General features: G+C 39.1%; 2 protein-coding genes across 2 annotated transcripts in view; both read right to left on the reverse strand.

Moving 5' to 3' along the window:
* LOC148830722 (uncharacterized) overlaps positions 1 to 9,429 on the reverse strand; it is a 16,186-nt gene extending 6,757 nt beyond the window's left edge. The window contains exons 1-2 of the mRNA XM_088919964.1: positions 9,387 to 9,429; positions 9,022 to 9,160 (exon numbers count right to left, since the gene is read on the reverse strand). Coding sequence (XP_088776090.1) covers positions 9,022 to 9,160; positions 9,387 to 9,429 — 182 coding nt within the window. The remainder of the gene's footprint in view (positions 1 to 9,021; positions 9,161 to 9,386) is intronic.
* Positions 9,430 to 32,374: 22,945 nt separating this feature from the next.
* LOC148830723 (nectin-3-like protein) lies at positions 32,375 to 111,945 on the reverse strand. Its single transcript, XM_088920882.1, has 6 exons — positions 111,832 to 111,945; positions 55,358 to 55,705; positions 46,381 to 46,680; positions 42,199 to 42,316; positions 40,639 to 40,790; positions 32,375 to 33,065 (listed from the first exon to the last, which is right to left on the reverse strand). Exons 1-6 carry the CDS (start codon positions 111,923 to 111,925, stop codon positions 32,467 to 32,469), a joined length of 1,611 nt encoding a protein of 536 aa, XP_088777008.1. The 5' UTR covers positions 111,926 to 111,945; the 3' UTR covers positions 32,375 to 32,466.
* Between the last annotated feature and the right edge of the window lie 32,234 nt (positions 111,946 to 144,179).

A 144,179-nucleotide genomic window follows, 5' to 3' on the forward strand; every position in this document is an offset into this window, starting at 1 on the left:
AAGAAGAAACTGTAAGAGCACCTCCTTCAACAGCCCAAGACACCAGAACCTGTCGCAGAAATATGACACCCAAAGGCTCTAGGCTTTAAGAAAGGGATTTGTTGTCTTATATTTGTGAAAACACTGATTAAATCATTCCTAGTAATTGTGTACACTTTTACAGCCAATGAGGACTCCCCTCCACCACTACCAATGTGCAGCATCCACCTGCATGATGCGACGGCAGCCAAAGTGCACCAGTCACTCACCACACATCAGTTATCAGTGGGGAGGAGATCAGAGTAATAAAGCCAATTCATAGATGGGGATTATTAGGAGGCCATGATTGGTAAACGTCAATGGGAAATTTGGCCAGGAAGCCAGGGTTACACCCCTACTCTTTTTACTACTCGCTTTTACTTCTCATACAAAGGACGGTGCCTTTTTTACAGTATAGTGTCCCCGTCCCTATTCTGGGACATTAAGACCCACATAGACTGTGGGGTGAGTGCCCCCTGCTGGCCCCATTAACACATCTTCCAGCAGCAACCTTAGCTTTCCCAGGAGGTAGAAGTGATCAAATGCTGTCAAATTACAAGATATATATACAGTATACCATATATATTTGATTACTTTAGTAATAAGATCACTAGGTTGTCAGTTAGAATACGGGTTCACACAGTGTTTCAGTACAATATACTGCATATAGCTCTTTTCTAAACACTCCACTCAAAGCACTTTACAGGTAATGGGGACTCCCTTCCACCACCACCAATGTGCTATATCATCCTTGATGATGCGACAGCAGCCAGTATGAGCACACAGTATGCTCACCACACATCAGCCATCAGTGGGGAGGAGAACAAAGTGATGAATCCAGTTCATAGATGGTGATTATTAGGAGGCCATAATTGCTGAAGGCCAATGAGAAATTTGGCCAGGACCAGGGTAACCACAGAAAGTCAGGACCTCGGTTTCATCTGAAGGATGGCGCATTTTTACGGTATAATTTCCCCATAATTATACTGGGGCATTAGGATCCACACAGACTGCAGGGTGAGTGCCCCCTACTGGCTCCTCCAACTAACCCCTCTTCCAGCAGCAACCATATCTTCCCAGGAGGTCTCACATCCAGGTACTGACCAGGCTCATACCTGCTTAGCTTAAGTGGGTCATCAGTTGTGAGTTGCAGGGTGATATAGCTAATTTTTGTTATCCACCAGGCTACAGTAAATCTCTCATTTCATTAAAGATTATTTTTTTGAATAGGAAAATAGGTTCCCATATTTTTATTATCCATTTTAGAGCACAATTTAGTCCTGGGGTGGCAGGGTGGTGCAGTAGTTAGCATTGTTGCCCTGCAGAACTGGGGCCAGGAGTTCAGTTCCTGGGGTGCTTGCTGCATGGAGTTTGTATGTTCTCCCCATGTTCACATGAGTTTCTGCCCACAGTCCAAAGACAAACTGGTAGGTTAACTGGCTTCTAGGAAAACTGGCCGTGGCATGAATGTGTTCATTTTTGTGTTTGTGAATGCCCTGTGTTGGACAGCAATCCTGCCCAGGGTGTATCCTGCCTTGTACCCGTTGCTTGCTGGGATTGGCCCTAACCCCCCCGATCCAGTATTGGATAAAATGGTTAGACAATTGTGGATTTAGTTCTGTGTAAGGTCTTTTCTTGTACAGGACACATAATTCTTCCTTCGTTTTACATATTTCTTCTCTTTCTATGGCACTTGTGTCTCAATTCAACAGAAACAGAGTTCTGTTTTTTGTGTTTGTAGTAGATAGGATTCTAGGACTCCCAGATTTGTAAATATTAGTAAAAAATAGTAATAAACCTCATGTGTTTGTGTAGTAAATATGTTTTTATCCCTTTAAAGCTAGAATTTCTTTATTCTTGTCAGAATATAAAAAAAATCTTTATTTAGCATTTTTTCTATCTTCATGGGTAACTGCAAAATAAGAAAAATAAAACAAATAGTAAAAACATAATATTCAGATCTCCAGTATATATAATCTTTACAAGATAAATGTTAAGCTTAGTAATGAACTTTGCTTGGCAAAAACCCCCAACATTTTACAGTTCTTCTGTGTAGTTTACACATTAATTTGTTTCACCTTATACAGTAGGTAACATTTAAGGTCTCTTCTGTCTTAAAGTGTCTGGTTGATATGGGGCCAGTTGGCAGCTCTACTCAGTACAACAGAAAGAGTCTTTTTGCACCAGGAGGAGAATAACAGAAACTAGAAACAGACAGCAGCTGAATACAAATGTCTCTACCTGAATGTCAACAAATGCCACTGAATATCAGGCTTGGCTTTATACCAAGGTCAGAGGGAGTTATTTCTTTAAAAGACTGGTCTTGCTCTCTCTCCCAGGAGAGAGCTGTCCATCAGTGCTGGAAAATGTAATGGACTTCAAAGTTCTATCAAAGGTCATTTTGTTTCATGTTGACTGGTCTGGCTACAGCTTTGATGTTGCATGTATATTAACCCATCTACTGTGTATTTTTTGCTGATTGTGAGACTTTTGCTGATTGTGAGCGTTGACTGAAACCAGGTTTTTCAGTCAACGCTCAACAACATGAGCAGAGATAAATTCCCCTGAATGTCAGCAACCCCTTTAGAAGACACTGTCTCATCTGAGATTTAAACTGCAGGGAGTTGTAATTAAATTCATATTGAACAGAGAGTAGCAGAGTTAGAGACAGAATTTAATAACAAGAATGCAGAAAATAAGAAGGGGACTGTTCTGTCTTGCTCATTTGCATGATAGTTTTCCCCTCAAATTAAAAGCAATGCTTCTCTGTCTCATGCAGTACTGTATTTTTGTGTTTCCAAACTTTTCATGGAAGCATGAAAGCAAGGGGCTTTTTCCATGTTGTAACTACAATAGGACTGCTTTTCTACCAAAGGTTATATAATCAATTTGTTGCACCTGCTCACAGATATTGATTTTTACTGTTTGCGTGAGTAGACCAAGATAACTGTCTCCTTTTCTCAGCATCTTAACGCCTTCTGGAAAAAACTTGTATTCTTTTTCATAGCAGGTTCTATAGAGAAAAAAAGGCTCTGAAAAGTATTACACAGCAATAAGATAGACGGACGTTCACATTCAGACAAAACTGGAAACTGGAAATGCATTTAAAACCAAGAACATTTCTATACCCAAAGGGTTGTGGTCATATGAAGCAAGCTATCCAGCGATTTTGCTGAAGCTGATATCCTGACTTCTTACCCAACATGGCTGAATTAAATCCTTGGATACAAACAGGCTAGATAGGTAGAATTGAATGGTATTCTCTCATTTATAACTTTTCTTAGGTTCTTAAATGTTTCACCTGTTTTAAATCGTTTCTGTGGTTAGCTGCCCTATTACAAATCTCAACAATGAGGCCAAGAGACATGGAGAGTTCAGGTGAACACTGAGATAAACTGTAACAAAAGGAAGCTGACCTCCGCTTCTGTGATTTAATGCAGCTAGGAACATTGTCTATTTTAAAAGTTTTAAAAGTTATACAGTGTAATAAACACAGCAACAAATAGAAACAGATGCAACTATTCCTTAGAGACACTTCCATGCGTAGCTTTGGTGACCAAGGTCATATAGATATTTTATTCTACGTAGAATGGTGTAGGAATAACAATGGACATTTTCTTCTTAGCATGAAAAAGCATCTTAAATTAAGCAGGAGCTATCAGTGCTGAAACCACTGCAAATGAGCAATGTTTTCTTCCAGTTTCAGACAGTCAACTATCACCAGTCAGGCCCTCAATGAAAAGCACACAACAATCTGCAGAACAGCATTGGTCAATCAACAGAGAGTCTCAGCAAATAAAACTAAACATCAATGGTCTTATGTTTTCAACATGTGCAAGAGAATGAAGAGCTGCTTACATTTATTGCTAAATAATCCTTTACTGTTTAACCAAATAGTCACCTCATTCAAATCAAACCAGAAATGGCAACTAAACTTAACAGAACAGAAATATAGCTAATAAATTGGCTTTTTCTTGACACAGAGCATGAAGGTGACATGAGCATAGAGGGATTAGAACTAAGATGCCAACTTGCTGTGCTTTTACCTCCAAATCACAGGCAGCACCAAGGTTCAAACCAGCCTCCCCCAGATATATTGTTTCTTGATTCACCTAAACATTTTCACTTTTTTTTGTTGTTCAGTTATTTTTAAACATCTTTCTTTTAAATCATCTAATCACCTTTCTTTTAATTCATCTAAGATGGCAAATATGAATTCAATAAGTTCTGATGAGATACAGAAAATCAAAGAGCACTGTGTTCATAGTGACAGGACAGATGAGAAGTGTCTGGAGCCTATTCCACAGGTGAGAAAATTCTTTCCATTAAGATGGACACCTGGAACTTGCTATGAGTGCAAATTAATTTCACATTTCTCTGAGCATTGTGCATGACATTGTCCATGGACAGTTGGACAATGCAGGTTTTGAGTCCACTGGGCGTCATAACAGCTCTAAGACTGTCACAGACCCATCCAGATGCTGCTCTCTGCCCTGACTTGGTATCCATTGTATCACACCATGGACACAACCACGCACTCATCGCACATATGTTAATCCAGTTCATCTCATTACTGCCAGGTCTGCCTGAGGTCCAGTGCTCTGTCATTGAGCTTCCTTCCGCACCAGGAAAGGGCTCTTAACAAAACGAACCTGACTAGAGAAGGTGACCGTCCCAGATTCAGTACGTCTGTCTGACCAGACTGAGAACCCCACGACCAAGTGTCTTCCCACCTGTCTCCTTCACAGCTCCAGCTTTGTGCCATATCCCAGTCCTCCAGCCTTGCTTGGCTATACAGCTTCCCTGTCCTGATCTGCCCTGTTTAGCTGCATTGAGCCTTTGATCAGGCCAGCTGTATTGTGCATCCCCTGCTCGGCTATAAATATTAGTCTAACTCCTAAATAATACCAACAACAAACAGGGAAGTGCTCACCCAAAATTCTTCTTCATGTATTGGTAATGCATTATATACAACATACACAGAGAAAACATACAAAGAAAAAAAGATGGATTTGTACTACAGCAGCAAATTATCTCACGGTATTTGAACAGTAATTTAACTTGTAGGGTGTTACCTGCTATGGGTACCGTATTTAATAATGGTTTAACTACATTAGTAAATTAGAAGGTGTCAGCCTCAGTAATGTTCTTTTCAGTGTTGAGAGAATTACATAGTTTTGTTTGGAAGTGAGAACCTAACTGTGCAATTTTGTCTGTCAGCTCTGTACACAGAACACATTTCAGCATTCTGTTTTTATTTTTAATCCCCCGTTTTACTATATATTAATAAGCTAAATCTTCACCCTTCTATATTACACATTATGGTCCCAGTATTTAAAACATTTAAACAGTTAAAACTCCCCAAAAGGAAAAATATAATAGAGTTTTAATAAATGAGTATAATATCTAACACAGGATGAATTGATTTAAGGAATAAATAAGAAAGCCTTGATAAAACAATGTTCCTTACCCCCTCCCCAAATATTTACTTGACACTCAAGCATCTCAAAAGCAAAATTTGTGGGGCATGTCTGACATTGTGCCAGATGAAGCTGCCAGCCCTCTCTGTAGTGCCTTCACATTGTGACAATCCTGTCAGCAATGACCCAAGATCACACTCTCTCAATCTGTCACTCAGCTATGCCATCACTAAGCTTATAAAGCTTATGCCTGTTTGTCATTTAAGTGTGCATGTTACCTTTGCACATGGAAACACACAAGCACATCTTCCTACAGTATCATCCATATTCTTCATCATTTGATATTCTAGATGCAATGAGGAATACAAAAGGGCAACAGGAGATTTTATCTGGTAAATACAAACTTCACAGCTTTTCATAATAATACACTCAAACTAACTGGTTAGTATTACGGAATTGTCTGAATAATATATGCTGTGTTTCTACACTGTTACACAGCACACACTTTTGAAACTCTATACTCCACTTAAGCATTTACTCCATAGACAGCTTCTACAACAGAAAGTCAAAATTACTATACCTTGAAGCAGAGGAAATATATCTATAACAAATATCCACCTAATTTCTAACCACTTCTTCCTAATTCAGGGTCACAGGGGAGCCAGAAGCTATCCTAGCAACAAAAGGTCAGGCCAGGTTGGATACACCCTGGATGGGATGCCAGTCCATCGGAAGGTAGACACACAGACACAAACACACACACACTCTCATAGGAGGGCCAATTTTTGCAAAAGTCAATTAACTAATTAATTGTAGTTACCTTTGCTATTTCCCAGTTCTTGTTCCCTGTGTTAGGTTTCAAAATGTAGTGCCTTCTGTGTGGAGTTTGCATGTTTTCACTGTATCTGGAGGCTACAGTTTTCTCCCACTTTCCAAAGATGAGCTGATTAGGCAAATTGGTGTCTCTAAATTGTCCCCGTACAATATGTGCTATTGTAGATTGCTGCCTTGTCAGTGCTGACAAACGACCAATGATTCTGGTAGTCAGGATTTCCACAACCCTGACTTGGAACAGCAACTTTTGATAATGATTAGATTTGTTGTAGTAGTAATTATATTGCTTTTGATTAAATATTCTATTAGAAGCCTCAGATGTGATTCTGAGGTGAGCTTTAACAAGACATTCTTGTTTCTGATGATCTAATAGCATTTTGAGTTTCTCTCTTGATCATTACTCCTGTGTAAAACGGAAACACATTATATATGTTATTTAATAGTAAGCAGCAAAAATGGGAATGGTTTCTTTAGTACTCTAAGAAAAAAGTGGTAAAGAAAACGGAGTACAACAAGTATAATCAGTATAAAGAACTACATAAAATCTATCATGACAAGGCAGCATTACTGCAATTAAAATTTCTGCCAGTTTACAGAACTGAAAAAAGGACAACCACACAGTTCTTCAGCACAATAACAGTAATACAAATCCCTTATGAAGCAAGGCTGAGGCTGAATCCAATAAAAAGAAGTCCAAATCACATTACTGCAGAGTGACTAAACAAATCTCACCAGCAGTACTTGTTCTAGAGCTGTAAAAAAGACTAATCTTAATTTGGATTGGAACTGACATTAAAAAACACACCCAAAATAGCAATTCATTTAAGAACGGCCCAGGGATATAGAGATTCTGTTTTTTTAATTAATTCAGTTTAGCAAATATCTGATAACTTCCCCTTGTCAAAACACCTGGAAACTGAGTGTCCTTGGTAGACTTGATGGTTAACTATAACTGGAAACGAGAATCTGCATTTCATAGCATTGTGCTCTGATAGATTTCTTCTATATATACAACATTAGGTCCTTAATTGTTGTTTGAACTTTGAAATTAAAATTCTCCTCTATCCTTGTACAAAAGATGCAGAGAAATATAATAACAACAGCAGTGTGCAGAGTAGGAACGAGAGCTATTAATCAGAACTTCCTATGACACTTAGAGCAGGAGGGTTACAATTTTATATTCCTAACTAAAATAAATAACAAAAAACCTCTGGAATATTATACTATTTGGTCTAATTTGAGTGCTTTGTAAAGGCATCAAATAACATCAGAAAATATCTAGAAGTTTTTTTTTTAATTGTTACAGAAGTGAAGCACAGTGCAGTCATAACAATCTTTTTAATTAGTTGAATATTTACAGAAAATAGCTTTGCGAAATAATCATTGTGATGTACAGTATATTATATCAAACTAGAGACTAAATATTTTCAATTATTTATTCATTCATTTGTCCAAATAGGATATTAAGTGCAATTTTTCTTTTTTACATTGTAATTGACAACTATAAAGTAGTGTTTACCAGCATTGAAATAATTAGAAGCAATTCATTTTTTATTAATTAAAATAGGTGTGATGTCAGTTCTTCTCTCCCTACTACAATGTTTTGGATCCCTGAACATTTCAACAATATCTCGCAGCTGTTTCTTGGCAGTATCATTCACTGTAATTTCACTTCAGTTCTGTCATTTCAGTAAGCTGGTAGGTCACTTGATTTTCAGAGTGTCAACTCTGTCCACATGTACAGGAAGGCTGATATGAAATCTTTGAGGCACAGACATGATTCTGCTCTTCTCAGCTGAAGTGCTGTCTGGAACTCCTCAGGCACTGGCCAGGTTCCAGTTGGACTACAGGTTTTGGGAAGTGATGCAACTTTCAGTCAAGGACTAAACCTGTGACCTTGAAACAGTCTGGAGCACCTACAGACATCTCCAACTGTGCTGGATGGCTGAAATGTTTTAAAAACCTCAATAACAGGGAGCTGTCGTGTTTTATTTTTGCTGTCTCAAGGCAGGTATTCAATAGTCTATCTGAGGGTCAGTATGGAATCCCACAATACAGGAAAAAAAGCACTAGGACCCAACAATATTCATCAGATCTCCAGTACAGTTCCTGACTGATCATAGTACATTACAGAACACATTCCTACTAATAGATCTTTCTCGGCAAGCAATGAGTGCAAGGCAGGTTTCATTATAAACAGGCTGCCCAGTCCATCGGAGGGCAGACAGACAAAAACATACACTGTCACACCGGGGCCAATTTTCCCAGAAGCCAATTAAACTATCAGTATGTCTTCAGACTGTGGGAGGAAACCATGTAAACACAAGGAGAACATACAGTACAAACTCCACACTGATAGCACCCTAGTTTCAGAAGTGAAGCCAGGGCCCCAGTACTGTGAAGCAGCAATGCTAACCACGGCACCACCATGCCACCCACATTAGCACTTGTTTTTCAAAATAGAAGAAACAAAACCACTAATGTTACAAAATGTAAAACTTAAATGTCTTCTAGCAATTTAATACATTTAGTATTTGGTATCCTAAAAGGTTTGTTTCACAGCCCAACATTTTCTGTGCTGCTTTCTCATAAAGAACGATTTAGATGCTTTTAATTTAATATGAAGATAAAGGTTTCATGAACACACCCTCATTATTTTAATAGATACATTGGGATCAATAGGTATTCATTGCGCACCAGGGTTTAGCAATGTAATTCAGATTAATTTCATTAGGGTTTCATTACTCACACTTTGTCCAGATACGAAGGCTCTCTCTTCCTGGGTGTCACCAGCACAATGATGAAAACAGCAATGAGGAAGAGTGCAAGCACAGCTCCAATCACAGCACCAGCAACTGCCACAGAGGATGTCTGGTGAGAGGGCACATCTGGAAGAGACAGAGAAAGGCCTGAATTTAAAGATCAACACATTCTGTACGAGGTGACAGGGCCTCTGAGCAAAGTGCTCCCAGATGTTTATTTAGCCGCTGTTTTGCATTTACACTGGGGAAACACTTTTTCTTATCAGTGAATTGATTATGTTTTCTTTCCTTTCATTTTTCATCATATTTTTTGTGCCATGTACACCAGCAGAGGTTTTGCTGAGTCTCTCACCGTTCTTCAGAGGAAAGCTGGAGTGAGTGAGACGATGATACATCAAATGGAATGATCCCTTCTTATGTAATTTTTTTTCAAAAGTTCATCCTGTTTTTAACTATTCTGCATTGCTTTCAAGCAGGCCATGACAAACCCCACTCTTTCTCAACACGTGGTTTCAGTTCCTGTAATTTATCGCTTTGCATCATGACCACCCGCAGCTCACCATTTCCACTTTCTTCGTAGACAAATTAAATTTTATTAATTAATCGCATTTACTTTAGCTCTCTGATTTAAATGTCACCAGCTCTTCCTACCTGCGTCAGTACAGAGCAGCCTACAGCACTCTTTAGTAATTCTGTTAATCGTTAATTAGGATTTTTCCAGGGGACTTCAATTTTCCCCTCCTGTTTAAGACCAGGCCAGGAAGTCCAAAAAAGAAATGGGAACACTAAACATCTGATAAGTGTACATCAATTCAATTAATTTTGATGATTTGTCAAAATTCAGTTGTTTGTTCCCATGAATTAAGCAGACTCTTCCATCAAGCTTTTCTATTAACACCAAAAAAGAAAAAGTTAAGCAGGCACAGGCGATGAAGCCATTATGTTTAATTGATAATGCTTTACAGAGCTTCACCTCCAAGATAAGGTGTAAGCCCTTTCATAAAAGGCATTGGTTTATGTACCATGAACCCAAATCAAAATACGCTCCCAATAAAAACCTAGAGAACCATTAGCTGTTAAAGAGAGTCCATTTATTCTCATTCCACTTAGCACGGTAGGTTGATTAGGGCCTTAACTCCTGACCGGCACAGCATGAAAACAGCAGAGTCAGAGCTAATGCCCTGTAATTAGGACTTCATGCTGCTGTCCTTTAAGTTTTTTTTTTCTCCTGCTTATTAAGCTTAGCAACACTTCGGTTTCTTTTATTTCTGTTCACAGAACGCAGACGTACGTGTCTGCTCTGTTCAGCAGCGATGTAAAGGCTCCAGTCCACACAAGAGAGAGGGGGAGTGGTGTTATAGTGAGGTGCGGGGGAGTGCAGGCAGCGGCACCACACAACACAACATCAATCTTTAAAGTGCTGCCCTTGAGAAAAAACAAGGACTCTGCTTGCATGTTGCTAGTTGTTTATTACATCACTTGAAAGTTCAGAAAAGTGGCATTTACGAGCTCTTCAACTCAAATAAATCCTGTACTAAAAACTGCCCACTAAAATAATATAGTGTATATGGGCTATGAGTGTTAAATTTAATTGGAAAATCAATAAAATATAAAACAAGCTTTCAATTTGATATATTTATTTTATCGTTTTACCAGCACAGCAGAGTCCAGAGATGTCCAGAGATGGCATTTTCGAGCCCAAATGTATGAGAGATATCTTACGAACCTCTAACTAACTAAACTCTCCCAAGAAGAGTAATAAAAACCTTAAATGTCGTATTATTATTTTTTGGTGTTGTTTGCATAGCGTCAATCAAAAATAAATATTTGATATCAATATTATTTAAATTTCACGCATTGTACTCATACAGACATCAGTGTCTGGTAAAGGGAAATATTTACAGTATGAGTGGAATTCAAGAAGCAAAACGTTGGGAGGAACACCCTCTTCCTTCCCCCCAGCAAGCTCTGGGTTCTGATCCAATGGTCAAATTAATATACAGTATATACCGTATCATAGACAAGATTTCAGAGAAGGTTTGGAATACAGGGTACAAAAGAATGATATAGAAAACATTCATTCAGTTGCATACAATTCTGAAATGATTATATATTTTTTAAACACTTATGTTTTGTACAACAGAAAAAGTTTTCATTTCCACTCAATATACAATATACAGTACAGTATATTCCTTTAACACTAATTCTTGATAGGAACATTCTATAAGCACTTAGAATAACTATAAAATAGCAACATTTGAAGTACAAAAGCTTTCTATTTCAAATTTAACTCTTCAGTCCTATAACTCCTATAAACTCTAAGCCCTATATATCCCCTATAAACTCTAAAAAATACAGTAAATTTCACATGTTCAGTGTTACTGTGCTAGGTACTTGCTAATGTACAGTACACATACAGTAGACGTTCATGGGAACTTTCTCAGGTGGGTGTGAAAAATTTGTAAAATTTCACTGCAGCTGATAGTACTGTCATCTGCTTCAATCTCAGCATGTACAGCACCTGAACACATGAAGCAGGGCGTCACAAAATGTAAGAAAAACTTCTAATAGTACAGAGCTCTCAAACTCTGGACAGGGCGAGCTGGAGGACTTTCTGGCATTCCTAGCTTAATCCTACACCAACGTCTACAAATGATCATGTCCCTTTCATAAACAAACTCTAGCTATTCTAAAACAGGCAATTTGTGACGTATACATTACAAACCAATTAATACATCTAATGTAGTGAATGTAGTGCGAGGTGCTACTGCAGGCTCTTATAAATGCAGAATGCGGTCATAGACCATAGTCTTCACACTTTCCACACCAACTACTTTTAAATGAACAATAGATTAACATATGATAAACTATGCATAGTCCTGAGAGGAAAGACAAAATTACATGTGTGCATCTCAAAGAAGGTAGTTTTTAATCACACCAATGCTGCTCAAAATGCTGCTTTTTAAAAAACAACTCCTCTATAATATTTCATTCTGAAGTGCACAAACCCTACCAATCAAAGTACTAAAATCAGCTTTTTGATATTTGGGAGGTAGCAGTGTTAAGGCTGTCTTGCAGGAAGTGAGAATATTAATTTTACCACTTAATTAGCAGGATAATATATTTTGCAGTTTTAAAACCATGTCCTATCTCTGAGTGACCTGAGTGTTCTCAGCAGTCATTTCGCACCTTTGAAGTAAAATCTTCATTTTATCTCCTTCACTGTGGTAAATTGACACTGAGAACAACAGCATTAATATCTCCAGTGGCAAGGCCAGATAATGCATTTAAATTCAGGAGCGCTATCTAGGTTGTCCTTGAAGAAGTCCTTAGAGGGAGATGAAGAACCAAGAAGTACAAAACAATCTGAATTTTAAGAAGCTCTCAGCCACAGTAGTACAATAGCTGACCAGATGGTGTTTGACACTAGCACAGGTCCATGTCTGACCACAGCGAAGGGAGAACTGCAGTACCACAGAAACTCGTACCATCTGGACCCTCACTTGCTTTCAAAGTTAGAAATAAAAAGGATTCAAATTAATCTCCTCAGATATTTTTCTCTCCTTCACACAGTTGTTCTGACTGTTTCTATACTCTCAGAGCAGGACCTGTCCGTCCTAATAACTATTATTTTACAGGTCAGTCTTAAATCAGTAGCTTATTATATGTTGCTTTTTTTAAAATGAAATTCATGGTTTGTTCAAATAAATCAGGATTTACTATGTATAATCATGGAATGATGAAAAGCGTTCAAGAACATAAGAAAGGTTACAAATGAGAGGAGACCATTTGGCTTTTAGTATCTAGCCAGTTTGGTAATTAGTAGTTAAATGACCAAGGATCTCATCAAGCCATTTCTTGAAAGAAACCATGGTACTGGCTTCAACTACATGGCTTGGGAGTTTGTTCCAACAAACCACCCTGTGGGTAAGGAAGTGCCACCTGTTCACAGTTTTAAATGTTACTTCCACTTGTGTCCTCTGGTTGCATGTTTCATTGTGCATTTTGAAGAAAAAATGACAAAATGATTTTGTTAGTGCCTTTAAGGATTGAAGCCTTTAAGACTGGTCCACTCATGGATCACTAAACAATGAACAAAAAAGAAAGGTGCCTCCATCAGAGATAATATCCTCTAAGGTACTTGACAGGTTAATTAGGTGGTTAAACATTGGCACTCTGTCACACAAGTCAGAAACGCCAGGGCCGGTAACCTGACCAGTAACCTGGCCCAGTAGAGTTGAGAAACCAATGTGGTATTTCAGCCCACATGATTCACATATTTCTCTGTATTTGTTTCTTGTTTTTGAAAAGAAAAACTCTTTTCAGGCGCAGTCTGAATAGTCTCAAATTTGCACAGAACACTAAAGCACTTTTACTGGATTGAAATTAAATTCTTTGTTTTGCTTGAACAAAGGTGAACAATGGGAGTTTTGAGCTGCTACTGTATCTCTGGTGAGCAGCCTGCCAATCATTTTCTTTTAAGCTCTGAATGCCTGAAAGCTTTTACGTGGGATTCTAACAATTAGTTTATATTCAAATAATATTTTACAATTATAGCTTTACTGTTTCCAATGTCACACAATTTTGACTCATCAATAAAGGATTTCTAAGATTTGGAAATACAGTAGAAAATGTCAATATATACAGTGCCTTGCGAAAGTATTCGGCCCCCTTGAACTTTTCAACCTTTTGCCACATTTCAGGCTTCAAACATAAAGATATAAATTTTTTATTTTATGTGAAGAATCACCAACAAGTGGGACACAATTGTGAAGTGGAACGAAATCTATTGGATTTTTGAAACTTTTTTAACTAATAAAAAAATGAAAAGTGGGGCGTGCAAAATTATTCGGCCCCCTTGCGTTAATACTTTGTAGAGCCACCTTTTGCTGCGATTACAGCTGCAAGTCGCTTGGGGTATGTCTCTATCAGTTTTGCACATCGAGAGACTGAAATTCTTGCCCATTCTTCCTTGCAAAACAGCTCGAGCTCAGTGAGGTTGGATGGAGAGCGTTTGTGAACAGCAGTTTTCAGCTCTTTCCACAGATTCTCGATTGGATTCAGGTCTGGACTTTGACTTGGCCATTCAAACACCTGGATACGTTTATTTGTGAACCATTCCTTTGTAGATTTTGCTGTATGTTTGGGATCATTGTCTTGTTGGAAGATAAATCTCCGTCCCAGTTTCAGGTCTTTTGCAGACTCCAACAGGTTTTCATCCAGAATGGTCCTGTATTTGGCTGCATCCATCTTCCCCTCAATTTTAACCATCTTCCCTGTCCCTGCTGAAGAAAAGCAGGCCCAAACCATGATGCTGCCACCACCATGTTTGACAGTGGGGATGGTGTGTTGAGGGTGATGAGCTGTGTTGCTTTTACGCCAAACATATCGTTTTGCATTGTGGCCAAAAAGTTCGATTTTGGTTTCATCTGACCAGAGCACCTTCTTCCACATGTTTGGGGTGTCTCCCAGGTGGCTTGTGGCAAACTTTAGACGAGACTTTTTATGGATATCTTTGAGAAATGGCTTTCTTCTTGCCACTCTTCCATAAAGGCCAGATTTGTGCAGTGTAAGACTGATTGTTGTCCTATGGACAGACTCTCCCACCTCAGCTGTAGTTCTCTGCAGTTCATCCAGAGTGATCATGGGCCTCTTGGCTGCATCTCTGATCAGTCTTCTCCTTGTCTGAGCTGAAAGTTTAGAGGGACGGCCAGGTCTTGGTAGATTTGCAGTGGTCTGATACTCCTTCCATTTCAAGATGATCGCTTGCACAGTGCTCCTTGGGATGTTTGAAGCTTGGGAAATCTTTTTGTATCCAAATCCGGCTTTAAACTTCTCCACAACAGTATTACGGACCTGCCTGGTGTGTTCCTTGGTCTTCATGATGCTCTCTGCGCTTTCAACAGAACCTTGAGACTATCACAGAGCAGGTGCATTTATACAGAGACTTGATTACACACAGGTGGATTCTATTTATCACCATCAGTCATTTAGGACAACATTGGATCATTCAGAGATCCTCACTGAACTTCTGGAGTGAGTTTGCTGCACTGAAAGTAAAGGGGCCGAATAATTTTGCACGCCCCACTTTTCATTTTTTTATTAGTTAAAAAAGTTTCAAAAATCCAATAGATTTCGTTCCACTTCACAATTGTGTCCCACTTGTTGGTGATTCTTCACATAAAATAAAAAATTTATATCTTTATGTTTGAAGCCTGAAATGTGGCAAAAGGTTGAAAAGTTCAAGGGGGCCGAATACTTTCGCAAGGCACTGTATATATTTATTGATATATTTGTTGTTAATAGGATAAAAGTTGCAGTAACTCCCCCACATATTTTGGTATATATAATACTGTAGTTGTGCTGTACTGACCACATTGAAAACAAAGTGTTAACACGTCTGAGCAGCATCTTTTGTGAAGTCAGTGAATTCTGTGTTGTTTTGTTTTCCAACCCTTTTGGACTTTTAAGTTTTCAGTTTCATACAAGTGAAATCCATGCTTACATTATGTGTTTCATAAGTACACATAATTTGATCTTGGTACCTCATTGTGTGACAGAGGCTCAGTCTCTGTGGATTGATTTGTTGTTTAAAACACTGGGTGGAGTTGCCTCCCCAAAAAAAATTAAGGTCCTGCACACCACAATGACTGTAATATGTTGCAGTGACGTATAGGCTAAAATAATCTGTACAAAGATGATGGGCTCATCTGAGGTAATAATAGAAAGTTTAAATCAAGATCTTTCATTGTTATTCCTCCCACACTCATAAGGGATGAAGAAGACAAAGTCTCCTTTGTGCCCATGTTCTCATTCACTGACACGCTCTTCTTCTGTACACAATTACTTCTCTCAGATTTGCGAGGAATGTTTTTTGCTTCTAGGTTTTAAAAGAAGGCACGGTGGCTAGCATTGCTGTCTCACAGCACCGAGGCCCTGTGTTCAATTCCAGACTTGGGGTGCTATTTTTCTGGAGTTTGCATCTTCATCCATGTTCGCGTGGGTTTCCTCCCACAGTTCAAAAACATACTGGCAGGTTAATTGGCTTCTAGGAAAATCGGCCCTGCTGAGAGTTTATGCTTGTTTGTGTATGTACTGTGATGGACTGGCATCCCATCCAGGGTGTATCCTGCCTTGTGCATATTGCTTGCCTTAATAGGCTCCGGCTCCCTTTTAACCTAAATTGAAAGAAGTAGCTATAAAATGGAAGTTCAAAGAATTGGGTTTGTTTGCAATATTTGTGGTTGAAAATGTTTTCTATGAAAAACTTTCTCTTTATCTTCCTAGTTTCTTGGGGTTTAAGCAAATATTTCATTTTCTTCCAAACATTTCCTTAACGAGGTCTGATTATGAGGTTAGATAACAAAATGCAGCATTAGATCTGAAAAATGTTATTAACTGTTTTTCAATTTGATTAATTAAACTGTGATAAAAATGTTTGAAAAGTACTACTGAATACATCAACAGCATTACTGTAAAAATTATATATATCAGAATAGTCAGTGTTTAAATTTAATGTTAATTTCTCTATTGAATGTCTAATAGTCACAGGTTATTACATGAGGCTGAATACAAATGCGAAGTACTCAGCACCATGTAGTCATGGCTAGAGGCAAAGGACCGTTCAAAGATTTAAAGGTAAAATATTATCAACCTCAAAAACTCTAGCAGCTTCCAGAAATCCAGAAGACACAGAAGTTTTGATTGTGGCATCTATTATCAATATGGTGGATCCTTCTGTACCAAGATGAAGGTTTTACCCTAATGTCTGGTCAGAAAAGTATATTGGAAGGTAAATTGATACCCAGGGGAAACAATTGAGAATCTTCAAAAACCTCAGTTTTACAATGTCTCCAAAATTACCATCTGAGGTTGACCACTTGAATTTGTGGTCGGTGGCCAAACTCCATGGCAACAAAATGAATAGCTACAGATTTACCAAACAGCAGCTCCCAAGTCAAATGGAACCATAACATGAGACTGGATAAAACAATGACTGAGTTTTTGGATAGTCTCACCAGTGGTGTGATTATCGCAGAAAAGGGAAGCTCATGTTGAGAAGAACGTCATATATTTTGTGAAGAACATAAAGTTTTGTGACTTTTTTTACATTCTCTGCTTCTGGTGTCCTTGATGGAACTGACAGGCAAAAAGATTCCAAAGTTAGCCAGAATACAATGAAGACGTTCAAAGTTAATCATAAACATATTTTATGATAGAATAGAAAAGTTATAGTAAACTTTGTAGGTATTGCATCATTAGCTTGCTTTTTATTTAAAATACCATTAAACTGAATGACTAATTGACTAATGACAAATGATCAATGACAATTGGCTAAGAGAACATAAAAATTAGTGCTCTTGATTGGTAATCATAGTCTCTAGCACAGGCATCTCCAAACCCTTGTTTTGGAGAGCCCCACTTCAGCAGGTTGTGTATTTAAGGGTCGCGGGAGAGCTGTCACCTATCTCAGGAAGAAATGGGCACAAGACGAGATACACCCTGGACAGGACACCAGTCCATCACAGGGCACAAACACACTTCATCAAGAAGCAAATTAACCTCCCAGGATGGGAACCAGAGGAAACCCATGTGAACACAAGAAGATCATACACAGATAGCACCACAAGTTCAGAACTGAACCCATCGCTGAGGTGCAGCGATGCTAACCACTGTGCCACCATGCCAACCCTAATTTTAATATTAAACTAAAATATTGACTTAAATCTAAGGATGCTTTTTGCTTTCAAAGACCAGAATAATAACTTACTTGTAATACTTAAGGTACTGTATAATCCTCTTTACAGGTGTTGCCAATCAATAATACAGACTACAGAAAATTAGACTGAATCTTTTACGTTCTCTGCATTCTCTCCATGAAATCACCACTTTATCCTGAGTGTTTTACCTTTTTATAGAGGAATAAAATCAGTTGGAGTTGATTCCTCTCATAACTGTGTGCAAATGTGAAAGACTAGACTATTTAGCACTGTCTTTAGAGATTCCTAAAGATACCCTCTAGTGGCCTAAACCAGTATTAACAGTATAGATCCAACTGCTCTTTTTCAGTGACCTACAGTACAGTATAAAACTGGATTGGGGCTCTCCAAGACCAGGTATGGAGAGTTCTGCTCTGGTAGCATATTTATGGTTTAAGATGAAAAAGCTGCTTACAATTATAGCCAAACAGGAAATCAGAGGTTCTACATGGAGGAATGCCTCCTTCATGCAATCATGAAATACTTCGTTAGGGTGTGAAAAAATCTGATCGTGACTTATTTAGAAATATTTATCTGTTTTTGACAGATCATAAAATCATAAATTTTAGTTTTTGAGTAATGTGTAATGCGAAATGAGTGTATACCTGGATATGGTAAAATATCTTTTCCAGTTCTTCAGGGGTATGAATACATTTGGAGGGTGATCTAGTGTTAGTAAAAATGTTTTTGATTCGGGAAAAATGACCAATCCTCAGCACTCTAGCTCAGGACACAATGGGCATGAGACAGGATATGCCCAGGACAAGATGCCAGTCTGTTACAGGGTACAGTCACACAGAATAATCTACAGAAGCCATTCAACTCAGGGAGCATGAAAACATGCAAACTGCACACAGAAGGCACCCCTTGCCGGACTGGAACCCAGGACCCAAGAGCTGAAGCAGTGCTAGAGTATGCTCCTGTGCCACCATTATCTACAGTAACTCATCTGATTTCTAAATCCTCTCCTTCATCCTCCACAGTGTAAAGGTTTAGGGGTGTAGCTTCTGATTGAACCTGTTTCATACTAATGAATTTCAGAGAAGAACTAGCCCTGGGCAGGTTCTCCAACACTTTGTTTTAAAATTTCTTTTGATGCAGGCACTGTAGCAAACATTGTTAGTATTCTAGAAACTAGATTATCTTTGGGCTTCTGATCCTGGTATTAAATATCAGGTACAAATACAAAGCTGAGTTACAATGCTGCCCCACATTACTCTGTCATGAAAAAGGAGCAGGCTGTTGTGAAGAAGTGACTAGATGAACTGTAAAGTGAGACCAGCTTTTACACTGCAGGAGCTTGTTTGTGATAACATCTTTTTGTTTGCGTCGAGTTTCAGCTTTAAAAGGAGACAAAAGATCGGACAAATAAGCATCCAGTTAGACAAAGTGATAGTGGTTGACATACTTTACTTGCATGGCTAAAAATAAACAGCTGTAAGGTACAATTTGAGGTTTTGCATTTCCTTGCCAGTGCTACATACTACGCTTGTAACTCTTTTCCCTCTTGGGTTTCAGTTCTCTCAGATCCAGTATTGAGTTAAATGTAGTTTCTGCATGGGTGCGCCAGTCTGCCTGAGTGACCCAAAGTGAAGTGACTCCCCTGCAGTGGAGGAAATGTTATTCCAGGGAGTCATGTGAAAATTCAACCTTTGGCCTCTAGCGCTTCGAGCTTGGAATACCACCACTCAGCAGAGCAGAGCAGCGCTTAGAGATCTGGACTCCACTTTGGAGGAACATCGCTGTTAGCAAATTACTTTGTGGAGTTGTACAAATGGGTCTCTGAATTGTCATTATAAACTGACAGCTTGCTACCCAGTAAAATGAATGAGAACAAAATAGTGGAGGCTCTCAGAGGCGACAGCATATCAGAATGAGGGAATCCAAACACTTAAGTGTTGAGTCGGGTCATAATATTGCAATAACCGATTTTATAAGGCAGACATCACTCCACATGCTACACAATGGAGAAAAAGCACATAAAAATCCTAAAGTCCTCTAATAACAGAGGGAAAGGAACAATAAAGGGTTTTTAAGCTATTTCTAAACCAGGGAGATAAACTGAACTACTTTAACTGAAGTGGAGTAGATTGGCTGAAAACTCACAAGGCTCAAACCCAGGATGCCAAAACAGAACTTGAGAAACATAATACATGCAGAGAAACCAGTATGTTGACAGATTCAACTTTTTTTCAGTCCTCATTCTGAGGTGACAAAGCTGGTTAATAGGCTGTTAAAAGCCAAGGCCGCCAAGAAGCCAAGAAGCGGCAGAGAAATAGAGCTCGTTTTACCTATAACATGCCTGGTGATTTACCTACACTACGAACTCACAAACCCAAGAATACCACAACAAGACGGATTAGTTCCCTGTTGTTTGGCTTACTTGAAACTGAGTGGCAGGTCAACTATATTGAGAAAGGAGGGATTAGAAAAGAAGGTCCCAGCTTTCCTAAAGTGTTGACAAGAAGTCATTCTATTGGACATTTCATGATTTAGTTTTCCAACAGGCCAAGAAGGTCATCCTTCAGTTTACTCCATAACAGACAATGGAATTCTTTTTTGGATCTTAGTGGTCTCAGTAGATAAACAGGTAAAACTCAACATATGCAGACAAAGAAAAGGAAAAAAAAACATTTGCTGAAAAGTGATATTGTGAACGGAAAGCCAGAGTTTAAAGGGACCTGGATCTTTGTTAACTTGGAGGTGTTCTGAACCAAAGAATTACAGTATAACATATTTGGATAGTTAAACAATGAAGCAGGAGGGAATAAAGGAAAATATGTTTTTTCAAGAAATTCAGCAAAGAGCTTGGAAACTTAAACTTTGAAGATTTTCTTTTTAAAACAGAAAGTTAAACTTTGACATCTTACCTTCCGAAACTCATTCAGCTCTCACAGGCAGATCACCCACAGACAGAGAAACTGAAGAGCTACACATCCTTGCGCAACGCACTGCACCTTGTATACTGAGACACTCTGGCAAAATCAACTCAAATACACTGTTGTGCAATCAGTTAGGTATTCTTTTACTAGGCCTGGAAGAAAGAACTTGAGGGGAACTGATTCTGCTCTCCCCTTGAAAGAGAAAGTTCTAATTTCAATTCCATCCCACATACACTAACTATATATAGTATATATTCTTAGTTTCATATCCTGATACAAAACATACAAAATAAATATTGAGCAAGGTAAAGTATCAATATACAAATGGGTCTGGTCCTCAGTACTCCATATAGAGCAGTAATTCTATTGCACATCACTGTAGAATTTTGGCCTCTGCTCTGGTCTTCCCAGAATAAATTTCAATGGTGATCTAAGCTTCAGAGGCAGCCCTGCTTGATTTGCAGGTCTCAGAACACATGTTTTGCGAAATAGTTTTTTCCCCAAAGCAAAATATTTGCAAACGACTGATATTTCTTGCTACGTGCAATTGTAAGAGTTTAAAAACAGGAGGCTCTTGTGTATTCAGCATCATTCATTAAATATCATTATGTCAACACAGGGGATGTATCAGGATACAATAAAGAGGACATTTATCATCACACTTCATTGTTTAAATATAGTGGGCCATAGGAGACATCAAAGGGGCAACATTGTACTCACAATTTTACCCATCCATTCTAACCATTTACAATTTTCTGTGTCCAATACAGGGTAACAGAGAGAGCCGGAACCTGTCCCAGCCTTTATCGGGTGCAAGTAGGGATTCACCCCGGATGGGAACACCAGTCCATTGCAGGGCACACACACTCACTCCAGAACCAATTAACCTACGAGTGCTGTATGTCTTTGGGCTTTGGAAGGAAACCAGAGTGCCTGGAGGAAACACAACCAAACACAAAGAGAATACACTAACTCCACGCAGATGGCACTCCAGGTCCAGAAATGACCCCAGGGCCCTAGCACTGCCAGGCAGCAATGGGAACCACTGTGCTGCCTACTCACAATGTTATATACAGTATATAATTCAATTATATTAACAATGAAAATACACACAAGAACTAAAAATGATTACAACTTTTGTTACCAAAAACCTGAAATATAATGTCAGCTGAAGTGATTTTTTTTACAAACTGCAAAACATTTCACCTAGTAAAACAGCAATTGTGACGACGCACACAGCTTTCTTGTAAGCATCACATTTGGAGCAGGAATTCAAGGTATTGGATTGCTTGTCAGAGGACATGTCATTGTTACAGATCAATGATGAGGCTGTTGCCATGGGGACTGAGACTGGGTTTCATGTCTGGCAGTGATGTTTTAACACGACAGAGCGATCGGCTTATTGACTCCAGTGGCAGGGGGAATCACAGAGAGGAATATAATCAGCTTCCTGAAAGGTGCCTGAAAACGGATTTTGGCAATGGTCTAGGATACAGAGTGCCAAGAACTCAATAGGACAGGAGGAAGCAGGTGTCAAACATGCCTGGGGGAGCTCAGTGGAAATCAAGATTTGCCACTAGTGATGAGAAGTAATGAGCAGACTGTGAGGCAGAATGGCTGGGGTCCATAAATGTCATAGCTGGCCAGAGACATCTAAGACTAAGACAGAGGTAGGCTGAAATTCTCTCGAAAATCCTCAGTGCAACTGAAAATGCATTTATTTCTTTCATCCATCTATCTTGTAACTACTTCTTCCTATTTAGGGATACAGAGAGCCGGTATAGACACATACACACTCACTCTCAGAAAGAAAATTAACCTACCAGTATGGACTGTGGAAGGAAACCCATGTGAGCACAGGGAGAACATACAAACTCCATGAGGATAACACCCCAGGTCCAGGACTGAACCCAGGGCCCCACCGCTGCAAGGCAGCAACTACTGTGCTTAACCCTATGTCTTTCAAAGCTTTACAAACAGTCTGAAACTTTCCAGCAAAGATGGTTCCCATTTTTTGTAATGCTGCTAGATTAAAAACATAATGGAATTAAAGATGGACCTTTCAATAAAGCTGGTTTCAGATCTGCATACTTACATATTCACAATCTTAAAAGACTAATGTGCAAGATTTTGGAAAGAAGGAAAAGTTTTCCATTTTTAGAAAATGAGTGGTACTGTATCCATCATGTGTTCTTCTGATAAGGTGTCTTAATAAGTGTAGTAATAAAGTCACAATGCTAAAAAGTCTGAGGTGAAATAGAATCTTTAAGCTGACAACTTCACACCCTGTCCTGAATTTTAAGCGATTTTTTAAACTTTTTAATATCTTCTACTTTTCCTTGCATCCTCTATACCCTTTCAGCACTCTGTCCTTGAAAACCTTCAGTTGAATCAATATTATCACAAAGAATCCTCTAAGGGCCACCTGAGAATGATGCAGAGCACGATTTGACATGCAGCAAGCACTACAGATAATGTCTGTTCCTTGAATACCTGGAAATGTTTGACAATTTTTTAATGATTTTTAGAAAACAAAAATAGAATAAACTCTATTTCAAATACAAAGCTTAATAAATAATATGAACATCTGGTTTTAACATCTGGTTTAACAGATTTTATTAATCTCAAAGTAAAGTGTTATAAAAGCCCCATCACCTGATATTGTCATCTTGATACAATTTTTAATAACGCCAAGTAAATCCTGTTTCATTTTCTTGCACAAAAACAAAGGATGGTCTCTGTCCTGGCACATGGATGGCTGCAGGTGTGTGGAAAAATAATACCTGATAATACATCCATGGTCTTGGATACCAGTATATTCTAATGTGACTCGTAACCTTTTTTGTGGAAAAAGGATTTTTGGATATTTACATATATCTTGTCATCAGCTTTTGCGATACCATATTTCTTTAGGTTGTTCAAACAAATCAAGAAAGGGTTACAAATAAGATCCACACTTTCAAAACCCTTAATTTTATAGCGCATAAGAAATATCACCATACAGTCATACACCATACAAGATTAACCCTGCTGGATCCATAGCTTTAATGTAGTTAAAGTAAAACAGACTGGGTTTAACCCACTTAGTAGGTTCCAAAAGGTTCTGAAGGTTAGGTTCCTCCACTTGTTGAGCATTTTTCATAGTGATGCCAAAACTGACTCCACTGCCTAACTACATACTTCATGTCATACTCTTAATACTACGTTTGAACTCAATGCTCCTTGTCAGGATGTGGTTACTGTTATGATATCTAGGTTGTGCATTTCTTCTTCCAACCCTCTTTTTCTACATGACAAGTTTCTGTGCCATAAACCCTTGTTCCAAAAATAATCAATCTCCCTTCTCTTTAAACACAAAACATTCTTGTCTTGTGGTTTCGTATAGGCCTTTACCTGGTGCAGGTATCATCACAGAAAACAACACTGTACTGGTCCCAGTTTTTAGTTTGTTCTCTGCACATAATTTACAGTGATATACACTATGTTGCCTCTTTCATGGTAATTAGTGTCAATTTATTACAGGTAGTGCCATGTCTGTACCAGAGCCAATACCATGTATCAAGAATCACTGTCAAGTTCTCAGGGATTTATAATGTCAAAGTAGCACTTACACTTCATAAAAGAAACTGAGCCTAATGATGAAGTGCCTTTACTCACTGAAAAACTCCAGAACTGTAGAGATTGACAATACTGTAGAACAGGGCTGTCCAATCCGGCTCCTGAAAGCTGGTGTGACTGCAGGTTTTCAATGACTCTTTAAAGCAGCAGCACCTGAAGAGCTCGGATAAGCTGTTAAATGATCCCAACCTGAAGAGCTGGGATAAGCTGCTAAATGTGTCCAGTTAAGATAACCAGCTGGTGTGGCTTATTAAGAGCCGAGTAGTAATGGAAACCTGCATATACTATACACCTGTCCTAAAGGGACAGGAATGGACAAACCCTAGGTTATAACTACCACTCATTTTGGAGTGGTAGCACCTTCTTTGACTCCAGAAGGCTGCAATCGGTTCTGGCTCATGCTGTAATTATTTGCCATTTCTCAATTGGGAGCCACTTGTTTATTTGACACCTTAGGGACACTTTTTCTGAAGTCACAGGTGCCGGCGTCTGCATCCTGCAGCACAGAGCAAACATCTTAGGTAGTGCTATGTATGGGGGATGATGCATTGTGAAGACATACTATTTATTCTTTAGAAGAAACTTGATCTAAATTTAAAAAGTACTACAGGAATGGAATGAAACTGAATTAGAATTCAAATTCTATTTAAAACCTTTGGTTCTTATAACACTCAAGTGCACTTGTCTCTCCTGTTAAAATAAATATCCAATTCTGTCCTCTGAGAAATGAAAAATATACAAGAATAGAGTAAAACCCAGTTACTTTGTTCATTAAAAACACTTTCAAGAGGCTTCAAAAGTCACCCATTTAGCTGACTTGCATCCTTCTAAGTTCTATCCAATTGGTTTGTATAGATCTCTGCTCAGAAGGGGGAATTGTCTTGTAATTAGTCACTCCTACACCATGTGCTCCCACAACCCAGACAGCCCAAAGCTGCCAGAAGAAAAAAATACTTCTCTACTGAGGTTGACATTTGGATTCTTATTTTAGTCACTAAATTGAAGGGTCGGGGGTTCAGTGGAGAGGCTCAAGCAATCTTGCTCTTGAAGCCCAATTAAGAGAGGTCTCCCCTGTGTGCTTATGAGTCTCCTGCACATGCAGAATTGAGTACAGAAAATTACAACACTGAGCCTATAGGGAAAGAGACACAGAAAATGGTGCTTTATTCAAACAAAATGTATCAAAACTCATTTCAGATCATGTCAGATCATGTTACCCAGTAAATCAATCATTTACATAGATCGTATGTACAAAACAAGCAAACAATTTACCTAATAAACTCTGTAGAACTAGACAACACCCTTTTGATAACATCAGTGTGGCTATTTTGGCTTTCGCAAAAGGATTTGTACATAAAAGCAAAATCAAGGATGAAAGCAAACATACAAAAAAAAACCCTCAGCCAGCATGTACTGTATATACACATATTCATGTTTTCCTTCAGCTCTTGCAAGCCGTTACTTTTCATTGTCTCTCGGTGAGAGCTTTACACTTTGAGGTTGTATTGTAACGTTCAGGTTACAAATGTCATTTGTTAGAGAAGACTTATAATATCATATTACAGTTTAAGAGAAAAATGATCAAACGTAAGATAGACATTGTCCCTTAATAAAACCACCTAAACGTCCCTACTATATTATAAGGACAGTGATTGCATTTGAAATAAATGAAGTCAAGTGGCGTCTTTCACCTCTGCTGTTTAAATCCATCTGACACTTGGGGTTTACCTCAAACCTTTCTTTATAATTCCGGGACTGAACATTACTGCATAATAGTTTTGAATAAAGTGGGCCAAAAGTAAAACAAACCCCCACCCAAAAGATGTGACAAATTTTTCAGGATACTAACTTGAGCGGCTATAGACTATTGGTACATTAGTGATTTTTCTAAAAACAGAGAGCAGTTTTACAAAGGCAGTAAATGCTTCCTCATTGCAGTCAATTTGCATGATTCAGGTATATCTCTAATACAGCCAGGCCTTACACTGTGAACTCTCTTCCATCTTGCTCACTCCCACAAGTGGCTGCAGACTGTGCAGCATACAGAGCCCCAGTGTCAGGTGAAACTAGATCAGTGAGGAAATGAAAGAAGGTCACGCCTCAGTCCTTAATCCGCTCATGCCCCAGTCTCATAAAACCAAGGAATGTGCCAATTTGGCTTCCAGCAGTCCATCAGCACATCTATGTATACGCAGAGGTGTACACACAGGTACATGTGCAAACAACAAAAAGGATAAGAGAAGGCAACAAAAACAAAAGCTTAAATGTTTTCCACTCCAGTGGACACACTAAAAACATTCTGCAGTGCTCTAAAGCTCCTAAGATCAAGACCTTACCAAACAATATGGCAAAAAAGTAAACTATAACTCATATCACAACACACTAGTTCTCAGATTGCATTGGACAGTTGAAAGGTTTGCAGTCCATTAATATTCTGGAGTTTTAAAAGGTGTCGTTAACAGCCCAGTGTAACATGATTTAGAAATGGGCAAGGGGGCATACCCACCAGTCTCCTTCACACCCATCTGTGCTACTAGGCACCTCCTATGGTAGGTAATTCGGAGAAGACAGCTCTCCCAGGATCTCCAGAATTATGCCACAGATGACATGACAGTAAAACTGCTAACAACCATGAAGGGAAACACTGATTTCACCGCATAGGGAAGGGGAGGAAGAAATGCAGACATACAGGAAGAGCTTCGAGGTGAGAAGTAACACTTCAGGTGCATAGCAGCTCTAGAGTAATGACAGATCTTGCAGGGCCCTCAACTCCAAAGTCAAAGGATTCATTTTAAGGCTGCTTATGTGGCTAAACCTCTTTAAAGTTTCTGAAGAAAGGAATTCTTACATTTCAGTCTCAAATTTTGTTTCACCTGAGTTCTCAATGTTTTATCTGACTGTTCATTTAACCAAATGAATCTAAAGCTTCTTTCAAGTCAGAAATTTAAAACAAAACATCAGCAATTCTCAACTGAATCATGCAGTTAAATGAAAAATGTCAAGCAGAGCTCATAATGAAATATAACTAGAAGACCCTACAGCCTTCAATATCATGAGCCTTCATCTTGAATGCTCTGTAACTTGTTTTGACTCAGGATTTTGCACATATACAGTGGGTATAGAAAGTCACCACCCCCTTTCAAAATGTTTACCTTTTGTTGTATAACACTCTGAAAATAAAAACAAATTAAATTAGGCTTGTCCCATTTTTTATTTACATACAGTAACACAACATTAGCCAAGGGAAAATAAAAATCCAAAACATTCTGAAATTAATTAATTACAACAGTAAAATACCTTATTTGGATAAGTGAACACCTTACAATTGCATTTGTAAACTTGCTCAGGTATAACCAATCACCTTACAGATCACACAACAAACTAATTGGCTCCCACCTGTGATCAATTGTGGTGATTTTGATTAGTTCCTAATCTGATTTTGTTTCTAAAGGATTCCACTGCTTGGAAGTGCATTTCAAAGTCAATAATCCACTATGGGCAGAAAGGTGCTTTCAAAAGAACTTTGAGATAAAGTTGTGGAAAGGCACAAGTCAGGAGATGGGTATAACAAGATTTCAAAGGCTTTAAGTATCCCATGGAGCACACTCAAGACCATCATTAAGAAGTGGAAGGTGTATAGCACCACCCAGATCTTGCCTAGGCCGTCAGGCCATCCCTCCAAACTGGATGACAGAGCAAGGAGGAGACTGATCAGAGAGGCTACCAAGAGGCCGATGGCAACTTTGAATGAGCTACATGCCTTTATGGCAAAGACTGGTCATTGTGTGCATGTGACAACAATAGCACAAGCGCTCCACAAATCTGGTCTGTATGGGAGGGTGGCAAGAAAAAAGCCACTCCTTAAAAAAAGCCACATCAAGTCTTGTTTATGTTTTGCTAAAGATTCTGTGGCCAAGTGGCAAAAGGTGCTGTGGTCGGATGAGACCAAAATCTAACTCTTTGGCTGGAATGCAAAACAGTACATCTGGTGAAAACCCAACACATCTTACCATCCAAAGAACACCATTCCTACAGTAAAGCACAGTGGGGCAACATCCTGTTGTGGGGGTTTCTCTTCAGTTGGGACTGGGGCACTTGTCAGGACAGAAGGGAAGATGGGTGGTACAAAATACAGGCAAATACTTGAAGAAAACCTGCAGCCCTCAGCCAGGAAATTGAAAATGGGAAGATGGTTCACCATTCAACATGACAATGACCCAAAGCACACTGCCAAAGCAACTATACAGTGGCTGAAGGACTGGAAGGTGAATGTCCTTGAGTGGCCTAGTCAGAGCCTCGACCTAAATCCCATCGAAAATCTTTGGAATGACTTGAAGAGGGCAGTCCATCAACGGTCACCATGTAGTTTGTCTGAGCTTGAACAATTCTGTAAAGAGGAATGGGCAAATATTCCTCCCTCTAGGTGTGCAAAGAGGATAGAGATATATCCAAACAGACAGGCTGTAATTCAAGCAAAAGGTACTTTCACCAAGTATTAACTCAGGGTGTTCTCTTATCCAACCCAGTTATTCTACTTTATTTTTTTTCCAGAAATTTTGCTCTTTTTCAAGGTACTTTCTTTTTGCAAGGTACAGTTTGTAAATAAAACTGGAAAAAGTTCGATTTTATTTGTCATCTTTTTTGGCTTTAGGGCAACAAACGGGGTGGTAACTTTCTATACCCACTGTAAGTTTCATGGCTACTGAAGTGACAATGAGGAAGTTTAATCGAAATATGATGGAGTGGCTCAAAAAAGGAGATCATCAAAAGGCATTTAAAAAGAACATAACATTTAAAACGAAGGCAGAGTGCATTGTGATTTATTGTAAAATGGGTCCACCATGATCTCTTAAGTTATCTGACTGCTAAGGTGTTCATTGTGAAAACTTTTGCAATTTAAAACAAAACAAAGGAGGGTGTGTATTTCACTTCATGAATTGCAAAAATAAGGAGAGATTTTATAAATTCATAAATTATATGCAGAAATTCATAACCCGTTGTTTTCTAGTTTCCTACCATGTTTTATTTTGATGGTAACCACCCAGAACGAAAGGTGCAGAACAACATTAATTCCAAGATGAGATTTTTATTATTTATTATTAATCTACTTGTATTTTCCTCGGGCTATCCAAAGACTTCACAGACCTCTTTCCATAACATGGCTCGTTTTCTTTGGACACAGCAATCTAAGCTAACAGTGTTTAAATTGTGCATTTGTAACAGGGGTATTTAAAATTGTATTTTTTTTTTATCCGATATGAGTCTCTTACCCCAAACTACAAAATTAACATATAATAAATTCAAGATTCAATGAGAAAAGAATGAACATCATGTTAAATGCCAAGAATGAATCACACCATCAGACATCTATTTCCATCATAAACTGCTACTACAGCATATTGTACAGATTGAAGACAAAGGAAAAGATTAGTTCAATCTTGAAACTAACAGGTGTTTATCATTTATTTTCCTTTGTAAGCATATCTGTTGGCTCAAAATGTCAACATACCACCGGTTATTTGTAAAATTAGCCATCTATTGGGGAACACTGCTATGAGCTGCTAAGTGAAATACCATACACTAAGGCAGAATGTGCAAAGTGCCACAAGACTTGAATAAAGGGAACACATCCTGTGCTGACTTCCAGTGGATTTAAAGATTTTTTTCCCTGTGGTAAACTAACACTACTGAAGCAGATAAATGTATTTTGCACAGAAATAACAGATACTGACTTTCAGACTAGACAAAAACTACAGCCCATTAACCAGAGAACAGCCTTTTATACACTCTCAACATTCCAATCTCAAGATGCTTGACTTTTGGCATTCAAGAAAAGACATCTGTCTTTTAAATTAATGTAAAGGTGTCCCACAATATTAGTAGAATACTATTTTTGCTATGTTTAATACACAGATGAATGAAAAGAGGGCAAAAAGATCAATGTCGGTAATCACATACATGTCCGTTTATAAAAATTTATGGCAAACTAATTGTATTAACACGGTTTAACATCTAGCCACTGGATAGGACCAACAGCTTCCAAAAGGAGAAAGTCCAGTATGATATTACCGTTTAGGAACTACACAGCCAGAGTGGACAGTATGAGCCTCTTAAAAAAAAAAAAGAGATGATGAAGACCAATTAAAACAAACAATGAAGAGCGAGAACACAGAGAAGAGCCCGACATCAGCTATGAAGACACAAAGATATAAGTTAAGATATAAATCTGTCATGATCATCTAATTTTCACAAGGGGCTGTGACAGCCATCCATCCAACATGACTTTAGACCCTTTCAAGACAAAAATGGGGGGACTGCTGAACTTTTAGGGTAACAGTAGATTTGCAGCTTACTGTGTCATGTCTTAATTGCATTGAATGGTTTCAAAACAGGGAAAAATCCAAAACTGTCAAACTCAAGATGAAAGAAATTGTCATTACTGCTAAGGTGCTGTTCAGGTTATTTGTAAGAATACCTTTTAATGTCAGGGCTGCTATTCACTTACTGTTTAATTGACAGATGCCATTGAAATGCATGACCATCTATTCTCACTAAGCAAGGAAAGAAAATCAGAATAACATACTTTTTCCAGTTGTTAAACATAAAAGAAGGGTGTTCTGTTCTTGAAAAGAGAACTCCACGGTCAAAGAAATGCCATTGAGAAATACAATCATCCTTTGCCACAGATTGTAAATCGAACAAAACCTGAGGCATAGCTGGCCTTTCAGAAGGGTTGTAGAAAAAATGTTTGAATTGTAAACAAATCTATTCGAGGATACATAAACATCTACACAGATTAAAGAGTAATGAGTGTAAAAAAAAAAAACAACAAACACCCCACCCACAAGCAACACAAGATACCCGGAGTCTAGTGAATCCCTTACTTGCTGTACTGCAACAGATTAGAGAAAGTATTTTTCTCAAAACATTCCTTCCATAATGCAATAAATTGTTCTGTAATGCACAAGCACTACAGTTAATAGCCTAAACACACAGATTAATCGGGTGCTGAAATCACTGTAATAACCCGTGCCTTTAGAGAAGTTTAATTTCTTATTGCGTTTCCGAGATGTCAACAACAATTTGACGTCCCCCACAATGGTTCCTTTGGCTCAAAGACATGCAAAGCCGTGCTCGACGTTGGCAATAAATTAGAACTGTAAAAACGAGGGGGAGAACAGAGCTCATCGAGAGGATAAAGGTGGAAAACAGTATTCGAGGCCCAGTCACTGCAGACAGAGCAGATAAACAATTAAAAAAAATCAATTTGCAGGAAATTAGACAAATCTGTGCATATTTGTATTTTTTCCCTACTGTCAAGAGCAACTAACATACAGTATAATGACTTTAAATGTTCTCTCCCAGAATAACCATGTCAATACTAAATGACTCAAGAAGAAACTACAAAGTTAATTATTTTGGCACACAATAATTCTGGAGTTCTTCTGACATATAGCGTAGAAAAACATTAATGTTTAAGGTTAATGCAATACCAGAAGAAGCAGCTCCATGGAAGTCAGAGGTAAATCTGTAAAAGATCAGATGCATATACAACAGAAAAAAAGAAAAAAAACAAAAAAGACAGCAGGTTTGCTTCTTTAGCATTTGTAAAAATGTGATGGTTATTCCTATCCCAATTGTCAACATGCACAGTGCTTCACTTATAGACAGTATCTTATCAGTGGTCTACTAATTTCTTCATATTTACTGCCTGTCAGATCTTCCTATGAAAAAGAAGAAATATTCCCTATTGCATCTGAATTACAGTAATAAGATGGTCCTATATAACACATACAATCATTGAAATTAAAGCAAACTTTCCACAGAAAGTACCACATATCAATAAATGTGGACTTGAAATAACAGGCACATAACTTGGGTCATCAGAGCGTACACATACAGCGCATCACCTCAGTTTTAGGCATCACACATACACAGCTTCAAATGGATGTCAGATTCATTAAGCGTTAAACTTTCTTTGCATTATTCCAACATAAAGCTGAAAAGAATTGCTATTCTTCTTTGTGAAGTCGCAAAATTAATTCACCTACATGGTCTACTCTTTTACAAGGAAAGACGTGTACGATGCTATACTGAAACTGACAACCCTAAAGGTTTCCGCAAGAGGAAACCCGTCGTTTGGAGCGTCTTTTTTTTTCCTTCTTCTTCTACCTTACACATACCACTCCCTTCGTGAAATCACCGAACCGTCCAAGTGTGACACATAGTCACTGTCATTCCCTTCATAATAGTCATCTGGGAGGTATGTGTTGCCGGAGGGCCCTCTTGAATCCCCATAGTAACTCACTGGCACAGCATCTCTCTCTGTGCACCTGTTGTTCATATTGTCCACGTGGCCCCACTCATCATTTTTCATTTCTTTTGAGAATTCGGGGTAGATGCCGTCGTTTGACTTGGGCTTGCTGTCCCCCTTGCTGGGCTCGTTGTACATCTCCAGCTCGTGGGGCTGCAGGACGTCCAGCTGGGACTCCTTCTGCATGTCGGACGGGCCGATGTACTGCTTGGTGTAATAGTCCCCGCGGAAGGTCCGCCGCTTCCTCATGTAGCACACCCCCACCAGCACAATCAGCAGGATGAGGAACAGGGCGCCGCCCACCGCGCCTCCGATAATGGTACCCAGGTTGCCCTCAGGCAGGGACTCCAGAGTGGGCGAGGTGAACTGTACCCTTTTGGTGGCGACTAAGATTGTGGCTGCAGCAGTGGGGAGCGGCGGAGGGGTTGTAGGTGGTGTGGTGGTAGTAGGAGGAGGCTCTAATGAGGGGAGAAGGGGGTGGGGAGGAGGGGTGGACAGACAGACAGGAAAAAGCACAGAATGTCAATGCCAGCTACATCAGTACAGGACTTATGCGTGACAATCACATGAGCACATTTCCCATTACTACTCTAACTAGAGATACTAGTTCTAGGTTTGAATGTATATCCAGCAGGCTCCATTTATTTGTGCTCTTATCAATTATAAGATTACTTTAAAGGTTTTGGCTCCAGTGTAGTTCCTCCTTGTTATTTTATCATTCTAAACAAATTCCCCCCCCCCAATTGCGTAGTCAGGCAAAATACTCATTTAGCATCACTCTACTGTGACTACATCGTCGCCTTACTACAATTACTGCAACTAAACTTTTTCAATTACTTCCAAAAAATTCAAGAGCAATTTACTCTGAAAGCTTTGAAAATCTCCCTTTTGTTTCACTGTGATTAAATAAAAACAGCATTGACATTCCAGAAATATTCTATTATTGGACAGGAGAATATTTCTTTTTTTTTTAAATTTAAATTTATATTTTTTCTACAAAGACAAAGATAAAAAATGGGAAGCTGCTGCATAAAAACACACACTGTGTTTCCATGTCCTTTGCCTCACTAGCCAGAGGAGTGTTGTGAGAAACGGTGATCCGAATTATCAGCTACAATTAGGGTCTAGGGTGGAAAGAAGAGTTCACACACAAGGTGATGGAATGCAGGGTGGAGCCACATGCTAGCTACAGAAGGACAGGCACTGAGAAGGAAGGGGCTTGCATCCTTCTGGCCCACAATTGTGCTTTACCCTGCCTAGCCAGTCTGTTTATTTCCCAAGGTCCATTCGTTACCGCCATGGCATTCCTCAACATTAAACAACAGGGCAAGTGCTGCGTTTGTATTGCTTGCCTTTTATTAAGATTGCTGAAAATTAAGAGAAACTATTAAGAGCATTTATCGAACATCTGGAAATACTTTAAGTACAGGTTGGGAGTGTTTATTCTCTCTCAATACAGTGACTGTCCTTATGTGTAGATATGTTGTACCAACTACAACTCTCACAGCTGTCAATCACTAAAACCTGATAATTACCCAACTATTCCAGACAACATACTATATTACTGTTGTACTGTATGTACAGCATCCTTTTCCTACATTATTGTGACACTATTAATACAACAGAAAGGTAGTGGTTAGTATTACAAAACTGTACACTATGTTACTCAAGCCATTCTGGTAATATTTGTAATGCTAGACATCTACAATGGGATCAATACGCACAACTGCAGTAAATTTCATGGCAAGCCAGTGTGCAGTCACTGCAGTAAATGTCAGAGGGACATCCCTGTGTGCAGGGGGTTATGTTCTATGCTTTTCATCAAAGCTTTTTCATCATACTGGTAAATAAGATATTTTCTTAATACTGTGTATTAGTTCTATAAGAGAAAAAAAGTATAGGATAATCCATATTATATCAAACAGAAGACACAATAATAAACACCAACTCCCACTTTTATAGCCCAACTCAGAAGAAATGGGAAATAATGCACAAAAAACATATACATGAACTACTCCAGGGGATCCTCATGGACAATGTAGTTATTGTTAATCATGTTTATTGTAAAAATAAACATATTGGCCCCAGTGTAATTCTGACAGCTCCAGGTCTCCTGGAGGTACTGCAAGCAGAGTAGTCTGAATAGAAAACCAGATTCCAGCGATCTTGAACATGATCAGGGAGACTGGGACTTCATTACATGTATGGTATGACAGTTTGAATTAAACCATTTTAGTTATTTGGGTTTTAGACATACAGTATGGAGATTATTAATAATCTTAAATGGTATCGGATCACATCTCGCAGATCTCGTTAACTGAGAAGACAAGTCCAGTGTCCTCCTCTTATAGTGCCCTGAGAGCAATCAGAGAACTGGAATTACTTTGACATATACTGGCATCAATTTTAGACAGGTCATGTCAGCAGTTACAGTCTAAGTGCTGAAGACTGAAAGTCAAAGTCAGGCTTAAAGCTTAAGCTAAGTCGCTAAGAGTAAGTTTTTAATTTATGATCAGGAGATATTGTACCAGATGTATTTTGAATAATAAAATCTAAAATAATCAAGTCCGTTACTATGCTCATACGTCAATGTGGATAATGGATTGCCTTCTTGGAGAAAGTGAATTCCAAAAAAAGCAGGGAAACACGACTGAATTCTAGATTCTAGTGAAGCAGATTTGTGAAGAGTACAGAGTTTCGTCAGCCAGTGAAGAAACTTTCACTGCAAAAGTATGAGAAGAGAAAAAAACAGAACACCAACCAATAGCTGGATGTAAAAATTACAGGTGTTGCATATTAAGTATCAAATAAATACTTGAGCAGATTTTCATGCAGAAAATGAAAAAAAAGCTTAGAAGACAAATAGGAAAAATAAGTAAAATATAAAGATTTTAAATAAAAAAAAACATTACTTAAAGTGTATAATAGAGACAAAAACTCATATAGACATGTCTAGTATATACTAATACAAGTATATAACTAACACATGTAATAACATGCATGCATACACAGCTGCTACAGTTCATACACTCCAGTTATACTGTACCATATAGACGTGCAGGGATGCCCACAAAAGAATGCACACACACTTACGTGCATAGGAGCACTAATTGAAATGTGTATCTTCCTCTAACAGCATGCTTGTGCAAATATGAGCTCAAATGAAAAAAAGTCCAGAAGATGGAGAGCCCCACTCTGGTTAAGTGAAGGAAGTACTTGCCTGAAATGCTTAGCAATAATTTTTCCGTTATTATTCCCTACTGCAAAGCTGCTGTATCGCATTTGGTCTCCTGGCAGAATGAAATTAGGTGGGTTTCACTTCATGCTGAAATTTCAGGATTTGGGATTTAAGCTCTAGACGCCTCATGTCGCAGGATCTCTGAAGTGTGAGAGTGGAAACAGAGGCCCAAGGGAATCGGTGCCATTTCCCAGGCAGGGGTAGGATGAGTTGGTCTTATATTGTAGTATCAAAAGGTAATATATCTTACGTGTCCTAAGGCTTTGTGGTTTTAGATTTTGATATCTTATACACGGTATAAGAAAAAATGTATAAAAAAATATGTTCTTCTGTGAAATAATGAGCTCTCTCACCACAAAACTAGTGCAATTTTTAGTGGAACAAAAAGTCCTCAAATACAGACAGTAGCCCAAAAAATGGAAAAATGTGGGTGAAAAGGACACCAAAGATATTGAAAGCAGGGGCTTCCACACAGGTTTGGCTTCCACGTCAAATATGTTGCACAGGCCTGGTTGCCTATTAATTATGACTGGAATGGCTGCAAGAGGCGACCTTCAAAAAAGGGTTATTGTTGGGTGTTTGGCAGGCGCTTCAAAGACTAAGCTTCACTGCTGAAGTTTCGCAAAGTTATGAGAACGGTATGTAAGGAAACACTGTTATCTAAGGTGAAGTGCATACACCACCACTGTAATTTCTATGTATTAATTCAAAGCCTAAGACAAAAATGGCGAGCAGCTGCAAGTTCAATCTGGGTGTAAGCAGCCAGTTTCTTCAAAAACATTCTGCCGAGAACAGCACAGAACAGGATGCTACAGTCTGGCTTCAGTGCACTCACTCAGCACACCTGACAATGCACGACTGCAAGTCCAGTGATACCAAAAGCACAGGAAGTGGACAAGTCAACCGAGAAATGGAGAAATTTGATATGGTCAGATGAATCACCCTTCACCATGTTCTGGACAAAAGAACAAGTGCACATGTGGCGTTAGTCTAAAGAACTCTGCAGCACTGTGCAAACAGGGAAGGACTCCTGGCATGGTATGAGCGTACTCATCCCCTTAGAACGCAAGGTCAATGTTAATCGCTACTTAATAATACTTAATGCAATTCTTCAGCCCACACTGCAGCATCTTTCATGCAGAGAGGGGTGTCTTTCAAGAGGATACTACCCCTATCCACAGAGCACATGTGGTTTCCCCAATAGTTTGATGAGCATGAGACTGATCTTATTGTATTATATGAAATGGCCGGATCCAAACACAATCAAGCATTTATGGGATATTTTGGAGCGATGCCTGACGAGACAAACATCAAAATATTTTAATGATGACCTTTCAGGAAATTTATTCAGGGTTCTTCTTCTAAATGAAGTATAAAAAAATCCTGGTAATTTACAGGGCAGATTCTTTTTCCTAACAGTCGATTGTCCTGAATGCCCTCATTAGCACATGTAGCGAATGAAACCCAAGTGAAGGTCATACGTTAAACTGCTCTCCCCTGAGTCTGCAAATGGAAAACTAGTCTGGGGAAAAAAAACACAGAAAACAGATGCATAGGAGGAAATTTCACCTTTGCTGCTCCTGGGGGCAGCTGACAAAGGACAGGCTACTCACATTGACAGGTACATCATATGAATAGAAGCTTGGGGTGAAATAAACTAGTAGCCCCATGCATACTGTACGGTACATACAGTACAGTAACTAGAACTACAATAACAGCAAACATAAGCTTCAATACGCTACAGATCTGATAATTGCTATGGAACTTGAGAATCAGGTCTATGTCAAGGATGACTAGTCTTTGAAATTTTAATGATATTTCAGATCCACACAGATGGGGAGGGACAAACTGGTTTGGGAGACATCCAAAATTTGGGAGATACAGAAAAGGAAAATGATTTCTTTCCATTGCATAATCATCTTCATATGAAAAAAATAGCTACACTAAAAGACAGAAGGCACAAATGAAAAGGATAAACAAAAAAGATTCAATTTTATTTTAATGCAGAGCAAGAGAATTTGCTTTCATTATAAACCATTAAGCTTATAACCTTGGATGCAAGGATGATGCAGTCATTTGATTTGCAGAAACACTCGATTGATGAATATAAAGAAGGCTCTGAATCAGCCCAGCTGAATCAAGGTCCAGCTGTGTTTATCACAGCCTGCATTGCACTCACAGCTTCACACACGAATCAAAAAAGGGCTGAGCACTGGAGTTTTTCTTTTTAAAACTGTCTTGTTTTTTTAAACAGGATTCCTCCTCTTGTTAAATTGCAGATGGAGGTTTTTTTTTTTTAATTACCCAAGAAACTGTTATACAGTATATTGTATTGCAACAATATTATTAAAAGTCTTACTGCGTATGTGAAATTTAGCAAAATGTTCTACACTGACCTAAAAAAAATATTTTTGTAAAATACTACATTCCACTGCAAATCTATAAAAAAAATCATATAAATACATGAAAATGTTCCTCTCAAAAATAACATAGCCAAATCTGTAATATAACAGCATTTTAACTCTTTAGGAAAGGTAAATGACCTCATGCAGCACAACAAAAGGATGATGGAGCCTCAGGGAAGAATCTGTGCACATTCAACTTTTCCTTTCCTGGATAGTGGAATCAGGTACTTCATTTGATTAAATTATGCAGTCATTTAAAAAACAAAACAAAACACTTTTGGGCTTTGGATCAGGACTGCCAAGGTCCAGCTGTGCATTCACCACAGGCTGCATTGCGCTCACAGCTTCACACACGAATCAAATATGGCCAGAGTACTGAAGGAAAAGTGCCTGATCACAAGAGGGCCCCTCCCCTGCAGCAGCAGTTCCTGTCCTGGCTGAGCCCAGCCTCTGTGCTACTGAGCACTTAGAACTTGCTGTCAAAAGCCAGCAAAGCTGTTCTGCCTCTCCTCCATTCACATCAGAGTGATGCCACTGTTATGATTGTGGGGAGTGCCAACCCTTCATTTAGAACCTGAATGTGTTATCTGCACTGTACTCAGCAAAAAATACCTTAGCTGCATAGCCCAATCTATCATGAGATGAGACAGACATTTCAGCACTGCAGTACACGGTAGTCAGACACAAATGATTGTTTCAGATAATTTTTTTTTTTTAAATACTTTCGTCTATACCCTGTGAGGGGCAGCACAGTGGTGTAGCTGTTGGCATTACTGCCTTAAAGTTCTTAAATCCTGGGTTTGACCACAACAATGAAAAGTAAATAGAAGGAAAAGTATCTTTGCCTTCTTCAGGTAAGTACATCTTTCACATGTACACAGCTCCCTACTCTTACCAATATATAACAGATCCTATATCTTGAAAGATTTCTCAGACCATCCTATTTCTAAAAGTATATCTGCTGTAGAAAGGTATCTTTTACGGCAATTACAAAAAAAAAAAACAAAGCCTTACAGTGCATATTTTTGTTAATGTAATGTTCTGTTCAGATGACAAAAGTAATATATGAAAATAAAATAAACAGTAAATATTTCAAAGAAAGTAATGTTCGAAATACTGGAGAACTCAGTGTACGTACTTCTCATCTGAAGAATAAACTGGCAGTACAGTGTGATTCATGTCAGCATGCTTTTTTAAATAATCACTAAGCGTGCCCTCTGCTTTCTCAGCTATTTTTCAGAAGCAATGGAAAAGGGAGGATAAGAAAAGAGTCCGTGAGTGTGTGCAGGTGTGTGTGGGATGGAGAGGATAATGCAGTAAAAACCTTGAACATGTGACAGAATTAGGCACAAGGAAGAACCAGACAAACTGAAGTACGCTTGCTGCCTCCCACATTGCCCAAGGAAAAGGAAACCTTTCACGCTGACAAACGACAATTCCCCAAACAGCTCATAAGTGCTGTACGAGCAGAGACTCTTGCCTAGCAAACAAAAATTTAATCAAGAACGCTTAACGGGTATTGAAGCTTAGAGGGCAAGTGTACGGATCTTCTGCACCTCAGCCTGCGAGGGAAATTTCTCTCTTGCAGCAGCGAATCAGAATTCACATCTCTGTAGGAGGCTGGAGGCAGGAAAGCTGGAAAACTAAAGAGTTTTCAGCAGCACTGGGAGGCAAGACGCAAGAACACCCCCAGCCCCTCGCCACCGTCCATCTGTGCTGCTAATCCCAGCTGTCGTGCAATTCTTTGAAAGCTCATGAAAGAAATGAACAGCCAAAACATTTATTTTTGGAGAAGTGAAAATTGCCTTGTTTTGACTATATATAAGCTTCCACTAGAGAAAGAAAAGTCACACTTGGGGAGATGCACACTTTTTCAGAATTACACTGCTGTAGTTACAACTGCTACTCTAAAAAGATTTAAAAGGTAATGACCCTTTACACTAAATCACTAATGGCAAACTCAAGTACTGTAATTGATTAGGAAGCAATGACAATAACTGCAGTGAATTTTTTTAAATACAACCAAGATTTTATTCTATTAAGTTATAGAAACAATATTTATATGTTCCATTTCACCCCATTATTCCAAAACTCCCATTTATTTTATTAAATGTTAAAACCACCATACAAAAAATATTATATCTTTCATTTAATTTGTGAGCGAAAAACTTAAGCTGTAGGTCAGTTAAGAACATGTATTGAGAATAAATTAATTTTAGGAATAAATTAGTTTTAGAATTGTTCTAGAGTTCTTTCAATCTCATTTAAAAAGTCTGACAGAAAACAATTCTAGAAACTTTTTTTTGAGACTCTCAGTCAAGGGCTTAAAGTGAGTCCTTTAATACCATTCAGCTTCTTCAAAAAAGGTCTTCTTCAATGTTAACTCACCTTGAATGCTAATATCCATCTGTTTGTGCTGATGTCCGATATCATTTGCCACTTCACACTGGTATATCCCAGAGTCATTGCGGTCCAGTGCTCTATTGAAACTCAGGGTACCATTAACTATTTGCACACCCGGAGGCAAGTCTTTATCTAGCCTAGAATAGAAAAAAATAAAAATTAATTTACTGTACAACAGAATTCACAACACAGTAGTGAACAAGGTGTCAGTAAAACAAGTACTGTACATCTAGCTGCAATAACACAGACCAAATTGAAGATGACTACACAAGTGCAGCATTCTGAGACAATTCAGAAGGCATTTTAGCTGTGTGGTGCATAAGACAGCAATTTCAGTTCCTGATGATGAGACTTGAGATGTGTCCATTTTAAACCATAATGGGGCATACAGATACCTAAATCCACACATTTTCTAACCCCTTTATCCAAAACAGGGTCACAGAGGAGCCAGAGCCTCCTGTTGAAATTTGTGGTGTGCTGCTTAGGTGGGACAAAGTTTTGAATATCAACTTGCATAGTGCCCTGTAACAATCTTCTGAAAACCTTCTTCATAAGCAATGCCTGAAGCTGCGTGATGAAATGGTGGACATAACCAAAAAATGCAGCTATACTGTGCTTAAGAATCCCACTCAACTGGACACTGGTCTGAAAATGATTAATATTCTGAATGCTTGTATTTTCATAAGGCTGTTGAAAAGGATAAAATCATCCTGTGATTGCACCCTCTAAAACAACAATGCACTGCACAATAGATACATACACGTACTATACTTCACAATGTCAGTTGTGAATTTTTGTTTTGGAGGGGTAAAGATTAAATCTACTGTTCTTATATTTTCAGATCAATTTTATTTTGTATAGTTCTCTTCAAAAGTTGTCACACAGCACTTTCACAATTATTTACACAGACTGCATACAGGGTTGCACAATACAACAAGTCATAAGGAAATCAGTGTAAAGTACTTTAATGTATCATAGATTAAAAGTGTAACCATCAGGTGTGAAGGATACTTGTATATAACAGTACAGTGGTAAGTAAAACATTAATTCTATCAAATTCTTCAAAAAAGATATTGGATGTACTGTACACCAACAACTGTCCTTTAAACATTTAATTTTTTGTCACCTGTCCCTTTTACTTTTTTGTCCTTATATAAATGTCAGAAAAACCACTTCTAAATGCAGATTAATCTGGATCACTGAAGTGATGGACATGGGCTGCAGTGAAATTCACCCCAGTAAATATATTGATTTAAAATTGGCAGGAGCGGGTGAACAAGAAACCTTGGACGCACAATATCAGAGAAATGGTCATGGACTATTTCTCTCCATTGTTTGGGCTCCTGTTTTCGCAATTTAGCTGTTGTAGTCCCAGCTGTATTACATTTGCTGTTTAAACTGCCAATATCAACCCACCAATCAAAGCCTAAAACAAAAAATCGAAATCCTACAAGCACATCACAGACGTGTTTGGAGTGCAAGCTGTGGTTAAACACTTCTACTCAGCGAAACGGTTTGCTGTAAGTTCCCCTGCCTCTTGCCTACCTGGTCCAGATGTATCTTGCTGGTGGAGGGTTGGCATCGGCTTGACACACAAGCTGAACATTTTCTCTGCCAACAAACCAATTATTGTCATACCCTTTTATCTGAATAACAGGTGCATCTGGAAGGAAAATATTTAGTTACTTGTCAGTACAGCAGTAAAAAAATAGGGATCAGTCACATACTGTACATAGCTTCATAGTTACCGTGACTCTTGGGGTAATGCCTAAAAAAAAATTCACAGCTGAGTAGAGTATGCGAGAATCCTGCTGTGGATATGGAAATTAATTATGGTAAAGCACAGCTCCTAATGTTCATAAAACAGACACACCATACAGGTACCTGAGAATGAATACCTAATGTGAAATCACTGTGCTGTCACAGGCACCACCGACATAATTCAAAGACCTGCTTAGTCGAACCCCTTTAGGTGGCATGGCCCATTATACACTTGTGTATACACTTTCCTAGCAGAAGCACAGCATCCCTGCCCCATCATAAAAGGACCAATTTCTCTGCTGCTGTTGCACAACTCAACCAAAACACAGGCTGGCAAACGACAAATTCCCTAAGACATTGGACAATGTTTCTAAAAAAGTAATTCTATATGACAGAGTTGGAGAAAAACATTACTTTATGTTCAAATTACATGTGTTGTCAGAAAACATTAATAGAGATTCTGAGGGAGACATTGCATTGTGGTACCATCAAATCTGCTGTAATGTAAAAGCTGCATGTAAAAAAACTTATTCTGACGTGCAGACTGCATACACCCTCCACTCCTCTACACAGTTATATACAATCACACATAGAAGAAACGTAGCTCTGCTGCACTAAAAAATGACATTTGTTTTACATCACATTTAGATTTAGACTCTTATGTAACTGAACATCGATCATCTATATAAAGATGAAGGAGCTGGAAATCTTTGTCTGTTTAAGAACCAAAAGCCTCAGATTGCTGCTGTCACTTCCTGTTGTTTATGTCAACTGTATTCAAAGTGTTATTCTAGATTCCTGTAACTTATATTTGCTGAAAACAAGGATTGTGCAGTCATCAGCTTTTGGATACTTAAGAAAAATGAACCAATGAAATTTACAAACATGTTTTGACAATCTACAGCATGATACATTGATTTCTGATCCTGCATCCTGCGCCCTTCAGACTCCACATAACAAAACTAAATTGAAGCTGAAATGCTGCTGGAAAACAAGAAAGGTTACAAAAGCGAGCACCCTACCCAAACCATCTTGGTCATTTTGTTGCTAGCACAGGAGCTTGTTTTAAGGACACCTCAAGTGGCCTAACCTAATGATTTACATGGCTTACAGAATTGGGACCAACACCAGGTACTGTATATCTAAAACTAGGAAACGATGGACAGATGGACCCCAGTCTAGCAGTGTTTAAGCCATGGCATCACTTCAGTATGATTAAAAACTGTAACTGTAAAAAGTAACAGAACATGTAAAAAGACTAGTTAACATTCCCAGAACTGTACATCATAACCCCTTGTAATACTTAGGAAAAGTGATTACCAGTGCACAATTACAATATTAGTAATTCTTTGCACATACATAGTGGTTTTTTTATCCTGAATTTTGGCAATTTTCCACTATTTTAGAATCTACTTTTAACATTATTTGTGCCCTTTCTATGGGCCAAAACCACATCAGAGTTTGCCTAGTCATTATAAGTAGTAATATTAATGTTGATCTGAGAATTCTTTTTCCTACCATAAATTTTGCACATTTTAATTAGACATTTTCTCCCTTATGCTACCTTAGTAGTTGACAATGTTGCAAGCAATAAATTAAAATCCTGGCTTGGGAATCTAGTGGGGGGGATGGGACAGATAAAACAATCTTAGTAAAGACATTTACTCATAATTAATGCAGATATTATGCAGGCTACCAGAAGCATGTCGTAAAGCTTGGAGAAAACGCCTCAAAGTAGCAGAACAAGCATACCTGTCCCTGTCACAAGGGCTAATGCCGATGAAAACTGTATGTAAATAGTCAGTTCACACAGATGAGTGGCTTTGAGGGGGAATTTTAATTCCTTTGGCACATGTTATGAATCACAAGAGAAAACCCACACAGCATCAGGTCAGGTTTTTTAAGCAGTACATTCACATCTTAATTTCTAGTGTCTAGCCCATTACCAGAGTTGTGCTGGTTTGACCTGCCTCACACTTGACACTGTTTAATAAGCAACTGCAAAGAGTCAGGATATTCTCCTTCATAACCTCACCCTTGTGAATTACCCATGCAGTTCTCTAGCAGCATTAAGCACAGCTTAATCAATATTTAATAACACCCCTTCATTACAGTCTAAAACAGTGCAAACAGATACATTCCCCGAGTCAGTGGGTACATGCATAAATGACTCCAATGTTAAAAAAATATTTTCTAATGGAAAGTTTTACAGGAGGAAAAAGTGCCTGTGTTTGACATCCACAGGGAAGGAAAATTAAGCACATTTTGGAACACGTGCACGGGGAACTGCACTCTTTTCTGATGCATGCTGCACTGACCATTTTCTGCATGAAGCACAAAAACAGAAGCACCATTTCTATGTTTTAGAAGTAGTGTATGTATTCTGAGATGTAAAAAATCACTTTACAGGATTATAGTCTACTGTTAACATTAAGAACATGTTAAAACATGTATCAAATAGGAATATCAAATTTTACTATTTTATTACAAGTATAAAGAACAATTTAAGCTTTAAGACTGCAAAGATACAGTACCATACTGTAAGCTTGAAAAATCCACATACAGTATGCTGTGATCATCACAGGGAAGGCAAGAGCTGGCCGACAGGCTGTGCTGCCATTCTGCAACAATGCTGATTGGCTAAAATCCAGTGTGTGCTGGTAGGGGCACTGTGATTGGCAGGTTTGTCATGCTACAGCACCTAATGAGAAAAAGGCTTTGTGCTTACAACTCGTATAGAAATCTATTACATGAAGTAATGTCAATTTAAGCAACTTACTAACTTACTAATGATTTGGTTGTCAGCATGTACAGTAAGTGTCAGTTTTATCATTTTCTATAAGGAAAGATTTCTGTTAGTATTTTTTTGATGAAACTGTGCTCACAGTTTGTGTTGTTGGCAATGCATTCAGTGAAGGAGTTCTCTGTGTACAATAAAAAAAGTTATTTTGAGCAACATTCTATCAACATTATAAAATCGTGCATACGATCAAAGGCTTGCTGTAGTTAAAGAAAGATAGATAATACTTTATTAATCCCATAGGGAAATTGGAGAAAGAAACTTTTAATTGCAAAATAATGAGCAACAAATGTGGGATCTGTTGGTAAAACAAAAGACCTCTCCAGATTAGATGGCTAAATGTAATCCAATTTCAGGGATGCTGAATTCATTTGTTTTACTGCCTTAATTAAGCCAAAAGAGCTCAGAGGATTTTCTTTAAATGCAACAAACAAACTGCTATGTGGAAGGACTGGTAAAGGTATTAATGAGGTAGCTGACCTTTATACTGCATCTTTAATGAAAAAGAACAATGGAAATTCAATTTTTCAGTTTTCTAATCATGATTTTTAAACTCATGAATCAAAAAATGTAGTTAAAATGGGTGCAAGATGTACAATATTGGGATATAATGATGGGAAAGTACACATGCCAATTCCACTTTATATGGAAAATGTCACACCACCTCAAGGCCTGCAGAAGTATAGACCCTGATACAATTTTGAAATTTTAAATGTCAATACATAACGTAACAATTATATTTAACCCCCTCCTCACAAATACAGCATCGGGTGAAATGTTAAAGTTCAAGTTAAGCTGCATTCTGCTGACAGCGATACCCTTCATTAGCTAAAAGTTTAATTTCAAAGCTCGTCATGTAGGATTTCCTCTCAGCAGCCATAGCGATCACCAGAATTTTTAATAGTCCACAATAATATTATTGTGTAATTTTTACACTACAGCTATTAAATTATAATGTGATTTGCAAAATATTTCCACTTTTCTGTAATGTTTATTTTTATAATACTTTATTACTTCCTGAAACATCAAAAAATAACAGTCCATATGACAAATATTCTCTTTAAGGTGTGGTTTGCAAGCTTAAGAACCAGTTTTATTATTTCCCAATTAAGAAGCTGACAAATAAGCTGAAACACTTTGCAATTAAAAAAGGTCGGTCGACTTACACTGCACATTGAGGACATAAGGAATCCGGAACTCCGTCTCCAAGGCCGGGTGCCGAACCACGCAAGTGAGCTTCCTGCCTTGCACAAGCCGCGTTGGCTTCCATCTGTACTGCACCTCCATCGTGCTGGTGCCATTGGCCTCGTCGATGTACTTGACCACCGGACGCCCAAACAGATCAGACTCCCAGGACACCTCTGCGCGGGGCTTGCCTCTCTCTGCCGTGCACGTCGCCACCACCGTTTCGTTGCCACCGTCGATCAGGGGCGCAGAGCCTGCTGACACGTACACCTTGGGCTCCACTGGAAGGGGACAAAGACCAAAGAAGCTTAGTACTGCGTTTTGGAAAGGAAGCACTGCCATAGAGGAGGGTTATTTTAGGAACTTCCTGAACCTTCCGTTTCTCAGGTGATGTTAAAACGGAGACCCAAGTTCTTCAATGAGCCTGAATGAACCATGAACACAACTGTCATGCAACTGTCACTAGAAAGCACTCACCTTGCCAATCTGATCAAGTTGATTAAAACTGTCCCTGGAGCAGGCCTCAGCAACAAAGCGAGATTAGAAAAGGAGGACAATCTAACCACCTGTACAATGCCTTTTCTCATCCTGGATCACACAATGAAAAACAAGGTCGGGCGTCTCCTATTTCTAGTGAAGATAAATCCACCTGATAAAGAACACCATACAGCTTTCCCGTGTCTTCATTCAACAGAACTTTTAAGACTCCTTAACTTGTAGGCAATTGTTTTTTTTTGCCATTACGCATTACTTAACAAGGCATGGGTAACTACAGCGAAACAAGAACATGAGAGCACAACTACATTATGAGGAAGTGGTGAGGACTGAGAATAGGAATCGCTTCTTCACACATAGGGGTCAACATCTAGAGCAAGTTCCCAAGTCATGTTATTGAAGCCATTTCCCTGGGGAACTTCAAGAAATAACCTGATGAGATCTCTGAGTCGGTAAGCTATGGCAAATCAAATGAGCACATTGTAGCATTTGACTTAAGGAAGCCATTTGAATAATCTCGCATAAAACAACCTGTTCAAAGCCATAATGTTGCAAATCAACTTCTAATAAAGGATTTAAGGACCCCTCTGATCTAATTACTTTCACAGAAATGTGAACAATACAATGAAAATCATGTGTACAGAAATCAGTACTTTTGTTTAGAATTTTGTATTTAGGTTTTACATTACATTTGATTATTTTAGTGAAGCTGAAATAAGAAAATTCTGCCACTTTACAGTTACAATACTTCAAATAATTCAGTTGGCACAGATTTGTTTCTTGTCAGTTTTTTTTATATATACAGTATGTCAACGCCTGACAACATGATGGGGTTTCTGTTGAGTACTTAGAGCCCCTGCTGAATTCAGAAGTATAGTGAAGGTATCAACCATTTGTATAAACCAGTTCAGTGTGCCTTTCAGTATATCAAAGACTTTGAAATCCAACACAAAAACATGATCTGTCTTAACCAGTTGTCTGTTAAAAAGTCTCTTTCCCTCTCAAAACAGCTGAAAAACATTTTGGTGTGTTTATATTACTAAATCAGGTACTAAGCAAAGATTAAGTCTATTACAATTTTTCATGTTCTGAAAACAGAATGGTCAGCTCATGTGTATTTTTCTTTATTAAGAATAAAATTAGCCAAGATGTTACTTTTTAGTCACACTAAACAAATAATGCTAGTGGATTTTAAATGAAAATTTATATTTGATTTTGAAACTAATCATAACACACAGCCTTCAACAGAAAGAAAAAAATGGATTTATTACTGTTATTACAAAATCCTAAGCAGACCTAGACTGAAACTATCTAATAGACATTCATCAGAAAACACTAAATCATTGTACATACAGTGATTAGAATTTTTGTTTACAGATGCCCACAAAGTCTGCACGTCTCCATACCCCAACAGGCTTGGTCTAAACTTAACTTCCTTTGATAGCAGGTACTGTATAACTATATAGTGTGAAATGAAAAAGTACCCCTGGAGCAGGCTGCTGCAACAAAGCGAGAGAGCAAAGGAGGACTAACTAACCACCATTCCGCACTGTTATCTGTGCAAGTACAAGTAAATTGACTAAGATCCACCTGCTAGACTCCAGAAATAAGCATCTCTGCTAATGCACACTTTTTCGTTATTCACTTTTAATCACGTTAATGTATTAGAAAACCGCTATTGTTATTGGCGGCAATAGCAGTAATGAGGGGATAAGGGGTTTCTTTCAGAATTGTGAAGAACTGCTTGGATGTCAGGTTGGCTGATCAGTTCCTATGGTGCATTTTCATTGCATAGAGTTTTATTTACAGTAGACTGACAAAAAAAGTTAGTACACAAACGTGTGACAAAAGGTATTAAAACAAATTATAATAATTTACAGCTTCGATCATTTATGATCTGTAAAGCATAAAAAAAGTTTTGTGTAGCAAATAAAACTAAAGTCCATTAAATGAAATTATATTTTACGTTAAACAGTCTGTAAAAAACCCTGAAACGTTTTAGTTGTACTTGAAACTACAAGGTCTTATTGAGTTTAATTTGTTTGCTGTGGATTCAATATGAAACTAGCTTTCCTGGCTAATGCATTCAGAGTTCCTATACTCAAACAGTTTAAATGAATGCACTTGTCACAACAAAAGTCTTCTCTGTGGCACAAGAGCCCAAGGGAAATTGTATTCAGCACAAGAGAAGGGCTGGGAATGAATGGCAGCTCAGTGCTAACTGATAACAGTCCCGGGGCTGACAATGTGTTTGATGGTGCTTTCAACACTACTCTGGGGCAGCAAAGCAATGAAACATAAATATGCAGAAAGTGGGACTCTCAGCCTTAAGTGAACAAAGAAGAGGTGCAAACCAACGTATGTTCTCCCCATAGTCGTGTGGGTTAACGTTGGGCACTCCTGTTTCCTTGCACAGTCTAAAAACATAGCTGTAGTTTAACTGGCTTCTGGAAAAAATGGGCCCCAGGGTGAGTGTGTAAATGTCTGTGTTTTTGTGTCTCTCTGCCCTGTGATGGACTGGTGTCCTATTCAGGGTGTGGTCTGCCTTGTACCCGGTGTTTGCCGGGATAGGATCTGGCTCCCCTGCAACCCTGAATTGGAAGAACCAGTTAGAAAACTGATGGATCTGGTTGTCTTTTAATAATTTTAGGATGTACAGTCTTTACCCTTATATTTGTCCGATTTTATTGAACCATTTAAGATGCTTTTTAGCTACTTTTCATATAAACTGTGTGCTTCAAGATAAAATCTATTTAAACTACTGCCTTCCATTTTATATGGAGATATCATATCTATTCTATCCCATTTTAATTGTTTTAAACTCTCATTCATTCAAAATGCACCTTCCAGAAATTGTCAACTTTGGCTTTGGACTCAAACTGAACACTTTAAAAAAATATTTCAAAGCACACCATATTACCATATTATGATTACAGTTCCTTAACAATGGTTCTCTCACCTCTTTGTCTCATTCTGCCTCGACTGTTTGAAAACATGAGATCTATATAAGCATTTCCTCTTGCAGGTCCTCTGACAAACAGGGTAAGAAATCCGTTATTAACCATGTCTATCATTGCAGCTTCTTTTGCCTGTATTCCTATAGGTCTTTACCAATCTATACTGGGAAGGCTGTAGTCTCAACTAAAAACTACTACATTTGCACAGAAAATATTAATTTAATTACTGTTGATTTATAATCTGCATGTACATTTGGTAGTTTATAGCATACTCCTAAAACTAAACCTTTGGAACTTTTTAATCTCACCCACAGATTCAGTGATGCTTGATTCTTAAAATCTAAAAAAAAAAAGTGGATTAATTAATGTTAAATTTTATCTGCACCATTTTCAGTTAGTCAGGTTTCTGTGATTCCAGGGGCGCTGTATGAATGGCTGACCCTGCACTCTGACCCTAAGCTTCTCTCTCCCCGTCTGTGTGCTTGTGTCCCCATGTGTCTCATGGAGAGCAAGTCGGGATATGTGAAAAGAAATTCCTAATGCAAGAAATTGTATATGGCTAATAAAGTGATCAAATCTTATCTCTTAATTACCTGGGCACTTGTTCAACACTCTAACTCTCCCTAGGTCTTTGTTCACTATATAACTTTCTTTTAAATTATCTTTAGTTTCTACCCCCTTCCATTGTAGTTTGTGTGTTTCTGGTTTTTTTTGTGGATTCTTGTGCCAAGACAACTAATATTTATTTTTTTAATAAATATTTATGACCTGAGAGCCTGAGCCCTCAAGAGTGTGACCCTTAATTCACTTCTACAGTTTGTATTAAGTGTCTTGAGATTCACTCTATGAAGTAATATGTTCAGCTTTGGCCTGGTAGAGCTCCTCTGTAACATGCTCTTTTCCCTTTTCCTCAGGATTATTTAGGTTTTGAGGGTATCAAAGGTTACGTATCAGACCTACAGCACGGCCTGTAAAAGCAAAGGTTACAAAAAAAATGTATTTGGTGGCCTATCCAATGAAATCCAAACTTGTTTTGTCTGTCCTTATAAGCCGTTTGAGTGTTAATCCAAGACAATCTCGATGAAAGGACAGCTGTGGTATTTCGTGTCACAGTGGCTGTCAAGGAGCAACTTCAAGAGGATGGAAAATCAACTTAATCCACAGCTTTTCTAACCTGATCCCTCCACCAGGAACAACAGTCCCAGAAACTGACACAGACTGCTCCCAAAAATAGACAAGACACACACCTCATTTCTTCACCTCCTGTGAGTGAACCCACTCTGCATTCCCCCTACTCTAATTATAGGAAATCTTGTCCCCTCTAATCTGTTCCTCTGCTGATGCAGGACAGCAGTGGCAGGATATCCAGCCCAGACCCAACTCACTCACCAGGACTTGCAAAGAGGGAGTTTACCAAATGATTCTACTTGCTGGCTGGTGCAATAATTTGCCACCACTCACAGTAAAAATCTCCTGTCTATTTCCTTCAGCACACACTAACATCTCTCAGCTGCACTCTGCAGTCACAGGCATACAAGCTGTGCCACATTAAGCTCACAAACCATGACAAAGAGGTCACATGGCCATGTTTATAAAAAAGGAGCTCAAAGTTTGTTTACAACTTCAGTATTAATCTTACTTCACAAACATTAACACAGAGCTTCACAGAAGCCAAACCAATATCGTAACATCAAATCCATTTATAGGGTCTTTTAGATTAGGAAAGACACTTAGTTCGCACAACACCAGGCATGCACGGAGAAAACACAAATACTGCAGTAAGTGACACAGGTGTGAGAAGAATAGTTGTGGACATTCCAAGTCAAATAGGATAGTTCCCAATTCTGTTCCATTTTAGGATGGAAGGTCTGTAGAAAAGAAAAAGAGATACTATCCAGCTAAGTTACTCAGAGCAGTCTGTACCTGAATCACCTGAAAATTCTAGTGTTGCTATACTTTCTAGTACCGATGTGGGGTTGTGTATTTAAACTGAATGTTCAGCTTTGTCTATTCTTGTGCACTTTTCAACATCATTTTCATCTTGTTATAAGATGGCTTACAGATACAGCACATGTGCAGTGTGAGGACAGGTTGCTGGGTCTTGAGACATTCTTCAAAAGCTAAACCACAAAATAGCAAAGACACTGTTCCGCATATTTACACAGTTCTTAAAGTGAGCGATGAGCTGCAGCACACAGCTCTCTTCTGTGCGCGTCTGTGTGCTGCCGACGCACTGCACACGCAGACAGGAACAAGTGCTTTCAGAGTCCCATTCTGAAATATCGCTTTCACTTGGCGCACATTGACCTGGTTTACACACTTCTATTTTCCCAATCCTCTGGTTTGTGTCCTCCTGTTTATTCTTTGATGACATGGAATGCTAGTCTATCAGGTAAAAACTATAAACAGGTCCATTCAGCTTTACTCCTTTATTATTGTCAATATAGATTTCTTCAGCAACACAGCTAGATTAAACTCGCCAGCTCACAGCACAGACATCTGGAAAAAATTTGAACGTCTCTATGCTGCTCCCCTCTCCTTGAGCCAGCGGTCCTCTCTATCCAGCCACATCCCTTCCACCTCTGTCAAACTGTAGTTTTTCAGGGAAAGTGTGGTCAGCCAGAGTTTATCTGCGATACAGGACTACTTCCAACCCTTTCTTACTGTTAAGTCCATCACTGGACATCTAGGACTGCAAGTGTTTTCAGAGAATCAGGAATATACATATACTTCTGTTGCCAGCATGGAGGACACAAAATAAACCTGACGGAAAGAGACTAAGCAGGACCATTACTGGACATTGAGAAGAAGTGTTTTAGTTTTACAAGTTAAATTTAAAACTGAGAAAGAAAATAATCCACAGACAGACACGGCTAATGGCACCTAAAATCCCACTTTTTCTGCAGTCTGTACTATATAGCAAGGGTGGACAGTCCACAATGTTTGTTAAATATAAGAAGTATTGTGTGTTCCAGAAACGGACTACATACAGGATATCTCCAACCCTTTTTTCATCTCTTATTTGTAACTGTAATAATGTTATTATTAATCTGGCACAAACACAAATAATACTGCAATTGTGACATTCCCTCTACTTGCTTACTGCTGTAGAGGTTGTTCCACCAACAACCTAGAGGTCATGAATATTTATTGACCAATTTAGTGTCTTCTCATTGCAGCAGAACATGAGGATTCACAGGTTGAATACCTTATTTACCCTCTCTCCGCAGACAGTGGCTTAAGTGTAGGTGAAATAAAGAAACCTCTAAAAATTTGACTTGTTTTCCTCTCTTTCAGTGTAGCACATTCAAGTAGTAAAGACTTTGCAAGCAATGGCTTTTCCAACCGTATGAATCAGTGGATTTAAAAACCTTAAATAAAGCATGCAATGAGAGATAGTTTCAATTGCTGTTGAAGAACTTGTACTCTGTAGCCTTTTACTATTAGAGAACACATTAAAGTGTGCTTAAATCTTGATCCACTCATTTAGACATAATTTTCATTCGTCAGGGGCATGCAGGAACTGTTTCTTCCTGCAGTCCAACATACAGGCCATGGCCCCTAGCTCAAGTCTAAACTGCTTTAGTAGTTACTTATGGAGACACTAAAGCTTCATCTTGAAGGTTACGGTGGCAATATCGATTCCTTAAAAGGATGAAGTAAACGTATTGGGAATAATGAGAACTTCCAGACAATGAAAAGGAAATGGCTGATTATTAAATGAGTATTTCACTCAAGTGTAAGGAAGAAGTTGACCACTTGGCTCAGGCTGTGAATAGACAGTGATCTGTTTAATTAGCACAGAACAGGCACAAGTGCTACAGGTACTAGAAGCACTGAAGATAAATGGTACCATCAAATACTAGAGGAAAACTTCCAGCAGGACATGATCTAAAGCACAGCTACACTGGAGTGGCTTAAGAATAAGAAAGAATGATCCTAAAAGTGCCCTGCTATGGACTGGCATTCCTTTCAGGATGTATCCTTCCTTGTGACCACTGCTTGCCAGGATGGGCTCTGGCTCCCCCATGACCTTGAATTAGACAAAGTGGTTAGAATCTGGGTGGATGGATCTTCTTAAATGACCCAGTCAAAGTTCTGGCTTGAATCCTACAGATAATCTGTATAAAGATTTGAAAATTGCTGTCCATAACAGATCTCCAAGCAACCTGAGAGAGCTTAAGCAAATCTGCCAAGAAAAATGGGCATACCTGTACATTATATTAAGCCAGTGTGCAAAGTTAGTAACGAGTTAAGCAAAAAGACTTGTGGCTGTGATTGCTCCCAGAGGTGTTTCAAACAATGAGTTTGTGCTTCACTTTCAGTATGCTTTTGTACTTTTGTAGTTTTGTATCACCTTTGTAGTTTCCAAAAACAGGACACTATACAAATATTGAAAAATACTTTTGCAAGGAAGTGTCTGTGTAATACAGTTGTAACTGCTATAACTGATCTGTATTCAGGTGAAATTTCACGCACAGTGCAGTCTGACATTTGAGGTTTGACCACTCCAGATGTGTGGTGGACAGAGAGAAAAGGGGAAGCATGAACAGCATTTATAATCTATATTGTGTAGATGGCTGAATGAGAAAGAACACCCTACACTAAAGGTGTTGAAACAGGCTTTTACAGGCTTGATTTCTATAAGAACGTCAACTAGGAATCCCAGTGTGACAATATTGAGAACAGTCAGAAAAACTAAAAAAAAAAAATACTTAGGACCTCAGACTGATTTTAAAGGTTGGGGTGGTTCTGACACTATAAGAAACACTATATTAGCTGTTTCTTCAAGTGGGCAAAGCATGCATCCTGAGGATCATTTCTAGAACAGTAATAAAAGTTGTACTGTTCATTTCATGAAGATGAAAATCAGTTCATAATTAAAAGTCCTTTGATGCATTTGCTGCACTTAAAGAGATAAATACAACTGGTATTTTAATATTTGGCTTGCTGCTGTGACCTAAGCTATTCTTTTTTGGACTTTTATGTTTCTGCAGCAAATAAAAGTCTGGGAAGGCTCTGATCAGCTAATCTGTTTACAACCTCTGGCTCACAGGGTGGACAGGGTCCTACTGTATAACCTGGACATTGCTGGCCTCAAACTGGACCAGGCCTTCTGTCCACTGTGGTCGACACATTCTGAAAGATAGTATACAGATGGTCAGGCCAAACTCGGGGAAACTTCGGTCTGACTTGGGGACTACGCAAGGCTGAGGGAGGCACTATCAATGAGAGTTCTCCACCAATCCTACGGAGTTCTGGTGTTAATGAAAAGCTGAGAAGAAGCAGACCGATTCACAAGTTTCAAAGGAGAAGCGGCTGTTGTCTTCAGATGTCCCAGACAACTGCGTCTGTCCTGCGACTACTGTTGCTCAGTTAATGTTCAATATTACTTCAATGGGTACACAATTTACAAAGAGCTTGATAACGGATTAAGATTAAGATAACTAATTAAGAGAAGCGGATTAGAAATACATAAATTGTCATGAAGCTGTAACGTACATACCCATCACAGTGACCATGGTGGAGGCCTGCGTGTTGCCCAGAGGAAAGGTTGCCACCTTGCAGGTGTACACTCCAGTGTCAGCAAAGCCCACATCCTCCAACACAATGGTGGCATCTTCATTGGAGGGGTCCTTGAAGAACAGCCTCTTCTTGTAGTCTTCTGCAATCGAGATGCCGTAGATGGGATTGAAGACGGCTAGCGTGAGGGTGCTCCCGTTGTGCTTCCTCTCCCAGGAGGTCTGCGTCAAGCTCAGGTTCCGGCCCACCTCCACCGTGCACATCAGCGTGATGTTCTTCCCCAACACGGCTGTCACTCGGGGATCTACTATCACCTCATTAGAGCCGACACCTAGGAACACAGAAAGACACAGGGAAAAATTAAACACTAAAACAGATTTAGCTACAAGCCTGTGATCTTTCTTTGAACTGTTCATCCTGATAAACTCAATGTCAGCTTGCATTTGTGCAGCACAGGGGAATTCTAGAGGCTGCTGTGTCTGTTTAACAATACTGGCGGGAAAAGTGTCCAGCAGGGGCTCTCCCATCACACCATGGTGTAAGGATAACAAATATTCTTGTGTTCATGTCAAATTGAAAATTGGCCTTGATTTTAGAACGGTCAATCAACATCAGCATTAGGGTGCCTGTGCCAGTACAAGTAGAACAGGGATAGCAAATGCTTCTGATGCACCCACTGTTGTCTACTGTATGTTACACTGCAAGCTCTACATCTCTGCAAGAAATGGAGCTGCAATTGCAGGACAGAAGGCCATGGCATTGCAGGGATTGTTGTTGTGTAGCAAGCGGAGAACATGCTGGCAACCTCTCAGGCTTAATCCAACCCTGACGCTGCTTGGCAAATGTGCTCCATGTGCATGGGGATTCCCAGTCACTCCGCTAACGACACGCAGGAGACTAGGCTTGAACTGGGGAAAGCTGCTCCAAAATCAGTAACTTCACTGGCTGAGACGCACAGCACACCTGTACAGAGCACAGGGTACCTTAATTTTAGGATAAAAAAATCTTTGAAATGAGTAAAGAACATTTTTAGGTTCTTTTCATCTTACATCCACTTGCTCTTTAAGTGAAGAAAACATGAGATAGCTTTGCAAATGTTCTTATTTTTCCTACTACTACAAATTAAAGAATCAATATGAAGCCATAAATTTCAACAAAAGTAATTAGTGGAAAAAGCATTTTTACAATACAGAAGAATATTAAATAATACAAAGACTAAATTCAAACCAAGTGGGTCAGTTTAGCACAAGTAACTCCTGCACATGGCGGAACTTTGCCCATTCCAGTATGAAGTCACACAGGAAAAAGATGACTATTTTGAAAGCTACATGTACACAGTGTTATGTACTATTCAGGATGTGTGCAGCAGTCTTAATGACATTTTCTCATGTCATTTAAACAGCATGAAATGTGGCAAAGATTTAAGATGAACATCTGTTATAAAAGAGAATGCTAATATAAATCAAAGGCAGGTTTTTCAGTATGTTAGTTGGTGTCTTAGAAATTCAAGTTGGATTAGATAGAATTCTTGTCTGTTAATGAAGGTTACTTGTGGTTGAGATGAAAAATGTAGTTTACATACGCTATAATAAAAGTATTCCTTAGTTCAAAGGACTTGTACTCTAGCAACAAAAATAAACCCTATTGCTAGTTTCACTTCGGATAATTTCAGCATTCTAATTACATCTGAACTTTCAGCAGAATTAGGAACAACTAAAACTGTTAGGACATTAAGGTTTTTTTTGTTCACATCACCCTTTCAAGATTAATGTTGCTGTAAATGGCATAAGACAATAGCTAATGGACCATTCCGATTACTGTTGTTAAACACATTGTGCTTGACAAATTCTGCCTGTCAGTCACTCAGAACAAAAGATGGATTTGCCATTCCACTGTGGATTCGGGAGAGAGAGCTGCTGGTATGAGACTGCATATCAAAGACTCAAAACGCTACCTGTTCTCAGTGCACTAAGATCTTTTGGTAGACGTCAAAGATGTTCCTTGTTAGTGGAACTGTCACTAGCATTTAAGAATAGAGGAAACTCAGCAGTTTTTGCAGAGAGCTGCAGGGCAAGCTCGCTTTAGTGTAGCGCTTCATGCTGTGCGAGATTGTTTTATACTCAGCGAAGCAGGCCTTAATCCCAGACAATAATTAAGTGCAGCTCAGAAACATATTGAGTGCAAAAGGCAGCAAAAAGTCTTGTCTGGGCCACCCCTCTGTGTTTAGATTTTAATGAATAACTTTATAGTGCCCTGTCCCAGGACGTTTTACACAAACACCTTGCCAACAATGAAAAATGAAACAAATTTCATTTCTGGAACGAGATAAAACAACAAATTATTTGACTTTTTCCCCCCCTTCTACTGCTGCTTTAATCTCGGCTTTGCCCACAAAACACATTTCAACATATTGTAGCTATTTTCAGCTTGCTCCAACGCATGCTTCTAATGTGTAAACATTATTTACATGGGAGTCTGCTGTATTGCCACTAATTGGCTAAAGGTGTGCAATACAAAACAAGAGAAAAGAAATGCTTAGCTAGCATATCCTTGCCTTCAATACCCCACATGACCAATAGCCCAGGGTTATTATTGCAAGAGTCCAGGCTGCACATCACATTAGACAACTTGCAATACATGTACTTTAAATGTCACAACAGGGCCTGTCAAGATGCTTAACAGATTTGATAACCAGAAAGGGGACCAAACAAAATTCAGACATCTTCTATCGTATGCCTGCTATACAGTGTATTGATGTGCAGACGTTACACTGAATGCACTCTTAACAACTCTTCTAATAAGTCCAGCCTACGGGCTAAAAAAACAGAGATTAAAAGGACAGGATTTATCTCCAAGCCTGTAAGCAAAAACAATGCACTGGCATTGTGATAAAGTGACACTAACTCAACAACATTAATGGTGTGACAGGAAGGCTATCATCCATCTGACAAACCAAATCTTAAGGGCTGTGTTGAAGACCTCATCATTTACAGTATATAACAAAAGCAGTATTGCTTTTTTTTTCTATGAATGAAATATTGTATTATAGTCCTCTGCCAACAGATCATAACATATTGAATAGGTACTGCTGAAATTACCAATAAGCAGAATACACATACTGTAGATCAAGGCACAAGGCAAAAGCTTTTATAAAATACTGGCAAATTATCTTTCACCTTGTTATTGGAGGTTACAAAAAACAGGAAAAAGTAATGAAATTACTTAGTTGTTTTTGAGTATTCTACAAAATCTAATTCAAATATTACACAAGGGTTTGAAAAATGGACAAAATGAATATTCAGTACTATACATAAGCCTTCAGGGGAAAAAAGGTATAAGATTAAAAAAAACTTTGACATGCACTATAAATCAATTTTTGATAACTGATGAAAGTGAACCTGAAAGGAACCGAGAGGTTCTGTTCATCAAGCTGTTTGTCCTAAAGATTATGCCAGACAATAACAGAAAAATTCTACCTCCTAATAAAGTAATCAAGTATTTCCCATTTTCTTTCCAAAAAGTTTTAATACAGTAAAGGTGTAGTATAATACCGACCACCCTGAATCCTGAGATTTAAGTTTACTAAATCTATTAATTTGGAAATCTGCAGCTGTGAATCACCATTTGAACTTTTCTCACATGAATAGATTAGACATGCTGTGTATGAATGTGACATTGTTCATAGCTTCATTTAACTGGGATCCATCCAGCTTCCCTGGTTACTGTGCTCTGATGGTTGAGGCAGGTGAATAATTACAAACCCCTGCTTTGCCCTTTTATCCAGGAACTGAGCAGAGTCAGCAGACTCACCCTGTAAGTCATAGTAGCACACACCTTCCTGGACAGCTATTGGGAGGCATCTCTCTGCCGAATAAAATACAGGCAAGCTTTCCTGCCTCCACACTCCACTGCCACTCTTCCACTGCAATTGCCAACAATTATACTGTATATGAAACCAAACCGGATGCCCACCATGAAACGAGCCACAGAATGACCTAGCCATCTCAAAGTTTTTCATGAACAATACGGTGTTCATCTTCATAGCAGCAGTTTTTTCTTTATATATGCGAAAGCCTAACAATGACAATGACCTCAAAAGTTTATTCAGAACCTTGCTGCACATCGTATAATGGATACACACCAGAATTCTTTAAACTGTTTCCAGCTCTGTGGTAATTGAGCAGTGTTTACAGGGCAGTATGATCTTCAGAAAACCTGAAGAATTCAGAAGGAATGCTGCTTACATTCTGAACCAAGGCTGTACAGACACGCAAAATAAAATGTTGAGTAAAAGGATTACAGTTGTTAGAAGCTTACTGCGTTTTATCCAAGAAAATCATCAAGCTGATTCTTTTCTGTAGGATCCCAGTGAATTGAATTCTAAAAACTTCTCTAAACATTCTCAGCTCTTTGAGGAACGAAAATGTCTAACTCTCACATCTTGTGTCCTAATGTCTACAGCACCTGCTTGCTTCATTTTACATGACGGTTTTCCTGAGAGATACTGCCAATGCAGCTCTGTTTTGGAAAACTGTAACAGAACTGTGTCAAAGAGGAATAACTTTCCCATTGAAAGCTCTAATAGTTGGAAACTATTCATACCAAAAGACTTTTCTCAAGAGCACATTTTTCTCCTCATTACGTACAGCTCGGTGCTTTCTGAACAAAGTGTTGTAGACTAATGAATTCTTTCATTTGTCGAACAAAGCTGCATCCCAGTGTAGCTTAATGGCCCGGACAGCTGCCCCATGCTAGACAGTGGTCCTGCTGAATACCGCCCTGCCCCCAGCCCCACTGAGAACATTTACAACATGCCAACAAACAAACAAAATGCTCCATTTCAACACATTTTCCTGCTCATGGCTTGCAGACACACTCCAAACATTTTTTACACCTTGCTTCATTCCAAGAAAAGTGCAGGTTACATTTGCTCAATTCAGCTAAAGAGCTGTTAAAAATGATGCACCGTTGGTACCAATAAATTATTAAACAAATAAGAACAGCACAGCAAACGAAACTCCCGCTAACCCCCTTTAAATTCTGCACGTTCAAAGCACTCACAGTGTAATCATATGTCCTTATTTCATTATGAACAACTAATGAAAGAAGATTTTATACCAACACCATCTTTTGTCAGATCTATTTTGATTGACCATTACAAAAAATAAATCATGGAATGTACATTGACTCATTTTTATTCATTTAACAATGTCTATTTAAAATGGCTCATTTTGATGTGGACTTTTTTTTTTAACAAATATCACCATACAAGCACAAGTCTTGCCTGCTCCTTTCCTTTCGCAGGCACTGGCTCAGCTGACCTTAATATGTACACAAAGCCAAAAAGGATGTACTACTTACTACTACTGTAATAGAAGCAACAAGAAAATCTGGGCTAGCCTTAGGGATAACAATAGTTGCCTACATTTGTCATTTTAAGTTAATTAGAATGAACAGCTATAAGTGGGTATTTCAGAAGAGCAAGCCAGATGGTCACTGCATGGGCACATGTACCCACCGAGAACAGAGCTTCGGTCCACACCCAGCCCCCAGCTTGTGGAAGACAGCTTCAGCCGTAAACCATCTTAACTGTGCTTCTGATGCATTTAGAAGCTCTGAATATGTAGGGCGAAATGGACTGCCAAGGATATGAAGTGAGAAAAGGAAAAAAGACCAATGAGGCAAATTATCTTAAGCCCCTGTGCAAAATAAACGTCCTATGACATTGCATTTTTAATCAACCAGAAGTCATTTCATTAGAGACCTGTTTGACAAGGTTTGGAGATGGAGTAAAGAGATGTGTGTTCTTTATAAAGACATGCCGATTCTCTTCAAACTCTCAATTTATATTGACATTTAGGTAAGATTGCTCTTTGATGAACCTAGCGATAGCAAAAAATGAAACATAAAAACTTCTAAAAAGAAAAGTGGCACAAAGACGCAGTGGCTTACCCCTAGCGCTGGTGCCCTCGGTTCAAGTCCAGACCTACAGTAGGGTGCTATCTGTATGGAGTTTGTATGTTCTAACTATGAACGAACTTTGAATTGGAAGAAGAATTGTTAGAAAACTGACGGGTGAATAGATATTGCATATGAAGCTTATGTGCCTTATCTGCATCAGGTTCAGGAGCAGGAAGCCAGATGCTGTTCTGCTTGTTGATGCTCCATTTTGTGCTGGACATTGTGTCAGACACATCATATCTTTATTACGCCCATTTTAACATAGCAGGACTCTATAGTGCAAACATGCATGACAACGCAAACCTAGATAAGCATTCTTTGATGTTCCTATTCAAGGCCACCGTGTACTGTGGTGTTCAGTAGTAGTGCTAACTCTTCCTTTCTAGCTTGTACAGTAGATCAAAGGATGGTAAAATCCTTTTTTGGTGCTTAGGTTAAATTTCTCTTACGTTCCAGAAGCCAGTTAAAAAACTGGAAGAACCCCCCCCTGCTTACAAAAGACAATTACAAGCTGCTTATCAATTTAATGGTTATTAAACTCCACATTTCCAAGCAACTTCCTATAAACATTCTCTCTGTTGCACTGAAATCTGACAGCATGCTTCCTGTGTGGCTTCTGCTCTCGCTGGAGAGCCATACTGCAGGGCTACAGTATGAAGTCACTGGGAGTGCCGTTTGCTGGACCGGAGAGGAAAGCTTTAAACCAGTCAGTCACACAGCCGTGCCAAACCAATCCAGAGTGAAAAAGAAGACTTGTGGGAAAAAAACTAAAAAGTACAAAAGCAGGGAAACCCTCAACTTGGCTGGAGGAGAGTCTGGAACCACAGAGCCTTGCTATGTGAAAATGTGTAGCCTTGACTTAACAGTCAGTACAAAAGTGATGCAGTGCCAAGCACAAAAAGCACAAACCAGCGACAGGGCCAGAAGGACAATGCCATGCAGAGAGCTCATGTATTTATACCAGAGACAAAAATACCAAGAGGGACAACTGGGAAATGTACTGTGGCATGGCTGTGGATGTGAAAAAATGATAGATCGTTAATGTAAACAGCATAGGACAATCAAGTCTAGTCCTAATTAAATCAACATTGGGGGGGAGGGGGGGGTTATGAAAGTGTACCCCGAGTCAGCAGGCCTCAGAGAGAGTGGAGCCCCAGTGGTTAAGCCCCACCAGACGCCCACCAAGCCACACTCTTCCTAAGACAGCGATGTGAGTCTTGGAATCAGGACAGCAGAGAAAGGTGCAAACAGTAGAGTGTACAGTGCATTCTATGTACAGCCCAGGGAAGCGGACAGGGGAAGATGGGGTAGGGGTGACTTCACAAACTCTCAGCTCCTGGCCACAACATAATCCTGTTTTTCATACCTTTAAACAAAAATCCAATTGATTCCCTCTGGAAAAAAAATGGATTGGCAACTTGAAACTTTCATAGTGGCTGGTACAAAATTAAAAGGACATTTTGCTCTGTAACAGAAAACCTGAAAAGTCTCACTGCAACACTTTGAATACATAAAACAAGAATGAATATTTTTAATTATGATCATTTAAACCTAACAAACTTAAAAGGAGTAATAAAAACCTTATGTTGTAAGTCAAACCCACACAACAATTACCCACACCAACATGAAAAAAATGGCATTATGATTCTCTTTAATACCATATTCAATATCCATTCCTTACTGCCTAGAAGCCCAAGAAAAGCTCGAGTTACAATTAAATAGGATCAGTGATGGTTAAACAAAGGACCCAATATTCAAACTGAACGTCCTTTTCACTAAACCAATTGTAATAATCATCTTACAGCTTATATAACGGAGGTATCAGTTGCATAGAGACCAAACAATGCAAATTTTAAGAGTTAATTGCCTTTATACTGCAATCAGATTCATCGGAGGAAGCAATGATGCTTGGAATGGTCAGTGGAACAAGAAGACGAGGCCGTCAAAGAACGCGGTGGCTCGATGCCATCAAAATGGACACTGGCTTAGGCATAGAACAGCTGAAAGGGAAAGTCCAAGACCGGAAAGCGTGGCGAGAGACGGCCTATAGAATCGCCGAGAGTCAGATCCGACTGACCGGATAACATCATCATACTGATGATGCAAAGGTGATCAGCACTGGCACAAACCACTCTTCTTCAAATGTAAGAGCAAAATGCACAGCTAATGCTTGCTGACATTATTTATTATATAGAGATTTTCAAATCCTGTGTGATAAAACGCAATTATTCGCAAATAGAGATCGGCAGCATGTTAAATGAGGCACATTTCTTAGCTGGCTGTGATTTTTTTTGGATAATAAGTAACATAATAAGTAACATAATTACTTATTATTAAACATAATAAGTAATTTCCTCGAAGAATACCACAGTATAACCTTCAACAATGTGGATTCAAATCCTTAAAATCCTCTGTTTAAAGACGTCTCTTGCATTTAGTCTAATATGTTCCTACAATAAGCTGCTACTTGTGTCCCTGGGTCTTGGTATTGCTGTTGAACTAGTGTAAGTTCTGTGATTTGACCTGCTAAATATATCTAAAGATTCTGAATCAAGATCTCATTCTTATCAAAAACAGCTACAAAGCCATACCAGGAATTTGAATTTGTTTATGAGAAGCACCAAAAGTAGCTTCTTCTGTATGTTCCTTTTTTCTGAAGAGGATTTTTTTTTAAACCTCATATCCAGAGTGAATGAAAAATATTCTTCTCAATTAATAAATAATAGAAGTCTGAAACAGGCATACGGGAAGATATTAATCAAAGACAGTCTGTCAGAAAGACATTACCCTTTGCTTCCCCTGAAGCTTGGCAAAGCAACACACAACGCCAACTTTTTAAAATAAAGACAATTATCAGACCAATGCACATGCATTGGACACCATCCCAAACACAGTGGACCCTTCCAGTTTGCCTACTGGTCCAACAGATCCACAGATGACGCAATCTCCATTGTCACACACACGGCCCTATCCCATCTGGACAAAAAGAACACATACACAAGACTACTATTCATCGACTTCAGCTCAGCTTTTAACACTATCATCCCAGAGAAACTAGTCAAGAAACTCAGTGCACTAGGTCTCAACACCACCCTCTGCAACTGGATTCGGGACTTTCTGACAGGCAGACCTCAGGCTGTCAGGCTTGGAAACCACACCTCCGGACACTGGGGTCCCCCAGGGGTGTGTGCTTTGTCCATTGCTCTACTCCCTCTATACCCACGACTGTAAGGCCAAACACAACACCAACTCCATCATCAAGTTTGCCGATGACACGACAGTTGTAGGTCTGATCACACACAATGATGAGAGGGCCTACAGGGAGGAGGTCAATTTCCTTACAACATGGTGTGATGACAACAACCTCACCCTCAACGTCAGCAAAACCAAGGAGCTGATCGTTGATTTCAGGAAACTGCAAACCGGACATGCCCCTATCCACATCAACGGGACTGAAGTGGAAAGGGTCAGTAACTTTAAATTCCTTGGTGTCCATATCACCGAGGACCTCACATGGTCTCTCAACACCACCTGTCTGATCAAGAAAGCGCAACAGCGCCTGTACTTCCTAAGATGGTTGAAGAAGGCTAAGATATGTCCCCAGATCCTCACTAACTTTTAGAGATGCACTACAGAAAGCACACTGACAGGCTGCATCACAGTGTGGTATGGCAACTGCAGTGCTGCTGACCGCAAAGCCCTACAGCGGGTGGTGAAAACTGCCCAGTCCATCACTGGGGTTACCCTCCCATCTATACAGGACATTTATGACAGACGGTGCTTGAGGAAAGCTCTAAGCATAATCAAAGACTCCACACACCCCAGCTACAGACTTTATGATCTGCTACCATCTGGAAAACGGTACCGGAGCATTCGGGCCCGGACTTCCAGACTCAGAGACAGTTTTTACCCCCGCACTATCAAACTGTTAAATTCCCAGCCTCTCTCACTCTCACCTCACCTCTCACCTATGATCTGAACCTCACAGTGCCTTCTTCCTTTCTTTCTTACCAAAAACCCAAACACACATTGAAAATCTACCTCTACCATACATGTCAAAAGCTCACTCCCCATAATTTCTATCCCTTTATTTTATTCTGTTGATGCATATTTTTGCACATAACCTATTACCTTTTTGTTGTTTTGCACATTGCCTGTTGTTTTTTGCACATCGCCTGTTGTTGTTTTTTTGCACACTGCCTGTTGTCTGTCTTTCTTTTGCTACACAATTGTATTGTTGTTGTTTTTTTTTCTCTTTGTACTACTTATGTCCAAGAGCTAGCTAAATAGCATTTCGTTATACCATATACCATGTATATGAGTGTAATGACAATAAACTTGAACTTGAACTTGGGGAACTGGGGATAATATGAGAAATTGGATTTCTCTGTTCACATTATTTTAAAAAACACTAGTAGTGTAGTTGTGTGGAGAATTTAAGGGATGTCATGTTAAATTGCACTAAGACTGCTTGAAATGCACTAGTAAAGATATCGGAGTACAATTCAGGTCACCACTACAAAAATAAAAGCCACCACTGCTCTGGAAGTAGTCCGTAGAAGCAACTTCTGGGATCAACAGGATATCCTTCACAAACAGGCTAAACAAACTGGATCTTTTTATTCTTGAACAAAGATTACAAAAGAAGCCAATTCAAAATGTTCATGTTCTCACAAGCAATGATAAATGCCCAATCATTGAAGTGGAAACTAGAGGACCCAAATGGAAATGGGCAAGGGAGGATTAGAGGTACAAAGGGTGGTGGAAGTATGGAACAAGCAATACCAAACAATTCTTCCAAAAAAAATTAATTATTTTTCATATTGAAATTTTGGGGTTTACCAATAAATTCTTAGAGTTTTCTTGAAGGTTTTCTAAGTTACATAGGTCATGTAAGAACTTTCTTAAAAGGCCTTAAAATGGTAACAGCCAGAACCCAACTTACGAGGACATGTGAGCAGGGAAAGGGGAAAAATTGAAGGAAGATCCCAGGCTCTTCTGGAAGATTGATCCAAGCATATACAGTAAATAGCCGACGATCAGTGTAATGAGTTATCGCAAATTGCAATACTGAAAGAATCTGCGTTTGCTGTAGCTCTTGCATCATTAACATTACATGAGGGAAGTCAAGGCCAGACTCCAATGCACCCCAGTGGCAAAATGCAGAACTGCACAGGGCTGTATGTAGATTATATATTTTAAGTTTTAGACATTATTTGTTGGCTACAATGCCAGTTTTTACCCATTTGATTTCAAATTTAACGTGTTTCCTTTTATTCAGGCTAAGTCTTAAGGTTAATCTTCAAGACCTCCAAAGTGGTGGGGGACCAGTAGGTGGTGCTCTTCCCTCTGGGCTAGAAGTTCCACAATTGGAACTGAAAGGGGACAGAGTGCTATAGCACCTCATTCAGATACATTCATCTCTCATGACATGAGACAATCCCTCCTATTGGAGGTGAGAACTGCGATGTCACCCTGCTATTCCACTTTGGTCTCAGAAAACTGCCTTCCCCAGAGATTCCAATTTACTGAATTAAAAATTAAAGCAATAAAAACGTATCTGATCTGCTGGTGCATAATGGATGCAGTGCATCACCTAGGTAGGGCTGCACTTCAGTAGTGGATCAAGCAAGTTCCTCCTTCTATGTAAATTGCCTTAGGATCCTTTAAAAAGTACTGTATCACTACATTCAAATGTAATCCCATCTCTCAGTTCCTCACCGCTATTCTGATCAAGTCCAAAAACTCCCAAATAATATTTCTCCTCGTGTTAAACAAAGTACATTTAACTACATTAAATCAACATGCAATAAAAACATTTTCAAATTAAAACAAATTCTTATAGAGACCAAAAGCCTGCATTTCAGGTTTACTACTTACTGTTGCTGGCGGGTCAGCGCTGGCCATTTGCTTTTGGGAGAATGTTACTGGGCAATACAAGTAAATCTTTTACAGCCTTCATCCTAAGGTATGGATGTCCAAAACTTATTGTACCCTGTATCTGAATGAAGCAAGCTGAAACAAGAGGAGCCAGTCCAAATCCTGACACATGGACCACGGACATAGTGTACAACAGTTTTAACTGATGACACATTAACTCTTTGATAGCGTTAGCTAGTAGACACTTTATTCAATCAACATTTACTAGCTGTGTTTCTGTTTGCTGGTAAATCTGAGGACAGTGAGCATTGGTATTGAGAAAAATAATAATGAACAGAGCTGTTAACAGTTTAATATGAGAATGAATATTTTAGTTACTTGTCAGGACTAGAAGAGTGCCAAACAGGAATTCTTTGATGCAAACAGGTATTGTATATTAGCTCTTGTCTGTTTGATACTGTATTCTATAAAACTATAACATTGAAAACAAAAATATGTAAACTCATTCTTTCATCCTTTACCACGACTCTAAATTGTACAAAGCAGTTAGAACATGGGTGGTCTATTCGTTAATCTGTCAACATTCAAAGTTCATAGCACATGAAAAAGTAGTAAATCTTTTTAATGGCTGATTAAATACCACTACCTAACTAAACAAATACTGTTATCTCTTTCAATGCCACACGTCTTTCAATTAAAAGGCTGCAGTCTAGAAATCTGTGTCAAATGTGTGACACTGACTTCAGTACCAGTTAGACTGAAGAAAAATAGAATAGTTCATCCTCAAACTTTTTAAGCAAAGTTTATTTCAGTTTTAATTCAAAGACCACACAGAAATAAAGTATACTGGACTATTTTTCCATTCCGAAATAAAGGAATTGGAAGTGTTTGGTTTCCTTTTTGTCTGGCATTTTTTTTTTAACAAACAGCTTATATGAACAAACAGCTTATATTACCTCCCTATATACCAAGGAACACCAAAACAACACTTATTTAACAACTAAAGTTATTTAACTTGTATATATGATGCTATTCTTTTAGTTGCTTTGTGATATATACCTGTAGCTATAAAGTAATGTCACAAAGTTTAGTTTGTACATACTGTAGTAGTATTCCATATAACTTAAAAATTTGTTTTGTCAATGCTTTGTAATATATGTTCAAGTAACATCTTACCTGGTATGAACAGCACAATCAAAATACATTAAGTACAGTAAGACATATAGAGTCCCCTGTCATCATTTTGCCTACAAGTTACACTATCTAGAAGCTCACAACAGCTCAGACCATCACATGTGAGCATTTTTTACATTTTGATCCTGAAGTGATTTTGTGCAAGATTCAAGTCAGACAACAAACTGGGCAAATAAATTCTGAGCTACATAAAGTATTTTAATTACATTACAATAATGCATAGGCAATTTGATGGTGATTATTGCCTTGATATCAGGAATTTAATGATTGTATTGCTTCAAAATTTAAAAGCTGTTCAATATTTAAAAACCTGTTATTCATTTTTTGCAAGAATACTATGCATGACCATGGCCTGTAAGGGCTACTTAAATTCTACATAGTTTTGGTACCTCTATAATCACCACATACAATGAGATTCCAAATGTTTGATGCCATTCAAAATAAATGAGATGCAGATACACACAACACCGATAAAATGTCCATGTTACACGTTATGCGCTCAACCTGTGATTTACACTACACGAGACAAGCCATACTCAAAAGTTCTAGGTAGGAAACCCTGTCCGCGTTTAAATTAAATGACCCACAAGGAATTGATTATTTCTGACTTCTACCTACCTGAACAGCCCCCCTTCATAAGTAAACAGATTAATATATATATATTTTTAATTTAGTAAATTTTCAGAATGAGCAATCTAAACTGCAGGCATGTGTGCAAAGAAGTGTCCTCTAACATCTCAAAGATTTGTCTTGCAGCCAGTACATGTCAAGAACCACTGTTACCTAGCCTCAAGGACTGCACCTAATATGTAACAACTGTGTACTTTTAAATGTAACTCTGCAATCTTGAAAGCCTGTTATTATCATGTTTGTGCTCAGAGAACAGAACAGAACACAGCACTTTAACTTTTAGAGGTTGATATTAAATTATTAATAGCCTTGCCACAGCACTGGGAACATGGAGGGAGGGCTGAACAATAAATCATTATTTACTGTACAAGCCCTGTTGCTTGTACAACCTTGAGCAAGTGTGGACTTTAATGTAGCACACAGCTGTTCACAGGGGTTAGCACTGGAATGCACTTATGACTGAAAATAATTCTGAAGAGGAAAATGACCGCGACAAATGTCCAGGAACAACCTAAGAGCCTCTGGTGAACTGCAGGGCTATGCCTGGATTTACAGTATTTCTGTCGGGAAAATCCTTCAATAAGAATGAAAACATTCACTAACAGCATGGCAAAAACGTAAAGAGCAATTGAGAAATTCCAAACCGAGGAGCCTCTCCTTTATAAAAAGGTTAGTTTTTTCCCCAACTCAAAAAAAACAAAACAATACTCTGTATACTCTGTATTGCCCATGCACTACTTCATTCATTAAAACCCATGTCTCACAAATAAAAATATTGCTTGGAGAAAATTAAACTAGAATCCTCTTTGAAAGGATGTACTACAAGATGTGAAATTATTCCAAGCACAATAGCTGCAGTATCTAGAAAAGCAACCATAAGCACAGGAGAATTCTAGTGCTTTCTTCTATTAGAATTCTAATAAGGACTTTCTTGTCTCTTTCTTGCACGCTATTACTGTAAATGTTGCTTTCCAAAACTGCTCTTAACATCTGCATACTAATGCTCTGATACAGTTCTTCCTTTTTGAGATTTTTATATTTGACTTAGGACAAATATAAATAATGCTTTTGCATTATCAGTAATGGTGTCAGGCACCTCAACTACAAGGACTAAAGGCAAAAAGACAGCATAGAAGCCACAGACACCATGCCGTCCTGCAACGATACCCCCAGGGGGCACTGCCTTGACTGTACAGCTCTGATCAACAAGGGACTTCAGTGTACAGTAGGTCAGTGCAGTTAGCGATTCCTTAATAACCAACCCTTAACAGTTTAAAAACTGGTCTGTCCTTCTCTGGGACATTTCCAGTCTTACTTTCAGATGGAGGAGAGGATTACAGCTTCCATCTTCTCCATGGACAAGGAATCAGATGTGAAAGAGGCAATTCAGAGACAGAACCAAAGGGCATTTACTTTCTATCAGAATTGGAAGACAGAGGCCAGTGTTCTAATCGGTGAAATACTGTATTAGATTCGGATAGCCTGAAGGGAAAATGATTAACTTTGTACAGAACGTTCTATGAAAATGCCTACTATTGTTGGCTATCACTAGGCCTACTGAAATCATGTAAGCTCACGGAATCTATAATGTCCTCAGTATACATAAGGACAGACCTCATGCCTTATATTTTCAAACTGTTTTGCCTCCTTTTCATTTCTGAGATATTACTGTTGCTACATTAAGTACTAACCTTTTTAAAAAGGAAGATACTCTCTCAGAAGAACCTAATCTGAAATGCTATTATTGTGATTTAACTTTGTCGAAGTCTCCTTGGGTAGCACGGTGGCAGAGTGATTAGCACTGCTAGCTCTCAGCGCTGGGTGGGTTTGTACACCTACTGTACCTGCTTGGGTTTCCTCTGGATGCTCTGGTTTCTTCCCCCAGGCCAAAAACTGCTCTGCTGTGTGTGTCCGTCATCCCTGCAATGGACTGGCACCCCACCCAGGGTGTACCCTCTGTTGTGCCTGTATCGAGCCCCAGTACTGTATAAAGCAGTTAGAAATGAATCGCAGTAGTCTCCTGGTGTTTGGATGGAGTAGTTGTGTGTTGAATGTGGAAATGTACAGTATGTTTCTGTAGTGTTTTTGGAGCACCACTGCTCAGGGGTTGCTGTGCTGTATGCTGCGTTTTGGGCTTGGAAGCATCTTTTTTTATTTAGCAATGAGTCTAGAAATGGTGGACACAGTGGAGCAGTGCACTACTGCTGCATCATTCAGCTAGTCAGTATTGTAAGTACTTTGTTTCTGTTTCTTAGACAGAATACTGAATTTACATTTAGTTTTAGAAAACTTAAGGGCCATACTGCTGTGGAGCAAGTGAGTTTTTTTTCTCCTCTTCTTTTTCCCCCCCCTACAATCTTCTTAATGTGCTGCTGAGCACTGGGTATATGCTACTCTTTCTCTTTCCTACTTTTAGCTCTGTTTTATGCATGTCCTTCCAGTACAGCTATGCTGGTAAATATTTTATGGTTTATAATGTTTTATCTTGGAAAGTACATACTGGAGCTTGAATTCCCCCATCAAATGAGCTAAAGTTATGCTTATGATCTGTTTATGCACTCAAAGCTTTCGAACTAGTTTTTCAATCGTGTGAAACTTAAATGTGGGCAGATTCAATCTGCACAGGAATCCAGTGTAAGACCCTTCTTCCAGTTCATCACAGTCCCTGACCTCAAGAGACTTTCAGACCTTTGCACAGGATTGATATGCGTGTGATGCTTGGCATCAGAAAAATAGTGCTGAAGATTTGACATTTTGTTCATGCAAGCATAAAATACATTCTTGCAATGATCATTTTCCAGTAAACTGCAGCCTACTTCCACAGACACTGTCCCCTTAAAAAGTATTGGAACAGCAATGTTATTTAAAGTTATTTCTGCTTTACAGCTAAGCCATTTGTAAACAATATGAATGATGTGAATATAACTTTATATTTGGGTAATTCTATAAACACATTAGATCACATTCATACTTTATGCTCAATCATGTGATTTCAAGTAACCTAAAGTATTTGTGAACATTCACTTTAGGGGTGTAAAACTCAGTATTTGGTTGCACATCCCTTTGAGACAACAAACTGCATAAAGTCATGCAAGAACCCACTGAGCTTGCCAAATGGTGAAATCATTTAAGATGCTTTGCTGCAGCCACTTAGAGTTCATGTTCAGTTTCTTAAACATGCAAAACAGCAAGCAAGGTCAATCTTCATTTCTTTAAACACAGGAATTCAATCTACTGCTGAACTCATGGTAATCCATCAATAAAGATGAGCGGGACAGCGTGACCAGGCTATGACATTTCATCCACCATGCTGCAGAATGGGCTCTCAAGGTCAACTAGGTGTATTTTGGAACAGTTCCATGGACAACTTTTACCAAAGTAAAGAACTGTAGATGCTTAAAAGATCCACAACCACTTCATGTGAGACCTGCAAAGCAGGGCCTAGGGTGTTTTATTTTCAATTAAATATATCTATCTATTAGAACTGACTGCCTGCAAGCATTATGCCAATTTAGCCTTACTACAATGGACTATTATAATGTAGATTAGGTACTCAAAGGATATTGAGAAACAGTAATAGAATGCAAAGATTTCAGGGATTTTGCAACACTAAACTGGCTTTTCTCTAAGGATCACTAGTACACAATACAACAAAAGCATAGATTACAGTTGCTTTTATGCTGGTCTCCAAGAGCAGTAAATAAGCAATCTAGGATGTCCTAACAAGGTGCCTCTTGTGATGTGAAAGATGCTACATCATGAAGCTGGGGGAATAGGACTGCAAAAAAAAGCTGACTTTCACTTTTACAAAAACAATAAAAGCTGTTTTTGCTTAAATCGAACCCTCAGCGGTGTACTCCTACTGTCTTGGAACATACTGTACGTAATATCAATGACATTTCATTATCTTCACTCACCCCGGTTTCTAGAAAGAGTAACATAACCATCACGAAAAGGGTAATTCCTGAATTAATTACCCATTCTCATAGACTCTATGCCAAAGCTCCACAAGAGCACTCTCTGCAGGGACCAAGCCCCACCTGCGCACTGAAACATGTCACTTTCATGCCAAGACATTGTAAAGGACATGGTGACCTAGCAGACTGATGGTTACACCACATTGCTGCTTCAGGGAGGAAAAGCTGTGCTGTCAGTGTTTCCCAGGTATGCAACATAACCACTGCTTCGTGGGTAAGTAGACCTCATCAGTCACAAGGACAGACCCTTAAAAAGAACAGGAAAGGCACATTTAAAAAAATTCCAAATAAAGAGGTCTTTAAAGGTCAGAAATGTGAACTCTGCTTAGTAAAACGGTTCCAACTGAGCCTGTGTCAGCACTTTCAGTACATCATTTTAGCGCCAGCAGAAAACAGTTTTTAGCCAGGGGCCAGAGTTTTCTGGCTCCCCTCAAAACGTGCGGCAAGATTGTGAACGCCTAGAGGCATGCCATCAAACCTCCAAAGTAGAAATAGCTGTCAACTAACAATTAATGAAGGCAATTTGCCTTCAAGGCATCTTGCTGGTACTGTACTGCATATTTTATGTTTAGATTTTAACTCATAACTTTCCTTGAAACCTACTATTTCTAAGTCTAAATCTACTAATTAAAGAAATTAACATCTCAGCCTCATCAGTCCCTCAGGCACAGTTTACTGCTGCTGCAAATCACTAATCTCAGAGTCCATTTAACTTTTATTTCAGCCCTCTAGTTTCTCAACTATAGCTGGGACACTACATTTTTTAAAATGATTGGCAAAAATGTCCTACACCCAGAGCATAATAAACAGGTATTGATAAGCTGGCATGCAGTGAAGATGCAGTTGTGGCTAATTATTTTTTAAAAGGAAAGATTCTGCTATAGAACAAACACAGACAAAGCAGAACACTATGTGCTGTGGATTAAGCAGCCCCTCGGTAGTTACCACAGTTATTGCTCATAAGGACCATCATCACAACCCCGCTGTTTCACAAATCTCCCCAACCCAGGTTGAGCAAATCTTCTGGCGTGATATCAGAGAAGAGGTGTTCTGACTGTCTCAATTACTTCCACGCCTGACTGGAGGGTTACCTGTATTAATTTTCTGAACAGTGGCAATTCAAAACCTAGGAATAACAGCTGGCCTTCAGCAATCTAGAAGGCAGGGAGACTGCAGCACACTATTATTACACACACAGCAAATCAGAAGAATAATCACAATGAAAAGGCGTGACACGCTAATGTGCATCCACATGCAGAGGACTGCTGATTGAGCCCTTCAGGTTAAGGCAGCTCATCAGAGAACTACCCATGAGGTGATGGTTATTTACCCTGAAGACGTGGATGTGAACAGGCCAGCTGCTCCGTCAGTGCTGCATTTGTGAGACAGATGTGTCGTTTTATTAATGATAACTAGAGAGACATGGGAAACATGCTTGCTTTTCTACTAGAGCACCTTTAGTTTGAAGAAAGTGCAGAAAAAAAGGGAGGCACTACAGTACCTAAATGTTTTTAAAAATACCAAGACTTGTGTTCACAAGATAGCATGCTCACACTAGAGTACAGGAATTTTTCAGATGCCCATGATTAGCTTATTTTCTCACTAGCAGTTATAATTCCAAGCCTTTTTCTCTTGATGTCTGGATTCAAATGCAGCTCAGGGATTTTAAGCTCATTAAACTCAATTACTAGCTCCACTTTGGACAAGTCCACTTGCCAACAAAGACGTTAGGTTACATCTCGAGAGAGTCTGAGACACTTGAAGTTCAGGGTAAGCATAATTTCATTGACATGCAGTCATTAGCCGCTGTTAATATAAATATTGGCAAGTTAAAAGTAACTGGGTTTAGTCTAATCAGTTATGTTAATGTTATTGCCAATAAAAATATAAAGCTGAAGAATAATAACTGCTAATATTGTGGGAGTTTAGCATCTCTGCAGACAAACACCTGCACAAATTCTATACTGGATTTGAGAGATTCTGCACAGTTGTGGTATACAGGGGACTCCAGTGTGTCATGAAAATTTTCTTGACATATGGTTCTCAAGACCCCTGCACAGCTAGACACTAGCTGCAGGTTATAGTTGAGCTGGCTCAACGAGGAGGACACGAAAGGCTCCTCTGAAATCATCTGAAAGAAATTAGACCATGGGCACATGGGCACACACCCTATATTTTGCTTCTCTGTCTGAACAGGTTTCAGAGCATCTACTGTAGATCTCGGAGCTCGTAGAAGCACAGCCAGCCTTTGAAACCTAGCAAGAATAACTTCCTAATCAAAAGAACAGCAAAATCTCTATACAGCGCACACAGTAGCAGATTACACTGATGATGCCTCTTAAGCAAACTTTCAATAACAGCAATCAACCAGTCATTTGTGTCATAATAAAACAATCTACATCAGTGCTAACCTAGAAGATAATCTACTGTATATGGAATAATGGAAGGAAGAGTTAAGGGAATAGTCAGAAAGGTTTTAAGAAAAAGTAGGCCTTAGCTTTTTTCAAGTAACAATGGTAATGGACACACTGAGAATACAATATGGTATATAGTATTTAGATTTTAAGAAAGACTACTGATCTAATTGATATCACTGATCTAGAGTCTTGTACTGTTAGTAAACTAGTCATGTTTTCAGATAAACTCAAAATAGGTGGATAGGATGTGAAAAGTGAAGCTCAAAAAGACAATTCATAGCTGGGCAAACACCTGACAGATGGCATTTCATGTAAAGAGCAAAAGTGGGAAACCCTAATCCTAAGAAGCTACTTAGCTCATTATGTTGTCACATGCTTTATCATTTCTAGACAATATGGGGTGACAACATAAAGGGAAACAAATATTATAGTCATAAGTCTAGACATCAAGGGTCATTATGTTAAAATTGTGCACATTTTGATCTTGGCATTACAAAACATATACTGCTACTCTGGAATTAGTCCCAAGAACAGCAATCAAATAAATTCCCAGGCTCTAAGGAATGTCCTATACTGACAGACTAGAGGAAATGAACCTTTTTAGTCATAAACTGAGAATATAACACATTCAAATTATTCAAGCATTTAAAATCCTCAAAGGCAGTGACGAAGTTAACATAATGGACTTCAAAATCAATAATCAAATCATCTTCAATTGAACCAGAGGACAAAAGTGGACATTACATGAAAGTGCATTTAAAAATAAAATGTGTGCTTTTTTACTCAAAGTATGGGAGTGTGGAACAAGCTACCCAATAAAGACAATCCCCTGGCTCAAGATACAGCTGGATGACATCCTTGGATCAAAAGATACTAATAACTAACTGGAAGGGCTTCCTTTTATTCGCAACCATTTGTACTGTATGTTCTTGAGAAGTTGAGAAAAGGCAGAGTAAGAATGTGATGTTGATTCAAAGCTGAGCGAAATGATCTACAGTATAGAGTTGAACACTGTTAAGGGCTTCATTTTTTAACTAAAGACTGAGTGATAATATAGTTGTCATGATTTATGCTGTCATGATCTCAAAGAAACAGCTGCTTTACATTTCTTCTATAAAATGACTGCAACGCTTATTTTTTTGTGGATCTGTTGTTTTCGGCCATATTCTTGGTAACAAAAGCAAACGAGGATGATCTGCAAACAAGAGAATGTCCAAGACCACCAGTGTTTGGGAGCTATTGTCCAATGCTTTTTATGTTAATTGAAAACGTATCAAAGAAGCAAAAATGTACAGATTTTTAAATCTATCTTTAATACTATTGAAATGGTAAAAGCATGTGTAGTAAGTCCAACCAGGTATGGTCAAACTCTCATCACTGAACCACTCGCTGCCCTTTAACTGCTAGCACACATGCCTGTGGCAACAGCAGACCCTAGCCAGTATGTCAGTTCAGACAGCCGAAAGGTTAAAAAAACAGTATGTGTAGTTCAGGCGACCAAAAGATACCGAACTGTCTCATCATGCCGTGGCCCTAGTTTCCACCAGAGATCAACTCAACTGCTACCTGCAACTGCTAGTGAACAGGGGTGTTCACTAATGTTTTTGGGGTGGAGTACATGCATGCCCAAAGACTAGTTAAATGCACCCTTAAAAACTAACACAGGATTTTAACCAACATTATAAATATACAAAAACTCTGCATCATCGGAAAGGAGTATTACACAACAGAAATATATTCAGAAGAAAAGCAAAGGTTCATTTGATGTATTTTTATTTATTCATCTGTTTTTTATTATCGGCTCACTTCTATCAGAATGTGGTTAATATTTTCCCACTTAATGTGGTTAAGTTTATCGGGATTTGTGTTTTTTACAGCAGGATGTTCTGAGGTCCCCACCTAACCAAGCACCCCAACTTCAAGGGCCCCAGGGGCTCATATTTTTTACATTTTTGTAATACTTTCCCTCAGGGCAAATTAGATAATCAGATATTTTGCTACACATACACAAGCCTATTATCTACACGCGTACCATACATGAATAGAAAGGGTGGTATGAGTCAACACCTAGGCTTCTTCAAGAAAAGGCTGTAACAGATCCTTAGATCTATTGACCTACTAGCAACCACACAGGTTAGACAAGCTGAAAGACCTCTTATCTGTAACATCTCATAGACCTTACTGCATACCGTAAAAATTTCCTTGTTTCAACCAGAGCAACCATTTTCACACCACATTCACCAGCACTAAGGACCACATAATTGTTGCTTTCTCCAACAGCCCATTCAAACCTTCCACAGAAACGTAGCACACTACCAGAACCTGCCTAACTCAGCTGTCTACAAGCTACTACTGCTTCTAAATTTGCAGTTTTTCTTTTTTTTTGTCTGGCAATTTCTTTGAGTCTGTACACTAATTACTGTCTGACTAGATTAAGGAAAAATAGCTCCAATTTGTGCTATGTCTGAAGCTGCACTGTAATGTTCCAAATGTAGGAGGAATCAGCCTCCTTCTCTCTGAAGGCGCCTGACCCTGCCAACAGGTACAAGGTATTGAAGGTGCTGTTCTGCTTCAATCAGCACTTGTGAGTGCTAAAACAGATCTGGAGAAAAAGAGAGACTGCTTCAATGCACTAAGTAGAGTTTATAACTATGATTATGGCTAGATAATCTGATTCATATCACCACAAATGGCATTCTTAATGGTCCTCCCAGCCGTCCAGCTGACAGAACTGGCAAAACTTTAACTATAATCTAGTTCAACCAAAGCACCACAGAACAGGATATCTGCCACCAAATGAAGAATGAACAAAACAGAACAACTCAGTGCAGTCTGGACATCATTTAACTTTTTAGAGTTGTCAAGGTAACCCAGACACATTTAAGGGCTAGTTCTTTAACACCAGCCTAAATGCTCCAGTCTGCCAACCTCATAATCTAAGACGTAGCCTTGACCGGGCTAAACAAGCCAATCAAACAGGCCACTGTCTTCTTGATTTGCGTAGATGTGAAGTTTTGTCCCAGTACAACAGGGGAGACGGGGAGGGGTGGAAGTTTCTTTACTTATTTCCTGTAGCTGTTTTTGTACCGCTTTACAACTTTTATAAAACCCACACCTATTCCTGTTAATGAACTTCAACATTTTCGGAGAAACATTCATTCAGAAAGTGGCAACAAAAATCAAAATACTGTATTTCTGATATACCACAGCTCCCAGACACCAGATAAAATAAGAACTTCTCCACAGAAACAGAGTCAAAGAAGTCTAATTCAGAAGACAGATCGATCCCATTCTCAGTGGAAAACTAGCTTCATGTTTTATCGTGTATCATCAGTGCATCCTTTTCTTTAGGACCTCTAGTAAATGTTTTTAAATATAAAGAATCTAAAAGTATGCATCAATCATTAATAAAATGCAATTAGCAAAAAAATGCTAACTTGCACTAAAACAGAGGTCTCCAACCCTTTTCCTGGTTATATAGATCTCCATTAAATCAATTTCTAAAGACACAGAATAACTGGGAATCACTGGGATCAATCAAACAGCTCATTTGTTGAAACATATGAGATCAAAAGGGTGACAGTCGCACAGTGTTTAGTGCCTTGGAGTGCTGAGGCCCTGGGTTCAGTTCCAGGACTGCAATCTGCATGGCGTTTGTACAGTATGTTTTCTCTACGTTTGTGTGGGTTTCCTCCCACAATCCAAAGATATACTAGAAGGTTAACTGGCTTCATGGAAATAGGCCATGGTATGAGCGTCACCTGTGGGCCCTAGCCACCCCTTGTTAATTTGGCACGATACAGAACAAGTTCAACTAGAGCAGCATATAAATCACCTAAAAGTCAGGGAAAGATTGACATCACTTGACGACCTCATCAGGAGCACAAGCTACAGTCTTTTTGGTTGTCTGCTCGGCAGGTCGTAGAGCAAGTCAAAGAATCTCTATTAGTACAATGCAACCCCTCCAACAGGCCACCTCCGCAGAGTGCTGATGCTCATACACCCTGTCTGCCCCTGCTGGACTGCCAGGTGAGGTCGATATCTCAATGGGGCTATACATTCCTGTGGGAGAACAGCCCGTAGTCCCTTCTCCACAGCCAGTCGCAGTCTGGTCCAGACCAGCCCCGTTTAAGGACTTTATCACTGAATTGTAATGTCTTTTGTTGTGTTTATCTGATCTACATGTACTTATAGCAGTCCTTTCTTTAAAATAAAAAGCTATACTTCTTAGAGTTCTGGGTGGGGGGGGGTCATGTCAGCACACAGCGCCCTTTTCTGGTTACGACACTGTTATGCTTATGTTTCAGTTACAGCGGTACGGCACCAAGGTGCTTTGACAGGTTTACTGTCAGTTCTATGACGTGCTCCATAAAGAGCAGACGTCGGTGAAACCCGTCTGCCTCAGTTTTTGGTTTCTCATGGCATAACAGGTACCTTTCTCTTCATGAATTTCCCAAACCTGACTTTGTAATGAAATTAATAATATGAAAACAATGTTAACCACATTTTTGTTCTGGAGGGGGGGGGGGGGTTCCCAGCTGTCTGTCTGGGCCAGTTATAGATCGGATTCTTCCCAAACTGTCACTCTCCATCTCTGGTTTGTGTGCTTCAGCTGTCATGTTTTTTTTTTGCCTTACTCCCACCCACCCATCAGCACAGCACTGAACCACAGGAGACTGTTTACAGAGGATCAAAACAGGGGCTCGCCTGATCACAGCAGCTGTCTTCTGCTGCCGAGTATTAGCTGAGCAGCTGATTACAGAGAGAAAATGTAATAATTTAGAGCGCTGCTCGGCTGTTTTCAACAATCAGCTTTTCGTGTTCAAATAAGGATTTTCTGGATCTTCTTGTTTACGTGCCAGATGCTGCCACTCATGAGAACACTTCAAGAACGTCAGTTTCTATATTTAGCTGTATAAAACAAGATGTCATGCTGGGCATCAAGACCTTAATGATAGCATGCAGTTTGATTAAAGGAGATAATTCATCCAGGATTTCAATCATAGAAATCAGCAGCAAAAACCTTTTCACTAATTGTCACTTGGTTTAAAACACAATACAAGCTTTGTTTTTAAAGAAAAACAGTGAGTGACAGAAATAAAATGCCCAAAGGATTATCATCACAAACTTATGCAACTCTACCTGAATGTTATGCCTCCATATCTCATGTAGTAGGTTCTTTTCACTCTCAAAAGGTTTAAAAAAAAAGCAAAATGGCAAAACATTTTAACACAAAAAATAAAGTTATGAAATTTGTAACATGGAGCCTGCATGGAGTCTTGGTACGCTGTTCAGAAGTTTCCAGTTTGAGCCCATGCTTCGGCACTGGCACACTATGTTAAATATGGTACTTAATCTCACGCTTCTAAATCCTCTAGAGGAGACCATACGGAGGAATTGGTGTCTGAGGTATTATAGGGTCAAAAGGTACAGTATAGCTATATGCTACGCTTATGCAAGTTACTCCGGGTGAAAGTGCTGGCTAAATAACTTATCATTAATATACTGTATAAAGGCTTCTGTAGATAGAAAATTGGCGCTGAACACAACTGGGGAGGCACGTTGGTGCAGTGGTTAGCACTGCTATGTCACAATACTAAGGCCCTGGCTTCTTCTTGGGGTGCTCTCTGCATGGAGTTCGTATGTTCTCCCCATGCTCAAGTGGGTTTCCTCCAGGTGCTCTAGTTACCTTTCACTGCCCAAAGACATTCTGGTAAGATAAATGGCTTTAGGGAAAACTTCCTGGTGTGCCCTGTGATGGACAAGTGTCCCATCCAGGGTGTATCATCTTGCACATGCTGCTTGCCAGGGTAAGCCTTGGCTCCCCCATGACCCTGTATGGAATAAAGTTATTAAAAAATGGATGAATGGATCCCACTTTAACTTAGCTGACAACTGTGGGCATGCTTTGGACTAAGATGACTTGAGAGCTAAGCTTGAATTTATGAGCACAGACAGCAACAGCCTTTTTCTTTACCTATACTAGTCCTGTATTCCATCATCATGAAAGCCTTCTTAAAATACACTTTATCCCGGGCACTTAAAAGCACAACATTGATCTGCTTCCTGAGGAGAGCATTAGACATACAGTGCACTGTCTGAATATATATATATACTTATTAGTGCAGTCTCTGCTGGAGACAAATGATTCAATAAATACTTTTGCCGAGAAAGCCCCTCAGTGCAGCAGCATCATTTCTCAAATACTTTTGACTTCAGCCAGGTCTGAGAGGAAATGGGAATTCCGCTGTAGACCATCTCTGAGGACAAGGCTCCAAAGTTTATTTTTTCCCCAGCTGTGCAGTGCTGTCATGAATAAGGAAAGGTGGAATATTACATGTATGCACTCCCTGTGCTGCCAGATGAGAAACAAAAATCACTGTACATTCAGGCTCCCTACCTGGGATTTCAAAACTGTGCTAATAACTGAAGAAATCAATGTAGACAATCGAGTACAGATTTCTGTCTCTAACAAGCTGATTCTCCGATTTTATTAATGAAGTAATTAATAAATTATTTCATATTAAATATGCAGAGGACCTCCTGGGGAAATTCTCAGACCCTGAAGAATGTGCAACACAGGGGATGTCATTTTGATAATTACTACTTCCTCTTCACTTCCATATTTAGTGCAAATAGTTGATGCTTTCATCTGAACATCTTAATAATTCTCTTGGAGGGTCCTGTGCATTGTTAAACAACTGTAGGGGGAAAGTGTTTTTAAATGCAACATCTTATTAACCTATTTTTTCTCCATATACAGTACATATGCAGATCAGCACAAGCTCAGAACTACTGCACACTACACCAATGGGGGTTTCATTCACTTTCCTTAATATCGCTTTTGGTGGTCAAATGTTTGTCCCATAAAAGAAAGAAAAAGTAATGACATTTCTGAACAAGAGCTGAATATTACTGCTATGCTCAACCAAACATAAAGCCACACGTTTACTCATCTTCAAAAGCAGGCAAATGTCACTGAGGAAAGAAAAAAAAATCAGGAAAAGAAGAGGGCTTTAATCAAGAACCCACCTCTAGGCGAATTTAGTTGAAAAGCAGAGCAAGAGGGAAAGACAATGTGAAATGAAGACTGGTGGTCAGTTAATGAGTTTCAGCCTGAGCCAGGGTGTCCTTATTCTCCCCGTGTGGCAAGAGCTCCCCTTGGGAACAAATGAACACAATTGTCCAATGACCACTGTGATGTGAATTTTACTCTCAACTGAAATCATCTGGGTAAACAATGGTTTATTAGCATTTGTATGTCAACTCCTGACGACAAATGGAGCTTTCAGGTTTGAAGGCAGCATGAGCGACAGACCCAAGTAACCAAGGAAGTCCGAGGGCTGCGACAATTTTGTCATTCAAAGTCTATTTTCATTACATTCCACTAACTGGAGTGCTGAAGCACTTTTTCTGTGTAAAATCAGTGAATATCTGGGCAACTGACCCCCAGATCCTGAGACCTTTCTGTAAAGAGCTCTGTGTCCATTTTATATGTTCCCCAAAATGAAACCTTAAAGAAGGGATTAGAAATCTAAATTTCACCTGTTCAGAATGTTTTTTCCTCTAAAAATTCTTCCTGAGAGCACTTTTTAGGACACAGTTAAAGATAGATTAAAATCTAAACTTAAACCTAAAATAACTGCAATCATTCTTTTTTACTACAGTTAAATATGATAATCCTATTATTGGGGAAAGTACTCAATTTCAAGGAGTCTCTGTAAGTGCAATGCAGTATGCATCAAGTCAAGCCATCCTTCTTAAACTAACCAAAGCCCACATGCTGTGGTCCTCATTAGTGTGTATGCTTTACTCTATAAAGGACAAGGTACACAGACTCTTCCACTCAAATAAAAACTACATTATCTCAATTAAATAGTCAATTTACTCAACTTGTATAGCCGTTAGTTACAGTTTGGCCTTTAGTACATTACACAGCAGGAAGAAAAATATAAACTTATGTGGAAACAGAAAACTGCCCAAAACTTCAGGGCCCCCAATTATAGCTCAGTACAAGAGTCCCCTAGTCTGGTAACGCAGGCTGTACCAGAACTATGCCATACAGTAGGTTCATATACAGTATAGTAAGTTCTTTGGAATTAAGCAATGCATACAAGACAGTATTGAGCCCTGGGATATTTTGACTACCCATTAGTTTTTTCATTCATCATCCAATTTCTAACCACTTCATCCAACGGAGGGTGGCAGAAGGGTATCTAAGCAAGGAATGGACACAAGGTGGTATAGACCTGGACAGCACACCAGTCCAATGCAGGGCACACATACTTACTGCAGGGAAAAATTTCACAGAAGACAATAAACCTACATGTACCCATACAGTATGTCTTTGGAGTTTATATTTTCTCCCTGTGTTTGTGTGAGTTTTTGTTGGGTGCTGTGGTTTCCTCAAACTCCATGCAGACAGCACCCCAAGAATTGAACCCATGACCCCAGAGCTGCAAGGCAGGAAAGCTAACCACTGAAACACCTATTTGTTTACTTGGTAAAAAAAAAAAGTGGAAAACCCTTACCCAACTAGCAAGGAACATATGCTGCCTGTAGCCATCGAAATGACATTAACAACATCCTGGTGATTCGTTCAGTTTCAATCCCACTATCAACCACTGAAGAACAGTTTTCCAAAGCAATGAAAGGCCTGTTAGTGCAGCCCAGGAAGGAGATAAAGGAACCCATCTGAACCTTAAGAAGACTTTTTGATTGCACTATCCCAACAACAGCAGCAAGTGGGTTGTTCACACTTTCACATAAAGACATTAACTGGAAGTGATTTTGGATTTTTAATGAAAAAAGCTGTGTGGTAACACAAATGCTGACTTTGCAGAACAGGTAAAATCCTGCACCATGGTACATATGATGCCACAGATGCTGCTGTAGAAACAATCACCAAAAGAAAACAGACATACTGCCTACCATAGTGGTAAAATACTGTAAAATTACCACTGACCTCAAACCTATATGCAACTTTTGAATCATACAGGGTGAGATGGCCATTATTGGGTAGAGTGGAAAGGCTCCGTGAATTCACTGCCAGGTGGTTTTTGATTGACTTGACTTTCCACTTCAACACTTCTCCCTTAAGCAAAGCTGTTAATTTATTAACAGGTACAGTATTTGGCAGATATTCAACAGTCCAAATGACCTTAACTCTTCTTAGTAAGGAAAGAACTACAGTAGTGCAATTTCATTGCAACTGCATAATCCAAGTACTTTTGCGGTGAATTAACTATACCATACAAAATGAAATAATTTATAATACTATTGTCCACCATTTGAAGACTGGAATTCCACAGTCCTAATTTACTGTGCACAGAATAGTCCAGAGAATGTGAACTTATTTGCGAGGCCAAGAAGCAGCAGAAAAGCAAATCTGGGAACTCCTCAAAATTACTGGTTTCCAAAGTTCACATTTCCCCTTGTTTGTTTTTATTAATAGAAGTTAAATTTTTATGAAGGCTGTTCTATCCATCTCTTTCCATGTCAAAAATAAAATGCAACAATTTTATTACAATTCAAAATGTAAGATAGATTTATAAAGTGGCTCTCTCAGAAGACACCTAACAGTGATGGGCTGATAATGAGTTATGGAAGCTTGGAATATTTTCTCTTATCTGTGGATCATTCTATTCTTCTGGTCCACCTAGCATAAAGCATAAAAAGATAAAAAAAACTTCAGTATCAATAATGAAACAAGAACTTCAGTTAATAGGAATATTAAGAGAGGTGTGAGGGGCTTCTGAATCAATATGCTGCTACAGGATGAATCTAGAGGAGAGAGATGGCCTCTTCTTTATTCTACGTTCTCCCATCCTTCTGTCATTAGGAAGCCTCTTATTCCTGGAAATAGTCACAGCAACCAGGCGCCAATCCCAAGAGTATAAGGCAACAACTGGAATTATTTAAGCAAAATCAGCTATTTATAAAATGTAAACACTCAATTTAAATAATTGATTTCATCCTAAATAAAATGATTTCATGAGGGTCAAAATCATCCCTCAGTAACAAACACAAAACGTTTTTCAACTTTTACCAGATCGCAGTGGTGTGAAAGCAAAAGTTAACCTCATGCAGAAGTGAAAAAGAATTTGAGAAGGTTTTAGGAAGTTGTCTTCAGGGCTTTCTAAACTGTCTTTTGCAAAGGGCAGTGAACTTTCGAAGAAAGATTAGATGAGGCGATTTTCTTTACAGAGTGATCAATTTCAAAAGGAGAAGTGGATTTGTGAAGTGAAAAACACCGGAAGAACACATTCGTTAAATGATATGTCCTAATCCAATGTCAAGGCACCCTTTAAAATGGAAAGCAATACTGGCAGTTGCACAATAGTCAGTTTTAGTGACTAGAACATTCTAATTACAGAAAAAAAACATCAAATAACATATCACAACACTACATAAGATTTGCCAAGGTTTTTTTTCTATGCAAAATTGTTCTTGCAATATTCTTATCAACATTTCAGCAGCAGGGTGTTTATGAAATAGTTTATGAGAAAGGGACTGTTTAATATGGTATAATTGGTCAAAAAAAGGTCTGTGTATACCAAGTGCCATGAGAGGAAAGTACACAAACAGCTATTGAATAGTCTCTTCTGTGTCTTATTCCAAACCTTTGTCTGTTCAAACTCACCCTGAATGGAGAAACAGCACACCCACCCCTTTCTTCCTGACCAAAACTCAGAAAATCACACAAGGTTCTCAAGTACTTTGATAAACCTATGCCTTCCAGAATTTGTAAGTCTATTGTTAACTTTAACACACACTTTTAAATCCCATCTTAAAAATAATGTATTAAGGTAAACATTAATACTTAATTTAAGAAAAGGACAGTGGTCCAAGAGGAGAGCAGTGAAAAACTGAAGAAACCCTAATTTTAATCATTATGTTTCAGGTAAGCCAATGCAAGACTTTGTGTGTCCATGCTGCTCTTCTTTCAACTACTCCAAGAATAATTTTTAATAAATGCGGGGCAGATAATTCACCCTTTTATCTGATACCAAGGAATTAATATTTCACCTTCTTTTAAGAGTGTACAAACTTTAAAAATCTTTTTTTTTTAAATATGTAATGGCACAAATTTGAGTTAACTACAGTACAACAGTTTTTATAATTTAGCTGGGAGTGTCTCCAATTCCAATAATGCAATGTGATTAACTTCCCGTCTTGTTTCTGAGCCATACTTAACGTCAACTGCCAGGAATCATGAAACTGAAACTTTTTTCCGTTCTTAGTGTGGAATCTTACAGCTTTGTTTAAACAAACGTGAAGCATTCTCAAACAAATTGGTCAAAAATCAAAGTTATCAGCTTGAACTGATGGGTTAGTAGAAAGCCAAAAAAATCTGTTATTTTTTCAATCGCAGGAGTTAAATTGTTTACTTAGTGCAGAAATTGGTATGGCAGATTACCAGAATTTTCTAGCTCAGAATATGTTTACAGCTGTTCTCAGTGTGTCTGTAGAAAAAACAATCTGGATTATCGCCACCCAATTTGAATAGTTTTGGGAGGAAATGCAGGTCTGTCGTCTACCCTTCTCTTACTGTGCATTTCTGGATGTTTTTACTTGTTATTGTAGTCCGTTTTAGAATTCCATCTACATACAGGTCTGTCTCTAGTGCAACTTCCAGAGTTACTATCCCCTCACCTCCCATTTTGTTCACTTCGCTCCGCAGGCTGTTCACTGTAGGTTTTATATATGGAGAATTTATGTAAAGTACCATAAGAAGGCTCGGGACTGAAATCTGCTATTTAAGAAAACATTGATTAAGTGATCGATACAGAATAAAGAGTACAGTAGCAGCACCTTATCACTGGGTGGGGGGGGGCTCTTTCAGCTTAAAAAGGAAGGAAAGTGGGTAAAAAAAAAGTAAGCAACTTAATTTTTGATGTTGTTTTGAGCTAGAGCAACTAGTTCTATCCTGTCTTCATTGTTTGGCAATTCAAAAACTCATCCTGGTATTTCTCGATAAGTCCCAAAGAGTCCCTTCAGCAATGTGGCTGTATTAGTTCTATTAGTCTGACCATGTACGACATGTCTTTAAGACCAAAAAAAGTTTCACATTATTTTCAATTTTCAAAGTCCTTTATTTAGGCATCCAGAATTAAACAAAAAAAGTTTTACTATAAATACATTTTATAGATAACTTTAAATTGCTGGATGCAATGAATATCAAAACATTTAGCTTTTTCCATCACGCCCTCACTACTGACGACAAAGAAACTTCTGAATTGCTTTTATAGGTGCTTCAATTTCAGCATCTCCAATTTACCATGTGGGCCTATATTCCTGCAACCTGTACCGTTCTTTTCCAACTTTGACAGAAACCATACAACAGGATAACATCTAGGAGAAACACTAACAGCTTGAGTAAAACCGCAATTCACATTTAAATAAAGAGAAATCAGGTTCTCAGAGTCTAAAAATAAAGGCCACAGAAATATGAGATTTAAGCAACAATAGCCTGCTATCATGGACTGCTCCTGCTAACCAGGTTGTGAATGAAACAGATGTGAATGGGCAAGAAGTAAGTTTTTAAACAGGAATAGTATCAGTTTCTTTATTCTCTTCTCTCCAAGCAGCAAACCTCACAGATGAAAACACCAGGCAGTTGGCCAGACACCAGCAAGGCCAAGGTGGTCTGAAATCTGGGAAGTGCTGTGGCTGCTGCAAATCTTACAAATGCGTGGTCATTTACTGTGACTCGTACAGGTCATTGAGGGCTGGGGTAGCTGAAAATGTAGCAATTACTGTCGCCCCAGGATTTTCAACCTTTTCTCAATTACTGAACGTAAAATTCACATACAGCTTCTAGGGATGTACTAAAAAAAACTCTGGGATTAACCCAGAGATAAAATAGGCCTGTCATCCCACATATGACCAATTGTCACCTCTCTTGTCCATTGCAAACAAGGAAAAATCATGGTAGTAGAGGAACTACAGTACACAAATGTTAATCTTACATGAAGGTTAAATAATAAACTTCAGATTTCAGCCAGCACCAGATACAGAGAAACCAACATGCCCTAAAGCCAGTTGTTTCTTGTCATGCGTGATATTCAAGGTGTACAGTGGTATCTAGGCCAACAACACAATGTGCACTTAATACATAACTTGGTATTTCCCACTTCTACACATAAGAAAATGTGTTCTGAGGCACCAAAGAAGAGGTACACAAAATGTCACCTTCAGCATACAGTATCGATAAAAGAAACCACACTAATAAGTGGATAGATGAAATGCAATAGAAAACAAAAACATTTTTCCACACCCTTGGACTAGAAGAGTCTCATTATCAAACTAGGAAGAACTCATCTGGAGCCTTTTGAGTGGCTAACCTGGTAAAGGAACTTGCCAAGAGTAAAGGCTGAACTGTGCCCCAGGAGTGGTGGGTTCAAGCCTGGGCCAGGTCACCGGCCCACTGTGACCATTATTCTCCAACCAGAGGCGCACAGTTGTCAAGCACCACCAGAGTCCTGCGAGATGAGGCGGCCTTCACTCTGTCGGCAACAGAGTGCGAGGTCAGCGAGGGACTGGGGTCTCCTCCAACTAGTGCCGAACCTCCGGTATGGGGCTGCGTTGCCAGTGTGACATGTTAAAAGACCAATGATTTAGAGGTGGGCAGGTGGTCTCACAGGGTTCATAGCCACAAGCCAAACCAAACAAAACACAACAACTGGAGATTCCAAAGTGAAACATAACGATAACAAAAAAAATGCAGATTATAAACAAATCTTCATGCAGCTGGGCTTCAAAACATGTAATTGTATACAGTCAGCATCGTTCCAGCTTGAATAGTATGACAATTTAAAATAGATACTTTATTGATCCCGTGAGGGAAATTGTAAGTGTCAGAAAACTTCACTGGCACCCAGTTCCATCTCTTCTGTAAAGAAGGCCAAAAAGAATTACATTAGTCCTCTGTATCAGGCTACAGAATTGGCATTTGCCTTACTGTTTACTTACGTATTGCACATACTGAATACAACTGTTACCGTTACACATTCATCAACCAAAAAAAAAAAATCAGGAAATGTTTCTGACAGCCTCTCAAAGGTTTTCAGTCACAGTGGATCATTTTTAGAGGCACATCAAGTCAAAAGCACGGACTCACATGAGGAGTTTTAATCCGCACACACTGCAGATTCCATCTGGAAAAGAAGCTGCCGATCACATGCGACAAGCCCGCTCCCTCAGTTCTCACACTGCTTGCTTTCTTATGCAATAATGCACAAAACAGGACCGCTGCTATACCTCTAGCAAAATCCTTACATCAAACTGAAATACCAGCATAGCTAGTTCATACATCGCAGATAGCTTCAGGCACATTTACTATCTATAGATGTTGATGAACCTTGTTAAAAATTTCTGGGGCACCACACAAAGACAAAAGAAATCTGAGTGCCAACTAAAAGCCTAAACTAATTTGCTCCTTTGTAAAACGGTTACATATTCAATGAGGAATAATAGTGATGACTATGTTCCACGGAGGCCCAGCAGAAGCAGCGACTCAGTACCTGTAGAACAGAGAACTGCAGTCGGTGTAAACATTCCTTTTGAAGGCTTTCCATCTCTACAATTTATTGATTCAATAAAGCTTCCGAAGCACAAATAACTGCAGATCAGTGTTTTCCTCAGCAAAACAATTCAATAACAATTTGTGTAGAAAACAATCAATGCCTACGGCACAACCAGGACATAAAGGTTAAAAACAATCATCAGCTCAGAAGCACTACATAGCAATTAGAACAATCCGTCAATAGACTTTTCAAGATAATTGCAATTGGCAAAATAACATCACAGTATATTCGGTGGGACAGGGAATGGGGTGTTATAAATGGGGTACATTTTGGGCCAAGAGTATTGAGAGGTTTTTTATAATTTCCTGGGAAAGCTTTTGTGTAAAATAAACTTTATTTTGCTGTACATTCTTAACATAATCCATTTCAGCTTGTAGTGAATGAGCTGGGTTGGTCCTCCCCAAGGTGTTGGGGTAAGTGGGATATGTAGCTTTCGTGTACAGTATTGAGATAATGCTTTTATTAAGTCTCTACTACAATAATTTACAGCACACTACATTAGAACATAAAGAATAAGTAATTGTGAAATAAGTTTATTGGGCCTTTCTGTGCATGTTTTGGATTACATAGCACCTGCTTTTCTTATATTCATAGACAAAGAACTAAGACATTCCTATAGGATCCTCCATGTTAATAGCTTTTTTTACTGGTTACATTATGCTGTCTTTTAATATTGGAGAAAATACAAGGCAGTTTTTCCCCTTTTTTGTATTTTGTAGATCCTGAAATTATACCACATCCACATTTTCAGTATAGTTCTGGTCAAATTTAAAATTGTTTAATTTCATATTTATTCAGCAAAAAGAAAATACAAGACATCGTGGAAACTTGTCTAAAACCTTTTGTAACTTTAACACTATGCAAAATAGTTGTGCCATTGTGGATTATCCCAATAAATATGAATACAAACTTATACTGCTGTGTTTCTGAACAGCATAAGTAATATCATAATTAATCCAAATGAAACTTTTCTTTAAAAACATTTTAATTGTAAATCTTGGTTTTGTAGATTGTCTCATTCAAACGTGCAGAAGGTTTTTTCAGACATCAATAAATCAGTGGCAGCCACACCTCTACTTATACTTTTAAACCTAGATCTCTTCCCAACCATAAAGACAGTTACCTAAAAATCAAAGGAACATTGACTGCCCCACCCTTTTACACTCAGTCCATACTGAACAGAAACTTTACCTCCTCAAATTAGTCTGCAAACTTGAACTCATGGGGCTTTGCGGGAAGGTGGTTCTTTGAGACACTAAAGCATTAACTCCATATCACCCAGCAACTTATAACTGGGACCCCACTGAAGCTCAGCAGATGGGCACCTGGCCAGTACCTGTATAGGAGACCTCCTGGGAAAAACTATGGTCACTGCTGGAAGAGGCATTAGATGGGCCAAGAGGAGGCACTCACCCTGTCGTCTGTGTGTGTACCAACGCCCCATAATAGTGATGGGGACACCATACTGTAAAAGGGCACCATCCTTCGGATGAGACATAAAACAGAGGACCACAGAGAGTCGGGACATTAAAACAATCCCAGGCATTTCTCGAAAAGAGTAGGGGTGTTACCTCAGCGCCCTGGCAAATTTCCCCCTGGCCTTTATCAATCATGGCCTCTTAATGAATCCCCATCTATGAATTGGCTTCACCACTCTGTTCTCCTCCCCATTGACAGCTGGTGTATGATGACTGTACTGGGGCACTCTGGCTGCCATCGCATAATCCAGGTGGGAATGCACATTGGTTGTGGTGGATTGGAGTCCCCATTACCTGTAAAGCGCTTTGAATAGAGTGTCCAGAAAAGTGCAATTACTAAACTAATTATTAATCAAACTCCTTTACAAAAAGCATTAAAAGGTGGAAACTATTTACCTAAATGCACTCCCTTTTAGAAATTCTTCTTATCACAAATAAGTCTGGATATCCAGAAACATGCTTCCCCCCCAGGTGGTCGAAGCTCAGAGTCTAGGCACATTTACAAACCAGCAAGGCGGAATTCCAGTTTCATTTAGCTATTAAAACTACCAAACGAGCACAATGGGCCAGATGGTCTCATCTTGTTTTGTGTACTTTCTTCTGTCCCTCCAGAAGAGCGAGTTCACCTGAGGAAAGGTCCCAATTCCCGATATGTTGTACACCAGTGAAAGCAGAGGCAGTTACTCGGCTTCAGTATACAGTATGACTATTTAGACGCTGAAGCTGCAGGATTTACTCTAAATCCCAGGCATTCCTCTTTGGGAAGAAGAGTAACAATGATTCCTGGTTTTACAGAATTGTCATATACTGTACAGTTAACTCAACATTCAAGTACTGTACAGTCATCCCTCATCAAAAAAAGCACTTTACTTTCAAGTACTTGCTAAAACTAGCTATGTATATACAGTACATACCTATTTTTTAGGTAAGTGAACGTCCCCTGCCAATACAAAAAACAAACATGTAGATGATCTTTAATTTTTATTTTTTACTCCTCTCAATTGTCACAGAAATTGTAAGGGTATTTATACTACTTATGGTGTAAAATAATACTTTGAATGCATAATTTGTAAAAATAATACTGAATCCAAGTTTTAACATTTTACACAATTTTTTATTATTAGCACGATGAATGCAGAATAACTACAGCACCAGACAGCTTGATGTTCTTACTTCATTTTGAATGTACTGTACAAGGTATATTCATTTTTGTTTAGTAAGAAATTCTGATTAGATCATCTCATATATTGTTCATATGCACTATAAAGAACATGCCAATTTAATTTTGCCACATAACTGTTTCATAATACATTCAAACATATTGGCTTGCATAAAAAAAAGGAAGTGCTGATAATTTCTATTCGTTGTAGAATTTAATTTGCAATTTGTGATACCAAGCTTTTTAAATATGAGAAAAGGTCATAAACTCAACTTATGAGCATTTGGAATGAATCCAAGACTTTTACACATTTTTTAAGGGCATATTAGAGTTGATTTTAAGAGTTTTTGGTTACGAGCAGAAATTTTGGAACCAACTGTACTCGTATAGCATGAGTGTATATAAAATCAGAAGGGGTATTACAGTAGCTCTGGTCAACCCAGGGGACTATCTAACACTCTGTAGTGCCAAGTCCCAATAGTAAAGCAATTTTAGTTTTGTAATTAAGACAATTGCCTTCTTTGTTCAATAAAATCTGTGTAACATCCTTGAAATCAGAAGTAAGATATTATACTGTATTTAGATGATAGATTTAGATGTAGATTTACAGTATAATTAAATGCATTAAATAATGCACAATGTTATGTAGGTTAGCTGTGCTACAGCTCATTTTAAACTAGACTACGCAGATAAAATATTAAACAACCTAAAGTAGTTTATATACAGTAAATGTCTGCCATAAATTTCTACCCCAGTTTTAAAAAACAAAGCCTCATGGCCAGTTTCATGGCTTACATTTAACATTTAGATGTGGGCACTGCAAACGCAAATGAAATCAGCAACCATCAAGAATACAAACGCAGTAAAATGTTTATTCTTCACTGAAAAATGAATATCTCCGAGCTGGATATGCCTGTGTATCTACAGTATAACAATGCAAAGCCTTCAATGAGAGTTTTTTTTGCAGACTACAGTGCAGCACTGTGAGGGGCAGAGATGGTCACTACATTGCCCTTAAGATTACTGGGGGATTTGGAACAAAAAGGCTTTGGCTGTTGTGATCAGCAACCCTGAAGTGTCACAGCAGGTATTTATTTTACAGGTTCATGGGGTTTTTTTAACACCCAGCTAACAGCAAGCAATGTCCACCAACATGACAAAGTAATCTGAAATGGCCTTCTGCATGGTCTGCTCTAAATGTCATTTTCCTGTAATTAGTAACTGGATACTAATATATTTACAGTCTGACTGACGTTTACCTAACAAATACTTCACATAACTCTCTCGTGCATCACTCACATGGCCATGGAGTAATACAAAGATGCCATTTTTGCTACAAAAATTATTTGTATACGTTTATTTAAATCGTTTGGAATGTAAAAACAGAAACCAGATGAGTTTCCAAGTTTTTTTCTCAAAACTTTGAATGGGTGCAGAAACGAACAAAGAAAAGAATAACTAATGAAGAACTCGAGTCACATGGAACACTAAATGGATATACAAAGGTTAAGAGTAGTCTGGCAGGTGGTGCAATAAAATTCAGTCAGCACTTGGGAATAAAATTTCATTTTATCCACCACAGGGTAGGTCTAAAGCAGGCCTGTATCACAGGCATAGGGTGGGTCAGGCTGCTGCCAGCTAGCAGAATTAAGTTTCCAACTAATGTCGTTACCCGGGCCAAGATATTTGAGTGCCCTATATACATGCGAGATATCATCCAGCACATCTCCAAAAACAGCTATGAGTGGCTGAGGATCCAAGGGTATTTGTAACATCAATATGAAGAATTAAAGGTCACGATCCAAAAGGAGGCCAGGCTGGTTCAGGTCCATGAAAAGCCAGGATACAGACTGCTTTATATTTTCATCTCAGGCTAGAACCACTGCAAGGTGTATTTTGGACAGGTGATGCTCTGCTAGATTAAAAAACAAGATCAAGTAAAGGTTTATATCATGCTGAAAAGAGAAGAAAAAAAACATTTCCAAAGAAAGCTCCACAGTTGAAACGTTTTTTTCTTTTCTTCTCTTTTCAGTAGGGAATAAAGATTTACCTCTTCCTTTGCAGCCTCCACATGCTGACACAGCTACTTACTTGAACTAAAAAAAAAACAGGATGTTAATCCTAAGCTTAGAGCAGTGCTCAGATGAGGAGCATACCTCTGAGAAGACATCAGATTGTGCTTCCACAGTCTCCACAGATGGGCAGGCCCAAGACAGAGCAGCCAATGGTAAAGACTTATTCGGCCAAGGTGAGGATTTACTCCCAATTTGCAAGGATTCATTCCAAATCTGGCAAAAGATGATTAAAGTACAGATTTTTTTTTAGTTAAACATGATTTGGGCTGGGCAGCACGGAGGCACAGTAGTTAGCATTGCTGCTTTGCAGAGCTGGGGCCCTGGGTTCAAATCCCAGGCTGTTATCTGCGCGGAGTTTGTATGTTCTCCCCTGTGTTCACATAGGTGTCTTCCAGGTCCTCCGATTTCCTCCCACAGTCCAAAGACACACTGGTAGGTTAATTGGCTATTTGGGAATATTTGTCCCTCATATGACTGCATTTTTGACTGTATGTGCCCTGTGATGAATTGAAGTACTGTACCATCCACCTTGTGCCCTCTACTTGCCAGCTTCGGCACCACCACCCCACACAACTCTGTAGTGGGTAAAGCAGTTTTAAAATGGCTTAATGGATGTATTCGCCCATTTGACTTCATGTGGAACTAGAATAGCACACTAAATATAGTTGTAGCCCACAGCATGATGCCCAGGTATTTATGGACAAGGTTACTATAATCAAGCAATGCATTCATCACAGCCAAGTGATTACAGCCTTGACATTGAGTTACACAGTTTCAAAAACACAAGAACACAAGACAACAGCCAGCATTCCATAAGCCTCCAATGGATAAGCAACTCTGCCACAGGGTCCGTCTTCCAAAAACGTGTTTATCGAGGTTGCGTTTGTGGACTGAAGACAACTATGCATGCACGTAATGAGTGCTTTACTCTTAGGTCTAAAGCTTTAACTGTGAAGTCAGGTTACATAGGGAATGCATTTTATTATCGTAAAGTACACAAATCGGACTTGGTGGAATTCAACCAGAACAATTAACCTTCCCTTGCTGAAAGGTGAAAAGATATTATAAACATTAATCCAGACACAAGAACTCAAAGGTGAAGTGGTTTGCTTGTCTCTTCTTTTAAACTACACCGTTAATATTGTGATTATCTTGTAAAACTCACAATTCTATTTAAATATAACATCTATTGCCTTTGAGCATTATTCATAGTTTAAATTCACCCCATTCCTTGTACACTTGCTCTGTACAATACACTATATAACACAAATATCTAAAAGGTCTAAACAAGGTCAAAGCAGTCTAAGCAAGGGTTGTCCAAACCTGGAACGGAGGGGCCAGCACATCAGATCACAAAATAAATGGCTTGAAATTAGTATATTGATGCCTATTGGAACTCCAGTTCCACACGTACTTCTGCTTCAAAAAGACTTGAAATATTTCCAACATAATAGAGCTCGATAAGCTGCACTGAACAGATTTGTCTAAATGGAGGTGCCATTTTTCAAATGATATGTCAGACTAAACTCTTGACAAATGGGTTATTATACTGTAGATCCTGGGGCCCTGTGTGGAAGGGAGTTACAGTAATCTTGATGTTCTTGTTCCACACAAGTTTGCGTCCCTAAAATTGCCACTTAATTCAGTCTTAAAAAGCTTCGTGATCCTTCGAGATAAAGTTCTCCATAAATGAGATAATCATACCATCAATAATCATACCTTTGACACCTGGATCTTTTTTGGCTTCTAAAAAATCATTTCACTCAGCTATACCAGTACAAATATGCTCAGTCACTGCTCTAGGTTACTTTAAGCTGCCGCACCTGGCCACACTCATGATGTAAAAAAAAAATATATAACTTTTTTTCCCTTTACTTAATGGAAAAACAAAAACTACCTAGGCAATTCTAGAAAAAAAACTAACTTTCTACATTATTACTGTATATTAAATGATTCCTAATGTAATGTGAATATTTAATTACCTACATGCACAACATATATAACTGTATAGTGTTAAAAATAAAAATAAAAGGGGGAAACTGCAAAAAAATTAAGTGGTATAGTTTAATGAAAGAAACACTCAAGTAAGTTATACTGTATTATAAAATTTGATCATCAGTGGGTTAATAATGTCTTCTTAGCATTGTTATTGTAAAATCTCTCTCAGCTCCTTTACACCACCGTATTTGTTAACTTTTACATTTCTTTTCCATAAAGCAAGGGTACAAGTGGAAGTATCTGGAATGGTATTCACCAGAAAAATACCAAGTGGTACAGTACATAGTCGACTACAGCCATCCTATTTCATTATCTCTCTCACACAGTCTTCAAAACACAGGTTCTTGCTTGAACAAGGTTTAAAAAAATTAAGATTGCCATCAGTGTGTCTGATTTTCAGGAAATAATTTGTCTAGAATTTACTGGCAAGAGACAGTTCAGAGATAGCAATAGTAGAATAAACAAAATATGAAAAAAAATCTTTCAGTGAGATGGTTTGTTTTCTTGGATCTTCTTTTCCACATCTGGAGTAAGTATTCCCTCCTCAGCTGACTTCTACAGAACACCACCCCTGCCTTTATTTTGTATTTAAAAGATGTCCATAGCCTGATGCTCTCAATTTTTAATATTAAAACACACACTAACACCTGTCCAACAACAAACTCTCTTTGCTTTTGGATTTTGCTTTCCCAGAGTATTCTGTATCAATTTTGAGAAAGTTTCAAAGATAAACTGAGTTTGTAAATAAAACATTACACCTCAGAATGTCAATGACGCGTTTACTCAATTAAATTCTTTCCAATACAGTCGGCATGTCTATTTGTCTGTCTTTTTAAACACATTAACATACTGAATGGCCACAAGTACTTTTTCTTTGTCTGATTAGTTGTTTCTGTGTTCACTCTTAATTATTTTGATTAGCTTAACTGGAGCAGCCACAAGAAAAAACCTGATTTATATCGCATTAAAATAAATCAACATGCTAGCCAAGAAAGGAAGTTGTGGAAATGGAGAGAAACGCAAGTGTTAGTAATGAGTTCTCCTGAACTGGTTACGTACCTGCTTTGCCAATCCCCTTTCCTGAAAGCACAATGCTACAGTGAAAACAGACCTCAAAAATGGTCTTTTCTTTTATGGTAGTAGACTTCTCACAAAGTGAAAAAAGTACAAATAGAAAATAATACTCAGTGTCTATATCTTTCTAAGCTATAATATCTTTTACCCATTGGCAATGAAATGCAACACTTGTGTGAACGGAAATGTTTTTTTTCCCCCCAGTTTAAAGCCTGGAATATGATCAATGAAAACCCAGAGAGCCCACCTCCCTGTGTAAAGCTCCGTGAAAGTCTTCTTGCCCTGCTCCATGGCCCAAACCACTAAGGACCTCAGCTTCGGAAAGAGTGCTTCACTTTACTCATCGGCTTGTATGGTCAGAACCAGACAGCAACTCGGACCTAAATCTTCCTTGCCATTGAAAAGATTTACTAAAAAAAAACAAGGCTTGATTGTAGGTTGAGTCCATCTTTCAACAAGATACATTTATCTTAACCTTTAACTTTGAATTTTGTGCACTGCTCGCAAAATGCCCAAAATGTCATGATTTGATATCGATCTCCAGCAGTGATTTCCCACTTGAACCACAATTCTTCCATACTGCAAATGCCCAAGGCTCTAGTACTGCATCTCAACAGTAAGCAGAGAAGTCAGATTTGTTTTAATTGAATGCGATCAGGGTTAAACAGGTGTCATTCTGATATAGGCTGGTCTGGCAAAGAGACTGGACATAGAAAATAGTGCTTTGCTGGCTAAATGCTTTAGATAAGTCAAGACGAGTACATGACAGGCAAAATGAAAGCCAGAGACATGAACTCTCCAGGAATGTAGTCTGAAATCCATTCATACATCACATCACACTCATTCATAGCAAATCGTCATAATGATGTACAGTATAATTCTTAAAAGCACATTTTGAATATACTCACAAAAACAGAAGCACATAAAAAGCAGTGCAAATTTACCCAATAAACAATTTCTAGTTTATAAACTATAGCTCAAATTTAAAAATGTCAATGGCTCTTTGACTACTGACAGATTTAGAAATGTACTGTAGTTCCACAGAAATGTCTACTGTGAACCATCAACTGTAAAACATCACCCAACTATGTGGTCTTGAGTAGTTCATGGTGGGAAGAAACAAATCTTAGATTAAGAGCTGTACTATATTCATAAAAACAGCTTTAAGCTGATCTAGGTCCAGGTTACTCAAGATCTTAAATATGAGCAGACGAACCTTAATGTCCACTTAAATTACAGATGCATCTACACTGAGGAATGACAGTAGGCAATACAAAATTAAAATCCAAACCATCCATCCAACCATTTTCAAACTGCTTCATCCAATTCAGGGTCACAGGGGAGCCCATACCAGCAAGCAACAGACAAAAGGCAGGTTACACTCTGGATGGGACACGAGTGTAATCAAGTGGTACACACGGACACAAACACCCTCACACCAGGGATAACGTTTTCCAGAAGCCAATTAACCAACTAGTACGTCATTGTGGGAGGAAACTGGAGCATCCGGAGAAAATCCACATGAACAGGGAGAACATATAAACCCCACGGAGATGGGCCAGGTCCAGAATGCTACAAGGCAGCAATGACAACCAGTATACCACCGTGCCTCTCAAAGCCACACCCTTCTTCCAAAATAAAATCTTCATCATGGTAATATTCAAGTCTTGTAAACACTCAAAATCTTTTTTTTTTAACTGAAATGAATTTACACATTATAGCAAAAAGATCAAGTAAAGGTTTATTCCATGCTGAAAAGAGAAGAAAGGAAACGATGGGTAGCACCCGAAGAAGGCTCCACAGCTGAAACGTTGCGTTTCCTTTCATCTCTTTCCAGCATGGAATAAACCTTTACTTGTTCTTTTGCAGCCTACACATGCTGATGCAGCTATAGGACCTACTTGAACTATAGCAAAAAGATGTTCATAATAAGCCGCCCAGTGAGACTTTCACAGAGCCGTAGGATGCTGCTCCAGTAGTATACTGTAGGTCGAGAATGCAGATTTGAAGAATGGTGCAGAGGCAGTGACACGTGAACAGTACAATACTAAATTCGGCATCAAGCAATTTAACATGGGCAAAGACACTGCCCATGCAAAGAAAGGCAATTTATTTGAAGCGGTTTATGAACCAGGTTAAAAGTGACTGCTTTGGGAGAAAAAAATATCAGAGCACAAGAAACAAAACTCAGTTCAGTAGCTTTTAAAACTCTTTTTGCACATAGTTAACTGGATACTACTTATAATAATACATTTAATTTGTATAGAACATTTCATTACAGTGAATCTCAACGTGCTTCACATAAAAGAAAAAAAAATGCTGATAGTTTACCATTTTTACTCTTTCACTTTTATACAAGTTAATTTTTAACACGGCACTCAAACTGAAAAAAGGCTCCTACAGAGAAGCACTGGCCTTCTCCATATGACAGCAAGACAGGGAATTTAATTTATTAATTAACTAGCTTCATAAATACTGTTTTTACTGTTTACTGGTTTGGAAACCCATGTCCAAATTAGATTTCAAAACAAGTCTGCTTATCGGGATGGTGTTATAATGGCAATGAATGAGGTGATTAATACAAGAACAGTTTCAACTGATTAATCAATCTGTCAGAGAAATGAAAGGAACCAATTTATTAGAGCAGAAGGGAAATCAATTCAACACAAGTTCCATAGTTTCACATTTTAGTTTCTGTAGGTCATAACCAACTAAAACAAAGTTTTAGTTTGCTTGTTTTGAATTTTGAAGTTGGAAAGCTATAACAGGAAAAAAAAAGAGCAATACATCCTCTAGTTAAGCTTGTTGAACCCGTCAAACATCAAAAACAATTCTTTACACCACTACAGCACAGTATTTATTCCCCCATCTGTGACAGTCATTTGAACTATCTTACCAAAAAATGACCCCAGTTCAGTTCGTAGCAGCTATCCCCTGAATGTTAAAAAAAACCAAGGTGTAAAGTGAATCCACACATTTAGAAAAGCCATCTGAGCCATATCTGAGGAATGGAACCAAGTTACATTAAACATAAAAGAACTGTGGAAGGCCATAAGATAACACATTGCAGTCCTGTGAGCAAAGAAATCCTACATCACGTATGCGATTCTTGGACTGGACAGGACACCCATCTTGGAGCAGACTGACACACACACACACACACACACACACACACACACACACACACACACACACACACACACACACCGGACCAAGTTTTCCTAGCCAATTAACCTACCGGTATGTCTTTGGACTGTGTGATGAAAGCACATAACTCAGAGGAAACCCACACAAACTCCACACAGATAGCACCCCAGGACCAGAAATTGAACCCAGGTCCCCAGTGCTGTGAGGCAGCAATGCTAACTAGCCTACTTTTCTCTAGTCTTTCCATATTCAAGACCATGAGTGATCACACCCACACATTTGGCTCCCCTGAGTTGCTACTCATGCATGAAAACACTAGTAAATCTCAGTACTGTTCCATGCTCAGAACTGCTTAACTGCTTAACATTAATCACACAAAGACCAATTATTTCTGGTTAATGATCACTGTGCAATCCAAAATCCCAGTTAGGGGTTTTAATAAAGTCATTTAGTTACAAGTTAATATAGCTAATTTCAGTTCCTTCTTCCTTTTGTCGAGTCAGCTTATCACAGAATGTTATTCTTCAAGCAAAGGCAAAAAACTGCAAGAAAAATAAGTGTACTGAGAATTCTGTAGACCAATTTTCGTTGCACCTTTTCAAGTGAAAGTAAAACTTGTCTGCTGCAAGCTTGAAATATAATTTGAAAGGCTTGTCACACTTGCAGAATGGCACTTCCAGCTTCCTTTGAATTTCCTCACCCCTGTCCCATACATGGGGAAACTCAAATTAAGACTGCTACCTCTTAGTAAGCATCTCCTATTTTCTAAGATGTTCAGGTAACAATATGGAGTTATTCAAAGTTGAATACCTAGAATAACAAATCAGGCAGGTTCGCTTCGGCTACTCTTCTTCCGTCAAAAATCCACAGCCGGTAAATGATGTACATTTTATCAGTTCTGCCCAGACTAATTTCATATCATCAATCAATATTTTCCAGTAATCATCCCACATTTGTTTGCCTTTGCTCTCTTTCACACTCACTTAATTACACCAAGAGCTAAGCTTTCAGCTGATTAATTTATTTGCATTGTTAGGAGTAAAAAATACCAATAAAAAGTAAATCATACACTTCATTATGCAAATACAGATATTATAGATTCAAAGCTGGGGGAAAGTCTCTGGAAGTGCTCAGACTGCCACTTGCTCTTAATGACTCACGAATCAAGAAAACAGCTTTAACTTTGCAAAAGGATGAGGTTTCAGGGAGAGGACTCCTCTCTGCTGAGTCTTGGCACAGCGAAGTGGATATTGAGTCATAACCAATGGATGAAACGGAAACTTTGATGTCCTGGTATGAAGTCAACTACATTTCCAGGGAGTTTTTCCCTCGCGCCTGAAAGTTAAAGATCAGGTTTGTTAAAATAAAGCAGTTTAGTAAGCAATAGCCCAAGAAAGTAACAGTCACAATATTTCTGCTAAAAGGAAGGCAATACACAGGAAAGGTAAAAAGCATCCAATCTACAGTTTATTCATCCATTAGGGGTGTGCTAAGAGAATATTTAAATAACAAATATGCTTTCCATTTAATGCAGCAAAACTATATGTATTGCAGCACCTCACTATAAACTATATTTTTTTGGCCAAAAAACTCTCTGAACTGGTTTAAGTTTCTTTTCTGTTGAGGGTCTGTATCCAAATAGCAAGTGATAAGTTACTGAGTCAAATGGCAATTCACATTCCGTGAGCTATTCAGAAAATGCTTTCTCACATAGCTGAGATATTTAGCTTTGTAATCTGCAGAAATAACCCTTCACTTACTATGACCATGCCTACACTTAAGTCTATTTTTAACAGTACAAAATTACAAATTTTTCCATAAGGTGTATATTACATGCTAAACACAACTGGAGCTGGATGACTTGTGTACCTCAAAGCTTTTTTTTTTAAATTAGTCAGGAATAATTTGTACTTGTCATTGAGGAAGTCCACGTTAGGGGCAGCGTAATCAGGTGCGATTGTCGCACGACTGTCTCTGGAGCTGGCCCACTCATCTTTATTGACGACGTAACCAGCATTGGCAGCAGAATGAATTCTGAAATTTACAGAAACATGTCCATGTACGTACAGTAGAAGAAAATGCAACTTCTTGGGCGATGCTTCATGCAGCATGACAATAACCAAAACAAAGACACAGCAACCAAGGCTCATCAGTGGATGCCAAAAATTATAATCTGTGTGTTTGATGGTGATGAATGGTAGGCTGTGTTATTTAGGTACTAGAATTTCAGTAACAGAAGTGCGGCTTCTTAACTATTACAAGCAGAACCATTTCACCATGGCAAGTCTGTCTAACAAATCCATATTCATATGACATACCCACTGGTGAAAAAACTGGACCTTTCGCAGGGACTACTGTAAGTTTTTTTTTAAAATGACCCAATAAATTCCTTAATGGGTACAATGTACATCTTTTCATCTTTTGTGGCTTATTGAAATAGGACTTGGAATACAGTTATCCAATGGTGGTGATAAAGTTCATGGTCATATACATGATGATATAGTGTAAAAATCAATTTGAATTGAAAGTTTTATAGGAAAATGTCATGCTGAAATATTAATAAAAACTTTATTTGAAACCTGAAACTTCCCCTGACATAGAACACAGAATAAAAATGTACATCACTTGTTTATCATTTGTAAACTGAAGAGAAACCAAGTGTCATTTGTTCAATAATGAACAAGAAAAAATAAGATTGCTTAGTTCAGTGGCCAAAAAAAAGGAACAATTAAAAAATAAATTGGTAATCCCAAAAGACACAAAAACAAGATATGTTTTGAATAAGAATGATGTTCGATTCCTAGCAGGGGCACTGATAAAGTGACTGAGCTGCTCCCTAAGTGAAAGACAGATGCCCTCATTTCTGTCGTGCTCCACACCACACTTCAGACAAGACAGACAATGGCAAATGGGCTAAAGAACAGCCTTGTGTCCTAACGCACGGAGACAGCAACTGCTGTTACCACCACACTTCCTCACAGCCTTGATGTCTGTAATAAGGCAGTTGCTAACAAAAATCGGGTTCCTGCTGACTGATTCAGTGAACACAGGCCGAGACAAGCTATCTTCAATACTGATCAGCTCACCGACAGGGCTGGGTTCCTTTTACTTCCAGGAAATAAAAATGGGAAAAAAACAGAGAGATTGCCCAGTTTTTAGCGTAAGGCACATGCCAATATTTCTCTCTTCCTTGAATGGTGCAAAAAAAAAAAAGATGAAAAAATAAAGGCAAGACAGAGGAGAAAGAGAAAACATTTGCAATTAATCACTACTTTCTGGCAGGCATTTGAGGTCTGCAAACAAAGGCAAGGGAGACATGAAGGTCCTGCCACAGCAAGGTTTTAATCTTTGTGATGGCTGTATTAACAACACACACATTCCATCTACGCCAATTGGCAAAGCCAGAGGTCACACCAGTATATTTGCTAATGGACAGGGGTGAAACTCTTGTTGTTTACAAATCTGCCAGGAGAAGCTTAAACAACAGCAACAACAGGCAACAGCTTGCATTTTATAGTTCCCCAGCAGCACAGTCATTTCCTGATGGGCTCCGTCAAAAGAGCACATTAGCCTATTGAAGATTGTACCCACAGCTGATCCCCATGTTCAGTAAGTGCCCGAAGCAAGATCTTCAAAAGTCGACAATGTCGGAGAAGTACTGCAGTACTATAAATGAGTATGTTTTTCCAGACCTCCCTGCCATTTTCATTATAAACCGGATGTACATATAATGTACAATTAATGTAAGGCTATTCCAAATCTAATTCCCCATCATACAGAAAAAAAAAACAATCATGACAGCTTCCAAGCTGATCAGCAGAGAATGCTGATTTTTAATAATGGTAAATGTGGTTTGCAACCGAAACTGAGAAAAAGTCGGTTCTATTCCTACTGAACTCTCCGTTAGAGATTTAAGTGAAAATCTCTGGCCTAGGAAATAAAATGTTTAACCTGCACCGATATGAAGGGCTGCAGGTGGCACAGTATTCACCTCATGGCACTGTGTCCCTGGATCCAGTTCTAGACCTGGTGTGCTACAGTACCTGCATGTTATCCCCATGTTTACATGGGTTTCCTCCGGGTGCTCCAGTTTTCACCCACAGTCCAAAAACATGCTGGTAGTTAATTGGCCTCTGGGAAAACTGGCCCCAAGTGTCAGTGTGGGATGTCTGTGTGTCTGTCATTGTATCCCTGCCCTGCCTTGCACCCGCTGCTTTCCAGGAGAGGCTCCGGCTCTCCTTCAGCCCTACACTGGATGAGGACTGGATGAACTGGTCAGAAAATGGCCGGGTGGATGGATGGATGGATGGATGGATGGTTTGGATTTTAAATCTTGAAATGCCTGCTGTCATTACTCAGTGCAGATACGTCTGTAATCATTTGTATGAAGACATTAAGGTTCTTCTGCTTATTTCAGACCCTGCGTAATCTAGACCTTATCATATGAAATCACTGTATTTCACAGATTCAATATGGAATACCTTCTGCAATGCCCAAAATAAAATTCCGGCTCAGCAATTTAATTTGTAGTATAAAGGCAAAAATCAAAAATACATTTTGATCTTCACTTCCTAAACTTTACTACTAAAAAGTACATAAAGTTGAAAATAGACTCTATTGGAAACTCAACTTAATGAGCAACCAAATTTATTCTATTCTGTTTTTCCTTTTACTTTGTATTATTACTCTGTAATTAAAGGCACTCCTTTATATTTTTAATCAGACTGCCATCAAGTTTCAAGCACTAAACCCACAACTCAGCCATTTAATTACAGGGTTTTTAAGTTGCTCCTGACCATTCTTGTAAACTTTTTTTTAGTTACGAGTTACGCATTTAAGTTAAATAAAATCCTTAACAGCCCAGGTCCTTGCGTCTTTCTGTCCCAGGCAATAAATATAGTCTCTTATGGGTCCTTCTTCAGCAGGTTATGAACAGCAATGTTATTGGTGGAATCTCATTACTTATAGAGTTGACTTGCCCCGTGCTGTGCTCTACATACTTAGAAGACAAATGAACATTCCTACAGACTCCCCAAACTCCGTCAGCTTGTCACTCACCCTTCAAAGTGTGACTGTTCAGCTGTGTTTGCTTTTCAGTCCTGCGCGTGTCCCTCCACAGTGTGGTTTAGGCAGCAGCTCTGGCAAAGGTCAGGTTAAGACGGCTCCATTTGTCTTTCTGGATCCCTATTAATGCTTCTGATCTTGTCAATCACAGCTGCCTAACCCCTCCAATTGTTCAGCCTACAGTGACAGTTTTTTATGTCTCCAAGGTTAAGATTATTATATAAATAATAAAAAAATAAAAGTATAAAAGGGCTTATTGTGAATCAAGTGAGATGTTTTCATTCATTCGATCTGCTGAAAATACATTTATTAATATCTTCATGCAAGTAAAATTTGCATTGTTATAGAAAAGCTGATAAGCATCAAAGTTTTTTGGTAATGTTAAAGATTAACAATCATCAATAAGTGATAACAAAACAGGTACTGCAATGTTGAAAACTACAGTATTGTCTTCAAAATATCTTCAGTGAAATATATTTATTTTACTACAAATGTAGTAAAAAAGTCAAATGTAGCCACTCATGGCATATTTTAGTTAAAGCTGAAGACATCTCTGTAGTCTGTGGGATGTTTGTGAAACACTAATGTGGCGTCTCCTGAAAGTGCACTATGTAATCATGACGAGTAAGCATATAACCAGATACAAAATAAACACCAATACAGTAATAATAATAAATTGTTTACACTTTCTGGACACTCCACTCAAAGCACTTTACAGGTAATGGCGACTCTCCTCCACCACCACCAATGTGCAGTAAATGTGTAGGACAATGTAGCTCTTCAGCTATCATCAGTTACAGTAAAAAAACATCAACACAGGGCATGAATAAGGAAAGATGCTTAATTTGTTTTTTTTAAAAACAAATAAAGCCAACATTGCAGTTTCCCCAAATGCATGTATCCCCTCAATGTGGTTCAAACACACCAGTGCAGTCCATTTCAGAGCTACAGCACCACTTAACTACGAGCACAGTTACACACGAAGTATTCCCTAGTCTGCAGAGGATTCTTTCCGTTGTGCACTTTACATTAACATGCGAGCTTCAGGACTGTAAAAATATAGACAACTACAAACTGTGCCTTGAACCAGGAACATAACAGCATGTGTACCGATGTCTTGGGGTTTACAACATACTGTACAAAGAATATCGAGAAAGTCTTGCTTCAGCTGAAGACAGTGGTGTTTGGAAATACTACAGAAATTCAAATATGACAAAGCAGAAAAGCCATTCAGTCTTTCATTCAGTCAGACTGGATATAAAACAGATTCTTAATACAAGTCCCTTATCAAAGTGTTTTAAGGATTTTAGAAAATCAGCTTCCAAAAATGTAGCTTTATTCACTCAATTTTCAAAATGACTGGTTTAAATTTTTGTCATTACTAGACAATGATTTAAGTGAAGGATAACAAGCTTAAATGCAGAGCCAAGACTCCAACAGAAAGAAAGCTTACCTCATCGTATTTGATAAATGAGATAACCTTTGTTTTTGTTTCAATGCTGTCAGAGACTATGACTACCTGTAATTAAGATGTTTGATTTGACTTACTTTGCCTGAATCTATTTCTGAATGGCCTAAACCAGCACCATAAAGCAACCCCCTTATAAGACCATCAAGCATTAAAAAAATCTGCCAGTCTGTTTGAGATACTTCTTTCAGATATTTTAATTTTTTACCAAGCATAAAAACAGATCCTTACTGTAAAGAAATGTAAACCACAGAACCAGTCATTTTCTACCAGAGGGAATTAAGTTAGTTTAACACATGACTTAAAAGTAAAGCCTGTGCAAAACAAAGGCTCTGGACTCGCACTGCCCACACACAGGCTGATCTGAGCACACATGAGGTTCCTGAGAAAGGCTAGCTGAATAGGTGTGGCTTTGAAATCAGGAATGGATTATGTGGTCCGCTTGCACACATAAAAAGAACAGAAATAAGAAGATTAAAGTAGCATTCTGTATTATGATTAAATCCCTTTGATGGACACAAAATGGTTTTGTTTCAAAATCCTGTTTCAGAGGTCTACCAGAGACAGGACAGTCACGCTGATCACGTTATGCTTTTCCTGATCCGTAGCTATAACAATGTACAGGGCTGGTCCTTTATGGCCACTGCAATGGAATAGTGCCTTTGAATGCCTTATGCCGCACAAACTACATTCAGAATTTTCAGATGCAGCTCACAGTTCTTCTGCCGTTCATTTGACTTCTGAAAAGGTTGCACAGCATGTCTTCCAACATCAAAATTTCAACAGGCAATACAAATGCGAAATAACTCCTTAACCTTCATGGCACAGATAATTCTACAGTGGAGATCCTGTGACCTGCCCAATCACAGACAATCTGGCACATTGGCTCCATGTTTTTTTTTTTGGTTTTCAAGGGAAAGCCACCCTTTAATATGACTTTTTTCTAGGTTTCATTACAGAACATTAACTTAAGGCTTAAAAATTCAATTATTTTTATTTGTATAAAGACCTTTACTGAGCTCCTTCTCTCCAACTTTCTAAATATCCTAATCTTGTGGAACAGTCAAAAATGAAAAAAACTAACTGTACACAGTCATTTACATACAATACACATTACAATGTTTTAACCCAGTAATGTACGAAAAAAAACAACTTCATTATGTTACCCAATCATGTTGTATACTCTCCATCTAAGAAAACTCCTAACAGACCACTAAATGTGGCTTATTAGCATCTAATCCTGCCTAACCATCCACCTGAGAAAGAAGCATGGACTATCATGATTATTTTCAGTCCATCTCTCAACATTAGTCAAAACAAGCACCTCTGAGGTAAAACAAATGACTAGAGACAATGCAGGTTTTTGTTTTTAAAGATATTTGATATCTGTCGATTTAAATTCCCCAGTCAATGTCAGCCCATTAATAAACAAGGCAGCACAGAACAGGGCTCATTTACAGCACTCAGGGGTGGAGGCTTGAATGGAGATACATTTGTGAATTAGCAAGGAAGGAAAAATGCAGCCGAGGAATCTGGAGATATTGGCTTTCACTTGGGTATCATCCACCGGGCTGCGAGTACTGTAAGGAGGGTACCGGACCTCTCAAACTGCAGGACATACTGTATTCAAGCAGAGGCACCCCCAAAGCCACACACAAGGAAATACAGCACAGAATTCATGCTGTGCACTTTCAAATGTCCGTATCACACTTTGATACTGACAGAAGAAAGCAATGCATAGTGCCCAGTACACTGAGTGTTCATCTTGAGCAACCCTATGCCCATTAATCTAATTTAATGCCATAAACACCTGTATGGAAAAACACATCAGCACTAATTTGAGAAAATGTATTAGTGGTACAACGCAGGAACTCAATGACAGAGCATAGGTCTCTCATTAAAACAAAGAACAGAAAAAAATACTTGATTGTAAAGTGATCAAACTCAACATTTCACTTCTGTTCCTGTCAATCACAGAGGCAAGCTAATGACTATGCCTTTGACTTGGATGTACCTGTGGGTAAAATGATCCCCTAAAACAACATTATGTGAGGGGATAACATCATATGTAGCAGAGAGTCTGGTTATTTATAGCACAGGCGGTCATATACACTTACAGGAGTGCAGAAAGTCAAATTACTTTGTGATGATTGGGTGCAGTTTACCAAAGTTATATTCTGAAACTGTAACTACTGTGAGAAAATATGCTGTAAAAAAAGCTTGGCTGACAGGTTGAAAGGACAATACAAAATCATTTAAGTAGCTCTTCTAAATTTAAATCCTTTGTCTTTCATCTTTAATTATTTCACTTATAACATACTCACTTTCTGCATTCAAAATAGAGATCTAAAATGAGGTGAACAGTATGATAAAGACCCTATTAAGTAAACAAAGCTGGGGAAAAAAACTAAAATTAGGTTATTACTCTTGCTATTAGCGATATACAGTATGAGGATTAAAACCGAGTACGACGATTTGCTAACCTATTCCAGTACAAATCATCTATTACTCCGCAGAAATAGGGCACAAAATTGGACAGGGTGATGCAGGGTAAATGGTCCAGTCACTGGCTTGGATAGGTCAAACATAAAGCAAGATGCCGCACATTTTTTCCCGAGAAACCCGAGGAACACCGCCGTGTTCCAGCAGCAACTGTCTCAACAAGCTCTTTCATGAGACGCCGATCGGACACACGGCAACAGGTGTCCTGTGCAAACGGCCACCTGCCCTGTCCTTTTGTTCACACGGCAGTATTTCTTAAACTCTGAATAAAGGCCACAGAGTAAAAAAAAAAGTTCCATATCGCATTTAAAATTCAATAATTGCGTTTAATAAACAGACTTGTTAAACAACATTTCAAAACTGAAGGCCCTACATTTAGGAATCGTTCCAGGCTGAATAGTACTGTTCCGAAGTACAGCGTACTGTGACAAACTCAATACACTGCAGTTTGGTTTGTATGCAACGTAAAACAGTCTTCCGTGCAGTATAAATCAGAAGCACTATTATGATTACATTTAAACACTGCGTTTTTGCCCCACAACCATATCAAAGTCAGAAGAGGCAGAAGAGCTCAATTTAAAAGATAATTGTAAAGGAAACGCTCATAGTAACGTTTCAATACCGACGGCTGTTATAATGCCAAGACCTTTAAATACTATCAAATGTCACTTAGAAAGGGTTCGTGGGGTAAATTACAGGGTTAGCGTTATACACCAGCTGTTCACAACAGCCGCACCCGAACACACAGTAATCTAACTTAAACCGTAAAACACCATAATTGAAAAGCATTTAATGGATAATCGGAATCAATTAGCTGCCGACGGGACACACGCCTTCCCCCAACATGCAAGAACAACCGTAGACTCTCCTAATCCACAAATCAGCACATTTAAACCAAAGTCTGTTTCCACTGCAATCACTGTAGTGCGATAAAAAAAAGTCACTTTGTTTGGGGATATACAGTACTTTATGTTGCAGCCTCATTCCAAAATCCAGTGTTCGTGTTTTTGTTGTCCTTGGCGTGCTTACGCTTTACAACTTCTGAAAACACGAAACTTCTCTCGGGTTTTCGGCGCTGATCGCACCAGCGCTTTACGGTCTGGGCTTTGATGTCCGGACCTCGCCGGCTGCGCGCCTCCTTGTTGCTCTTTCAGGGCGACTGCGGTTTCCATGGCAGCCACAGGTCACCCCACCAGCGCTACTATTCCTGCACACTCGAGTGAACCCGCCGCAGATAATACCGGGCCGCTGCAATCAATCACTTCAAAACACAACTGCACGCCGAGCTCCATTTCAGTGGCCAGACACTATGGGGCACTATTTCCATAACGGCGAGTCCTGGGGCGCACACGCTTCACCGTAAAGCCGCTACATGCAATGCTGATGAGAGAAACCCTGCGCTACCTGCAGGCGAAACACCACCGAAATTGCGATGGTCTCTCGGCTTTTTGTTTAAAATGAAATGGAAGTAAAGTTCCTCCACCATCACCAAAACAAAAAGTGCGTTCCAATTCGGTCTTCCCTCGCAGCATTTCATTTTCTGAAACAGCTGCGTTACAGTAAAGTCTACGAAAACGTGAACTTAATTCAGCTGCAGTTTTAAACGTGCCTTCAAAGCCGTTAAATCCAAGGGTTATACAGGGTATGTACCATATACATGCATTAAACGCTGAAGCTACAGCAACTTTAAAAAACAACTTTTCTGGTTTGTATGACATCCTCAGTGAAACCGCTACACATCAGATCCTCGCTGTCACAAGTCAGAGCTGGTCAAAGTTATTTTCCCAGCACTACATAACATGGTCCTTCCAAATTTACGTACCTCACATGAGCTTCAAAACTTACCCGTTAGGATGCAAATAATAAACAAAAATATCGCATTCGTTCCCGGGAAACCCAGAGTAGTCCTGTGGCAATGAAATGACATTCTACCCGCCATGATTCCCAACTAACTCTCCCGAACTCTGGAGCCTCGCAGCCGCTCCATAAGGAGAGAGTCCCTGGACTGCACCACTACTAGAGCAGGGGAGGACACTCGGGCTACAGAAAGCGTTTATTAAACAAGCAGACTCATCATCCCGCACTACATACTTTCATAGGCATTTGCATTTACGTTACTTTATTTGAAATATACATCTCTATGGGAAAGTGTATATATAGACGATTTACTTTGTGTCCTAGTTTGGTTTGCTTACATCCAATCGTGCAGGCTCTTGAACTGCTCCTTCTGGAGATCAGGAAAAAGAAAAAATCTGAATAACGGGCGTGCACCCGGTGCGTGATATCTGATTTATTGCTGCTTCAATGACAATTGAGGGAAAGTGAAAGCGTCGTTGACTGATTTATTTTAAGTAATAGCATTACTTAGCAGTTGAGAAAACTCTTGTACAAAAAGCGGAACAGGGAAGAGCGCACGAAGTGTTTTTATTCAAACAGTCCTTGTCTCGAAAATGAGCACAACTTCGAAGCCTCTTCCATGCTGTTGGAACAGAAATAGGACCACACCCCACGTTTAATTAAAAAAACATCTCAAAAGTCTTTAATTTCCTTACTCTCAACATCTATCTCAACATGTTAATAAACTAAGTACTGAGAGTGTTCTAAAACATGGTGTTGCATATATAATTGTTCAAATATAAAGCACAATTTGTGTTTTCAGGTGTATGGGCTGGATGATTCTAAAATAATGTATGTCTAAGACAGGTCAATGCTTAAAGTCATGAACAGAATTGATCATGGTACTGAAGTCAGCCTGAGAGGCATTGCAGCCAAACTACTCCTACTGTACCTTCAGGGAACTGGTGCCTGCTGGGGTGAAAATCAACACTGAGGAATGGGTTTTGTAACAATGGGACCTGTCAAAGACATCTAAAATCAAAAGCAGGCAGACAAAGCCAGCTACAGCCCTGCTCTAAGCCTAGTTGTAAATGCTCAGGGCAGCTGGTTTGGAGTATAGACTGTGCAGGAAGGGAAGTCCCAGAATTTCATGGTAACTTCTCTGGCGTTACACCGGAGCTGTATTCTTTTCATAGCAAAGGATTTTTTTTGACCAAGGAGTAATACACCAGCTGTCATCTTTGCTTACTAAAACAGCAGTTGTCAGTAAACGTGTCCAGGAGGCTGGTGCTCACAAATATCCTGGGCTGTTTAATTTGTGTTCTGCAGGCTCTTCATCATTTATTATTAACAAGCAGCACATCTTGGTGAAACAGCTGCCTGAACTGCCCCTCCCACCCAAGTACCTCCAGAAGCTTTCCTCTGGGGTACATGTTTTAGTGTTTCTCCTTCAGTGTGCCCACCTTTCAGAGGTCCATCAGACAGTTCTGGTCTGTGGGAAGGCCAAGAGTTAGTATGCCACTGGAGTCTGTGCAAACAGAAGTCCATTATTCCTTATTCTCTTTTAACTTAATCCTTCTTTACCCAGTGTAACCTTTTGGAGTGGAAGTAATTATTTCTCTTTATTTTATGAAGACTGCCAAGCTTCATGTTAAAAGCAGAAAATTATGTAGCCAAAAGAAAGGCATAAAATTACATGGTAGTGTAGTGTATTGGTGTGTTATGAGGTCATTTTAATCTCCTATCCAGGGGAGAGTAAAATATTACCACCCCACTCGAAGCTACAGAAAGTGGAATAGGATCCAACCTGATGACCCTTTAGGATTACTGTATGTATTGTGCTTCAACATTAGAATGTTAAAGAATCAAAATTAGAATAAAGGAAGATATTCAAAATGCAACCACTCTGGGGTGCACAGAACATGTGAACATAGATATAGAATGATATTTTGATATTCCAAATACTGCTAAATAATCTTAATGCGCACTGAATTTCAGCATCCATACATTCATTATCTAACAGTTTAATCCAATTCAGGGTCACAGGGGGAGCCAGAGTCTATCCAGGTGCAAGGCAGGATACACCCTTGATGGGACACCCTCTTGGATAAAGCAGTTAGATGGAAAAAAATTGTAACGGACAAAATTGCTCTGGGCTGGGTCTTACTATTGAATGTCTTTGATTTCCTCTAGCCCGTCCTCCATACAATCCTAGATGAACTGAAAACCTGGGTCCATTCAGCAGTCTCTGATCAAAAGCTAAGCCCTTGTCAGCAGGTTTCTATTGGGTAGAAGAAGAAGGTTAACAGACCACTGGATTTGAAATCTGGGGCTGGCAGATGGCTTCAAGATTTAATGACATCAGGGCTTTAGTCCCCTAAACATACAATTATTATCCTCAGTCCCGACAAAAAGAACTAAGACTTAAAGGACAAAATGTGTTTTTCTCCAAATTGTGTGTGCAGTTCTAAAGATGGTGAAGCATATGAAAACAAATAATAGGTGCATACTGTATTCATGCTAGGTTTTAATATCATAGTGCTTTGCTTCCTTGTCTTCCTGGTCAAATGAATACCCAGGATTCTGCATAAGCAATGAATCAACTGGTCTGAATTGGTAGATATAAGCTGCAAGTGATCTCCTACAAGTGCTGTGCAAGTTAATGTATCCTCAAATAGGATTTTTCTTGCCATCCATGTGACAATGAAGAACAGGCTTGGCTGACCCCCCCACCTACTCATGGTGAAAATGTTTAAAAGGGGTGAGGCCAATTGTCCAGCAAATTTTCAAAGTAAATACGTCCTTGAAGTTATTGATGCCTTAAGGGTTTTACTGCCAATCTGTTACAAAAGGCCAGCAGGATGGCTGTATTGCCTCCCCTGGCTCACATTGCTGAAAGAGATCGCCGGGGTTACCCACGGTTCCACACTGTCCCTCTGTGTGTTAAAGGAGTCTGGACCCTGCCTCTTCTTTCTGGGACCTTTGCAGTGTCACAGAGAAGGAGAGGAGAACCATAATGGCCACTGCTGCCATCTCAGTAAATAAATAAAATAGCCACAGTAAGGAAAAAAGCCAGACAAAAGGAATGTGTTACATGGATAAACAGGCAAGGAAGAGTTTAAACAAGCTGTTGTCTAAGACTGTTGTGTTTCCCTCTGTTTCTCTGTGTACACTAATATGAATACAACAAAAAATACCATGGAAACAGCAACAACAACAAAAGCAGCTAAAGTAACATACAAAGACAGCATCCATCTCCTCCTGCATATATCTTGTGACAGTTTATAAGGAAAGAATGTAATCCCCAAACTCCTGTCTTCAGAGTGATTACAGAATAGAGAAGTACTGTAGGTGCAGCTCCATTGTAAAAGCAATGTTGTTTTGGTAAAGCAAAATCAGTCATAAAGAAAGACTTTTAATCACCATTGAAAACTGTCCAGGACAAGTGAAATCTTATACCTACTTGTCATTTTCTATATATTTTAGGACTAAAAATGCACACAGATGAAAAAAATAACATTACATGTATAAAAAATAATTTAAGAAGATTTTTAATAAATTGTTATGGGTATCAGTTAACTACACTTTGGACAAATCACTGAGATTTAACTGCACATATGTTAAACCCTTCTCTTAATTCTATACAAGACTTTATAGAATACAAGTGCTGAACCTTAGAAAACTCACACAAACCGCTGAGTAATTAGTTACCTAGCTACCTACAGTACTAACACATACAGTAAGAGTATTTAATTGTATGTGTTGAGCAACAGGTAAACTGATTATGTTTGAGGTTGTTGTGAAAGTGCTTTGTGCTAATATTTGTATTATTCAAATCCAAGATGATTTTTTAAATAAATATCACATTGTTTTTAAGTGGTAAAATTATTAGTTATGTTTTTTTTAGTGTCATAATAAAACAAATAACTAGTATTTCATATATTTAATCAGAATTTAAAATAAATCTGTGAATACTCTGTTTCTATTTTTTTTATTTGTGGCTCATAATAAATAATAAAATACGCAACACATTATTAATAAATACACAATACATTTTCTGCTGTGCAGCAAAGATTTTTAGGACACTTTTCATCAGTTTAATTTTTCTCAAAGGGAGTTGCTGGTACTTGTACGGGTTTGCTGATGCTAATTTCTAACTGAATATCAGCGTTAATTCTTTTCTTTAGCTAATCCACAGCCTTCCTCCCACAAAACAAGCTAATCCACACAAGCCAATCTGTGCAATGAGCAGTGTTTGTCAATAGTGCTTTTGGAATTTAATTGGAACATTTAGGTATTAAATGATTTAATCCAAGTGTGCAACAACTGAGCAAGGCACCTCATAGTATCTTTGCATTGGAGGTTACTATCAACAAGATCTTCACTCGATGCTACAATCTGAATGACAAGGAAAGCCCCTTAATTATCCCTCCTTTAAATGAAGAAATCCTTTCCTCTTATATAGTTGTTAGCAAGTGCTCTGAGAGTCATTTTGTTTTATTCAAAGCTTCCTTTTTTGTGAGGCTGATTTATCTAAATATTCAATCACAAAAACAAATATAAAACAGCATTTTCAAGCTGCTTTCTAATTTGGCCTTACTGTATAAACAGGACCACATTTTTGATAAGCAGCACATTTGGCCCTTTTCTCTCAATGAATGGGCATGTTAACACAAAATGAGTTTTAACAAGTGCCATCAGGCAGAAAACATGGCTGCAATTTACAGGGAGGATGAGCAAAAACTATGAACCAGTCATCTGGGTTTCACTGAAGTGGGAAACAAGTGAAGTAAAATGATGTGGAGGGTGTAGCAGATGTGCACAGTATTCACGACCTGGTGCTGGATTCCTCACTAACGTACTGTGACAAGACACAAACTGCAACAGCCAAGAATCTTCATAGATGTATAAACTGTAGCGCCTTTAAAAGCAATAGTCTCAAAGGGCTTAATATTCTGATTTGCTCAAATTGGGAATTCAGAGACTAAATTAAAATGAAAATAATTCTTCTTCCTCTGAACCTTATCTTACCTATGGTGGAATCAGAATCATTTCAGAGCTACCCTAGGGAGGGAGGAACAATGACAAAATGGCCTCAGTCCTACTCTGAGCTCACCCAGTAGCTGATCAGTGTGTATTTGTCAGGATTGATGAAACCACATATGGGGAGAATCTCCGAACTCCACACAAAAGGCACCCTGACCTAGAATCAAACTCATGACCTCCAAGGCTGCAGTGCTAGCTGTCCCACCACTGCCCTGTCTCCATGCACTTGTATACCTCTTTTCATCCACAGGATAGCAAAGCACTTTACATACTGTATAGGATGGGACCTACTTCACCCACCACTGATGTGCAGTATCTACTGTACCTGGGTGAAGCAGTCTGCACCAATATCCCAATGGAAGCAGAACTTGAGGTACAGAGGTGAGAAATTGTTGCACCAATTGAATAAAGGAGAAATATCAGAGGGGCCAGACTGTGTAAACTGAATTGAAATGCCCCTCTCTGATTTATACTAACCCAATGGTGTCCTCTTACATGGTTCATATTTTAAAGTAATTTACAGAGTGAGAGATCAAAGACCTAATTTCTTCTGCTTGGAAAATTAAACATTGAATGTTTCTAATTTGGGTCACATCTCATCCATGATAGACTTTCATTATACAACACATACAGTATTGTATATATTTTTATTCATATCACCAGTGTGTACAAATTTGTACATTCATGTTCTACATACATTAGCAATGTCTAGAGTTCTGAGGGTTCTTCCAGGCTACTCCTGATAAAAGACTAATATGCTTCCTGTAAAAAATTGTTTGTTTAGGGCAAGACTGCAATGCAGCTTGAAAGACATCCCACACCCCTTAAAGGGAAATGTACACAGATAATAAAAAACATAGCCTGGTTACAATGCCTCATATTATGAAACTGTAGTATGAGACCTGAGAACAAGAAGTCGTGGTTGGGTTTCACAGCACTATGTACACAACTTGATAACCCACCAGTGACCCAAGCTGTTGAGCCTTTTCATGTTTTAAAACCAAAGAGAGCACCTGTAAGCCATCAAGGCTTACAGTCTCACCACCGCTGGCTTTGTATCTGTCATCAGGATAGTTCCACTCCCCCCAACAAACCAGTTCTGCCATCACAGGCATTAGTGTTGGATTTCCACACGCAACCTCACCCCGGACAAGCTTTTTCTGCTACTCAGCAAGTGTCCCACAATCCCTCTTGGCCTTCTTAGGTCACCAGGAGCTTTGGAAGTTAATATTTGACACCATTTTGACACACAGTATTAGACACTGAGGGCGACCAGCATTTTAGCAGCTTAAATGCACAGAAAATAGAAGCAAACTCTGAATGCTGAATGCTGATACCAAAAAAGGAGAAGAATTAGCATAGGCAATAAATGACCAAATCACGTTATGGAGGCAAAATCACAGGCATCTTTCAAAGCTTAGCTGGAGGCTATGATGAAAGCCCACAGTGTACAGAAAGATGACGAGCTGTTATTAACTGTATGGCTGTACATGATCATGTTTTTCTTACTTCATTTTGGTCTTACTTTTGATTTTGTGAGTCACATTTAGTAAAAGGAAAGGAATATATGCAAAGTTTTATGTCAACACTCTATAATGAGCCATTGTGTGTCCTATAATCAATACTTTATTTTTTAATTGAGCTCAGTGTTTCAATCTGGCATGACACATCTATTCATTATGTAATATTTAGAGCAGTTCACCACTCCCGCTGGGATCCTGCCCACTGCAGGAACCCCAAGTCCTGAAAAATTTATCATACTGCCACAGAGTGACTCCACAGTAGTCCAGACTCACAGCGATTACAGTTTAACTTTACTTCTGCTTTGTCCCATTTTCAGAACCACAGTCTTATTAATTTGTGCCTTAGTCTGAGACAGGAATCTATTTCTGTTTCATGGCAGAGAACCATGAAATGTTATAGAGGCCTCCTCACATATTAATTGCATAACACAAAGTAGAAAGGTATTATAAGATCTGTTACATGCACTGAGCAGTGTGTGGTGTTGATGCAATTCATTATTATCATAGGAAGAGTTAATTTTATTTTTAGAAACCTAGCAACACTATTCTCCTTACATTTTGCCAAATAACTTGTATATCCATTGGAAAAAAGACTTAGCCTGTCCGCATTCACTACGACGCTGTGCTCCTAGCTCTGCACCAAATGGGACCAAATCAGACCAAATGGGCATCAGAAGAAAAGAGATTTGCCAGTGGATGACCTCCCACATTGCCAAAGCTGTTTTTCAAAGTTCTTTAAGTGCTGTGTGTCTGTATGGAATCTATAGTTTTATTTTTCCTATGCATCTCCAAGGGCAGTCTAAGAGGTGCCATTAGTGGTTCACACCACACCCTCACTAAATTTGTTTGTTTTTGCATGGTCTTTCACTCCTTCACACAGCTTTGAAATGCATATTTTTATTACATCCCTCAATGTTTTTTTTTTCTTGGATTCCTCTCTGATCCCTACCAGTCCATCTGCCCAAGAGAGTGCCAGACACCACTGGAACAGACACAGACTCTCCACAGAAACAGTGCCAGCTGCCACAGACCTTCAGCCATTAATCCTCAAAATGGGCTTCAGTTAATTGCAAGCAATTAGGAGTCCTGTATGACACATTAGTATGGCTTCACCCGGTCTAATGCATGTAGTGCATTATCAGAGGTCACCAGTGCTGCACTAAAAGGATTTAAATCAAATATTCAGAATATGATGAATATTCAGAGGCTCTGAGAAGAAAAGACCTGGTAGCTACTGTATAAAAATGTTACATACAGTACATCTTTCTCACCTTCCCATAATGCATGGAGCAGTACTTTCAGTCCTTATGTATAATTGTTATATAAACAATGCAGAATTCTATAAAGTTAAGTCACGGTTCTACAATATTCAGCTTGTTGGATTTAGAAATGGATCAACATAATCATGAAAACAAATGTTCTCAATCCTACATCATACACGCAATTTTAATGAAATACTTTGTAAGACCTCAACTGCTCTCCCACAGTAGTGTAGTTGTTCAAAGTTGGTAAAGCCACTTAAAAGCTAATATTTCCTGTTATGCAGTTTTCTAAAAGCATGTTTTTTATGGTTTCGACGGTCCTGTGATGATGCTATAGCCTTAATAATTTATTTCATATCCATTTTCAAGTCATGCAGACAGAAATGATCTTAAAATGAAAACTAAGTTCCTAAAGATGAGCCTTTCTTATGTGTTGTCTCCTCTCTCCGATTTGAAGAAGATGGTGTTACGATTGTGTTTCTGGTTTTTGGCAACATTGGTTAGATATAGTACAACAGGGGACTGTTAATGTGTTTTTGTCATGAAGTGGAGAGGAACGAAAGGAACATCCCCAAGAAATCACTAGAAAGTTGTGTTTTGTGGGTGCTACATGCTAGAGGTGCTCCTTTAGCTCTATGTTGAATAAAAGAGTTCAAATGGATGACACACATCATGTCTTTTTTGGTCATAACATTTGGTGACAACAATGGCTGAAGTCTGTATATCCCTTCCACCTCCATTCCTACCTGTTCCAGACAAGTGTTGCCAGAGCCTCTGGGTTCAAGTGTTCAAGTTATACTTATTGGCACTGGGTCAGCTAGCATAACCAAGCCCAGTGGGCCCTTCTCTTTCAATACCAGAAATGAGAGAGAACAACATATTTTGTGAATATTGTGATTGCCAAATGACTCCTTCACAGTGGCTGTCACTTCCCTGACTCCTGACCTCAGCCCCCTGCTATAGCTGCTTTCTCCAGGTTGTACATGACCTTCATTTAAAGTGGCTTGAAGTTCTGCAAAAGGAAGCTGCAAAAGAAATTCAGAAGGACTTAGGCCACAGAACCGGGCCACCACTTTGCACTTTCAGTCCAGCTATAGAACAAAGCAACCATTTGGCAGATTGCAAAATTTGAAAGAGTTCCAAATGTTACACATAGATAACAGAAAAGATCAATCAGAGCAGTGGTGAAAATGGGCTGGAATAACCCAGAAATCCATAATGATAATGAAAATTTGAACCTGACTGATTTCCAGAAAGAATCAATGTCAAGTACTCATCCTTATTTACTGTACAGTATGTATTGCACCTTTTCAATATATGGACTTTAATTTAGTGTAAAGTTTCTACTGTAAGCAGACAGCCAATACGAGACTCCGACACCTGTCTCACCTGAGCTGGAGCTGCAGTTAGGGGTTAGGTTTGAGATGCGGACGTTCGGGGAATCTGCAGTTTTGCTGATCTGCAAATTAGTAAGAGTGAATCATGGTACTGTAACTATACAGCAAACCTGGATGTATGAGTTCTGTCGATTATTAATATATATTGGATTTGATTTAGAACGCTACATAGTAGTGCTGATGGGTTTTGGACAGGGGATTTTCTGGAATGGACCGTGTTAATGGTTTTACAATAACATGATTTGACTGAATTTATTTTGTATTGGCTGTTTCCTTTATATTGCAAAACACAACAACAAAACTGTTTGTCTTTATCATCTCTGAACGTAGTAGTTTGGAAAAGGAGTCGTTTTCCTGAAATGCAATGTCAGCCGAAAGTATACCAACTCAGCAAGTCGCTGTTATTAAACAACAAACTGAATTTACCCTCAAGGCAAGAGATTTTGTATTCAACTATTTATTATGTGTAAATGAGATAAGTGCAGGCACGGATGAATAACAGAACCAAGTCCGTTCTTTGCTTTCTTCTCAGACAGTGCTGCGTTGTTGCTTTGAGTAATGGCTTAGTAGTGTGATCTCTCCTGTGGTTCCTGCTAAGTGAATTGTAAAGCGATCTCCTGAAAATAGGCATTATTACTTTTTAAATGCTTAGTGCAGGGGATTTTTTAATGATCAGTGAGCAATGCTTCATTGTTTAAATTAAGATTTATAATCCTAGGGGTTAAACTGTTATACAGTTCTATGTTCAGGTGCTATTCTTTTGTTTTAACTGAATGAAATCATTCATTTTCTCCTGGAGTTTAATCTGGGAGAGCGTTCGTTTTCACAATGTATACCAATCTATAGCTTTCCATTAATGTTACTTATAATGTTAGTAATATTATTATTACATACTGTACTGGCAGGTTAATTGGATTCTGGGAAAATTGACCCTGGTGTGAGTTTGTGCATGTTTGTGCGTGTGTCTGCCCAGCGATGGATCGGATGTCAGTCCATGGTGTATCCTGCCTTGCGTCCATAGCTTACTGGGATAAGCTCTAGCTCCCCTGCAACTCTGAATTGGATGAAGTGGTTAGAAGATGAATGGATGCATGGATTATCAATTGTAACATTTATTTTAGATTATTGGAGCTGCAGGGGCAATATGGCTGTTCCAGTCTTTTTGCATCATATTGTGTATAATAACGATTATCATAGACTAAATGAGCCCGGATTGAGTTCCTGTTACGATCCCTGCCTCTCGGCAACGGAGGAGGCAGAAGTAGGCGTAGCCCCTATCCATTAGTTCACCTATCAGTTTTCCCATTCACCACCACACCCCCGTCTCATCCTACTTAAACACCTGTCCTTCCCTACCTCGTTGCTCAGTATTGGTTTTCCCTTTCGAGCTTCCTGGTTGCGCTTCATCTACTCTGTGTTTGTCTTGGATTTCGGTTTGCGGTTTTTCCCTTCGGACTTCGGCTTTTCGGATCTCGGCTTGGATTGGTACTTTCGCTCTATTTTGGATCACTGGCTACCTCTGGATTCTCGGATTGCTTTACGGACTACCACTTCGGATTGCACTTCGGCTTCGGTACTCGTTCCCTTCGGATTTCTTGCTTCCCCTGGACTCTCGGCTCGTTCCTACGATTACGGTTTGCTTTCGGATTACGACTTGGATTTGTTCGCTCCTGCAAGTGGGTTCATTCACTGGTTCGGTCCCTATTACCGAACCCCTAACAGAATACTGAGCCATTAACATGGACCCAGCGGAGCAACAGGAGATTCGCTCGGCTTTGGATCAGCACGGACTTATATCTCCTCTACCCATGATAATTGGGTGTCCTTGCTCCCATGGGCAGAGTATGCACACAATTCTTTGTATACCACATCTACTGGCATGTCTCCCTTTAAGTGTGCTTTAGGTTATCAGCCTCCTCTTATCCCTGACTCCCATCCCAACACAGAGGTACCTTCGGTTCAGGACTACATCTCTAACCTGAAGACCTTCTGGAGGAAGGCCAAAGCCACCCTTCTTCGCACCTCCGCTCAGCAGAAGAAGGTGACTGATCGGCGCCGTCGTATCCCACCCAGACTTCGACGTGGTCAGTTTGTATGGTTATCTACTCGTAACCTCCCTCTTAAGCAACCATCTGGCAAGCTTGCTCCCAGGTACATTGGTCCTTTTCGTGTCCTCGCCCAGATCACCCCTGTAACTTACAGACTGGCCTTGCCTCCTACCCTTCGGATCCATCCTAATTTCCATGTTTCCCTCCTTAAACCCTTTCGAAGATCCACCCTGTCTAAACCGCAACAAAAACCCCCACCGCCTCGAGTAATCGATGGACTCCCTGCTTTCACGGTCAATAAAATCCTGGATTCCCGATGGTCTTGTGGAGCCCTACAATATCTCGTCGATTGGGAAGGCTACGGTCCGGAGGAGCGCTCGTGGGTTTCGGAGAAGGATATTCTGGATCCCAACCTCATCCAAGACTTCCACCTTAACTTCCCGGATCGTCCAGTTAGGGCGTCAGGAGCCGCCCGTAGAGGGGGGGGTAATGTTACGATCCCTAACTCTCGGCAACGGAGGAGGCAGAAGTAGGCGTAGCCCCTATCCATTAGTTCACCTATCAGTTTTCCCATTCACCACCACACCCCCGTCTCATCCTACTTAAACACCTGTCCTTCCCTACCTCGTTGCTCAGTATTGGTTTTCCCTTTTGAGCTTCCTGGTTGCGCTTCATCTACTCTGTGTTTGTCTTGGATTTCGGTTTGCGGTTTTTCCCTTCGGACTTCGGCTTTTCGGATCTCGGCTTGGATTGGTACTTTCGCTCTATTTTGGATCACTGGCTACCTCTGGATTCTCGGATTGCTTTACGGACTACGACTTCGGATCGCGCTTCGGCTTCGGTACTCGTTCCCTTCGGATTTCTTGCTTCCCCTGGACTCTCGGCTCGTTCCTACGATTACGGTTTGCTTTCGGATTACGACTTGGATTTGTTCACTCCTGCAAGTGGGTTCATTCACTGGTTCGGTCCCTATTACCGAACCCCTAACAGTTCCAACATGAAAAAAATGAATAAACGTTTATGGGAGAGACAAAACAAATGTAAATTATTTCTGTTATTAGAAAGTACTGTTAGTATAAAGGAAAAAAGATTGTCTCCACTTGTGCTTTTCTTATCTGTATCACTGGATTGAAAAATAAATATTTTGGTGCTAAATATTGAAGACATTCAATTTTACTGTTTTAAAAATATATATCTTGCTCTCGATTCATCTCTTTACATGTGATGTAATATCTGATTTGCAAAAAATTAAATTTTAACTTATGTTGACTCTTATTGTACATAATATATTGTATATACTGTATATATATTTGACCAGAGTGTGTGGCTGTACAAACTGTTTCGTATTCCTGTTAAAGATCTCATGGAAGGGACATATTTTGATTAATTTGAAACAAGTACTGGGAGACACAGTGACATGGGTGTGAGCACATTGCCCCACGGGGGCCCTGGGTTCAGTTCTGGACCTGGGGTGCTATCTGTGTTGGACTTGTATGTTCTTACAATGTTTGTGTGGGTTTCCTCAAGGTGCTCCGGTTTCCTCCCACAGTCCAAAGACATACTGGTAGGTGAACTGACTTCTGGGAAAACTGGCCTTGGTGTGTGTGTGCGTTTGTGTCTGTGTATCTGCGCTGTGATGGACAGGTGCCCTGTCTCAGGTGTATATCTCCTTGCACCCATTGCTTGCCAGGATAGGCTCTGGCATGCCTGCAACCCTGTAGTGGATAAAGTGGCTAGAAAATGGGTTGATGAGGGATGGAACAGTATTTTGTTTTTGTTTATTGAATTTTTTTGCAAATACACACAGTACAAATCTGCATACATATAACTCGCCAGGACCAAAGATTGACATCTTGTCTAAAAGACTACCCCACATAGAGCACTATGTTCCAAGTCATGATACTGGGCTTTCATTTAGAGATTGCGGTCAAGAGGGAATAGTGCTTCCCACTGGTCCAACAACACCACTTACAGTACATACATACTACAAATATCCTACACAAACACCACAACATGATGAGAAACTGAGTTGTGTAGTTGAGTGAGAGGTTAGCTTTCAGTCCAATTCCTGTGTCATTGTGACTTGATGTGTCTGAGTGAGAAACTTAAGTCACATAACTGGACAGGATGGTACTGGAGATGGAGACATTTGTATATTTCTGCAGTTCTATAAACTGAACTTCAGAATGTGCAAAAAGCAAACAAAACAGTATCTAATAAACAAATGATTAACAATATGTGAATGTTGACATTGCTGAACTCAACACCCACTGAGAGCAGCAGTATTGAGCAATGATTTTAGTTTGCATGTACTAAACACAATTTGGTACCAATTTATGGGACTGTCCAAACCCAGCAATGAGTGGCCACCAAGTGAGTGATAAATTCCTTCTGTGAGAGAACAGTTTGTGTGGTAAGGCTGTTTATTGACATCCCATAGCCCTTTCGTCTTCTTACCGCTCCAGTGTGTATGTTAAAATTTGGCAGCATTGTGTCTCTGGCACAGACCCTCTGACCTAACCTGTAGCACAAAACTGTTTCTTGTCTGGAGTATTTAGTTTTATAGCCTTTCTCAGTGGAGCATAATTAAAGCCAGCATTCCTCAGAGGTCACACTGGAATCCCCTGCTGTTCCCTCTGGCTGAGAAAGCCCCACTGTCTCTGATCCTAGCGAAAGCCATCCTCCTTCACACCCCTCTTTCCTTTATTTACTATGGACCTGATCTCACTTAATTAGGTCCAAGTTTATGAATATGGTTGAAGGCAACAGTTCAAGCTGTGTGCCAAGAAAAATGAAAATCAAGAAACATACAAGGATGGTTTTAGAAGTTTGGAGCCTAATGTTGCTTAAACAACGAAAGCACACTATTCCAGCTGGAGTTGTAATCGGAGTTCTGCAGGTACACCAAAGAGGATACCAAACATCAAAATAATTCAACAATGGCATCATTTTCTGCCCACCAAAAACACTGGGACAAAGTGAAGCCAAACTCGAGTGTCCTCTGATATTCAAAATCTGACTACATGCTGATGTTTGTTTTATTGTAAAATTAGTAGCTACTGTACCTGCAAAACACAAATCCCGAGTAAGGAGCCCAACAATGTGGCTTTGATGCTGGAGTACACTCAATATTGGCTACAAAGAGCTGCAGGAGCAATTAACCCTGATACTTCTTTGTACATTAGACCCAGGCTTTTCCAGACACATCCTTCCGTTAATTTGTTTTTCCCATAGTGCAGTTATAGTGCCATTTAATGCACAAGCGTCAAAAAATAAGTTTAAACACGTCTGAAAATCTCAAATAATAATTACTGTTGATGACTGGAATAAAAACAGCATAACTGAGCCAGGATGTGAACAGAGCAGCACCAGAATTACTTAGTGAAGGAGGGAAATTAGAAAAAAGTAATCGCTTAGCTGTAGAGTCATTGTTATTAAAAGCATAATAACAGACACTGACAAAACTGACAAAAATATCTGTGGAATAAAAAAATCTATTGAAAAGAGAGTGAGTGAGTAGGAAGACACGAATCTGCATGACTCAAACACTGTTATGACTGCTGTGGACCTTTCCTCAGAAGTATAATTTAGTAGCATTTAAATATTCAGTGTACTTTCTAATGCAATGCAGAATAGGAGGGCAATTGACTTTTTCTGAAAAACAAGAAACCAGGAGGGCCAAAATACAACATCTTGGCTTGAAATTAGAAAATGAAAAAATACATACCGCTTGCCTAAATGTTTGGTGTTCTGAAGGTGCATTATCTAACTGCTCACTCACTGGCAGACAGTAGACAGACTTTTGCTATAGCTTCGCAGAAGTTTTAACTGATATTTTGTTTTGCAATTTGTGTTTCTTTAAGTTTCAACAACTGTACTCTTGTTTCAACAAATGTTATTAATAAATAAATGTACTCTTATAAATAAATAAATGTACTCTTCTGCAATGATAAAGGGTTAAGGGTTAAGGGATGAGGGTTAGGATAAAGAGTTAACTTCAGCACTATTGCTTTTGAAAACGGAGAACAGGATACCCATATACATGACACGTAGCATTGACATGTACAGTAGGATTGCAAGAAAGTGTCTGTAATGCCCTGTATTTTGACAGACTCTTTTTATGCCCTGTCATTAAGATAATATGTGCAGCCCACAGTCCACAGTCTAGTATACCTGATTCCAGCACCAGATGTGTCATCTGGGCATTGACTTGTTTGGTGTCTTCATGGTCCCAGTAATGAACTTTCCTGCAGCAAATTCTTTTTTTGCCACCCCGTTCGCTCTTTGTTACTTTCTGCTGCCACTGTCACCATCACTGTCTCTCAAACTATGACTCCTGCACCACAAGACTGCTTTCCAGGAGGTTCTTCTCTCTCTGTCTGTCACTCAAATCTCAACATAGGCAACTTATTGAGGTAAACCACTTCCCTCTCAACCACTGCATCTCTCTAGCCATTTGTTTTAAAGGGGCAGGGGGGTTGAAAATTCACTTCAGATGTAATCAGTTCAAGAGCTCTGCTCATTACAAACCAGGGGATAGCTCAGTGGAGTCTTTTGTGGAAGAGATGTAAAGAATAATGTGCTAATGTTTCAAAAATGTCATTAAATGGTGCAAACAGGAAGAAAGAAATCTGGTCTACTCTGCTCAGCCTGTTACCACCAGGACCCTCACCAGTCAGCAGTTAGAAAATGAAAGGATAAAACCACTCAGACATTGCTACAGCTCTTTGACACCCGTGGCATTAAATGTGGCAGCAATACCTCCCTTCTACCTGAACATGGTTTTAAGACCATCCAACATCTGGGTTTCCCAGGCCAACTCCCCAAATCTGGTGACTGCTGTGTGATCATTCTCAGTCCACCTGGAATTTCAGTTACTCCAATCTAAATTGAACTCGTAATCTGATTAATTGGACTATTTAATTGCTTTTTATGTTCCTAAATTGATCACATGGGGCGTTAATTAAAAGAACATCTTATAGTCAATCCCTTTCGCTCATACAACAGCTCTTTTGTATGTCTGTATGTCAAGACATAGAGTCAACAATTATTTTGCATCACAGTAAGATGAAACTTAAAGCAAATAAGCCTGATGTCTTCCCATATTAAAGCGATTATATAGCCTGATCAGGGGTTGGTGTTAATTTCAGTGATCTTTAAAATGCTGCATTTCTGATTTTTTTATGCATTTGGCAGTCCAGGCCTGAGCTGCAAGAATGTCGGGATGGCTGTTTTATTTTAACTCATGTTTATTTTGTTTGAAAGTTTGCAAGCTCCAGGTGTGTGAAGCCAAACGTGACTCCTGGGGCTGTGTTTCTGAACAATAGTGAGCGACTGGATTTTCCCTAGCTTCTCCATTGGAAATTATTCACAAGCAAAATAATATCTTTAGTTATTTTCTTTCTCTAATTAATCATTTTGAGACAATATAAATAGAAACATACTCCACAAATGCAAATGAAAACATGCATATTTTGGATTGGAGACAGGAAGCATTTCTTTCTACAGGGAACTGTTTGGGTATAGGAAGAAACAGTCCAAATCATGAGCTCATTTATTAGGATTCTTCTAAAAGCTATTTGACAATATTCTCAGACAAACTACAAAAAACAAATAGATATTTAGACAGAAATACCCCCGTCTCACTTTTTTAAATGTTGATTATGCCCCCATTTTAATAAAATCGCATTTTTAATTTTAGGATGCTTTTAAGTGTGGCTGAGTTCTGTTAATACAAACACAGCATTGAGAGCCAAAAACATTTTATGCAGACAGCATTCTGCTGAACTTTGGAAAGTACAATACTGCAGATGCAGTGTGTACTCATTACTGTTGATGCGAGGAGAGGAATTAGTATTATGGGACAAGTATGCTTGCAGATCAGTGAGCAAAATAACATACAGACCAAATTCCTAGTCATCATGGCAAAGAATTTCAGAACTTTCAACTACACTTCAACAAGACAATTAACACCTGTGTTAATGTCACAGTCATTGTGTTTCACACAGAATCTTGTCTGAATCCATCCCTCCAAAGAAAGAAAAATTGGATGTCTGTAGATTGCAAAATGCAAACACACATATATATATACTGTATAGGATTTCTGCAAAAAACTGGTTCAGTGAACCAGTATGAATCTGCGAGTTTTAATGTGGTATTTCACCATTTAATGATAAGCTGTTTTTTCAATTAATAAATATTAATTGCTACTTAAAGTGTCAAGACTACAAACTTTAAAAATCTAAATATATGAGAAAATGAAAATAATTCTCTTGTTTTTCAAGCACCTGAGGCTCAACTGGCAGAGCTCCTGTCTCAAGTACTAGTTGAGCCTCTGTCATTCAGGTGGGTTTGAGACAGGACCGTGTTCCCAGTGAACAACTGGCAGAGGAGTCTCTCAGCTCTGGGTGACACTCTGACACTCTGCACCCTGCACAAGTCCCAGGCGTGTTGCTGTGGGTGTACCCCTCCTCTGTGTGGCGCTGGAGCTCCTGCACTGGGCTGCATAGCTTCTGATGCATTAAAAGATGACTAGATTGAAGTGGGTCAGAGAATACACTTCTTTCCGTGAGCCCCACAGTTAGTGATTTCAAACAGAATGGGTACTGCAAAAAAATGGCTATTCCAAATTTAAAAACCGGTTATCACCACATGAATAATTCCACCGTACACCTTGTTCCAAGTTTTGCATCACATTTTAAGTTTGGAGTGTAATGGAAAGCGTTCTTGGTGTCCAGATAAATACCAGCTAATTCATCTCTTCAGAAAAGCAGGAATAAAACAATTACAAAGCAGATGGTTATAGAACTGATGTGCACCTATGCATAATGCCAGAAATCCTATGCATTCCTGCACTTTCGGACAGGCTTGCTAAGTAGGAACCCAATTAATTGTCTGAATGGTTAGTCTGGTTAGTTTTGGTTCAGTAGACCCATCAGTTTCCACACACCACAGTGTTAAGACCTCTTCCTATTCATGATATTGACTCAACAGCACCAGTAATTTCAAACTATTTCACTTAAACTTCTTTCAGTATGTTTTTTTATTAAAAGGTGTGTAATGGCTAGGCTTTTATTCTTAAATTTAATTTTAAAAGGCCCAAGTATGGGGTTATCACATTGGCTATATTGACTAGAAATTATACAGTATGTTCTGTCTTTTGTTTTTGCCTTTTTGAACCTAGAGTCTTGGGGTTACCAATAAATTTCAATTTAATTAGCTTTATTGCTTGACTAATGAATTACAATGTTGCCAAAAAATAACAATTAGCAAAATCCTATATTTACATACATTTACAACAATAATTTGATCATTTTGGCATTATAATTTGAGAGCTCACTTCTGGTCTTTGAGGTCGAGCAGCTAAGTTAGTCTGCACTTTGGGAGACATCACAGGACAATCAGATTCAAAGGTTCGGAGTGGTGTTGGTGGACAGGGGGGATGGTAGGTCTCTCCGACTCTCTCTGTCATTTCTCCATCTTGATCCGAAATTCCAAGACCGGATGACACAACCATGGTAATGCTATCTTCCAAGTGACTGGTAAACAGGGACTGGTCACAAACATTTCCTGATTGTGAATTTTAATTATTGCAGTAGCTCAAACTGTATTTCATACAAAATTTGTTTCTTCCAGTTTTACTGCATTTTCCAAAAAATACTCACATTTCACTTCATTGATCATTAAACTTCTCTGGAAATTCACACAACTTTACAATACAATTGACACATAAACTGTAAAAGTCATGCTAATAAAAGTTAATTTTAGTTAGCAACGAACATATAGCACTTGCAGGAAGGGGAGTGTTAACTGCATTGTCACGACTGAATCTCAAACAGGCTTTAAGAACGGCCTGGTTCAGCCTTCCTCCCTGTAGGAAATTAAAGGCTGTTTTGTGCTTCAGCCTCACTCCATAGGTCTCCCTTGAAAAAGGCATCTTTTTCTCAATGGGACATCGTGGTTAAATAAGATTTAAAAATGTGAAACAACTGACATGAAAATCTCCATTTAGCGGGTGTTTCCACATTTCTCTTTCTATAATGCCAACTCAGGGTGGCAGCTCTGCTCTCACAACACGCTACAATGCCTGAACACAGCAGGTCCTGTTGAAATCCAGAGGTTTCCACAGACTGTGCTAAATAAGGCCTCTTGAATGCCTCCTCACACTAATCTTTCTCCACATTCCCTCTCACAACTCACAAAACTTTTAGTGTTCTGCTAATTGCCTTAATTTATCCAGATAATGGCTCCATCTCCACCTGGATCCTTCATTCTTTTATAGAAGATTCTGGCATCACTTCAGACACCTGCTCTGGTACCACAGTCTTCTGCATGATATGGCTATGTGCTTCTGTCAAAGCTTCTTTTTGTTTATAATGAAAAAAGACATTAAGTAAATTGGGTGGCATGGTGGTACAGTGGTTAGCATTGCTGCTTCACAGCACTAGAGTCCTGGGTTAAGTTTCTAGTGTGCTATCTGTGTGGAGTTTGTATGTCACTTAAGTTTACTCCCATAGTTCAAAGACATACTGGTATGTTAACTGGGTTCTGAACAATTGGTAACGATGAGCTTGTGTGTTTGTGTCCGTGTGTGCCTTACAATAGACTGGCATCCTGTCCAAGGTGCATCCTGCCTTGTCACTGTTGCTTGCTGGGATAGGCTCTGGCTCACTAATGACTCTGTACTGAATAAGGCAGATAGAAAATGGGTGGATGGTAAGTGAGTGTTTCAGTTCTTTTGTGGCAGATATGTAGTACCATTCAACATAGAAGATAACATAGAAGCTGACACATTTGATATCCAGTTTCTGCAGATCTACAGAATTTATGGAGTTTTTTAAACACTGGGAAGGGCACTCCTTCCCCCATTTATTTGCCAACCATTGCAATTGCAAGCCATTTTCTACTGCAGCATTACAACTCACTAATATGGACAATGGAACTTTCACAAAAAAATATCGTTTTAAAGACACACACTTTTTCTTAAATTAGGAGGATTGTTTGCATGCTAGTAAGTTTAAATACAAAGCTAATGCATGATTTCATTTTCAGAAGTTGTTTGACAAAACTGCAAGAAAAGTCCTTCATTACAGCAGAAAACCAAACTACCAACACGATGAAATAAATCACCAAATTAGTCAGCGAGAAAGAGAAACTTGTGTGTGTGTGTGAGAGAGAGAATGTGAAGAAGAAAAGTGGAGAAAACGTGCGGTGCTGCAGCAGTAATCTCGAAGGTATGTCAGACACTGCAGTCTGAGCCTGTTGTTTAAAGGATGGATGCACATTGCTGGTTCAAATATCTCCTCACCCTGGACAGTCATTTAGGTCAAAACATATTAATCACCTGTCAAGTGCTGTTACTCTCATAAATATACAGCCAAGATCTGGAAGAAAAAGGTGAATTAGGATTCCATAACAGGGAAAACAACACTAGAGAAAAAGAAAAAAAAAACTAAAGAGGTAAAGTTACATTTAAATTTCAAAGTTAAAAAAAAACTAAAAAAAAGGTTAAGTTAAATATAAAACCTAGACTTGGCATTATACTTTTCTTTCAGTGGGGAAATCAAATTCAGGGCTCTGTAAGTGGCAGTGAGGCATGTGAAGCTCTTTGTTGGCTGCTGTGCCCAGTCTCTGCTGTGGTTTTGTAGTTTCAGAAGATTACTGAAGTGTTACCAATTACCAGCTCTAGCAAGAGAGCATGCTGGCTCCCAGCCAGGGATTCCAGAAGGGCCTGTGTCCGCCTCAGACTGCAACCCAGAGAGGAGCGCTAAGCAGTATGATGAGAATCTGACAGCACCTGACAGCAGCAACAGATCTCCCTGCTTGCTCGCCGCTGACTGGACAGGTGGAATTAAATCATCGTTCAAGCCAGTAGCAGCCAGCACTGTGCATCACAGAAGTGGACGTGAGAAGTTTCCCCTGTTCCAGAATGATAGACTATGTAATAGGCAGACTTACTGTAAGAAGTTCTGCTCAGTCGTATGTTCATTCGTATGTTCTGGAAACGTGTGAAATTCGTGTACGGTACATATAAACAATCCCAGCATACAGTAGAAAGTACTTTAGTAGTAGAATAGATCTCAATAAAACAGTTTTAATTCATGCTTTATTAAAAAATACAAATAAATCTTTTGGAAATTAAAATTATATTAACAAGGTTATGTTCGAGGAAAGAAAAATAAACTATTTGCTTCTATACAGAAAACCCTGGGTTTAACAAACTAATAGGGGTGAAGTGGTGTCCGTTATTGACAAATGTCCATTAAATCACAATTAATGTTTTTTTATGCACAAAATACACTATTATATGAGACATATATACTGTATATTATATGCATACTGGATTTTAAACTTTCTTCATAATTACAATCAACACAGAAAATGACAATTGTTTCTGTGCCTTTTTTGTCATATGTGTCGTATATGAAACACCCATCGTAAAGAATTCAACTAAATAATGAAACCTCAGGGCAGTTACTCAAACTCTAATATCACTGATATGATTTTCATTCACTTTCAGGCCTGTATGTAAATCAGTGTTTATAGTGACCTTAATAAAGTAAATTAATCACCCCTTGACAGAACATTAAACCCCTCTCCACCTCCTGTAAGAATGAAAGTGCTGTAATAATTATGTCATTAAATAGATATAGTAGAGTTTGCACTGTCTACATACATACAGTAGCAGCAGTATTACCACCTTCTAGCCTGATTTCCATAGATTTCAAAAGGGTGGGTCTGGTCAACACTTTGATGGAACACCCAACCCAAGAGAAACCAGCACCCGATAGTGCTGTAAGTTGAATTGGAGGACCAGAAGGTGGCGCTCTTCTCTCACGGCCAGAATTTCCAAACCAATGCTCCAGCTTGGTGACTGGAAACACCGCGTTGTGGGAGGTGCCATTCTTTGGATAGGACATTAAATTGAGGTCCTGACTACTTTTCCATTTACATTTTATTTCTTTATTTACATACCCTTTTACATACTCTTTACATTAGCCAGGTGTGCTGTTGCCAGTGATGCTCCAGACATATGTATGATGCCAGCCATGCCTTTAGTGAAGTCAATCATAACAGATTTTGAGCATGTTGAAGAAAATAACCTACTATTGACCTACTACTGTTACACAGTCATCAGGATTCTTATTTGGGCAGTACAAATTAGGCCATGTCAACTACTGTGGACTGGGTGGGTCAGTGCTATGGAACACACCACTTTTAATGTTAGTGTTAACATAGTGATAGTGGGGCAAGCATGGGGGGCTCTCCCTGCAGTCCATGTGGGTCCTAATGCCCCAGTATAGTGACGGGGACACTATACTGTAAACAGGCGCCGTCCTTCAGATGAGACGTAAAACCAAGGTCCTGACTCTCTGTGGTCATTAAAAATCCCAGGGCGTTTCCTGAAAAGAGTAGGGGTGTAAACCCGGCGTCCTGGCCAAATTTCCCATTGGCCCTTACCAATCTTGGCCTCCTAATAATCCCTATTTATGAATTGGCTTCATTACTCTGCTTTCCTCCCACTGATAGCTGGTGTGTGGTGAGCGTTCCAGCGCACTATGGCTGCCGTCGCATCATCCAGGTGGATGCTGCACATTGGTGGTGGTGGAGGGGAGTCCCCATTACCTGTAAAGCGCTTTGAGTGGAGTGTCCAGAAAAGCACTATATAAGTCTAAGCAATTAATTAATTATTATTAATGTTTTGGCAGGGCAGTGTAAATATACAGTATGTGCATTCTTGAGAGTCTTTCTTGAAAAAGAATACTGACATTTCCCAGATGCTTTAGAAATGCTGTAAAATTATGCTAGTCTGGTCTATTCACCTTCAGCCTTCTTCACTGCCCACATTTTCATGAGCTCTCCCTGTCTCACACTTCTGCTCTTGACTGCTGATCCAATTCAGAGTCATTGTTAACAGCTGATCTTCTCAATTCCATTAACGTTCCTGTGTGCCATAATGCAATAACAGGATGCTGGACAGCAAAGAGACATGGAAGGAAACATAGGGAAGAGGGAGGAATTGAAGTGGCTAAGTCTAAGGATTACTAAGGATTACTAAACTATGGTCAAGCAGCTACAATGGAGTCCCCATGCAGCAGCAGCACTCCAAGACTCTACTTTCCACCCCTCCCCTCCACCAGAACCATGTACAATAGCTGTAGAAATTAAAATTATACCTCAGTACAATTATTTTAGCCTGTGGAAATTAATTATGAATTGCTTACAGTATATGCTGAGCCTGCATTTTGCAAAAAAGCCACACACAATTGCTTTTGGCAATTGCTAATTGGCATGTCAATCTTTATGACTGTGGTTTCACTGACGACCAAAATGTTAATTACCTTAATTTTTTATGGCATGCTAATCTGTTGTTTTATTAATTTATATACTGGTCCCAAATTAATCATCTCTATATGGGAGACTGGACAATTGCCTCTTGCGTGCATTCTATCAAACATTCTTATGCAGGAACTTTGCTATCACTACAGTATGTCTTCAGGGTGTGCGTCAGCAAAGCACAGTGTGTCAGCATTGGTGCTTACTTAGACATTATCCAGTATCCTCAATGAATCACAGAGCTAATATAGCTTTTCTTTCAATAGCAGTCATCAGTGAACATCAAGGCAAAGAACTCTCTTCTGTTTCTTTTGAAGGACTCAAACATAGAATTGTTTAGTTATTCTAGAGGAAAGAGAAGATAACCTAATGGAAACCATCAGTCCTTTTTCTGACTGCTTTATCTATTACAGGGACACAGGGTAGCTGGAGCCTATCAGGATACACCGTGGATGGGATGTCTGTCCATTTGCAGAGAATTGAACCAGGGTCGTAGCATTGTGAAGCAGCAATGCTTACCACTGCATCTACCCAATTAAAACCTATGAAAATGTAAAAAAACAACTGTTTGAAGGAACAATATGAGGTGTCTTGCAGGAATGTTGCAGGATTGATTTGTGTTGGCATCTTGCTCACAGAGAAAGTGAATCCTTTTCAGGTTGATTACAGGAGTAAAAGCATTGACAATACTGTAATGCATATGGCCGACATTACAGGTTGTGTGAGCCGGCTTACCAGCATGGTGACATCACCGCCCTTCCATGTGAATAGCAGGGACCTCAGCCGCCGGGCTGACAGGAGATTTCCCTTTAGCTCAACTGGCTGGGTCCCTGTTGAGTGACACCAGAGGCCCGGGTTTGAGTCCCCAACGGTGGGGGCCGACCTGAGGCGGCAGCGCCAAGGGCGCTTACCCCCTTGAACCCGAGAGCGCTACGATACTGTGGCAATGCCTTCAAATAATTTCAAAATAAACTTCAATGTTAATAACATCAGGGCATCAACCCTAATCCTACTCTCCAAACACATCATCAGTACCAGAAAGCAGAAGGAGCAAATAGAATATTTAGGAGCTGTGTGTGGCATTCTGTATGAACTGTAAATAAATGTCATTGTTTATTTTAAAGTGGGATCATAATGGTGTCATGCTACAGTATTTTTGTCAATAGAATGGATTGCTAACTTAAATGAGCACCTATTTTTTGCTGTCATTCCCTCTGTTCCCAGCACACAGAGAATATATATATTTCCACAAGGAATCCATTTTTTTTCTTTGGTACTGTATGTTGTAATTTACAGTGATTTGCAATAAACAAAATGCAGGATCTCCTTGTTACCATAAAAGGTTGTAATGAGCTTCAACTATTTAACTGAGCCAATGAGTAACTTAATTATTTATGATTAACATGATCTTCGGCCAGTGAGTGTAGTCATTTATGATTACTGCTTGAGTGTGGTTGATGATCAATACCTTGCACAGAATAAAACACAGGCGAGAAGAGAAGGCAGTGAGAGCTGACTCTTACAGAAAAAAATTGTTGTGATGAAGAGTACAGTAAGTAATGCTACACTCAGCCTGCACAATTAACAAAAATGTTATTTAAGTTTACTGAGGTATGCTGAAATATCTGAAACCTTTTATTTTTGGTTATATTAAAACATTATCAAAGGAATGAGATTATATTGAAAGACGTACAGTACAATATTGGCAATGACCAGTATTAAAACTGATTTATATAACTACCTTGGCTAAAGGAAGAGTTCTTTTTTGGCTTAATCACAAATCATCAATCGTTTTCATACTGGTATGTTTTAGGAATTGTTTGTAGTGTAGTAACCTTTTTCAAATAAAGATTGAAAACTCAATTACAGAACAAACCACAAAAGGGCACTTGCAAACAGTTCTGTTTTCTGCCGTCCCCCAGTTCAGAAGAATATCTGTATTGCTTGTGACAGGACGTTGTTAACTCTGAAACTGGAGAAACAGCGACAGAATAACAATGTCATCCAGACGCCTGCTGCACATTTTTTATTTTTTGACAGCTCTCCAGTGGCAATGTTTTTTTTCCTTTCACATGTTGAAAAAAGATAAAAATCTTGAACGAAAAAAGGCATTAATAGGCTTACAGTGCCAGGATATCTGTCAGAGAACACTGAGGAATTACGTTTGTAGATGAGCGCACACCTCCATCTGCTGGTGAACTTGCGCTCAGCGCTGCACAAGATTGAACTTTCTTTTTGGAAAGAAATATCCCGGAATAAGACTTACACAAGTAAAAGTTACAAATCAGAATTGTCCCAATCATTTTCCACATCTAGTTATTATTGTTATTATCAGCTGATAATTGACTTGCAAGTAACCTTTGGCTACAGCATGCCTTTCCTCTGGCACCGCAGTTACATAATGTATTTTAGACTTACTGTAAGCCTTCTTTAGACAGACACATCAGGCATTCTCTCCACATGACATCTTGACACATCTTCCACTAATGTAAGAAACAGTACAAATCAAGACACGATTTAAAAGGTTAAAACAGAAGTTCTTTTTTTACATGCAGTCTCAGAACAAGAAGGGTATGGAAACTGTTATTATGAAAGTGTTTATTGAGACCTAAAGACACTAAGCTGCAACTCTGAAGTGCTTTTAGACACTAAAAGCAACTCATAAATTAGGTGACTCTAACCCATACTTTCATGTCCTTGAAGATCTTCCAGTTCCTTTAATCGTGTGTGGTAGAGTTAGAGGGCTTTCTTATCATTTTAATTGCAAACATCTTCCCTTCTGAAGCCTCTCGAGCGTTGCTGCCAGACTTCTGAATAATTTGTGTCTCATTTGCTGCCAACAAAGTCTTGAGTCTCAACTAATCCTGACTGAACTCAGCCCTGCCTCAGTTACTGCACTGCACCATTACAACACAGGGTTATGAAGATCTCTTCCACTAGACACTCCACCTTACTGTTCTGTCAAGAATCATCAAAGGTGCAGCCAAATCACCCTAATTTTAATCTTTTAATCAGTGCTGAACCTCTCCAAACCAGAGAAGAGAGACGGTCCTGCAACAAGGCCATTCAGTATAGCCAGAACCCATCCATGCCAGCCAGACCAAACACCAGGCTGGCTGCTCAGCCCTGGAGAGGTGGCAGGGCTTGAGCTCTGTGGCTCTGTGTTCTGGGCTTTGCAAAGGGCGAACAGCTGTAGAGAGTGTGTATCCAGATGACAGGGTCCAGGCCACACTGGTGAACTTGCAGTACTCTTCTTGGTCACACATGGGTCACAGGCATGTGACAACTGAGAAAAGAACAGCAGAAAAACCAAACTGTTCTCAATAAAAAATAAAGTGAAGAACACAGAAAGTCACAAAAAGGAAACCATTCCTAGAGTCTAATTGCTGTTTCCTTCATGATCCAGAATCAAGTTGTTTTTGCAGAATCACATTGAATCAGCTTCCACAGTCTTCTGAGGCAGTTTTTTCCACACACCCATGACCCTTCTATGTGAATTTCTGCTTCTTGTTTTCACATCCATCATCCACCCTCTGCTTCAGAGGGAGGGTGACACTCCTGTTGTCCGGAGACGTAGCAAATTATTTGCTTGGTTTCACATGGGAATTCCTCTTTATAGTGGTTGTGTATTTAAAACCAGGGAATTGAGCACTTTGTAACAGAACAAATGTGGTGGGATCAGGAAAGCCCAAGGCAACACATGTTCAAAACATATAAGACATCAAATAAGACCATTCTTAAAAACGTATATTTCAGTGGTACAAGAAAATGGAATGAATTGAAAGAACTGCATTATCAGGTAACTTTGACATTGCAAGGATTCATGATATACTGTATGCCCAGGGGAGGCAGATGGGGATGATTATAAAATTACTTGTAAACATTGTTTCAGAAAAACAGGCTAGATAGAAAGGATGGTAGGGTAGAACTATACAGCGCCTTGAAAAAGTATTCACTCCTGCCAATAATACATTTGATGAATTGCAAGTAATGAACATCAATTCCTTCATTTTTTTTATTCTAAACTGCAATTTCCAAACTGAAGTGTTATATGAAAAGAAGGCTGTATGTCACCAAAACATTAATAGGTATTCAGCCCCCTAAGTGAGTACATGGTGAAAAGACCTTTGGCAGAAATTAGTGCAGTATTTATGGATAGATTTCTACCAACAGTGCACTGTGCGATGGTGTAAATTTGTATGTTTGTCCTGGTAACGTTGTTCCAGTTTTGACCAGTTCATTGGGGATAGTTGATAGACTGCAATGTTCAAGTCTCACCATGTATTTTCTTTTGTATGTCAAAGCTTTCCCTGGGCCACTCAATGATATTCAATCTCTTCTTGTCAGACCATTTCAGTGTGGTTTTAACCACGTGCTTCAGGTAATTATCCTGCTGATTTTTTTTTTACCCATTTTAGATTTTTGGGTGACTCAACCAGGTTTCCTCCACGATTCATCTGTACTTGACACCAACCATTCTTCCCTGTGTCACGATCATAATCCCTCCTCTTAAGGGTGCTCCAGCCCCTTATTTTAGTTGATTAAGTGCACCTGCCCCCTGTTTTGTCTCCTTATTTAAGGCTGGCGCTCTTGCTATTCCTGGCTCAGCATTGGGAGATAGACACCCGGAAGCCCGCCTACCAGCAGGTCCAGGAGAGACCCGACAGCATAGGCTTCATCACGACATTCTGACCATCTCAGCCCGGGGCTTGGAGCACCTGGCCTTGTTATCTGTCTTGTCTGTACCATCTTGGATGGATCCTCCGGTTTTGGACTTTGAACTGCATCCCGGATTCCCCCTTTTGGGCTGCCTGAACTTGTTTGCCATTGCCACGCCCCCCGAGCACCGGATCACCGTATTCATGCCCCTCTGTCTGTCAACTCGTCCTGATCCTCTTCGTCTCCTCCCCTGATGTCCTTCTCCACTTACTTCTGGATTATACCGTCTGCATAGGGTCCTGAACTATGCTTCGTGGGAGCCTGGACCGGCTCCCATTACACCCTGTCCTGACAGGCTTCCCAGTGCCTGCTAATGAGAAGCATCTCCATAATATGATGCTGCCACCAGCATAAACAGTTGCTATGGTGCTTCGCTTTTAGACCAAAGCCTTCCACAGCTTGTCTGCAGTACTTCTCATATGAGATTTAATATGTTTTTTTTATTTAAGGCTTCTTTTCTTGCACTTAACTATACAGGACAGCTTTGTGTAAGGACCACAAACAAGGATATTGTTAAGGAAAGAACAGTTCCCCCATCTCAGACAGAGAATTTTGGAAATTTTTCAATGACACCCTCAGTTTCTCTAATTATTTTCCTGCTTGCCTGACTGCTTAGGTTGGAATTGAGACCTGATATACAGTAGGCTATGTCTGCGTTGTACATGGTGCACATTCCTTTATTTAATGATGGACTTCTTTGTCAAAGGGACAAGTACACTTCTTTTGATCTGGGCCTTTCTACCACATTATCCTGGACTTGTTTGGAAAGCTCCTTGGTGTTCATGGTCAATTTGTAGTATGACTATGTGAGTTGTGGCCTGAGATTCAATATCTGTCCAAGGAATGTGCAGACATATGCATTTACTTTGAAGTCACTTTGATTTTACTTTACTTTGAAGAACCACTTTGATTACACATGGGCAAAGACCGTTACACTAATCCTGTGACCTTAAAAGTTATTAATTTACACCTCAACTGAGGGTTGCAGTAATAAAGGTGCTATATAAGTTGTATATACTTATACAACTGACGACCTACTAATTTTGTTTAAAATGTGATTTTAAGATTTATTTGCATTCACAAGCCTCAGCGTCCAAGATGCCTGTACTGCCTATTTCTGCAGGTGTCCTGGTCGTGGTCCTGTCGGTGGAAGTGAAAGCTAACGTCCCCTCTCCCAGCTAGCCTAATGGCATTCTACAGCCTCTGAATTTCTCTCCTAATCTTTTCCACCTGTGTCCTTGGCCCCCTGCCTACTGATCCAAATATTGTCCTCAGAAGAAATGGCTTGTATCCACCTGTCTTTGTGAAATGTCTCCCATTCCTCTTTTGGATTCCTCATCATTATTTTAATTTTGGGAGTTCTGTTCTCTACGTTCTGTTCACCTCCTTGTTCAAAAGTGATATTCAGTAACTTCTTCACCACCCTCACTCAAAACAATTATCTTGGGAAAAAAAGCATTGTGACTTGCAATTTACACTCTCACGGGAGTTGGCTTCGAAATGCTACCAAGGTTTCTACTAGACCTTTCATTCCACCCTTTCAAATTCAAACATTGAACTGCATCCCCATTCATATTTCTCATTTAAACTTTGTAACTCCGTAACTTTAGACTTTGTCAGCATTATGGGGATCCCCACTCACCTTTTGAGGGTTCTGACACTCTTGTTATCCCAAAGAGGTTATTGTTCTCCGAGCCAGACTGTCTTGAGTGTCTCATGACTAGAACCACCCTGCAGGAAATGGGGCAACATTGATGTTGTGCTTTACAGGTAATGGGGATCCCCTCCACCCCCACCAGTGTATAGCCCCACCTGGATGATGCACCAGTCTGCTCCCCACACACCAGCTCTCAGTGGGGAGGAGAGCAGAGTGATGAAGCCATTTCAGAGATGGGGGACAGACCCAAGAGCAAAAGCACCACAGTTCATTGGGAATGGCCAGCTCGGATCTTGGATGTAGAAGAGAGGATGGCAAGCTGTCCACTAAAGACTCCTGTGGTGTTGTTCTCTTCTGCCTAGGTGAGAAATCTGGTGGCCAGAACTTTGGGAAAGGATGCCACACAAGTGGAGAGAGAGAGTCTTTTTTATGATGATGTTATTATTATCAAGTTATTAATATTATTGTTATGTTACCATGTTATTAGGAGCCGTGGTAGCTCAGACAGAAATGGCGTCGAGCTCCTGACCGGAAGGTCCCAGGTTCAATCGCAGGTAGGGGCAAGCAATGTAGCTTGCTCTAATTCCTTCCAGATGGCTCCCAGGTCCACTCAGCCCGCTTTCCAAATGAGTACCGGGGCAATAGGCCGGCTGGAATGTGATGCTGACCACATTACCTCCACCTCCAGTGTTGATTGGTTGTGAAAAATGATAGCTCTTGCCCCCCATTCTCCTCATGGGGCTCAAGTCCAGTGGGTATCACAGAGCAGAGGGGTCCAACCTTCCAGGATGGGCAGGTAATTCTTGGGTGCTCTGGCAAGAGGGCCAATTCAAGGACCACGCCCTTGGGGTGTCCCCTCCAAAGACTAGCCTCTAGAGAAGCACCAGGAGGAGGATGGAACCAAGGATGGAGCTGGGCCAGCAGAGATGTGCCAGACTTTCCTCTTCAGTTTTGGAATCCTCCAGTTGGCACAGCCCTGGGCAAAGCTCCCCGCCAGAGCATGAGGGAACTGGAAACCAGAAGGGGCTTCATAGAGCAGAGAAGACGTCAATGCCAGACTGCCAAGCAGAGGCTAAACAGGATTTAAAAACCCTCAGAGCACCTGCTACAGTGAAAGCACCCACTAAAGCCACATGCTTTGCATCAGCTGTCTCACGGTGATCAAGGCAGAGCAAACTTATGGCCTCTGGCCACTGAAACTGCAGCATACTCCATCATAAAGATAATGATGCCAGCTGATTTAAATCACATCTCTACTCCATTTTAATTAGGATTTAAAGGGGAACTGCAATGCTTTTTTTTGTATTTCGGGGTTAGAAAGAATCAGCATTAAAAAGTGCATTTTAAACCACAATAACAGTAAAATGTACACAGTAACTTGTAAAACCTCCAATTTACATCACAAAACAGATATAATTTGCAGGTATGCACAGCGCCATGTTCTGCGAGCAAGAAGGGCCACATCACATCGTAATTCGTGGAAACTGGAATGTGAGTTTCCGACAACATGGCGACTTACAATACTTTCACAAGGTTCACAGTTTTGTGCTTAACTGAAAATTCAAAATTTGTCTTTTTTTTGTTATGTCAATTAATTAATTTTATTATTGGGATTTATAATCCAGTCTGAAAAATTGGGACTGCAGTTTCCTTTTAACAGAATTACTTTACCAAAACAAAATTTTGGGAGGAGGTCAAACCCTAATCTCACCCACTTGTGCTTACTTTCATATAAAAAGTCATGATTCAGGTTAACCCACTTGCATGTTTCATTCTACATCCCACTCCCAAGCCACGCAGCAGCTTCTTGGCTCATTCCTCTTCAAGGGGTGGGGGGATTCCTACAGGCGAGTCCTCTTGGACAGGATATAATTCTCTCAGCCAAGCAAACTCTACCTTCACTCCATCTTAATTAGCATTTAAGTAAATGACTGAAAGATATAAGAATTCCTGAGAAAGCAACAGAAAATTGTATTACAGAAGAGGTTAAAATAATACATTTTGCACTGCCATAATGGTACACCAACTGTAAAAAATATGTTTATAATTTCACAGTAATAAAGGATTCATACTGAAAAAGATTATTGAAGTGCTAAATGAATATTTCAAGCAGACATTTACAACAGCCCCAACTGCCCCAGGTTACAGATTGAGCTCCATCAGCATGGGGTAATTTTAGTTTAACTGGCAATGAGGTACTACAGGAACTAGGATGGCTGAAAACAAATTCATCACTGGTGGTTATTTCCCAGTTGTACTTAAATAAATGAAGGCTGTTTTGAACTATTTCATTCTCTAATATTTTTCTGCTTGTCCTCTGACACACTGTAGTCCTGAGAAGCTTTGGCTCATGACTTTTAGAATGATTC

Source organism: Atractosteus spatula, chromosome 7 (genome assembly GCF_055471065.1).
Source record: "Atractosteus spatula isolate fAtrSpa1 chromosome 7, fAtrSpa1.hap1, whole genome shotgun sequence".
In the NCBI taxonomy this organism is placed as follows: Eukaryota; Metazoa; Chordata; class Actinopteri; order Semionotiformes; family Lepisosteidae; genus Atractosteus; species Atractosteus spatula.

Bases quoted from the DNA above. Each gene is read 5' to 3' on its own strand.
- LOC148830723 (XM_088920882.1), bottom strand. From the start codon at position 111,925: ATGGCGGGTAGAATGTCATTTCATTGCCACAGGACTACTCTGGGTTTC. The intron at 55,706-111,831 runs GTAAGTTTTGAA...CTGTGTTCCTAG, and splicing joins TATTATTTGCATCCTAACGG to GTGTCGGCTCTAATGAGGTG. The intron at 46,681-55,357 runs GTATGTACGTTA...GTCCCCTTCCAG, and splicing joins CACCATGGTCACTGTGATGG to TGGAGCCCAAGGTGTACGTG.